General features: G+C 41.7%; 1 protein-coding gene across 2 annotated transcripts; it reads right to left on the bottom strand.

Moving 5' to 3' along the window:
- Window positions 1-17,017: 17,017 nt before the first annotated feature.
- GAREM1 (GRB2 associated regulator of MAPK1 subtype 1) lies at window positions 17,018-116,747 on the bottom strand. 2 transcript variants are annotated; one of them, XM_034063593.1, is made up of 6 exons: window positions 116,414-116,747; window positions 92,385-92,525; window positions 37,066-37,196; window positions 26,671-27,849; window positions 21,408-21,574; window positions 17,018-18,124 (listed from the first exon to the last, which is right to left on the bottom strand). In XM_034063593.1, exons 1-6 carry the CDS (start codon window positions 116,532-116,534, stop codon window positions 17,212-17,214), a joined length of 2,652 nt encoding a protein of 883 aa, XP_033919484.1. In that variant the 5' UTR covers window positions 116,535-116,747; the 3' UTR covers window positions 17,018-17,211. The 2 variants fall into 2 exon arrangements, with proteins under 2 accessions (XP_033919484.1, XP_033919493.1); XM_034063602.1 differs by lacking the exons at window positions 37,066-37,196; window positions 116,414-116,747 and having other exon boundaries at window positions 92,385-92,512.
- Window positions 116,748-123,330: the final 6,583 nt, after the last annotated feature.

The following is a 123,330-nucleotide window of genomic DNA, read 5'->3' as shown; positions in this document are numbered from 1 at the left end:
TCAAACTGAGAAAAGGCAACCAACCAGTCCCTGTTTGTTGGCCTGAAATTTTGCTGCCCTGATGGTGCCATTTAGTGTAGTGGTCACAAGCAGGGACATGGTACCAGTGGGAAAAAACCCAAGATCTCTGTCAGTGCTGTTCCACCATGGCTACCATTGTCACCACACACTTCATCCTCTTTGGTCCCCAAAACCCAGCAGCCATCAGCTCCATTGCTGTTGGTAGACAGACCTCAATATCTGGATGAAGGTGGTGGGAAGAGGAGAGTCAGAAGTCCCTGCTGACAGGTCAGGGGATGCTAACCCTGATGTTGCCAACTCCAGGGGAACCTAGGGCTGTGATTCCCAAACATACATTTTGCCAGGTAGCTGAAGAGTGGTTACAGACAGCTTTTATAAGCTACCACTTGATCTTTGTAGTAAGTATTTTTTCTTCAGTGTTTTCTAAGCTTCTTCCCTGTAAAAGGATGAAGACACCTCAGACAGTGTTGCAAGTTTGTTATGAGCAGAGATATGTGAGATGGATATTGAGAAGTGTCAAAGTTTTTCCTCAAGTAATGAAGGTCAAAACTTCCAAAGTTGAAAACATTCACTTAAACCTTGTAAGTACCTGGAAACTTCATTAGTACTTCTTTTTTTACCTAACCTTGCAAAGTGTTATTTCATATATTATTAAAAAACACAGCTTCTGTAAGAATGCCATGAGGTGTAATGTTCACCTTCAGTTTAACAGGAGAAAACTGTGACAAATCAAATTAGCACCTTTTGTTATTCCAGCGACAGGAGCCTGCCGTACTCCACCAGCACGTCCAAAAGCAGAGGTTCAGGCAATTCAAAGAAGATAAAGCATTACAAGGACATGTGCTTGAGCCTTAAAGTTCCCAAAGTGGAAAGATTCTGGTAAGAAATCCTCTGCATTATAGAATTCTAGTTTGTTTTCTTTTTGTAGCATTACCCTTCCAGAATGCTCATGAGTCTTGGGAACCTTGGAGACTTTGCACCACCGATCAGCTTCTAAACTGCTTTAGTTGGTTGTAAGGTTACACCAGCAGTACTGAGATATAAGAAGGATTGCAACTGCTCATTTCTGTTTCAGACTGGAAAAGAAAGAAACAGAAGCTGGCATTCCTAAGGTCAGAATTGTAAATTTATATACATATAGGTATATATAAAGGAACCACAACTGTCTTCTTAAGGAAAAGTTTATATTACTGTTCAATTACTATATACCTAACACCTCTCTAGACATTGCTGCAACACAGGTACTAAAGTCATCCTCAGAAATCCCATTGTTTCAATCAGAGAGAAATGCTCAAACTATACTTCTTCTTAGAGTTCTTGCTTCAGAATCCTCCCAGAATAAATATCTTTCTTCTTTTTATTTTTAAATTTATAATTTCCTTTCAAATTTTAGAGAAGTATGCCTATGTCTAACCTATATTTGCGTTTTATTAAGGGATCAACTTTTGGCTTTATTAAAGCTTTATTAGAGTCCTTTGGATTGTAAAGCGGAGCAGGTCCATTAGCATGCCACTGAGTACCATTGTACAACTGCTTTGAACATTTGTGGCTCCACAGTCACTACATTTGTATACACAGCAAGGTAATTCAGGTGCTGGGCAAGTGCTTTTGACAAGGGGTTGTTTAATAACAGATCCCACCTGTACCAGCATGGTTAAAATGCCATAGAAGCATGATGCAGATGAAGCGTTGTTTCAGTACTGCCAATGAGCGAGTGTGCAAGTTGCCCTCTTCAGAAGAGAACAGACATACTCAAACAGAAAATGTTGGAAAGGATTATTGTTTTAGGTTAAATCTATTTTTAAAGCAGTTATCAAATATTTGATTGAAGCTCTGTAGAGAAATAAAGAGCTTGATTTATGTAAGGAAGCTCTGCCAGGAGCTGTTATGTAGCAGGTTACCATTGTCAGGCTAATATAACTTAATTATGGGTACTGAAAACAAAGCATTTAGGAATGAAGTCACAACTGAACAGCCACTGTGCCTACAAGTGACAGAAGTAGAATAGTTCCATCAACTTGAGCGATAAACTGAAGCTCATTCGTGAAATCAGTGGGTGTCTCGCCCGAATGAGCAGTGCAGGATTAGACTCGATTGCACATCATGCCGACGCTAGTTAGAAACATAGAACAGATGTCAAGTAAATAGGGAAGTGTGGGACAAAACAGAAATAATTGTAAAAATGTGCCCAAGGATAAAATAAATTGATCCTAAGACACTAACAAACATTCTTGTATAAGACGAAATGAGTCTTTGTACTGGTTGGCTTTTATTTTCTTGCTAATATTGCATAACAGAACTACACTGGCATGATGAGGAGGGGGGATAATAAAATAACTTATCAATGCACTATTAACTCTACATGCTCTTACCTAATAATAAGATATTGATGTCTCTTTTAATGCTTGTCCCATTGTTGAGAACTTTCTCATTACCCCACAGTAGCATACACAAAATGGGTTTTTTAATATACTCATGGCCATGAACGTTTGGTGCTAAAGACTTGCTTAAATGGTCAAAGATACCCTATTTAAGAAACAGCAAACACTTACACTGCACATTACCAACATTAGAATGGAATCTCATTATCCATTAACCAGTATTAGTGCAATTTATAACTTACTTTCGTTTGAGTTTTGCAGAATTTCTTGATCTTTGCCACATCATCAGTTGAGAATGTAGGTGCTTTTCTTTGCTCATCAGTTTGATATTATTAGCCAGCATTATTGTCCTGGGTATTTTTCTCCATGTCATGAGATTAACTATTAAATAGATGAAGTACTAAATACATACTGGACCAATATTTTCACAACACAGAAAGAACCAAAATCAGAGACATTATTAGATTTATCCATTTTATTATGGCTAGAAAGCAAAATCCACACAAAAAAGGATTCAGTAAAGTTCCAACATCAGAATTAAAAAAACTAGAACTACAACTTACAGCTTTATAGCACCAGGGATTTCATTTCTTCCTTATCCTGCAATATGGATGGGTGGGATATCTGTGTGCTGTGGAGCAGTACGGTGGCCTTTCAGTACTTATAAGGGGCCTATCAGAAAGATGGGGAGGGGCTTTTTAGCAGGGCCTGTTGTGACAGGACAAGGGGTAATGGTTTTAAACTAAAAGAGGAGAGATTCAGGTAGAATATGAGGAAGAAATTCTTCCCAATGAGGATGGTGAAACACTGGCATAGGTTGTCCAGAGAGGTGGTGGATGCCCCATCCCTGGAGACATTCAAGGCCAGGCTGGATGTGATTCTGAGCAACCTGACCTAGTTGAAGATGTCCCTGCTCATTACAGGAGGGGTAGACTAGATGACCTTTGAAGGTCCCTTCAAACCCAAACTGTGTTACGATTCTGTGATTCTATTCCATCAAAGAACCTGCTCTGGCATTAGGGCTGCCTTGGAAGGCTTGTCAGACACTTGGGCTTCCTCTAAACACCAATCAGACAAGCCATGCAAACTGTAAATGGTGAGACAAACCAGTCATCTTAGTAAACCAGATTTTGAAGTAGAAATCAGGGAAACACCACCTTAATATTTTATGAACCTATCAATCTTTTGTAAATTTACAGGCTTTGTAGGGAAGTGCTGGCAAGCCATCTGACACTTTAGAAGGCCCACAAGAAAACTGCTTTGTTGAGGGAAGAGTGCAATTGATCTAAACCATCTAGGGCAAGAAGTGAAGGCAGCCCAAGGTCTGCGTGTGAGCAGCACAAGGTCCCCCAAGGGATGGTTGTGTCTCCCAGGCAAGAGGACTTGATCAGAAACTGAATAAAAAACTAATTCAGTTCCAGCTAGGACTGCTTCTGGAGGCTCCTAACAAGCCCCAGTGTTTTGCTGAGCTGCAGATCCACCAAGACTGCCTACAAAAAGGGATCACAGAGGAGCAGGGAGACAGCTCAGGGAGCCTTCAGCTGTCACTGGGGAGGGTCCCGGCCAGGTAGCAGGAGGGAATTTGGCAAAGAGGAGATGGAAATAGTTGGAAGAGGTTTTCTCAGCTCTGCAAGCAGCACAGTAGGTATCCCTGTCGGGCATGGGGAGCAGCAGCGAGCAGCAGGCACAGGTGAGATCTGTTTCTGGTTCTAAAAATTGGGATCTTTTGCAGTGGATCCTCAGAGAGAAGCTACTGAGGTCTTTTGTAGTCAGTACAGATGAAAACTACAATAGAATTCATAGCACTTGAAGCTGTGCTGACATGAGTTTTTTAATTGTTCAGTAGATGCCCCTCCTACCTATTTGGTACCAAGCTCATCTTAAGCTGATCCTGACAGGCACCCTCCTTTGTTACTATGCCCAGCTGCAAGGACAGCTAGCAGAGACTTGCAGAGAGGGTGTCAAAAGTACTTCAATGGAAGGAGATTTGCGTGACCCCTTATTCCTCCTGCACAAATAAATTCTTCTGTAAATACCTTTCATGTGATATTTTTAATCTTGTAAGCAGAACCATTTGCTCATGGGATATGTGATATTTTGGTATTTCCCCACCAAGGAGTAGGATGAATGGCAGCTCCAGCAGCTATGGTCACACAGTGGTACAGTGAGGAACCGAGGACACGATGGCAAGTAAGTAGATTGTATTACTGTTCCAGTGCCTACATTACTCTGAGATGCAGTTAACGCCTTGAGGTAAATAAGGACACTGGGATCTGAAGAGATGTCTGCCTGGAGATGCCTGCCCTGCAGCGAGGGGCACTGGCTCCCCGTGCAGCCATGGGAGCAGTGCCAGCAGCAGAGCAGGGGAAAATGCTGTATTAATACTTGCCGTTAATACTTACCGATTAAGGAAACCCAACAACTGGTGCATATTGCTTTTTATACAGCTGAGGGACAAAACACAGACTAAGTTACAACAAAGCTTAAATCCAAAATAATTACGTTTTGTCACAATTCCTTCCACACAGCCCAAGCTACCAAGGAAGCAAGCTGCCAGCGCCTGCAGAGAGACATGATTTGCTCCACAGCTCCCTTCAATCCCAGTGAGAACATTTCCAAATGTTTGAAACGGGGAGCAACTAAATCTTTTAATGCTCTCTGAAAAGCAATCAGCTCACCAAACGCATCACTCAGCAGCCTCCAATATAAAATAATTAAACCATGAAAAGCTGCTGTAGTCATCTTACTTTAAAATCCTGAATTCCTTTACATTTTGAGGATCTGATGGCTTTGACTTCAGTCAGACACATACAGACAGGGCAGGGACCGCAGGAGCTTCTCACAGCTCAGCTGAACACTCCTCTTCCACTCCTTGAACTGAAGCAGCTTAACTTCATGAAGATTTGTTGGTGCAGCAAAACTATCCAGGGGATACAGCTAAATCCAACTTCATTTCATTTCCACCCAAATTCTGTTTTGATGCAGGTCACCAGAAGCTAATCTTTCATCTCTGTTTTTCATACATGAAAACAAAACCAAAAAAGAAAAGAATTTCAGATGAAGCAGCATTTATCATACTAAATAGAATTAAAGCAGATGGAAAATGCATAAAGAAACTCAGTTAAAGCACTCAAATTAAAAAGTCCTTTACTTGCGTGAATGTAATCTTTGATTTTCTCAGAAGAGAAGAAAACCTTATTTATGAAGCAAACTTAAAAGGGAGCCTGGACTACCCTTTTCCCATTTCCCTGCACTTGAACTGTCAGTCTGCCTTTGTGAACAGATTTTGCTTCCTGTCTGTCAGGCAAGTCCACTTGCTTGTTCCCACATGCTAGAAAAACTTACGTTTTCAGTACTGCAGAAGCACTTCAGCTGTACAGTAAGCAGCAGACAAGCAGCAGATGATTTTTTATTCATCCATTTTTGTTAGTTACATGCATAGATACACACACAGGTGCATACACACACCTGCAGTCAGTAATATATATAAGACAGCTTCAGCAAAAACTGAGCTAACCAGAGGCTAACCTGCTTTTAACAACCGTTTATTGATGCTCTGACTTTTAAAGAGCTCCCATCTGAAATAGCTTATGGTAAGTATTAAAAATGAAGAAACAGCAAAGCCTAAAACAGGTGTCTAGAAGACACCTATTTAAAATTATCTCACAGATATTTCAGTATAATTGAAGGAATTATAATCCTTTCCCCCCCAAATTCCAAGTCTTCCATTACATCAATTAAAAATGCATTCATGAGCTTGGCTTATGGCAAAATTGAGAGCAATAAGCAGTGGCTGTTATGGAGAATGGCTCTCTAGGAAGGATTTTTCTGATATATAACACAGGCCTAAGAGGCTCAAAAATGCCTTGGGCCAAATTTTGCTGATGAACATTATCTTAGTTTCTTGGCTGGAATCCCCTCCAACTTCTAAAAATCCTATTTCATTTCAGGGAAAGTTCTGTCTGAGAAATAAACTCAGAAACCCGTGAAGTAAGGTTGGTTTCACACAGAACATGAGAAATGATGAGATTCGCGGTCCAAGACAATGTGTATTTTGTTGTTCGGTATTTGGGCACATTTCCTTTAGATCCCCATGAGAATTGGAAGGCTTTTTTACCCATTCAGTAACAAGCATCCCCTAATTCAAGGTGCTCCACAAGTTATTGCATGAATCTCAAGCTCTGTGAGTACCAACAGGAAGTTGTAACACCTCGGAAAAGCATGCAAGAACAAAACCACCAGAGGCAGTTTGTCCAGGTACACGTGTGGTTTACAAGCACACCATGCTGATGCTGTTTTAGTGGTGGCGCTGGGGTCTTTACATGTATCTGTTCCCAGAATCTTGATTTTTGCTTAGCGCTCCTGAATAACATCCAGCATAAGATGTAGGTAAAAATCTGCATTTTAGCATGAAACTTTTGAGACTCACTGGTGAAGACAGTGACTTGTAAATACAAAATACCACTTCTGTCTTCGAAAGGCCCTGAGATGGAAATCATTTGAGACAGAGAAAAGCAGTCCCAAGAAATACCCTGGTGTGTCCTGTTCCCATTCCCTTGTCATGTTCTGTGCTCAGGGCTGCTGTGAGGGAGGCAATACCAGGCTGCAACCTTGGGCTGAGCCGCTGCAGCTCAGCTTACTCTTGCTCTTTTTCTGTATGTTGGTCGTTTGTGTTTGGAGATGAAAGGCACAGTGAGACAGACGGGCCTCTCCCCTCTCCTTTAGAAACTGCTTTCTCATCTCCTGTTTTCCACAGTTCAAAAGTAAGACTTTGAAAAGATTTCAAAGCTGAATCTTGTATATGTAAATTCATGGCTCTGGGCAGGTTCACGATCAGCTCTGAGATTTCAGATTTAAGAACCTGCAGCCTAAATACACCTCCTTTTCCCTGTGCTTTGCCCTTCTCTGTTTTTTGCTGTTTAAAGTCATCCATAGCAATACGATTACACCAATTTTCATGGATCATCTATAGAGCTTTACTTTAAGTAGCTATTTCATTTTTCTTGTAGAAACACTGGGTGAAGGGAATATGAACATAATCCATTTGGATAAGATATAAAAACCAAATCCCAGCTGCTAGCTGTCAAATGTAAGTGATGTTCTTCATGCTTAGGAAACTGAACTCCATAAGACTAGACAGTAGCCAAAGGTGCCTCAGTAATGCACAGAGTGGGGAAATAACCGAAACACTTTCAGGGCAGTAGAAGCAGAAATATCATGTCATATGTTGGACTTGGGGATGGAGAAGAACTGAGGAAGAAGAGGGAAGGAAATTTGTGATCCTCAAAACAGTTTTTGCTGCTCAAACAGCAGTAGGGTATTTTACAAACATCAGTTACCTGGTCTTATGTTAGTTTACATTAGGTACCTGGTAGGCTATCAATCTTCCTGATTCCTTCAGAGTTTGCAGGCATGGTAGAAGCCAAACCAAATTAATCTACAAGGGAAGCTCAGAGGTAGAAGCTCTTGGAGAAAGAGGGGTAGAGACAGCAGGAGCAGGGCAGAAAAAGGATGGGGTTTTCTGCCTGGACATGACAGTGGGGCTCTGTGTGAGACCAGACCTGCCTCCTGCAACCATCCTGTCACCCATGGCAAGAGGCACCCCATCATTCCCTAGAGACCAAAAGGTAGAAGAGGAGGGTGACAAAATGAAAGGATATGCTGGGTGGGGTGTGTAGGTCAAGCTGGAAAACCTGGTTTGTGCTGTTTGTTGCTTTTTAAACTTGTGTCCTTTTATCCTTGGTTGTCGCACTCCTGCTAGAGGCTGTTTCCAAGTCCTAGTTCTTAGCATTGTACAAGAAACATACATTGAATTCAATAAAGTAAAAATGAACATTGGAGACCCTGTGAAACGACACACTGCCAGACCAGGAAACAATATGTGCCCTTTGATTATTACTTTTTGCCTTTTTTTTTAAGTCAGGAAGGAAGGGTTATTGGAAAGTTTACTGGACAGGTAAGAGAAAACGGTTTAAATATCACGGGCTCTCATTACAGGAAGCAGAAGAGAAAAGCATGAGAAATCAATAGTAAGGTAAGAGTAACTGCAGACCTCTGTGCCCATCTCTGTTGCAGTTTCACTGATTTGTTAGTAAAATGAGAAATTTCAGGGCCATGAAAAGGGCCAGAGGTCTGGAGCATCTTTCCTATGGAGAAAGGCTGAGAGCTGGGGTTGTTTAGCCTTAAGAGAGAAGACTGCATGAAGACCTTCTTGTATCTTCAATATATAAGGGGAGCTTATGAGATAGACAGAAACAGGCTTTTTATCAGGGCCTGTAGTGATAGGATGAGGGACAATGGTTTTAAACTGAAAGAGGGGAGATTAAGCTTGGACATAAGGAAGAAATTTAATTTTACAATGAAGCGGGCACAGGTTGTCCCGAGAAGCTGTGGCTGCCCCAGTGTTTAAGGCCAGGTTGGATGGGGCTTTGAGCAACCTGGTCTAGTGGAAGGTGTCCCTGCCTGGGGCAGGGTATTGGAAGCAGGTGATCTCTAAGGTCCCTTCCATCCCAAACCGTTATGTGGTTCTATGAAACAGTAACCCAGTACAACTTTTCAGTCTTTTTGAGGGATAAAAATACCTATTTTCTTCAAGAGAAAACTGGAGGGCTGGTTAGCAGGACAGCTTATGCTTCATTTATCAGGAGCAGAGGCTATCTAGGACAAGCATTTAGGATAGTTTCTAGCTGTCATACTTTTCTCCCACATGCAAAGCTGCAGCTGAATAAATAAGATTAGCCAAGATATATGCAGTTCTTCAGGGCTCTGCTAGGTCTTACACTGCTGACCCATTAGAGTTTCCTCCTGCTTTCTGTCTGCACTAATCCACTGGAAACCCAGCCCTGGAGACCTGCCTCACTGACCCCGGTATTCATTAAGAATAATTGTTGATACTGTATAATGGAATAGCAGCAGCACAATTAAACCAGCTCCTTCTCATGGCAGAGCTTTTATGGGATTGGCAGAGGGTCCTAATGAGATCCCTGAGCCCATCTATCACCCTCTGCAGCACCTACAGCTGGTTTCATGCTTTTCAGCTGTGCGTCAGTCTGACGCTGTGTGGCACCTACAAGTACTACAGCAGCCATTGCCACCCAAAGAAGGGGACACATCACTCCACATCCTTGCCAGTTCCTTAGACTTGGCACTTTAAATGTGTTTTCTCTTTCCGAGATATTTTCTTGACTTTTATTCTTTCTCCTATCCCAGACTCCCTGGAGGAATGGTTTTCATTTAATCCATGCATGTTTGGCACCAGATTCCTTTTGTCCTGCCCAGGAGTCAAGGGCATTTTGAGGTCTTGAGCAATAAATAAAGATTTGGGTCATATTCCTGTGTTCCTGTTGTGGTGGCCTGGTTATTATCCATCTTGAGCTTTCCACCTTTGGAATCTGATGGAGAAAATAAGGAGAAGACACTCTTCACGTCAGCTCTTCATTGTGCTGAGTGAAAACGAATAGCAGTGCTTTATCCTGGGGAACAAGAAATGCTGGATCAAGGCAACTGAATAAAAATACGAACACCGTCAACTGTCAGCAAAAACTGATCTTCACCAAGTGTGAGAACCATAGGCAAGAGGAATAGGAAAAAATTAATCTCTAGACAGAATACAGTTAATCTTTAATTTGTGTGGACACCAGAGCTGTCATTCCAACAGGTGCCCATAAGGTAGAGACAGCGGTTAGCAAGGGGTGCCAAGGGAACCCATAAAACTATGCCGCCATGGAAGCAAGGCTGCAAGGGAGACAGTCCAGCAGCACCAAGGGCCTGGTCATTCTACAGTGGCAAATCCCATCATCTGTTCAAGGCATGGAACACAGGGACAGGTTTGCAACTTCTGGTCACCCTGTGCACAGGAGAAAGCAGTTATATATGACACATGCATCTGGTGACATAAAGCACATTCATACCTGGACAATGGTGCGTGGTATTGAGTGCCCCAAGCTAGTGATGACCTGAGCTAGCACAGCCTGCTGCAACTGAGGACTTCAGCAGTTAGCCAACAGCATCACAAGGCAGGATGTCAGGCTCTCTATATACCCTGAATCTCATAGCAACTCGACTCAAGGACAGAAGCTCCAGTGAGAGGGAGAACAGGGTTTATACACATCTAACAGACCGAGGGGAGCTCTAATTAGCAAATCACACCAAGAGGAATGTGATGTCCATGAGCACTAAGTTTGCACTTCCCAAAGAGAAGAGAACTGCGCTTTCAGGTCCTTCTCCTATCTGTATTCCTTATTGATATTTATAGGTAGCCATGGTGACTAGAATCAGACAGAAGATGTATTTGATGACTACTATAATACACATAAACAGAAAATGCCTGCTTTAAACAGCACTTTCCTGACGGCCACATTTTGACTTGGGCTATAGCCCTTCTCTTCACCTTTATGAACCAAATGCTTTCCCACAGACCCTTTCAGTCAGCCTAGAGGCAACCAACTGGAGTGTTCAAAAACCTAAATGTGTTTCTTTCACCTCTTTGGAGAGCAGAGCAGAGATGTGTCCTAGACAGCCCTGCTCATGCTGAATGAGGTTTATCTTAACTTGTGAAAAGCAACTCTGCTTCTCTCTGTTCCCTCCAGATTCACATCCTGCCTCCAGACACACTTCTTCCCTCTCCCAGATGCGAGGGTTGGAGGCAAGTAAACCCCATCTGTCTCAAATCCAGTGGCAACCAATGTAGCAGCTTCTGCCCTGCTTTATTTCCCACGAACATCCATTAATGAGCCCCTCCACAAAACCCTCCACAACTACAGTTGTGCTGGAGTAAACCTTATTTTGGCCTAGTCTCACCGAATGAAGCTCCATCCCAACGGGAATTTGGCACAGCAATTTATCTGCATGACATGTGGGTGGTTGTAGAGCTGACATTTCTTCCTCCTGCCAATATAGGAGGAAATGTGAACCGGCAGCCTAGAGCATAACGTTGTTTTGTCTCTCGTTTTCTCCCCACCCGATGAATGCTTCAGAGACATTTTGCAAAGCAGAATTACTTGTGCATGGTCTTGAGCTTAAAAGCAGATCCAAACTATAATTGAATACATTTCTCTAAAACAAAGATAATAGGCTGAGGGCTGGGGAAAATAATGCTGCAGGTGAATGTCTGCTGGAGACAGGAAAGCTGTCTGGCAACCAATTCTTTGGGGATCACACAGCTCGATAGTCTTGCTGAAGGGGATCAAGTGAAATTACAAGATGGGGAGAAGTAATGTGTCTTAAGAGGTTAAATGCAAAAGCCTGATTGCTCCTCTCAATTATCCCAATCTTACTTCGTGAATTCACTATTTGAGAGGTGCTCATTTCCGAATTACACTGAGATGAGCAAGAGGATAAGTCAGGGAAATTACTAAATGAAAACCAACCATTCTATATATAATGCGTGCAACCCAACCAATCCAGTACAACAAATTCTGTACACATTTGAAATATCATGAAAATAGTGTCTTTAATATACAGTTTATATACTTACAATACACGGTTTAAATTTGTTCATATACATTACAGGGATATTTATTTGCACCTGGTTTAAATAATAATTTGCCTTCAACCTTTTACACAAAAGCCCAAAACAGCACAGAATTCCACAAAACCCATGCTTCGTTTTATAACGGAAATGCACTAAGCCAAAGTTTTGGGGCTTTCTCTTTTTCCCAAGTGTTACTTTTCTGACCTACCCAAAGTGAATCTAAAGAGCTAAGAACTAACAGATATTTTTCATATAATTCAGGAGATTGTCCAAGTCAGGAGAATTGCTCCGCAGGTTTTCACGCTGAAAAGTTGTTTATTACAAACAGAAATGGTAAAGTCAGAAAAACTCCTGCACTGTGAGGAGTTTAAGACACAAGAAATGAAGAGTCATTTATTGCTAGGTGTCAACAAGAGGTCTGCATTTCCCCACTGCCCTGCTGTCCCTAATACCATGAATAAAAAGGGCAATCACTCACTTTGATTATGATTTCATTCGTACCTTCCAACTTGCACATGGGAATGCTGTAATTTCAGAGCATCAAAAAGAGGAGTCAGGAGCTGGGCTCAGCTCTAGTCCTTTCACATAGGGCTGGTGTTCAGCGTTTAAGTAGTGTGGTGTATCCTCTGCCTGGCCAGCAGGCAGGCACCCCGCTGGGCAGTGCACAAGGAGCTGGTGCTAGCACTCTTTACTTAGAGGGGAGACAATCAAGGAATTGATTCAAGAAGAAAACATAGGAGAAAACATTTCAGGTATTGAAGGATGAAGCCTAAAAGGATGGAGAGGGACTCTTCATAAGGGACTGTAGTGATAGGACAAGGGGTAATGGGCTCAAACTTAAACAGGGGAAGTTTAGGTTAGATACAAGGAAGAAGTTCTTTACTGTAGGGGTGGTGAGGCACTGGAATGGATTGCTCAAGGAAGCTGTGAATGCTCTATCCCAAGAAGTGTTCAAGGCCAGGTTGGACAATGCCTTGGGTGACATGGTTTAGTGTGAAGCATCCCTGCCTATGGAAATAGATGGAATTAGATAGGGGTTGGAACTGGAGGATCTTAAGCTCCTTTCCAACCCAAACCATTTTATGATTCTATGATTTTATTTATAGATCGATTTGAAACATGATGGGTTTGAGACAGCATAGCTATTTATGCTGTTTCTCTTGAAGCTGTTGCTGTGGAATCAAGTCCATTAAAGTGGCATGTAAACCATTTTATTGGAAAACCCCCTGTGTAATACAGTTACTTCAAACCCTAGCTTCTAGCTGCAAAGAACACTTTGAAATACATGTTCCTTCTAATTTTGGATGGACCAAATGTTTTCTGTCTCCAAGTTTCTAGCCATTAGAGTTTTTTTACAATATGACAAGAATAAGATAGCAAATATGCACTTTGAGTTGATTTCAATGCAGCTTTGATTAGCCAGCCAGGCAGCAATACAAAGATCCATAATCCTAGGCACAATGAGTGCTTAAAGGAAACAAGCATTTCCCCTCAAGTCTCCTCCCCATCCCTCCCCTGGCCAGTTCCATGTCCACCTCCTGAAAAGCTCCTATGTCAGAATCCGGCTTTCACTGATCACTTTCATCAGTCCTTGCGCTGCTACACAACTGTTGCATAGAAAGGATGTGTTTCCTGGTGCAGGACAAAGAGACAGCTCCATACAGAATGACATGCCAGATTTTTTGCTACCAAAATACCCTGACAAACAAACCCCCCCGAGGATAACACAGAACTTCAGACATTGATAACTAAATAAGCACCAGAAGCCCTTACATTTATTTAATCTGAGGAAATAAATCCAAGGTTAGGACTGGCCTTTTTTAGTAGTCTGCCTCCAAAAAAGTAAGAGTTTTTATGCCTGCTCTGGCAGAACACGTATTCAAACTCAATGGCTACATCTCTGTTAATAGACAAAATGGGCCAGAGTCTGGACTCAGGCCCTAAGGACAACCAACACAGCTCACACAGCTGAACTCCATTACCCTCCAAAACCAGGCTGGTTTCCCCAGTTCCTACCTTCCAAGCTGTGCTTGGGAGTTGCCTGGGATCACTCATTGCATAGTCTGGTTCGGCTGCATCAAACCAGGCAAAACCGTACATCAACAGTTCAGCAGCAAGCAAACCCCATGAGTGAGTGCCCCAGCACTGCTCAGTTCGCAAGTCCTACCAAATCCTGAGTCCTAACTCCTATTCACATCAACTGGTAAAAAGTTTCTATCACAGGGATATTCCCCACAGCTTTCATACACTTCCTAATCACAGCAGGAACACTAAAGTAACCCCCCATCTCTAAGTACCATAAGCAGTGGAGCTTTTTGTAACCTTTTACATATTTAAGTCTCTGGATTTTACACCCAGAATCTTTCTAACAGGACTGCAGGTTCTGTGCTAAGGCCTGAAACTCTTCTCTGCTCCTGCCTCATTTCAAAGGTGCCACCATCCCTTTATTGCCAGGCACTGCCCATAAGACCAAGGCATTCACATCGGTTTGCCCTGTTCAAAACGCCTTCTACAGCACCAAGGACAGTCCTGACCCCCCAGTGCCATGGCAGCAAAGCTCAATAGGAAAGCAAATAAATTAGACCCCATGGACATCAGTGCTGCTGTAGCCACAGCAGTGGAGAGGCCAAACCACCACACCAGCTGCCTGGTTTTCTCATTGCTACCCTCACTTCGCCAGTGCAGATGCTTCAGTCCAGCTTGGCCATCACAGCAGGTAGCTCAATGCTGCAGTCATATGATTCACACAACACAAATCACTAGAAAAGGCTTGGAAAATTAAGGTGATGAGCAGCTCAGGGCAAAAGAAAAGGTCAAATGCTAACATACTATGCATAAAAACAAGTAAACAGTGCCAAGCCAGAACAAGACAAGCGGAAGGACACCAACAGCAAGTTTGCAGTTAGGTGTTTCAGCTGTACTTTTGCCCACAGGCTCTGCCTCTGAAATCATTGCACGTTTCTGGGCTTTTAACAGGCCAGTTGTATTTTGATCTGTGCATATGCAATACTAATGCAGCACACCCATGAATGCACATTTCACCAGGATGCTCTCAAGGAAAAACATTCCAAGGTTAATACCCTTAGGGCATCAGCAATATTTAATGTTAGTTTTGGTTTGGGCTTACTTTTTTGAGAGAGAAATGTTACTTTTTTTTTTAACCTGGAATTAAAAAGCCAAGAAAAACAATGAGAAGTACCTGACATTTAACATCAGCCCTTTCAAGTCTGAATGCTATTTGACATAGTGAGAGTTAAAACGCAATTGACTTCAACTTGCACACAGCATACACACTTGAACAGTACTTGAATTTGATTTAGTCTTACTTGCTGCTAAAATATTTTAGGACACTAATTAAAAAGCATCCAGAAAAAGTTATTGATCTGTTGCTAAAAGTCAATACATTAAAAAAAAAGAGTAGAATTATGAACTCTTGGGGTTTTCTATTTGGGTATTTTTTGGCTCACTGCTTTCTAGTACTCACATCAATTGGGCTCTGCCCTATGATTGGGAACTGGTGATTTGCATTATTGCAAGACAAATAATGCCTCTTGACTTCAGCACAGAGATATGACATGAAATTTGCCCAGGCAACAGAAAACTCCCTTTGCAAATATATTCTTTGTCAATATGGTTGACAAAACAGGCAAAATCTGGCTCTCATTTTTGTCCCTGCTCTTTATCTTCTCTTGATGCTCCCAGTATGTGACCTACAATGGAGAGAGAACTTTTGTACATCAAAAAGTTAAGGAAAGCAGGTGATGGTGTCACCCTGGCCAGGGCTCTGTGCAGCAGCAGGTGAAGCTGCTCCAGCATCCCTGGCTCTGACCACATTTGCTGAAGATGGACACCACAGACTGCTTCTTGAGGACCTCCACAAATCCTCACATTCAGTATTACAGAGGCAGGGGATCTGGGGGTTATTCAGATACATTTCAGAGAGCTCTGTCAACTACAGAAAATCAGCAATGGATTATCAAAATCTAATCCCATTTCTAGCCTTCTGAACAGTTAAATTTGAAAGGTCTGCAAGAGTAAACTAATGTCCCCTTCCCATCTCTCTGCTCCCTTTTGACTGCTACTTCAGTGTGACATTTATTGCAGTGAGTTTTTGCAGCTGGGCAACCGAATTAATACATCTTAGATTGCTACAGTGCCTCCCACTTCAACACCCACATCCTCCTAGCCCACTGTAAGCAAGACAGGTGAACTTAAACCACCACAAGCATTTCCTGTGGCATGGCCCTAAACCTCACTTGGCCCCTTCTAACCAGTGTGCCATATGCTGTTTCTGTTCCCTCCCACCTTGTTAATGCTTTAGTTCAAAGGCATCTTACAGGAGTACTATCACCTTCCCACACAGATCCGATGGCAGGAACAGAATAGCACAAAGAGCACATTTTCAGATGACTGCAACAGCAGCAAAGGAAACGCAAGGGGTTGCCTTTCACCAGAGCAAGGCTATTGCAAGGGCTGTGCAAGCAGACTTACTGCAGCAGGCAGGATCTGCTGAGAGGAGCCTGTGCACTGAACTGCCTTTCCCATGAGAAAGCTGCACAACCAGAAGCCATGCTACTCACTCCAGCTATCCGACTACAAAAGCAACTTTTGAAATCTACAGGTCATAAACTTTTAATTGGCCAGGGCAGAGTGGCTCAGTAGAAAAAATCCCCCTTCTCCCTCCCCTCTGGGCAGTGAGCTAAGCAAGACTCTTAAAAACATTTAACTCTTTTTGCTCAAAGTAATATAGAAAATGTACGCACACTACAGGTAACCAGGAAGATACTGTCAGTAAAAATATGCTGCAAGAGTAGTGTATTAGTGGCACTTCACAGCAATTCTTAACATTTTCAGATGTAGTGTCAAAAGGATGTTTTTGTGTATCTGAACATGCTCTTTGTTAACAGAAACTGAAGAAAGTCACAGCATGTTGCCAAATATCATTTGAACAGAAACAATCCCATAAGAAATACATTTTTTTGCAGTTAACACAAAACTGTAAACTGGATCGGTGTGTGTCTTTCAGCATCAAATTGTTCAGTAATAAATACGACTAAGTCTTAACAGACTATGCAGTAAGAGTTCCCTTAGTGTCCAGTTTTTAGCAGCTGTTGAACGGTCAGGGATGCACAAGGCACACCTCTGCAGATTCTCTACTTTTATTATTGACATACAAAAAAACCCCTCTGTTCACCACTAAAAAATGTTTATCTGCATAGTAAGAATTTTTCTACTACTATTTACAGAAAGGGCTTTTAGTGCAAACAAACAGGAAGTGATGATTAGCTGAAGTGCATGGAGCACATCTTGTACAGTTCCACTAATGACTAGTCGGCATCACATCTTGGGCCGCCAGCCATTAATGAACTGTAGTATTTTCTTAACCTGCAATTTGCTTAGCTTAAAGTCTTCTGACAGGATTTCTTCTGTAAGCTGAACCAGTAAATTGCCATCAATCTTCTCTGTAACAAAAAATGATATGACATCTTCTGACAGACCAATAAACCTCAGTGATTTAGATACTTCCTCTATTGAGAGTCCAGAAAGGTCTGTGGGTGGCTGCCAGGGAGAGCCATCCCCACAAGATCTTGGTGCTAACTGGAGGTGGAGGGGAGATGAGAAGGGATAAGACACAGAGAACGTATCCTGCATGCCCTTTTTAATGAGATATTGATCTTCCAAGAGGTCTGGAGAATCAGCTTTTGACTCCTCCTCAGCACCATCTATTTTCAGCGGCAAGGGACACATATCTGTAACTGCTTTCTCTTCACTTGACTTCGGTGCCCGAGGAGGTAAGGCAGGACAAGAATGGCTCTGCTTTGCATCGCTGACTCCCAGAGTTTTCTCATCAGTGCAGTCTAGAGAGTAACTTGCTGACTTTGGACAGGTAGAGATGGTGTTTGTGAACTCTGCTGGGGTCAGTGGGGAGAACCCTGCAGGGAGCTCACACCCATCGAAGTCAAAAGTCAAAGGTGCTGGACAGTTTCTCTTTGGCGTACCTGGGGTCTTCTGTCTGGGGTAACTGTAGCTCCTGCTTGGATCAAGCAGAAAATCACTCTTATTGTGGCTCTCAGCAGTTCCTGAAAAATGGTTTGGCCAGGATAACCTCGAAGGCAAAGCTTCAGATGGAGGGCTTCCCAAAGGCATCATGCTTTCAGGCTCTTTGGATTCATTTTTCATCATGTTACAAGGGTAGCAGGAAACAGGTGTGCTCTCAGTCGGGTTGGCGTTGTCGCTCTCTGTGACATTGCTTAAGGAACAAAGCAGAAAGGAAGTCATTAGTATGAAAAAATGTGGCATTTGAATAAATTCATAAATCATCTGACAGAGTCAGAGGGTGGCTGTCATGAGGAAATAATCTTCTTTCCTCCGGCAGAACTTCTCAGATGTGAATTAACAACACATTTGAATAATGCATTGACAGTTCTTTTACTCTTTCTACAAGCCTGACAAGATGCTGATATACCCAAAAGCCTCACGTCTTGGCTTTTCAAGCTCATAAAAAAGTAGATGTCTCAATTCAGTTCTGTGTCATCTTCTGAACACTCAGTTTCCACTGTTGAATTCCTGAGGGACACCACCATGGAAAAGGAACAGCCTCACATCTACTAGATGTCCTAATCCTGTATTTTATATTTATATACCACAGATATGTCATGGAATGTAAACGCTAAGAGTGGTAGGGCAGCACTGCAATAGGCCCAAGCTTGACTGACGTAAGAGATGACCAAAAGCCCTTTTGGAACCAACATTTTCACTTGTTATGGCACTGTTGTGCACGCAGGGCATAGGATCCTTTCCCACTGCTCATTGGTACAAAACCTGCTTTTTGCACAAGTGCACAGTACAGTAACAGAGTTAAGTTAATGCTTACTGCCAAAGGGAGAGTTTTACCTGGAAGGGTAAGCAGACTTCACTGTACGCATTCAAATATCAGGCTTTAAGCTTATCACACAGTAACTTGTTTGCATGCCCATATCCTTAAGAAGCAATTACAAGAAACATTTGCTTTTCAAAGGCACTTAAAGTTTCCCTGACCTACTTACAGGTGGTAAACTAAGCTCAGCCTGTGTGAGAGAACTGATGGTTTATACCCTGGTGTTCCTGAGAGACACATGCCAACAAAAGCATGTAATCTGTTATCAAAAGCAAATGCTTGCAGCTTTTATGCCACTTTCTAAAAGAAAGTCTGAAGGACTGGACTGATCTTTGGAATTCTGGCAAATTAAGGCAAAACACTAGAAAAAGAATTAGCAAATTTATAAAATATGCACTTCATACAACAGATGGAAAACAATAGCTGAAAAATCACTTTAATTATTCACCTCTCTCTCCTGGAAACTAACTACTCAAGAAACTGTAATCATTCTGTGAAGAGCTCAGGGAAAACTGCTTCAGGAGGGCAGCAGCTTTCAAAACAATGGCATAGTTCGAATGGATTGACACAAAATTAGTTCCCTGTGCCTTGCACTATCAACTGGTCATTTCTGGCTGCTTAAAGGCCAATGTAAACAATGCATGTAAACAATGAAAAGCATTTTTCACAAACCAAGCCACCGGGCTGCTTGATTAAGAGAAGACAGCGGGGCATTGGAAACCTCTAACCATACCGAGAAATTAAATTGGTTGAACCTGTTTCTGTTCTCTAATTCAGTATCAGAATTGTGAACATTTAATGATTTAAAAGATCAATGGAATTACCGAAAACTGATAAAGTAACATTTTCAAAGTGCTTCCTTGTTTGTTCTCCACCAATATTAACTCACTTGTACTCAGTGCCAAAGGGGGAAGTTTCGATTGGATATAAGGAAGAAGTACTTCACTGTAATGGTGGTGAGCCACTGGAATGGTTTGCCCAGGGAAGCTGTGAATGCTCCATTCCTGGCGGTGTTCAAGACCAGGCTGGACAGAGCCTTGGGTGATATGGTTTAGTGTGAGGTGTCCCTGCCCACGGCAGGGGGGTTGGAACTTGATGATCTTAAGGTCCTTTCCAGCCCTAACTATTCTATGATTCCATGATGCCAGAGAAACCTCCACAACAGCTGAAGTCAGGCATCAAGCATTTTTATAGTCAGATAAGGACAAATCATACTGGCTTGTAGTTTAAAATATTGGCTGTAACCTGTCACGATCCAGAAAATAGGTACATTGATAAAAATGGCAGGACTTGAGAAGCAACTTCATCAGCAATCTAGTTACTCCACACACTGCCGTTTTCTAGCAGCTTTTTCTGCAGCACTAGGTCAAGTCTACCAAAATTGAGATATCTGGTCTGGATCCAAGCTGGAGATGAATTTCATACAAATATTGCCAAGTTCAAGGCAAATCACATGATTTTTTAGGTTGAAAAAGACCTTTAAGATCATTGAGTCCGACTATTAACCCAGCACTGCCAAGTCCATCACTAAATAAGGCATCATATCTACACATGCCTCCAGGGAAGGGCACACAACCACCTCCCTGGGCAGATTGCTCCAAAGCATGATGACCCTTTTGGTGAAGAAATTTCTCCTAATATCCAATCTAAGCCTCCCCGGGACCAACTTGGAGCCATTTACTCTTTTCTTGCTATTTGAGAGAAGAGACTGACATTCATCTCACTACAATCTCCTGCATTCCTGAGAAACTTCACTTCTCACTGTTTTCCTGGTTTCTTGGGAAGCAAATATATTCTTAGCTACAAATAGAGAAAGCAGGATTTGGCAGGCCCCAAATGCTGGGAGGTCTTGTGCTCAGCCTCCTGTGGAGTAGACCTTGACAGAACTACTCAACTGGCTTTCATAGAAACAAATGAGCAGCCTTGATCTAGAGTGATCATTGCCAGATACACAACACTAAGCTGCAAATCTGCACTATGGTTTAAAAAGGCAATTCCAGCATAAATTATTATACCAATTGCATCAAGGCTGAAATGATTTCAGTGGTGCTTCAGATCAATTTGTAATATCCAGACATGCAGTACCTTGTCACTGAAGAGATACCAAAAATAATGGCAACAGGACATTCAAGGCAGAAAGGAGATGAGACTTCAAAAGGTGCATACACTTTCTGAAGCAAAAGGAAGAACACTGCATTGCTTGGAAAAGATATGCAGCCACACAATTAAAATTTTACTGTCCACTTTCTACTAAGCCTGAGTGGATTTCCCAGTTTGTGGGTTAGGTTTGTGCTGAAGTGGGTTTGATCTGGAAGCTGTCTGGCCCCCTTCCGCCACACCTCACTTTGCACTCAGTGGTGTCTGCTGGCCTCTCTGTTCTCCATCACACCCACCCCGTAGGTTCCCACATAGTTGGCACAACACATTTCTGGACTACCACGCACCTTTTATGCCTCCACTTATCACAGCTGGCTGCACTGCATGATTGTAGCACTGAAATCTCAGCCCAAAACCAGCTGTTCTGGTTTGAAGATTCAAGCCTTTCAAGAATTATACAGAACTGCACAGATTTTCAATTTAGACAGCCTATTCCATCTTATGAGATTATTTATAGTAGTATATGCTAGCGCAGGGCTCTCACAGCTCAAATACATACATGTTGTGCAGTCCCGAAGAGTAGTAGGACAGAGTAGGGCTGGGAGAACGGGTCTGCTGTCGTGCAGGTTTGGCTGTACGAGGAGGGATGGAAGGACTGGTGGAGGACGGCTTTGAGCTCCGTGGTGGGACAGGAGGAGCATTCAGGAGCCTGCATTCCTCTTTTACCTGTACAAAAGAAGAACATGTAAGTAAGCAGCAAGAAAATCTGGGCAACAGCAGTCTCAAACAGATGAAACACATCTGGTTCTGCCTTCTTCCATGAAAGGAAATCACTAAAAAGGGATGAGAGGAGAAAAATGATGCTAATGATATACACTTGCAACAGTATGTGGCTGTCATAAAGAATTCCAAAAGAAAGCATTGCTACCAGTAGAGCTACTAGCAATCTTTTTTAGGGTGCGTCTCAGTAGTTTGACACCCACTCATTTAAAAAGTGGCAGCGATAAAATGATGTAAAAGAACCTTCCAGTAACGTACAAAATCAGACAGACTGTTCCAGATCCTTTACATTTGGTAAGGAGCAATTAATTATGATGAAGCTTCATTAGCATTGTTTATTTAGAGGTAATAAACCAAGCTTATGTAATGAAAAAGTCTCAACAGACTTTTGATGTTTCCTGACTTACTTCACCAGTGATAATCAGCCATCCAACTCTAGGATAATTCCCAGCCTCTTTGTCTCACTCTCCAGGAACAGCACATGTATCTCTTATTTACCAGATGCTGGGATTCACGCCTAGAGCTTCAGTCCTTCTGCAGCTGACAAAGCAGTCCAGGATGAGGTTAACTACAAATCATAAAAGCTGAAAGGTGCGAGCAGAAGAGCCTGTTCAAATACTGCACACAGCCAATAGGTCTAGGTCTATTTTTTGTAGCCAGCCAGCTTTGCACTTAAAGCACATGACTGTAGTGCTGCTTATCTGAAATTAAGCTTGGTCTACCTAGGAAGAAGCAAAACATCAGGGTCCATCCCTACAGAAGAAATGGAATGGCAAAAATGATGGAATTAAGAACTTAATCTCATCAGTATATATTTGGAAGAGCAATTTTATATAGCAGGGCTAGGGGTGAGGAAGGTTACTGAGAACTAGTCTGCCAGGCAGGGTTTTTAAGGACTCACCACCTTCCTCCAGGTAGGAAGAGACCAATAAGTTCTCCTCATCTGAAACAGTCTCAGATGTACCAGAAAAGGGAAATTGTGTTTGGGAGCTATAGTTTATTTTTAAATTTAGCAACACTGCAGAACTGAAAGTTATCTTAGCAGTTCTGCAACACATAATTAGCAATAAAACTGATTTAGTCAAAAACAAAATAAATGTGGAACCTTTTGCAATCCACTTCAGTGCTTTCAAAATGCAACAACCCATTTGGTACTTTTGTGAAATGGAAAACTGGGGGCTAGGACATTGTAGGACCTTTTTTTCCTAATTCAAAACAAGTCAAAATTACAGGAAATGCCCAACAGCATAAAACACTGAAATAAATCTTGCTGCAAGGGTTCTTATTTGCTCTTTCAAGGAGGGGGAAAAAAAAGAGGAAGAATCAACTTTATTCATGTTTGTTATTGAATTCAGGCATAAAACTCTTCAGCCATCTTAGTGCTGTGCCCCAAGGATGCCTAAGGACTTTGGAATCTTTTTCCCGCAAGTCAGACTAGGTAAACTTAATACTGCATGCCACCGAATATATACTCATGGGGTTAGAGAGATCATTCAGGGGAGCTCTTGGAGCACAGCAGACGGTCAAGGGCTTAAAGAGATTCTTTCCTGAGAAGACTGCTGGCATACAAAGGTGCTGGCACAACAAACTATGTCAAGCTCCCTTGCTGACCTAGATTGCAGATCAGAACAAGGCCATAAATAATACTGGTTTGGAGTCCTAGTTGGTCCCTGTCACAAGACCACAATTACAGCTGCCACACACGGCCCTCTGGAAACCCAGCAGAGGAATAAAAAGGAGAGATTTTGCAGATTAAACTGACATAGCCAGGGGAAACTTCAGAGAGGAGCTGCCCTCACTAGGTCCAAGAGAACAACAATGAAATAGAGGAGGGGAAGAGTCATGGTGCGACAAGACCATCACCTCCATGGCTGCTGCTCTTAGGAAATATTCTTTCACTCAGAAGCACTGGATGCCATACAGCTGCCAGGCACAGATAAAGTGCATTTGCACTGCATGTCCCAGGACTTTTATTTGTCACTGTCCAAGCTCTCCCATGCTCCAACACTCCTTCCTGTGACCTGGGTACGGTGACCTCTTTCTGATGGTGTGAGGTGCTACACTGATTTAAAGACCTCTGCTCCTTTCCCTTGGTGTCACCCTGAGCACCACCAGAACCACTTGACCCTGTCACTCCTGAATCTGGGCATTATAGTGACCATTTCTTAGGTCATCCGGGTGAAACCCACCCTATCGCTGGCACGACCATGAGTATAGTGCTCCTTGCCAACAGGCGCCTGAACTTCCAGCACACTCCATCAGGGACTTGCCTTCAATCAATCAGCCTCTGATTTTATGCAGACGAGTGGTGGGGGACTGAAGCAATCTCTACTTTACAGCCCTTAATTCAGGGACCATTTCCCCCCCATCCATCTGCCTTCAAGCTACTTCGATTTTCTGACAGGTATTTACAAAATACATGTGATATATCAGAATGCTTCATCCTGCCAGAGAAAAGGAAACCAGAACAGCTTCTGAAATACCCAAATGTCCTTTTCCCTCCTGCAAGCAGCTCCTGTACACACACTTTAAATTCAGTGCAAGCAAAAATACAATTGCCAGCCAATCTTTATACAGGAAGGCTATGGAATATCATTCTAGGGGGAGTGATGACTAAACCGCATGTTCACCAGCCGCTCCTGAGATCTACTTATTCTATAAATACCCTACATGGAAACCATGCAAACATCTCCTTGGCCCCAACTACTGATGAATTCAGTAGGTCACTGATACTCATTCCAAAGCTGTTCCAGGAAGCCACAAACCCGAGTCTAAATTATTATCATCTATGGAGACGTAGGGTTTTTATTCTGTTTTAGGTTTTATGGGCTTACGCCCCCTGCCCACTTCTAAATGGAAGCTAATATCTTTAACAGATACATGCTATATGGCTTGAAAACAATACTGAAATTGCTGACAGCACTCACACATTACCTCAGTAATGTAAGACACACATGACAGAACTGTCAGTTTTCAAAATGACCTTAAAAGACAATGCATATAACTTTCCCAAACACCACCCTGCTGCCCCCAGAAGGGAGTCACTATTCCATGAGGTTTCCTCAAGTGTGAGGGTCCACACTGATGCTGTGCAGTTGCTCCATAGCTCTCCCAGCATCCCATCACCCACGCCTCAGCCATGACATCGAGTCACCCTTGCTACAGCCATGACTCAGGGGTCCAGCACCCCCCCCCCCGGCCCAGGGTCTGCCCTCACCCTGCTGTAGGGCAGCCTTCCTCCCTGACCTTCCCTCGCCCTCCTGCCCGCTCCCTGGCACTAGCTCCAGCGCTCCTTTGACCCTGCACTGAAGCAGTTCAGCTTGCAGAAATCAGCAGGAAACTAATCATTTTGCAGATCCAGACCTGGCTGCCTGCCCGAGTGCCAGAGCCAGCACAAAAGAGGAGCCAGGACCATGTGGTTGGGAAAGGAGGAGGAGAAGGAGGAGGAGAAGGAGGAGGAGGGTGGGACCAGCCCCGCACCAGTTTACATCAGTGTAGGCTGCCAGGGAACCTCATCCCGATATGGTGCTGCTGGGCACCTGGCCAAAGGAGTCTGGACAAAGCAGTCGTGCATACCTGACCTCTCAGGCTAGGAAGTGCTCTTGGGTTCCTGCACTTAGACATTATCTATAAACACTCTTTGCTATGAAGAAGTAACGTCTTGACTTTCCTGTCTTTCCTGAAGCTGCTGCAGCTGCTTTTTGGGGAAGCTCTGGCAGCACAAAGGGCTGCAGTTATGCATTTTGTGCCTACACTGGGGTTCTCTCCTCTTATCACCACAACTCCTGCACAGCCTGGCCAGGGGATCCCCACGGCAATACACTGCAGACTAACCCAGCAAATACATACAACTTAGTTTTCAAGCACACTGAGACTGGAAAGGCTCTGGCGAACACTGTTGGACTGTTAGATGGCAATAAGAACGGGATGGCATCACCATGGTTTGCTGCAGTTTGAACTTACTGAGTTTCAGCTTACCATGAAGCCACACTGTTGAAAATACCTTAGGACTTGCAAATGGAATGATATTTTTTATATATAAGTTCAGCAAAAAACCTGCAAAACTAATTTGTTAAATAATATTATCCACCAAGATTTACATGACATAAGAATGTATCATTCAAATTTTGCTAAAGGTTCCAAAACACTCTTTCCTGAGGGAATTTTTTATTTTTCCTTTCCTTTTTTTAAAAAATTAATGTTTAGGACCATGTCAAGAGACCATGTAATGAATGGATTTTCCACCTAGTCCACAAAAGCTCCTGTTGATAAAACATATTTGTATTTGTGCCTCTGAAGTCTCCTTGACATTTCAGGTTTGGAGAAGTGATTTCTCTCATGCATATTCATTAGAAACCCTAGGACAGGAAACGTGCTTTGTTTAAAATTGACTCCCCTAGAAGGGTCATTTATAAACTCTGCACAGGTCCTATTCAAATGTATTTTCTGTCAATAAGCAGTACAGAACAATTAGCTCAAGTCTAGTTTGATGAAGTTTCCTTGAAGACAAAGACAATATTCTTCAAAATCATCCATAAATTCGCAATAGATAAGACAATCTCATTAACAAACACTTCAAATCCATAAAATTTCTAGCTGCCTTCATTATAAGGGCCTGTTAATCAAAGATGCACACACTAAGGTGATCTGAGGTAGTTCCAAGTGGGGTCATGTGCCACACACTTCAGCCACAGAAAATGCAAGAAAACATGGAGAGACGATGTGGACAGCAAGGGAAGGAAGTGACCTAGCAGTTCTGAGACCTTGTTTGTGTGAGCAAGAAAACCCAATAAATATCACATGAAAGTATCAGGATTAAGCCACATGATCAATTGTATTAAATACACTTTTTGGACATGACTTACATTTAGAAGTAGACTAGCAGAAGTTGCGCATCTCACAAATTCTTAACCGTTTCCTAGCCCTCCATATCCACACCACCTCCCTCTCCCCCCAGTCTTCACTAAAAAAACCCGATTTCCAAGAAAACTTTTCACCAGCTAAAAACCAGAAAGAAACCAACATAAATAATCCTGACTTACTGCTTCTGATTTGGGAGGCACTGGAGGTGGAGGTAGGGAAGCATCTGAAGACTTTGTGGTTGTTCCAACAGTTGCAGGCACAGGAAGAGATGCAGTACCATACTTTGATCGGAAAGACCCTCTGTAGTTGTCACATTTGTTCTTCTCACTTAGCGAGCGAGTGAGAGGCTGGTCACCAGCCTTTCCAGACCCTTGGTCCAACCACAGCTCTTCGTAAGGAAGTTCTGGTTTAGTAGGCAGAAACATTGATTCTTCGCTAACTTCAGGGAAAAGGTAATCACTGCTACTGTCACCAGACTCCTGGTACTGAAGAGCATCATGAGAGAACAGGGCCCACTCGTTACACAAGTCCCTGCAGCCATGGAGGTTCACCTCACTATTCCCATGCAAGTTGTTTCCATAGACACACACTGAAAGCCGATGGAAGGACTGCGTAAGCTCGTCTCGTGCGTAGCTGAGGGAGTTGGGAACGTGGCTGTGCCCCGTGCATCGGCTCTTCTTCGGGCTCTTGCAGTCTTCATTCCAATCAGTTTTCACATCTCGCACGGCACGGGAATACTCATCTATGTCAAACTGTTCCTGGCATATATTAAACCAATGCTGGATGAGGGATTCGTGCCACAGCTCCCCCTTTACCAGGCTGTCAGGTAGAATAAATTTCGGAAGTGACAAGTGCAACGGAAAATGCATGGGAATAATTTTGTTGCCACGAAGTACACAACAAACCACCACAGTCTTGGTTTGAATGTTGACAAACTTGTACCTGTGCCCTTCACGGATAAAATGCAGGTCATAAGGATTCCTTGGGGTAGGACTTGGCACAGTCACGTTAACGGGCAGCCTGGTTTTCTCTACTATATTGCGAATCGTGTGCTCACCTTCTTGCATCTGCACCTCCAGTGGGCTGCGGGTGCTGAACTTGCCCTTACACTGGAAGGGGAGACTGATGCTTTCGTTGGTCCTGTGGTTCATGCAGATGAGGCAGGGCATTTTGCCTCTGCCTAGCTTACTAATTGAATTAAGCTTCCCGATTTTTTTGAAGATGGTGTTGAGTCGTGACTTCTCCTTAGAAGATTTTGCATAAAGGATTTCTGCTTGCCCCATTAAGGTGAGCTCATCCCCAGTACTAAGGGTAATGTTGTAAACTTCAGTGTCTTCATTGCACTCACCTGAAGCCACCTGTAAAACAACAATAGAAAATCTGGTTTAAGACTGAGATCTGGTTTAAGCTAGTGAGACTGAACTTACAAGGCTATCTATTGGGAGAAACTGAACCAACTTTATTTGGACAGCTGAGTAGTCAAGCACAAGGTGTTTAACCTGAAGCTCGGTCAGGGAACCTTTTTCATTTTCCTGCACATTCCTGCGTATTACCAAAGGGGAAACAGCCACATGAAACTGCTAAAGAAAGCATGAGATCAAACACAACCGATTTTTAAGGAAAGGACATTCAAATATCCACTTGTGTCAATGCAGCCATCACAAAGCATGTCTGGATTCCCTTGGGTATCTTTTTTTCCCATGTCCTTGTTTTTGCAGTTTGCTAGAACTTATTTGCCAGGCTCTTGAGGGAAGCAAACTTCTTCCCATCTTCAGCTCCCTGAGGAGCAGAAAAGGTGATCTCATCATTACAGATGAAGCATACCCCTTTGATAGAATCTCTTCCAGGCTAGGGGAAATGACAGATGACATCTATTCCCTGAAGAAGTCAAGAATATTGGTCTATCCCATATGCCTAACTCCCCCTCTGCTTTGCTCTCCTAGTCATAGACTTCCTTCCTCATTTTTTGATCATAATTGCAATTTAAGAGATTAAACAACATATGCACAGCCATGTGTGTGCTTTTCTAGTATGGAAATGGTACTGGAAAGAGAGAGAGAAAAAAAAGGAAGGCAAACCAGATGACAGAAGCTCATTTGTTCCTGAAGTTATTTCCTTAAGACTGGAATAGCTCTTTACAGACAAGATTGCTCTGCTCCATATTTGAGTGCTTTAATGTGAAAAGCTCTTTTCAGGCACCTAACAGAACCCACCCAGCTCATCCTCAGCAGCAGATACTTCCTCATAAAGGAAGGTACATCAGGTAAACTCTACTGGCCTGTTACAGACTGTTTCATTTGGAAATATTTAACATTAAAGAAATTGCAAATGAAAATATACGCTGACACTGTATATCCCTTCCTCACCTTCGCAACCCCTGAAGACTTCATGAAGCTGTCTGAAGTTCAAATTCTGGGCTTCAAACTTGGGTATCATTACAGAAGAGCCACTGCATAAAATCAAGGCTGTAATTCCAACCAGTTAATAATAGAGAAGCGCTGTGAATAACACTTCCTCTTGTAAAACATGATCTGCAATTCACCCCTATTTGTGAAGTTGTCATTTACTTCTGCAAGCCTTTCAGAGCAAATGCACAGGCAGCTCAGCACCTCCTTAGCACTTCAGTCCCAAGGCTTCCAGAGAGGAAGTCATTCAACCCTGAATTATCTAAACAAACACTAATTGGTCTAACCTAGGAAACTACTAGGATTTATGGTGCATAATACTCATTCACAGTTCACACCACTGGCTAGACAGCATTCTGAAATACAGCCACATGAAAGGAAAGCACTCTGTGTTTTTGCTGATAACACTGGTGTTATACTCACTGCTGGTTTCTCCTCAAAAGCACCATAGAGCGCTGCTTTTGAGCTGCAGTCTTTGGTGGAGCTGTTAAGGGCTGAGGAAATGCAGGGCTCTGTGCATGCACCATTCCATCTCCCCTTCTCATTCTGAGAGGGCTTATACTGAAATGACACCATTTTCTAGCACTGACAAGTCCACACAAATGGCTTCTCTGGACAACGCCAGCTACACTGTCAGATACTTCAACTTGTGACAGTACAAGTTCTGGCTTCCTGCGGGACACTGACTGGAGCAAGGGAGGTGTCACAACCTACGGCTGTGGGAGCTCCTGCTTAGCCAACTTGCAGTTCCCTGTTGGCTCACAAACAAACAAGGCACTGTAGAAGGAAATGGAGGGTCAAATGTGAAGCCACAGAGGCAACTAACTGGCTGAGCTTCAAAACGTGTGTCTTGCAAAGCAGCTGCTTATTGATGGCATCCATTTCAACCCGCCAAAAGCAAATGGATATTTAAATTCAACAGGCATGTTCAAAGATAAAATCATTCTCAGTTAAAAATTCTGGAAAACATGCTTTCTTTTTTTTTATAATACAGTCACAGATAATAACAGGTAAAATAAAGCTGAATTTTAGTGTGCTGGAACAAAAGAAAAATTGTGCCACATTTCTAGTCTGGCACTGAGAAAAATCCTGTTCGGCATTCTTCCTTCTGAACAAAAATATAAGGTATCAGCTGATGTCCAAAACTGTAGTAAAAACAGTGAAAAAACTACATGAAAAGTCCAAGACTGCACAACTTTTATTCCTATCCACTAAACGCTGCTACAGTGATGTTAAGGCTGCTGGTACAGCAGGCTAAGTATATCTTAAAATTTCAGTCCTGAAAGTCAAGAAAGCTAACTCCTCTCTTTTTGTGCTAGGTTATTCATTCACCACCACATGCTGATTAACATTACAAAGCATACACGGTGATCAATATGTGTTCCAGGCTATTAGCAACAAATATATACCATACATATATATATATATAAATCTCAGTACATATCGTACCATACACAGCAATGCACAGCTATCTCTTAAGTTTTTGTTTCTCAGATTACATAGCTATATGATCTTTACTTTGCTCTTGTAGCAAAGACCTATGAAAATCAAATTTGCTCTGTCCTGTTCGCTCAAACATTTCACTTTATCAATAGCCACAAAACTTAGAAAAACATCAACAACGGACCATGGATATTAGCACAGGACATCAGGTCAGGCTTGCAGAATCCTCCAGGTTGGACATGACTCATTCAGTCCAACCCTCTCTTCAAAGCAGGTGTAGTTATGGCAGGCTGCTCAGGGCCCTGTCCAGTTACATTTTTAGCTTCTCCAAAGACAGAGAACCCACATTTTCTCTGGGCAAGCTCTTCCTGTGTTCACCAACCCCTGTCTTAGGTTTTTTGTTTATTTATTTACTTTTTTTCTTATACTGGAGCAGAATTCTCAAGTTCCAACTTGTGCCTTTTGTCTCTTGTCCTCCACTGGGCAGATGGGTAAGTCTGTCTTCTTTATATCCTCCCTTTCAGAAGGCACCACAGCAGAGATCTCCCCTCAACCCTCTCGAGGCTGAATGAACCCAGATGTCTCTGTCTCTCCTAATACATATTTTGCTACAGCCTCCTGACCATCCTCATATATTGGACTTGCTCCCACATGTGAATGTCTTCCTTGTATCAGTAGGTTATTGGAAAAAAGCCATTTCCAAAACTGGAAGCAATACTCCAGCTATAGTATTCCACATGCTGATAGGGAATAATCACAGTCCTTGACTTGCAGGGCGCACTCTTGTTTATACAGCCCAATACGCTGTTGGCTACCGTTGTTACACCACCAGTGTTGTCTGCTGGGTACCGCTCAGACTTTTCCACAGTGTCACTTTCAGCCTGTTGCAGAGCTTATGGCATCTCAAGTGCTGAGCTTTGCACATGCCTTTGGTGAACCTCAAAGGGCCCCCATCAGCCCAGGAATCAGTCAAGCACAGCAACTCTTCAGAATAGATTTGATTAATGCCATATAGTACACTTAAAGACAACATGATCTGTGAGAAAGTTCTTATCATAAATTATTCCTAAAAGGTAGAATGGGTAACACCACACCAGACTCTGCTCCCTCTACCTTCCATGCTCCCAGCACTGATCCAGCAGGATGTGCACCTTCAAGCACCCCATGTTCCTTCACACCCCCGCTAAGAACATCCCCCATGCACCCTCTGCTTCTTGCTATGCCATCACTGGCAGGGTGTAGCAGAGCCCTATGCTATTTCAGACACTTGGACCTGATAGTGGAATGTCCCAGCCCACACACGACACAGCGTATCACTGGTATATATGACAGAGAAGACAGCACCGCGCTATCAGAATGGCAGAATTAAGGTAGTCCAGAACACAGGCTGACGCAGGAATAACCACATTTTTTTTGTGGCAAACTATTGGGATCTCTTCATAATTCTGGAAAATGGGTAATGCTACAGAAGCCAGAAAGCACTCATGAAACCTTCACTCAGCTGCATGGCATACCTGGGAGGGCTGACTTTGCATTCCCAGTGGGGCTCTGCTCTGCTCCACACATTCAGCTCACTCCCCACCTCCTCCTTTGCCCACATCCAAGCAGTGCTCTTGCCTCCTTTGGGACTTTTGCCTGGTTCAGTTTTCAGCCTTCAGGTGTGAAGACCCTGCAGCTGGTAGGAAGCTGAGACTAGCTGAAGGAACAAGGGGAAGGAAGGCAGAACTACACATTGTCCTCAAACATCTGAATAGTGGGATTGTGTCCTCGTATTTTATTTATGTGTGTATGTGTCCTCCTCACATCTTTTTAAAACAGGATTTGTCTGCTGGGCAATTTCAGTGCAGTAACTCGCAGCAGTAACCACATGATGCCAATAAGATCATAGTCCTGCAGGTGTGCACATGTCTCTATCTCCTCTTGTTTACTCTCCATGCTATGTGTGTTTGCACAGAGGCATGTAAGCTGGGCTTCCAGTAAAGCCAACTTAGTGGCTGGAGTGCCACAAATTCATTCCTTTGTGCTGCTCTTCAGGTGCTCTCCTGCTGACCTGTGATCCCCCTCCAGGCTTTGGGCATCTATTGCTGACACTATCACCAAAACTAGTCTCACTGCCTCCTGCAGCTCAACCACCCTTTAAGAGGTCTTCTGCCTGGGCACACCTTTGCAAGAAGCTCTGCTGCCTCTCCGTGCCTCAGGAGAAAGCTCAGGGCACTTACTGCAGCCTCTCCCTGCAGCAGCTCAGTCTGGGTGGAGGCACTGGCCCCTGCTGGGGTAGATGGTGCAGACCCCCAGCCCGAGCTGAAGCCTTCACTCTCGGATGAGTGCTCACCATTCTGCATTGAGGGTCAGGCAGGATGAGTGCCCTTAACGTGTGCAGATGGTCACAGAATGGTGCCTGGCTGATAGCAAGTCTCTTCACCCATCCACTCCAAAGCCATCTAGAAATCACTGGTAGATGTTTGAACTGAACAAATCCTAATGCAAAAGACCCACAGAATCAGAACCTATCACATGCTGTACTTACCCTTCATCTTCCTGCTGCTAGATATTCCTTTGTACTAACTGCTCCCTATTGATGCCAGGATGCTGAGGGGTTACGGGCTTACAGACAACTTACCAAACACACTGCAAAACCACGGTGGATTGAGTCACTATAGTGTTTCAAATTTCAAGACTCCTGCAATTCGATAACATTCAGAAGCCAATTATATCTACTGCAGAAGACAGCATCAGGACAGTGATGAATGAGTATTTAGGAAACATGTTCTTTTGGGAAAGCTCAAGGATATTGTTTCTTTAGCTTAAGAAACAGTTAACTCAGAAAAATAGATTCTGATAACACCTGAGTCAATATTCTATCTCAGACTCCAATCGTTCTAATTTGTTACAGTTTGAAGTCTTTAATCACTTGGACACATATGAAATCCTCATAAAAATGATTTGTGGCTTTATATTGCGAGTTACACTTTTTAGTTTTTAGAGTGACGCAAGCATTGCATTCACTCTAAAAATTCACAGTAAGGATTTTTACTTTTTTGGTAGCTCTTTTCAACAGTGAGGTCTCTGATTCGGAAGTTACTGCCCATGGTTTGGACCATTAAAGCCAAGGGACTAACCATAGCACTGGAGAGAAAACATGATTTTCTTCAGGTCACACAAAATGGATAAAAGATTTTTAAAAAATGAAATGAAAGGTTTTCATACACACACAAAAAAGGGCAATTTTATTCGGGGAATTTGACAAAATTTAGTGAGACAGTGTCCCAGTTTTCTGTTATAAAATATCTGTCTCCCAAGACAGAGAACCATCTCATGAAGTACAACTCTTCCTGTTAGTATACACTCATTTCCCTTTCAGCTGAGAGGGACTTTGCCCTGATTGCTGCATTAAAAGCTGGCTTCAGTGCTGTTTAGGGAGTGGAAAGTTGCTATTGCAGAGTTTAAAACTGCCAGTGTAGGTGACAACCTCCTGTATATGTGCTTTTTGGAAACTCAGGGTGAGTTTATCAGAGCAAGCAGAATTACAATCAAGTCAGGAAATCAATTTTGCTTCACTGTACTGCATTAAGAGGTGTCAAAAAAGGAAAAAGAAAAGTTTTCACTATAGATTTATTTCTGCCAAAACACACACTGTATGGGCCAACACAGTCAAACCACTGCGAAAAGAGGTTCACCTTAAAAAAACAGACAAACGAGGTATCACAAGTTCACAGCAGCTACACAATGTCTTTGATAGGAAAGAAAAGAAACATTACAGGGCTAATTACCTAACCCACCTTTCCATCCTGGAAAAGCTCTGCAAACAGCTTCACAGCCTCTCCAGCGAGACTTGGTGATATCTTCAGGACAAAAGTTATATCCCCAGCACAAAAAATGATATCCCAGAGGATATGAAGGGCCCTGAAACACTAAGTGGGCTGTTTCTCAGAGTACAGGAACTCGTGGCTTGTCCAGTGTTCAATCTACACAACACTGCTGTTTTTTAAGAGAACATTCTGTGAATTGTCCTTGGTAGGATGTGGGGGTTTTATTCCTGGTTTTAAGTCTTAATGCAAATAGCTTTCTGGGTATTTGTACATACTGCCATCTGTATGAGACTAGGGCAGTTGAGTGCAGAAATCTAACTCCAACAAAACAGAACAAAAATAGCCAACCTTCCTCCCCTTCCCAACCTAAAGGGGGCCTACAAGAAATCTGGAGATGGACTTTTTATAAGAGTATTGATAGGACAAGGGGGAATGGTTTTAAACTGGAAGTGGGTAGATTTAGGTTAGGTATAAGGAAGACGTTCTTTACTGTGAGGGTGGCGAGACTCTGGCACAGGTTGTCCAGAGAAGCTGTGGCTGCCCCATCCCTGGCAGTGTTCAAAGTCAGGCTGGACAGTGGAAGTCTAGTGGACATCTAGTGGAAGATGTCTCTGCTCATGGCACAGGGCTGACACTGGATGATCTTTAAGGTCCCTTCCATCCCAAACCATTCTGTGATCCTATGATGAAAACTTAGGGGAAGGAAGGGAGACCTATCTCACCTTCCCAGGGTAAGATGGTTTATTTTTCCCTTTAGCAACTAATACACAAAGTAAAAATAAAGTATTGCCCCTGGAAAAGATCCCACAGCCCATCACAGCGAGAAGGCAGCTTGCTAAACAGCAGCACTACCTGTAAAATCCTACCAGAGCAGCAAAGGATTTACACCAGGGAGCAAGGTTTGCACCAAGCTGAACAATAACCACAGCATATTGGCGCATGTAGGCAGAACTCAACGAGCACAGACAAACAAAACCATGCAGTGACTGCCTGCCTGATGGCACCCTGTAACTCTACAAGCTCTTTCTCCAAAAAAATACCCATGAAAGTGTTTGGAACAAGAAAGAATTCCCAGACTGCAGAGTTACTCCTCATCTTAAATGCTTCATAGGATATTTCAGGCTATTTTTTTTTCTTTTTCTATCAGATTACCTACCTTCTGATATTCTCTTCTGAATTTAAATGGCCACGCTGCATTGGACAGAAATCAACTTACTTAGTATTCCACCCTTTGCTCTTATCAGTTTGACAAGATCTCCCCTATATTAAAATTTTAGTGTACATAATTCTCTTGCATGTAAAGGGTTCTTAAGCACTTTAATAAATCCTGTTAAGTTCATTTATTTTTTGGAAGATTATAACCTTGGAAGAGAGTTCTATGAAACTGGAAAAACTGCCAAGAGAAATACTGCCAAGATAACTGTGTAACTAGGTTAAACCTGAATTATTATTACTGTTATTTACATTAAGGAGTATCACTATAATACCTTCTAAAAATGGATTTGATATCTAACAGTGAGCTGTGCTTATTTCTCAGTTTGCTAAATATAACAAAGGGTTTTAAGAACATTCTTATTAAACTCAAGATATAACATTTACATTTAAACAAACCTGCAGACAAATACTTTTCTCCCTATAAAGTTAAAGCTACACACCTTACTGTTCCACTCTCCTGGTCTGGTCATTGATCAATTGAAAAATAATGGCACAGCACTGGATAAGGCTAGCAGTCCCAAGGTAAGACTGATTTTCCTGGGTAGAAATGAAATTTTCTTGTTGCCTTGAGTTGCCCAGCTATTTCCTAAACACATAGAAGTGTTCCAACTTTCTCATGTAGCCTTCATTCATGAAAGGCTGTATTTTATAGGTTCTGGTCAATGGAGAATATAAATGAAAACGACATATTGTCTTGAAAGGCATGAGTCTGTGTCACTGAATGAATTAACTGATGAGCTCTCACACAGCAGTCTTCAATCTTGTTACAGACCTATAAAAACTATGGACTAGCAGTGCAAGAAAGAGAAAAAAACATTAAAAGGTTGTTATACAAAGCCCAACTCGCTACACATGGGACTAGGAAACTATATTGGTTTTGCAGCAGCAGTATCAACCAGCTTTCCCTGTAGGGTACACAATGTGGATCTGTGCCACTTCATCCCAGCTCTTCTATCAGTCTTAGGTGGTGTATCAACTAAAGCAAACCAGACAAGCTTGAAGACCACTCTGCTACTCTGGCAGAGCTGACCTACGTTATGTAGTGTCACACATTACAGGCAGGATAAGGAAGAACAAGTTCTGTCTTCAGTGTTTCATGTCACTGCAGTGTGTTTGGTGACAGCAAGCTCTTTTACACTCATGGGATTGCTGACCCTTTGATGAGCCCAAGAGGTGTGCACATGCAAACACACATACACACTGAGAACAAGTGTGTCCTTTGTGTTTTGTTTTTTCTTTTTGTTTTACTCACAATGCTATTTAGCTGCAGTAATTTCAAGACAAGCAACCCCATCATTTCACCCTGTGTGCTCTCTGAGAATAAAGCTTTCTGGACAGGGATTTGAGCAGCTGCTGCTTAGCAGAGAATAAAAATCACACTGCTGAAGGGGGATGAGAAAGGGGGCAACAAACAATATTTGTTTAAAATATGGCTGAAGCATCCTAATTAGATGAATTATTGGATGGATCATCAGCACTGCTCCCCAAAGTGCCATAGGACAGGAGAGCCCTTGGAGGACACGTTGATTTAAGACGGCAAAAACAATCTCAGAGAGTACCATCACTGAATGCAGAACACTAAAGGCCCGTTTGTGTCTCAAAAATCACACTTCCCACACAGCACCATTGCTTGCTTGCCATGTATATAAAGGTTGTAACAGTTAATCATTTAGACAGGGATAAATATTTATTCAGGGACTACCTTAACGTTGAATGTTATTTCCTCCATGACGTAAACTCGTTCAGGAAATGCTTTAGCCACCTCCTCCACACTGTTAAAATACTGCACTGGCTCCTTAATATCTCGGTCTTGTTCCAGCAGCTTAAACTGCCCTGAAAACAGATGATAAACAGAAGAGTTGTAAGATATTTATATTGGACAACTGTCACTGTGGCAACTGCTGGCTCAACTTCTTCACCATTTTGCCCAGTCAATTTTTCCAGCTAATAGCAGCCAAACCAGAAGACAGAAGATTGCAGAGAGTCTCCTAAACCTGCCACGAAGGGCACCCCATTGCACAAGGTCAGAATGAAAAGCACGTGTGGGAGCTGAAGTTCAGTTAAAAGAGATCCTTTTGACACATGCTGTCTAGAAATAGTAAATAACTATGGAAGCATTTTTGTGTACTTAACTCAGTGTATTAGTACTTGTACAGACAGCAGTTTCTAGGGTTTACTATTAGAAGTTTTACAGAAAGAAAACACCCATTATCATACAGCCCCGAAACAATAAACATAAGGGTTTGGCTTTGTTTTTAGCATCATGAAGCAGCTATTAAAAAATGCTAGGCTGAAACCCTTTTTCTCCTAGGCTTCCCCAAGAGTGGCAGAGCATTTAATTCTCCTTAACCATAAACTGAGTCATTTGAGAACTTCAGCTAACTTAAGAAATTAAAGCATACACATATAAAACCCTTTTGAAGGTGGTCGCCTTCAGAAGAGCATTAGAAAGATGTGTTTCTTACTGACTCTATCTCCTTCCGGCATGGAAGCCTAAGTTTCCCAAGTCTTGTAAAAGGCAAGAACTAACACGGAGGCAGCTGCCCCTGGCAGATATGCCAAGGACAGCAAGGCACATAATTGCTTTCTTCTACAAATACAGTGATAATGAAAGTTTAGATGGACACATTTGCTGCTTGCATGACTTAAAATGTGTGGAAATCTCCTCAGACTTAGAAACACTGTCAGTTAAAGGCTGGTCTCAGCAAAAGAACAGCACAGCAAGACTCAATGTAAGAAACAACTGCAGAAAATGGGAAAAAGGCTGAGTAAAATCAATGATTAGTGCTTCTCCTCTAAATCATATTTTTAAATTAGCAATGCATGCAGCCACTAGATTCTTGTTCCCAAACAGTGGTCAGCTTCATTAAAACACATGCAGTATATCAGGATGTCAGCCACCTACAGAAATATTTTCTCACTCCTTCAGCATTTTTGTGCACAACACCCTGCTGCCCCTATACATCCCATTAGCCTTGAGACATAGTTGGGGAATTCACCCACACTGAACTACTTCAGGCCACCTGGCAGCAGAGGAGGAAATGAATGCAAGCTCAGCAAGCCCTGATGCCCCATAGGAAAGACTTGTCCTGCCACCCTTCCAGGTGTGTGCACACACTTGTACACACATGCACACACCAAGAAAGGTGGAGAACAAGAGGCTCAGCTCCTCCACATCACCACAGCATCCTGCTGACAGAGGCACAACCTTTTAATCAGTACACTCGAGTACTGTGGTTGTAAGCCTAAATATCAACATTCAAGACTGAAGACTTCCTTTTATTCCCTTGCATACATTTTGTCTTTCTAAAGTGACCACAGTAACTTTGAAGTATTAACACCAGAGCAAATAAAGATGCTGGTATTTCCCACTGCAAGACTGCATTTTGCAAATGTTTAGTAACCTTCACCACACTTTAAAAATCAGTTGCCTTGGAGTTTTCCTACCTTTGTGTCTGCTTCAGGACACGCTATTATTTGAAGTTTAGCCAAGACAATTCATGTGCTTTGAAGACCAATACTGGGGCAGCAGTAGCAGCACTTTTGTCTGACCTGCTGAGGCCATTCCTGCAGTATGTTATAGCAATGGAGTTGACTACAGGATGGCTTCTCCAGCATTCTGCCTTCAACTGGAGTAAACAGCAGCCACGTAAAGAGGACTTTAAGCACAATTAGCAATACCACCAAGAGTATCCACACCTCTATGAAGAACCCATGGGTCAAGGATGCCCACAGCAGGGAAGAGGTGTCTTTGGGCTTAGTAGCTCCAGAGGTTTTTCATCCTTGTACATTTCTTTAATTACTTACTGAATGTATCTGAAACTCTCACTGTACACATACCCTCGGTCTTGAAAAAATTTAGCAACTTCTTCTTCCACAGACTTTACATTACCTACAGGATTCAGAGCAGAAATTGTAGGAGTGACAAAGCTACACCTAGCAGACACTGTGGGTAGCAGCAGGAAACCTGACCGTCGGCAAGCATTTGTAAAAATGCTTCACATACTCAATAGAAACATTTCAGCATCCTAAACCTGAATTCTTCAGCCTGTCCACTCTGAGCCTTTTTGGTACAAAGCAATTAGAGGACCAGGCAGTGGCACCTCTGGGATCAGGGAATCAAGCAGGTGCTCAGTTAACTGACACTGGAAATCATGTTGTGATTGATATCTGAGGCACACGCAAGGAATGAAGAGAGAACTGTGCTTTTCAATCCCCATCCCATCATGCAGACCATGTAAGTCCTGGTTTCAGGATTTCCCCATCAGCCGCAGCCTAGCCAAGAGGATGCATTCCTTGGCTCCACAGGTCCTTTCCCCTGCAGGCATCCCACTTTCCTGAAAAGGAAATTCAGGAGTGGGGGGAGCCGAATGAAGTCAGACCTCCTCCTACGTAAAGTAGGATGTGCCAAGACACCACAAAGCAGCAGGGATTGAGCTGCGCCAGGGAGCATCTGACAGCACATTAAAACTACTACTTCGTAGTGCAGAGCCAGTAACTGTGCTTCACAGATAATCACTAAGGGCAAGATGTTCTTGAATTTTACAGAAGTTGTCAGACACCGCTCATTCACCATGGGCTGATCTGAGGTTGTTGCTTTCTCTTGCTTACTTCTCAGTTGCTGTCCTCTGACTACCAACACAGCCACCTGGATGCAGCCTAGTCTGATTTGCAGGATTCCCAGCTGTGGCTTACTGTTTGAGGCCAGCTGTGATTACAATTTATAATGGCATTTCATACTCTCAGTTCCCTGAAGAAAAAAAACCTTAAACCACAGCAAGTTTGAGTCACGTCAGACAGACCTAAGTCCAGTGGAGTTACTTTTGATTTAACACTCTCCCCTATGTACAGAATGGGGTTGAACAGAATAGTGCATGGAAGCCACACAGGGTTGTTTTTTTTTTTGAAACTGTGAGATACAGCAGTGATAAAATTTCACCAGCTCAGAAAGAAATTGAAAACTCTCCCTCCAGAGCAGGAATTGAGTTGGGCACTGTAACAAAGCATGAATTCACATGAACGAAGAAGGAAAACAACATACTGAATAATAACACACTATACGGATAATACTCATCCAGCACTTTGAATGAGACAGTGGTCTTTAATTCTAGGTTCTCTAGTTACTCTGTTTAGAAGCATACTACTATTTTACTGTGACTGTTATGACTTTAACAATAGATAGTCCAGTCTGGTGGCAAGAAAAGGCCGGTTACCCATTACAACCCAAAATTCTACAAAAAAGTCACACATTCCTCAGCACCGAACACATGCTTTAGGCTGTGTCTACAGGGAGTAGGGTCTGCTATCTATTGTAGAATTACTCATGTTCTCGTAAAAACAATTAATAAATCAGCTGGAGCTTTGCTTCGGTACAAAGACATGCTCAGAACCGTCTATGTTGCTATCTGTGCCATCCTCCCCTTCCTTCAGCTGAGCTGCGCAAACACAAAGCCGTCTGTGCCTTCACTGCTAATAAGCAGCAGTTCAAGAGGAGGTTGACTACAGAGGAGTACACACAGATCCCAAAGCATATAATAGAAGGGCAGCATTAATCTCCTCCTGTTACGAAATCAAGAAGTATGCTGTGCATGGAAGCTGTCAGGGCTAGATGTTAAAATGCCTCTCCTTTGGAAAAGATGGTTTATAACTCAAGATATTATGTAGACTTTTAAAAAGAATTATTTCCTCATTGAAAAAGGCAGACTTTTTTATTGGAAGGAGAGAAAGAAGGGCTGAAGAGGGGCCTACAATACACATTCGAGCCAGATGTCAAGTAACTAACTAATAGGGAGGAAGGAGACAATTTCTCATTATGTTTCTCCCCGGTCTCTGTTCAAACTGTCATAAAAAAAAGACAGCATGGTTGAAATACAAATTAAATGAACATAAATCTGGCTTGACTGCAAGCTAAAGTGGGATTTTATTACACTTCACAAGAGGCACGATTTCATCGGGAGACTTTACAAAGCTGACATCAAGCTAAACAAGTCATAAGGCAATTTAACTGTGTGTTGAGAATTTAACAAAAAATTAAAGAAAATGTAAAGCTAAAACTGTACTTCTGCAGAAGTTCACCCTTCTCTCTTACTGGCACAAAAAGAATAATGAAATGTTTCCCCACTAAATCAGTGCAGGTTCAGAGAGATCAAAAAATCTGTAATACCTACACGGTCCACTGCGCAGGTGTAGTTACTCCCTTGCAGCCAAGTACAAGGGAGTGATGAACAAGCTCTATATCTCTTTATCTTTCAGTCTGGCCTCTGGCAGGCACAGTATTGGAACAGTTTCAATCTAGTATGTATTATCTCTGCAGATTATGAATTCTTATTTCTCTGTGAAGGTACTTACAGCAAAGACAGTAAATCCAGTACTGCTGGAAATGAATCCAGAAAGATAAAAAGGCAGGGAAAGACTAAACCAGGGCTTATCTTCCAGTTTATAGAGGCATTTATTAAAATTCAGTAGTAGCAGCAAGATCAGTCCATCATCCTTCTAGCCAGAAGCTGGCCCTGCAACATCTGTGAGCAGGGACATTAACCATTTCTTTCTGTCCAAGCCTTCAGGTTGCTCCTGCTGCCTCCGCTGCTTAGAGGTTCTTGCAGGCTTATGTATGTTCACAATGCAAATCACCTCACACAGGTTATTTCCATAATGTAAGATCCCCTGCTTTTTGCAGCAACTTACCCCTTACCACCAAACAGTCCAGCCATTTCCAACAGTCCAATGAATGCTTCCCAGACAGAAACTTTCATTTTGTACTGCACCCGTACTGCACCTAGATCAAGTGAATCCTTATCGATGAAAACACATATATGCTTATATACCCAAAAGAAAAGATGAAAAAAAAATCCATAAAAGAAAAAAGTAGCTGCACGTCATCAGCAGGAAACATGGAAGGTCACTGAAACATCTGCACAACACTGCATCTGTCACCTGTGAAATGATTCTCCAAGGAGGCAGGAGTTGTATTGTCTTTCAGCAGCTTTGATTGTAAGTCTCACATCTCTCTATGCAAGACTGTATGCAAAGCCCAGCACTTCTCAAGAATGTTCAGATGGCACAGCAGGGTAGCAAAAGTACTGCAGAGGCTTATGTTTCATATTATTCGTTGAATGTTGACTGCATTTCAGTGTTTCAAAGAACAGCAGAGATAACTGAAAAAGAAAAGGCTCTCTACCTGCCAGAATAACACCACTTTGGAAAAAGACAAGATTTTGTCTACACTTTCAGCATTCCTGTGCATCAAGCTGATAAGAAATAACTTTGTTTTCCTCCCCAAAAAGGCACAGTTGAAAAGCATAAGCCTAAAGCATAAATAAGGTGTAACAATGAAGAGCACAGAGAGGTGGCTTGCTGTATATCAGAAAAATGTGGTTGCATGAACTGGAAAGTACATTTCATCATGCCCAGTTCTTCTATAGACCTGTACAGTCCTCAGCTGACTGTGTACACAACTGACCTCAATGCCTGATATAGAAATGAATTCATCTCAATGTGGGGCAATGGAAGGAAATCTCAGTTTATGGCCTCACTTATCACCCCATCAACTAGATCATACAGTAGAGTTATTTCATCCCTACCTAACACTTAGAAAAGACAGCCAGTCAAGAGAGAGCATGGCAAACCAAAGACTCTAAAATAATAGATTAAGATGCAATCCTAACACACTCATCAACATGTAATTTTTTAAAAAAACATTTTTTAATTTAAATTAACACTTGCCAATAGTCTTTGCATAGATCATACATGTGTCATTTTGCTGTTGCAAGTGCTGTCATAGCAGTGGCTGTAGCTGTCCTGAAAATAGTTAGAACAAAAAAGAATCCATCACATCTTGGATACAGCTAATAAATGACCAGAATCTAGGTGTAAAGTTAATATTGCAGCTGTTTTGGGGACCTATCACTAAGCAAATGGGAAAAGGTCTGGCAGACATGCAGAAATAATGATGAATGGGAAATAAATGCCTTGATTCACTTTTGTCATCTTCCAGTTTGATGAAACTGAAGTGTTTGCTCCCAGCATTCCAGGAGAGAAGACCTCTGTGCTCAGGTCCTCTGGAGTTGCCAGGCCTCCATGGCACAGGGGACAGTACAGGCGGAAAAAAGACTCATTGCAGCTATAAATGTAATTACAGAATCATTTTTAGCAGCAGGAACAGACAGTAATCTGCCAATGAACTAGTGCAGACAGCCTCCCAGCTCTACTGTCCACAGAGAGAACACTTGCTCTGTCACCTTAGGATTTCTTGTTGAAGGAGCTACTGATTTCACCTCAGGCTGGGACCCAGCAGCAAACTAACATGGATGCAGTGCTATAAGCTCCTCCTCTCAATCAAATAAAGAGTAAGACAACCTAGCAGTACAACTTCATCGTCATCTGCCACACTGGTGTCTTCTAAGAGCTTTGTGAAAAAGGGTTTGGGGAGCAGAGAGGGAAGTGTTATTCGTAGGAACTTCTGTGTTTAATTTTTATACTGTAGCCTACTGAAAGAATATAGCAAATAATAAAAGGGTAGAGAATACAGCAGGAAAATACACAACGAAAGTCTTAGATACACAGCTTCCAAAGGATAATGACTGGGTCACAAACCAGAAAAGCTACAACTGAATCTTATTATTGTAATCACCATGAAATAGCTATTAAACAGACTTTGAAATACTGCTTCAGTGTTTGAGGAGCTGCCTGTCAGTACTTTTTGAAGGGAGGGAAAGGGGTGAAAAGGACCTCTTGTGCCCCCACTGTACCCAATCTTCTGAAAATTTTAGGAATGTATAAAAAAACCCAACAGATGAAGCATGAACTAGGGACATATCTAAGTAAACATAATACAAGTAGAATTCATCAAGTGTACTGGAGCTAAACTTATGGCACTGCAAAACAGAGGGCAAGGCACAAAGGCACATTCAGTCAGGAGAGATTGTGCAACATTTCATGGGGAAGGAGCCTTCAGAATGAGTAGTTTTATTTCTCGGAAGTATTATGAAGATTTTGAAGCCTTACATGCCTTTATTCCTCTCTATGTTATGTCTGCGGTACAAATGCCCATTCAACCAAGAGAGAATGAGTCAGGCATCACAACCTGGTGAGACATGTTTAAGCAGAGCATCAGCATGCTGACACATCACCTGTGCATACACATAGGCACCATTCAGGAGATCAAGGAAGGGAATCCAACCAATTTTCCCACACAGCAAAGCAATGCTTGCTAATCAAAACCTCTAATCCTATGCTGGCAGAACAAAGGGCATGGTACAGACTAGTGTTCTCTTTTCTCTTATCTTACTTTTGACTCTTAAGCTGCATAGCAAAAAAAAAATAATTCAGTTCTGTTGGCAGCATAACAAAGAAAAATCAGTTCAAATTGTGACTGATGATAGCTTAAAGCAGATTTAACTTACATATATTACATGAGAGGGAATTTTGGGTTATAGATGATGTAAAAAGACAGGGAAAACAAGCCTAACCTCTAACCTTTGTTTCATAAGTTATTATCATCACAAATACAAGATTACCACAATGAAATGTTCCATTTTACAGGGTCACATGTTTGAGTGTCTGGACAGTAATTTAACTAGATTTAACTTACTGGGTTATCATTGATCTAACTTGTAATTAACACCACTCTATTCCTTTCCCATGTGCTGCCAACAGACACCAAGAACATTCCATAGGTGGCATGTTAGTTCACATGCTTAAGTGACCATGCAGATGACTGGTGACTACTGCACTGTCTGACTTTCCTAATTACTATTAACAAAAGCTGTTGCTACATTCCTGTTGAATAGTAAGAGTACAAAGACATGCACATGAAGATGGCATGCTCTCCTGGTGAGTATCAGAGCTTAGCCAGATTGCAGTACAAACAGTCATCAAGAGAATGAGCCCAACTAAGCCAACTCAAAGCCTGCATGAAACAGGGTTGAGATAACCATGTTAAACAGCAGCTGCCCAACAACAAAAGCTTTTCCTTATGTGACTCCTAGCACTGTTCCCTTGGTACTTGTTAAGTGGATACCCGCTTAGACCTCAGTCAATGAAAATGGTCAAGTCACTGAAAGCTTACAGATCCAACCTACTACATCAGCATCCAGGATCCTTATGAGAAGATCTGCTGGAATTTCTTGCCAACAAAAAGGAATATTTGATAAGACTGTAAAGCCAACTTATCCCACACTTAACAGAAGCCTTCAGCAAAAACTGCTGTTGCCTATATGAACAGCTGGAAGAGAAAATGAGGTAGAATCAAAGGCAAAAAAAATACATACTTACGGTTCTTATTGTACTTTGAATCTCTTGTTTTTACTGTTTCATTTATATTAACACTGATTCAGGGTTAAAAATTAATCTTAAGAAGTAGAGACCCAGCTTAGGTACGTCAATGCAAAATGAACATCAAACCTTCAGCTGGATGGCAGACAAGTCTAACAGCATCTTACATTGTTCTGCCCAAGTTAGATTTTCCTATTTTAGTGGAAAACATCACATACATTTAAAATTAAGAAGCAGCACAGACTTAATCTGCCTTTAGATCTATTCTTAACTAGGTGATCTCCTCCCAAGTCATCAGTATACACTCATCCCAAGACATACATATACCAAAAGAACAGGGTTGTTTACAACAGACTAACATTTAATTAAAGCACAAAGTTGAGATGAGAGTAACAGAATAAACTCCTGGTTAGCATTTGAAATTAGTATTTCTAATTTCAAGCAGACTTAAACAGATCCTATTAGAACACCTGTTAAAGGTTAGCCAAGCATGCTAGGATTTTTAATAGCACAGCTGCATAAAAAAATTCTGCCTTTACACCATGAATTCCCTCACCTCATTAACACTGATTTCAGTAGAATTCTGAATGTGTAAGACTTATTCTTTAATGCAGAAAGAGCAAAATCCTTTTTTTTTTTTAAATCCAAACAAAATTTCTAACCATTAGTTTGAAGAAAACACAGTAACACACATTTGTTCTGTTTAGGCTGACATCACTACTGCAATGATGCAGTTGTGGTTCATAATCTGTGTGACTCCAAGTACTGAATAAGTAGAGAAACCCAACTCTATCCTTGGTCATAATACAGATTGCAGAGGTTCCAAACACAAGTAACTTGTGGATTTACAGCAGACTCAGCTTTTTGGATTTGGTAGCCACCTCTTAAAAACCAGATTTGACAGAAGTGGCTTTTCCAAGCAACTTCATACACATTCTTCTATTTCTTGGCAAGTTGAATCTTTTGCAACTGCTGAGTTTAATCATTAACTTTGCCTTACTGAGTTTATTTATTTATTTTGCAAAAGCTTCAAAGACCACACTCACCAAAACTTAAGATCTTAGTGTTTCTGCCAGGGTGCAAAGACACTTTCTTCAATCATAAACACTTTATGCTTTCTGTTCCTTCTCTGACAGATCTTTTTTCCTCCTGCTACTCCACGCGAGTATCCTCATTTCTATGGCTTGACTTTAGCACCATTCATTGCTTTCTTGCTCGCTGAGCAGCCTTTTGTGCCTTTCAGGTTCTGACCCTGTCCCATGCCTGTTCCCGGCATGAGTGTAGGACGGTGTGTAGTGAAATATTCCACTCCATAAGGACAGTTATGTCAATAGCCATGCCTCTGGCAGGCACTTGCACTGCACTAAACAAAGCTAAAGAAAAAGTGCATTCACGGAGCAGAAATCTTGGAAATGTACACAGATCAATTCTGTATAAAAAGTGCTTTTGTTTCCTGTTCAGGAACAGGTTTTTTAATTAACTGGATGGGAGGAGCTGTAAAAACCAGGAACAATGACTGAGTCAGCAGCTCAGTCAGTTCTTGGTAGCTTACAGGGCTTTACATGAGACAGAATAAACGTATTTCACTCAGACTGAGACATTTTTATCAATGTGGAGAGAGACTTCAGTGCCTGGGCTTGGTATCCTGAAAGACCGTCTGTGCACTATAGAGCAGCTTATTGTTTCAAAGCTCATATCTCATTTGCTTTGTGAATATACATGTGGTTTACAAGCTCTAGAGAGTCTGTATTTTTTCCCTCCTCCTCCTACCCTCAACTTAAACCTACTGAAGTATGGCACTCAATTTACTGGAGAACCCGTCACTTAGCTCCCAACATTTGTGTATCACCAATGGAAAGGAGGGATTACTGTTTTTCTATGTGATTAAAAGACAATTTTCTTGGGAAGGTACTATCACTTTGTGTTGTCAATGCTCACTGATGTCTGCAGCTTAGCTTAAGTATTTACAAAGTGTTTCAGTTAGGGAGGAATTCAATTTATTATATCTCTGACCACTGGTAAGCATGAGCAAGTTCTGGGAAACAAGTCCACTTTACTCCTGGAACAAATTAGACAACATACTAAAAACTGAAATGAGACCAATTTCCAAAGAAACTCCTTAATTACACAACAGATTTGGTTTATTCAGCTAAGGTCTCCTGTCAAGGGGAGTATTCAGTGTTAAGTACATTTGTGCTACAGCTAAAATTATATTAAAGAGAATTGAAAATAAGCGCAGAGCCAAGATAATACATGACCTGAAAGTCACCACAATGAAATACACATAGTAGCTTATGCTCTAGAAATTGTCATCCATAATGTTGAATACCAAGCACGCAAAGTAACCTGCAGCAAGCAAACATTTCTAATGTTTTCTAGTTCAGGATCAGCAGCCACATTTATATCATTGCCTCAGTTGAGAAGCAGAAGGTGTTTTGATACGCGTATTCTCCATGAGGTAAGCCATTTCTTCACTCACTCTGTATGAATGCAACAGAGTTCCTGTCAGAATCATTTGTCTGGTTTCCAGTACAAGAGGACATTGATTCAGTGTTGTGCAATTTATCTAAGAGGCAGACAAAGCTCTTGATAACAGTTCTAGATGAATGAAGGCGGCTTTTAAAAATGAGTATTTTGGCATATGTTCACAGCATGTGCCACAGTGTCATCAAAAAAAAAGGAATGAAAAAAGGAAAAGAGGAGATGAGCTGAAATGAGGTGAATAGAGATGGTGGGTTAAGAGCACACTGCTTCAGCGCTGCCACTTCATTTAATTTTCACTGCTATTCAAAAAAGCAACAAAGATGATAAACCCAAAATGCAGATCTAAGCAAGATACACATCTGCTTTAGTTCTCCTGAACACATTCCATCGCACATATTTTGTTTCATTATCTTAAATAAGGTGGGTACTATCTAAACCCCTCTGCGGCAGTTCAATTTAATACAGCTGAACCTAAAAGGTATAAAGAAACAGAAAGCCCAGCCAATTTTTCCTTTCTGCAAGATGTCTGCCAGCTTGCTAAGAGCCAAAGAAACCAGTTAAGTAGAGGCAGTGCCTAGCCTAAGACAGTTCAACAGAAAATAACAGACTACACATGGGGCGGTTTAATTTCAAAAGGGTTTTCAGAAGACCACTTATGGGGTTTTGTTTTCTCCATGTAAATGATAATTTATGATTTAAAGAGTTGTACTGTGCCTTGCTAATGCTTTCTGAAATGCTACTGAATATTTTATCCTATATGTGTTTCTAGTGAAACCTTCTCGCTAATACTGGTTCAGGGCATCTCCGGTTGAAAGCCACTTTTGCACCAATTCCATTTTGTAGCCTTTCACAGAAAGGGCTGTGAAGTGGCAATTATGAGAGTGGCTCGCCGCCTATTTGTTTCTGAATGCACATGGATTTCCCCAGCTGCTAGATTATCCCGAAATATATTATTATATACTGATTTCTAAGTACATAAACTAACATTAGCAGCTGCAAATGCTCCAGAGAAATTCTGTGTTTCAAATTTCTGTGAAAGAACTTCAGTTTTAAACCAAGGTGAGCTTAAATCTACCTCTGGTATGAAAAGAAGTACTACTAATATTTGGGTTCACAAAAAAGAAAAGTTACTCTTTGAATAAAGAAACTAGATCAATACTGGCTGTTTGTGTTAGCATACTGATTTAAGGTCATGAAGATGCCTTGAATGAAAAAAGGATATTAGGATGGGGTTTCAGACATTTAGAATTGGTTACTGTAGATATTTAGAGACAGACTGTAGCTTAGAGACAAGAAAAACTGAGACATCCCAAGCTAAAAGCAACTCAAAACCAAAAGCCGTCAACAGATCAGTTTTTGCTAGAGTTACCACAAAGGACTGAGGAAGTTTTCCTAGCAGCCTCATGTTTGTTTCAGAAAAAGGACTATTTTCAGTTGGGATTTCTGAACATAGGGAGCAGAAAGGCAAAGACACCATTAAGAAAACCCACCTTTAAAACAACATGAATTATGCTCCTTGAAGTAGTAGTTTGCTAAAAACAAGTCCTTTCCTTCCTTTTCCAAGTGCACTACTGTGTACCCATAAAGAGCAAAACCCAGCAGCATACATGGCTTCCCACACAGCAATCCTCCACACACACAGAGGCAGTCATCGTCCCGCAGATGATCACCTGGAGAAGGGTCACCTCCTCCCGTCCCTTCAGTCTTCCACCTCCTCCTACCATGCTGAGTTACCTTGAGGGGACAGAGTATCTATCCCATGAAAACCCTGCCATTGAAAGTGATAGTCTTTACCATGCATAAACTTGGCCAACAGTAGAGGCTGTGTTCAAAGAAAGTAGCCTGGCTTACTCTGACTGGACACATGGCACCCCAATTAACAGGCTTATATCCACACCATTTCAATGTCTGCTTACCTAAATTAGCACAGAAGATGTTTAGTTAAAACACTGGAAAGACTGTGACCAGCTAAGCCAAGCCAGATAGATACAATCTGGTTCCCAATCTGTGTTGTTTTATCTGCTGGGTGCTCTCTGACAGAGGGATGTCAAAATGGGCATTTCCAGGGTCCTCACCATTTTTCCCTGCAATCACTCTGCTTGCTTTAAGCACAACATGCAGGCATTCTCAGCCACTCTTTATTCTGAATTGCCCAACTGGCTGAAGGTCTTAACACCTACAACACTTAACTTCACATCTTACCTTCACCATACCCTAGTGTTACACTCCTGCCTGCTGCCTGCCTGCTCGTGGCTGACCAGGCAGCTCAGGTACCAGCTCCGGGAAGACTCAGTTAAGCAAACTCTCAGAAAGCTGTATGCCAGCTGACCCAAGATTTTTCTTGGAGAGAAGTCAGAAATCCACCCTGCACACTTTCCATCTGATGCACGTTAAATGAGCCTTACGATAGCCAAGCACAACAAAGCAACAAACGCCTTCAATATGATAAAAAGGTGGCTATATTTAATTTTCCACAGTAGAGAAGATGAGTGGTACATCCAAACAGAATGAAGGCATGTAAGTGTCACGAACACTATCATGCACATCTGCTTCCCTTGAACCAGCATGCCTGACAGCAGTAAGGCAGATACAGCAAGTGCTGGGTTTTATCCTCAGCAGTGCAGGGCATCTTCCAGGGACTCCTGGCAGGCAGACATAGAACAACTGAATGGTTTAGGCTGCAAGGGACCTTAAAGCTCATCCAGTTCCCCCTGCCATAGGCAGGGACACCTCCCACTAGACCAGGTTGCTCAAAGCCTCATCTAACCTGGCCTTGAACCCTGCCAGGGATGGGGCATCCACAGCTTCTCCAGGCAACCTCTTCCAGTGCCTCAGCACCTTCATAAGTGAAGAATTTCTTCCTATAATCTAAATCTACCCTCTTTTAGCTTACATCTATTCCCCCTTGTCCTATCACTACATGCTCTTGTTGCTATCAACAAGGGCATGCCTTGGTTGCTGTCACATGCTGGGCTCCTGCTCCTTCCCCAGTACTGTTAAATGGGCAAGGCAGCACATGCTGGAATCCTACATATTCACAGTGCTGTGTGGGCAGACCCTATGTGCCTCATTCCCAGGGTTTCTAGGGAAAGTCCAAGGCCATGGCAGACAGCTGATGTGGGAAGCCTCTGCACATATTCATGTAGAGCGAAAGGCTTAGCATCGCCCTTTATATTTTACGTGCTTCTTCCCTGGCAAACATCACGTGTGCCAATACCTCCGTTTCCCCTTCTCCCTCACTCAAAATGATTTCCCTCTGAAGGAAAAGCAAGCAAACGAATAAGTTAAAAATATCTTCTGTGGTTCTCTAGGAAGCAGTATAGCCAGAAGTCAGTATGGCCCAAATTTCATAGTAAATGTATGAAATGTAAAGAAACCTACATTACTTAAAATTACTTTTTTTCTTCTACCATTGAGAAAAGCTTTAGAGTTAGCATTAATATTGAGAGAAATGAAAGTTAAAAAGCATTCTTCCCAGAATAATAATAGAGGATGAGTTCATATACACAGCACTGTAATGATCAGTGAAAAAAAGGATGGCAATTAGTAAATAAACTGAGCCAGATACAAATCCTTCACTATAGAGGAGCTAAAGTATTAACAGCTTACATATACCAGAAATATTAAAACCGCACACTTAATATCTTCGTGCGAGATTACAGCATGAAGCAGTATGGGCTAATGCAGGAATGGCAGACAATTTAATTTTATTTTCTACTGAAAAATTAAACCATATGTTTAGCTCATCAGATCAAGCTTTCTAACATGTTTCTGCTTTTGATATCCAACATCTGTCTGAAAATAAGACTTTAATTTCTCTTATGAAATCTGATTCCACCTCCATGGCCAAACTCAAGCAGCATTGATAGAAAGAAGTGAGGGAAAAAGAGCAAGTGTTGGGTCATCTGACTTAGCCTTATAGCAGAGTTCTGCCTCTAAACAATAACAGTGTTAGAATATGACAACTGTTTCTTTATGTCACTGAGTGTACAGAATAGTCCTGTATACAGAAACTTGGTTAAACTCTTCCACTCCTTGCACAGAAGTTTCAGAGCTATTTCTTTATTTGCTGCAGCGAAAGAACTATTCTGAGATACCTTCTCAGTGCCTTGATGCCCACATGCATGTTCACTCAGTGACACCAACTAGGGTTGGACCACCCTACACCCCAGTGAGCAACTTGAGTTCACACTACCCCTCTTCTGTTTCATTTGAGCTAATGATTTGAATTCAGTCTCTCACATCCCTCATACAAAATTAATCTTTCTGCCACAGTCAGAACTATATATACATAAACAAGAAAAAAAATTAAATGCTCCAAATATAACCTTTGAGGTAGAGCAGCTGACTATATACTCTTATGGTCAGGGAACTGTGAATGTGGGAAGCAAATTTCAGCCACTGCTTCAAATCCAGCAGGGCAGGAAATGCACGGGCATACTCATCTTATACATTATACGCTCTAGTTTTAAATCATCAGTTATTGCATGGTATAATTTTCTGTTTCCATTGTGGGTCTGAGAAGCCATTCAATTAAAAAAACACCCAACCTTCACACTGAACTCAACATGGTCCTGCAATAGCTCCAACAGGTCAGGATTCCCAAGGAAAAATGGTGGAGGTGAAAATTCATTCTGCCAACTCTAATTCCAAACCACTATGAAGAGACCATTATGAATGTTCACTCACAACATTCACCCACACTTATACTAATAGCATGTATTTGACTACAGATTTCCTGGTGACGGAAATGCAATACAAAGCAACAGCAAAATGTCTTGCCCATGCTGCCATCAATTTAGCAGAAAAAAATTAACATACATCCCTCTGGTTCAAGAAAAGTTTCATCGATACACATCAGACAGCAGGATCTAGAGCTGTGTATACGCTCTTTTAATGATTACCAAGTAGTGTTTGCTCATTACATTAATTAAAATAGCAGCTCAATCCTTTCGGGGTCAACAGTTTTCTAAAAATGAAACTGCTTTATTTCAGCTTCATCCATCACCAAGACTAGGAAATAATTTTTACACCAGAAGGGGGTTCCTTCTCACCAGGCAATTTACAGGATAATCCTAGATGCCACAGTGTTTGGAGAAGCCAGCCAGCACAAGGGGTGCATTGTTAGAAGACCCCTGCTTTGCAGGGGCACCCTGGCTCCCCTTAGGGCAAGGGTTCAAAGGCTTTATACAAAGCAATGGAAGGGGCAAGCTGCAGTTCACCCTCTGCCCTGTTTTTCTCCTTCCCTGGGTGCCAGAGCTGGTGCCTTGGAGATAGGTTTCAAGGATCAGGTCTTTACCTTGACTTGCTGCACTCTTGTGACTTGATAACAAACTCTCCTGAAGGCTGGTGGCAGACAGAGGGCTGGGGTTGTGTTTCCTTCCCTGTCAGGACTAGTCCCAAAGAAGCAGAGACGCAGGTAAGCTATTACACAAAAGGGAGTTTTGTTTACATTTGGCATCAGAACTGATACAGAGAATCAAAGGGAGGATCAGCACTGAAGATTCATTTGTATATCAAGGGGAAATCCAGAAGTCATTGAAATTGTTTACAGCAGCTTGAAAGAATAATACTAAGAATAAACACTGCACTGACAGATATCCAGATGGCATTTGTAGGCAAACCAACGCCTTTAGCCCAGCTAAGTTTCATTAACATTTACATATCATTTCAGGATTTGTTTCTAATATTTAAAAAGCAACAACTTATAAAGGTTTCAGACCAACTGGAGTCATCATGCCGCCCTCCTCCGCCAGCTGCTTTGTGACTGAATTGAATTTACCTGACAGAGCAAAACAGTTCAAGCAACCGCTGCAGGTGACACAGAGAGGAATGGAGGAAAAGGTGTAATGCATGGGGGAGCTAAAGGATGCTGCTTGTACATCCAACGGCCTTCTCTGTGCCAGGGTTTCACAGAGTTCTTGCCATTAATCACTGCCAAGAGCAGGCTACCCAGAAGTTTGAAAAAGGCAACACACAAAACGGTAGGTGAAGGCAATTTCATCATCTTGTATCCAAGCACTTAATTCTTCCTACACAGACTCACTTGGCAGCTTCTACTGTCATTTGAAATCCCTGTGTCTACGATGATGATGGCCAAGCACAGTATGGACAATGTTTGCCTGCCGGATATTACAGCAAGTCAGAAGTGAAGGGTCAAGGACTTGTAGCACCCCATGAAGCCCACTCTCTCCTCCATGAGAATCAGGGCACAAGTAGTCAGACTTGTTTTAAGACAAAGAGCCACGGAAGTTTAGGATGTCCATCCACAACTAGTATGAAATAAAGGTTTACCAGACAAACCCCTTTTTTCCCCTTTTGTGATACCAAAACTTCTTTAGTGTACCAACACATTACTGGCCACACCACTGACAGCTTTCTCTTACCCTGGGTATGAACAGGGTAAAAACACTTAGAGTTTTTCAGTCTATCAAACTAAATCATTCATTCCAGATTGCTGCTGGAGGTTAGAAAGGGTCAAAAAGTAGCACTGAAGTCTTCACTTTTGTGTAACAGCACTGAAGTTAAAAATAGAGTTATAAAATATTTGTAATCCTTAATAATCTCCCTTCAAATCTAAGTGATGGATGGATTTGCTAATGATTAGAGACCCCCAAGAGATTTATTTGTAAATGGTTGGCACAGACACTGCTAAATCCTCCTCCTTGTTATTTAGCCAGCTTGGTGACCTGGTAACTATTCAAAACATCAATTTTAATGAGAAAAATATTCAACCACCTCCAGCACATTAAACCTCTGTAATAGACATTATAAAGGGGAAAAGAACAAGGTGCTGGTTCACACAGCACTGGGGGAGGAAGGGAGACCTTTTCAACAGCAGATGAATTCAATTGAGAAGAGGCCTAAATCTTCCATACAGGCAATATGTTTTGTGGTTCCCTGCACAACTAATCTGTTGTTACTTATTCTCTTTCCTTCAGTATAGATGGACCCTGTGTAGCAGGGAACAGGGTTTTGGAGAACAGCCCTCATTTTGTTCAGTACAATACAGCCTTCTCAACTCTTATGCTGCCACTTGTGAACCCTCAAATCGTACACAGGCGAGAGAAGGACAATTCTGAAATGAACAAAGCAAATTACTGATTTTAGTCTCTTTTGTAATGCCACATCCTGACTTAAAAGCTAATAGGAACTTTTATGTACTATTATCCACACCTGGAAGATTATACCAACACCCACTATGGGAATTTCTTGGCTTTCCAGGAAAAGAGACAGTTGCTAGCGTACTGAACAGATTTCCTATCAGATGTTTGGTGAAGGTCAGAGAGGAAGGCATTATGTGTCTGCTTGCACATAACTAAATAGCATCCACTGCAGGCTAATGGATAGCTGCATTTGTCCAAGGAAAAGGTTTTAGGCTTTATCAGTGACATTTTAGACCAGAGCCAAGGAAGGCTTGCTGATCTATCATGACTCACCCAGATTAATATTTCCATTAACAAATTTAGTAATACAGAAAGAAGTATAAAAGTGTCTACAGTAACCCAGAAAAAAAAATCCCACCAAAAGCCATTTTTGGTGAATGCTGATATATTTATATCACAACACCCAAGAATACAACTCACATACTAAATGTGTTCCACAAAGTTCTGGCAGATTTTTATCCACCAAGGCTCAGAGAAATGCAAGCACAATTCCCAAAAGATGGAGGAATTCCCATTCTCATAGTTAGGAGTGAAAGGAGTGGGCTGGAGAGGGAAATGACTGTAGTTAAAACTGTCAAGGAGTCTCAAGGAATGAATATGCATTGCCTGACCCGAATCTATTCCAGTTTCACATGGTATGAGAACAGAACATTTGTTTTCAGCTGAAGAACAAAAAAATAAATGGGTTTCCATGGCTTTCCTGGGTAAAGCTATAGTTGAATTTGTTTTCAGATAGCACTTGAAGTGAAATAGTTTGGTTAATATTAAATAATTCAAAGCACTTCAAGCTCATAATGGTAAAGTAGGTAGGTTGTTGGCTCACTAAAATAACACTGCTTTCAAGTATTGTACAATAACAGAGAAAAAAACCCCTAATTTTAAGTGAAGAAAACCATGATCAGCAGAACTCTATTTGTGCTTCATTAAACAGGATGGAATTTACTGCTCGATGAGAAAGTTCAGGATGTAGATTCTTGCCATTTGCTGCAAAGCTGGACATGGGTGTGAGAAGCAGGTGTGACAGAGCAAAGAACTGTTCAAGCATGCTAAAGCAAGCATGTCCTGTGAACAAATCCAGAACACCAAGATCTCATTTAAGAAGTTTGTCATTTGTCATTTCAAAATGGTACTTGTCAGCTTTAGGTTTCTGAAACCAAATGTGCCCAAGCACAGTACAGGCACTTCATGCACTTGGCCCTGAGGAGGATGTATGACTAACCTACCTTTCAAGGATACCTATACTGAGCTATGAGACATGGGTCAGGACTTCAAGATTTGACATATACAGAACAGGAAACAGTGAGGCTCAAGTATACTAGGGTCATTATATTTGATGGAAAGAAAGTTTGAAAGCTCAGATAATTCTGGGGAGATGATACAAAAAGCAGGCAAAAAGCTGTTTATTTTTATTTTAAAAAAATAAAAACCAGAAAATGCAGAACATGATTTCTGCTCCTGCCTGCCCACCTCTGGAAAAACTGTGGATGTCGGACTAGCCTAAGAGGCAACCTGGAGAGGTGGGGAAAATTCCTTGGAAGGAAGACAACACGGATGTTGAGGAAGAAAGAAAACTGTGTGCATCAGAACAACTGCTCAGTTAACACCAGTATTCCCAACTTGGATGCATAGGGGCTTAAACCAGTAGGATCCAGTTTTCACAAGTTAACAGCCATGAGCACTCAGACCTTGTCTCTCAAGAGAAGGGAAGAGAGGGGGAGGAGAATCAGCAAGTTAGCCAAGGAAGGCCATCTGCTAAGTGAACCTCAGCTATGAACTTGAGACCTGCCCTTACTAGGCTCAGACATTACTAGAAGTGTCCAGAAAACACCAACAGCTAAGCAGAAAAATTCCTTTAAATCAACAAAAAAATGAAAAAAACTCACTTTCAAAATAGTGTTATCATATCCTATAGCCAATTACTGACAAATTAGATACAAAATAAACCTTGCAACAAGCCACAAAATGAGACTATTCTTAGTATTTTTGAAGGCATATGCTCATCAATTAGAAATAAGTGAACAGTTAAATTATATGCATATGCCAAATTTTCTCCTGGCAGTACTTGTAAAGTTTAGAAATAACTATTTTGGAGAGATACAAGGAAGAAAAGGGAGGGGGAGAAAAAAAACCTCCCACACAGATCCCCAACTCCCAGCAGAAACGGAGAAATAAGTGAATCTGAACATCGGCTCCAAATTTCGTATGACCACTCAGAAGACAGGGAATCAGAGAACCATGAGAAACTAGATGACTATAACTCTTACCCCTGCATCTTGTAGTACCCCACAGAACTTCCTTTCCAAAGAAAAGAAATTCCACCAGTGTTTGCAGGTGATGGACAGGTTTATTCCTTTCCTCATCTTTCTGCCCAACTCATAACAGCACAACATAAACAGAAATAAATGTTAGAATAAAACTGTCCCCCTCAAACTGAAGTTTCAGCACTTCAGATTCAGCTTTTAGTAATAAGCAGGAAATAAAGGAAGGATTTCTGTCATTACAGGACCAATCTGTAATGTCCTTAACAAATCATACAATTTAATTTGGAAGGGGCCTCTGGAGGTCATGAAGTCTAAACTCCTGCTCAAAGATAGGCTTAGCTGAAAGGTGGATCCCAGCACCCTGCTCCATCAAGGTCTGAAGCTGTCCAAGGACGGAGACTCCACGGCACCTCTAGGTGAACCCTCCCCAGCTTTAACCACAATTGGTGGTGACAAAGCTTTTCCTTACATTCAAGTGGAATTTTCCCTGTTGGACATCAAGCACATTGTGTGCCTCTGAAGAGTCTCTCTTGTCTTCTCTACAAACCCTTCTGGCTGGTGGAAGACCACCATCCCTATGTTTCTCTTCTCTAGGCTGAACAAGCCTAACTTGCTCTGGCTTTCCTATATATGATGCACTGTAGCCCCCAGCTGTGCTGGTTACTTTTTGCTGTTGATTGCTAATTCCAGGTACACTAAAATTTGCAGAGACCTCTTCATGGCTACATAAGCTTGCCTGCAGGATCATTTTGAAGTCAGCAGTCTTCCTTCTTTGACATCACCTACTTCCTTTTATATAGTATGCTGTTACCATTTCCCTGAATGTGAAGTATGTATAGTTTCATAATTCTATCTATAGGGGGTTAACAAATGCTGAAAGTGTAAGCCAAGCCTCCTCTAGCCCAAAATAAATTCCTTGTATATTTAACATGAAAAAAATCCACACCAGCAACTGCTTTTCTCAAGTTCTGCAGCTTTTGAGATATATTTGTATAGTATTAGTTTCGAGCTTTTCTTTACTAAGAATGAAAGAAACTCACATCAATAATCCTATGATTCCAGACACTGTGGTTTTAGACAAAATAACAAATGATACCATTACTGAAGTAGGAAAAAAAATTAAAATCAAAAGTAGAGAGGCATTCCCTTGATGGTAATGGACACTCCCCTCATTGCTGTGAGAATTAAAAAGCAAAAAAGATGCTCCTCTGACATCAAGATCAATAGAAATATTAATGATCTAAAAAGAACAGGCACACAGAACGAAAAAGACACTTTCAAAGAGAGATTATAAAATGTCAGTCATGGGAAAACCCTCCTTTCACTCCCATGAGAGCTGCTAATCTCTCATTTACCACTCTCCCTTCCCCCCATTTTGCAAAATAAATTATGAAGCCAGAAGGAGCCAATGTAATCATCTAACTCTTATCTCTTTGATAGTACAGGCCATAGGACTGGAATGAATAATTTCTTTTGGGTTAAGGCTTATTGCCTTTGCTTTTTCCAAAGAAAAAAATTCCTCCATCAATCTTGACTGAAATGTTTCCAGGGAAGGAAGTTCTATCCCTGAATTCATATTTTTTCCCCATACTCATTGCTACCATTTTATTTACTTTTGATTCCAGTTCTGCTGTGACTTGGTCTGGCAGCTTTAACATTACATAGCTTAATTTCACCTCTCTGATAAGGGAAAGCTCTTAGAGACTACAACTGAATAAAACTAACTTCCCTTCTAAACCCCTAGAGTTTGCAAGCAATATTATTTTCCAGTCTATCATGTTTATGTCTCTTCTAGGAACCTTGTTTTTCCCCCAGTATCTCTTCCACTATGAAAACCAGCCGTAAATCACATTCTGGCTGCAGCCACATCAGTCCCACAGAGAGATTTGTATATGACTCTGGTTTACATACCCACTGGTTACATTAGGTCTGTTTACCACAGAAATCAGACAAAAATCTCAGGGTGGACAACCAAGGTCTTTTCAGAACTGGTGCTTCTTGAAATAGTATTTCACTACCCTGTAAACATAATTTATATCCCTGTGTTCCCACATATCTAGTTTTTACATGTCTACTGAAATAAATACTGTTTAATGTAGATCAATATGTAATCTGGTTTTTGTGTCTGACCTTTTATTTTTTTAAGTACTAAAACACATGCATATGAGAAAGAACGGATACGAATGCACCTTTATACAACCTGAGTTCTTAACACACTGAAAGCAACAACAGAAGTCCAAAGGGACCCTCTTCCCTTCCTTTTCTCACTTCTAATGGAGAATTTTTTGTCTTTAAACCAGTTCTGGCAAATGTCTGACCTGTTCTTAAAAACTTTCAACACAGGACATTTCTCAAGCTGTCAAGGTAATTCATGACAATATGCAGCATCCTCACATCCAGTAAAATGCTCTGGGATACACGGAATAACTCAGTTAAATCTCCCTTGCTAGAACCATTTCCTTCAGAGGTTGTGTTTTCTAGCTCTTGATCACCCTTATTGCTGTAATCCAGATTTTCAGTTGTCTGCATTTTTCTTATGTTCAGTGTCAAAAGTGAACATGCTGCTCAGCTGATGCCAGAGCCATATCAACCTGAAACCCAAGCTTCATCTCGGAGACTTCACCCCTCCTCTTTCCTGAAGGCAACATGATGACACTGTTGACTAATGTTCAGACTTATAAACAGAAGTAAACTATTACTAAATTTGTTTCCCAATCTAAATATCCAACTGAAAAATAAGATCTTCAATGTCTGTTGCCAGCAATCTGCTTGATGCCTGCCATTTAACCTTTTTCATGCTCTCATTCTACAGCAGATCCCCCTTAAGCTGTCAACAATTTTCAACTGCAACCACCAGTAGCTTAAATGGTTGATGTTCAAATGTATCATAAGGCCACTTTCCTAATAAAGAAAGAATAGCAGAGTGGTAGATGCAGACCATAAATACTACTTGCTTGTATCTCAATTTTCTGTAGAGGTGAAGGAGAAAGCATGGTTTTGTTTTTGCTACCCAACCACCCTCCCAACTCCATAGCATGCACCATAAAGAATCATAGAATAGTTTGAGTTGGAAAGGACCTCTGAAGATCAACTAGTCCAATCCTCCATCAATGAGCAGGGACATGTTCAACTAGATCAGGGTGCCCAGTACCACATCCCTCCCGGCCTTGAATGCCCCCAGGGATGGTGAATCCACCACCTCTCTGGGCAACCTATTACAGTATTTTACCACCCTCACTGTAAAGGATTTTTTCCTCACATCCATCTTGAATCTCCTCTCTGTTAGTTTAGAACCATATCATAACCCTCCCTCCTCCCCTGACAATCAAGGAACAGGGAAAATGAGCTACCGCTGCACTGTTTTTTAAATCAAACTTAACTGTCACATGGAACAGGAAAAGAAACATGTTCTTTATTTGCACTATTTTTAAAGGTTCAGTGAGGTGGAACATCTCAGAGAACTGGAACACAATTGGGAAAGCAGCACCGGCAATGATCACTAAGATGTACAATCACAGTGTTCAGCTGCACAGAAATTTCTGTCTTTGCAGCAATACAGAAATAGGCTGTAAGAACCCAGAAGGGATGGACTCAGGCTACAACCCTCTAAAACATTCCTGAGTTTAGACAGCTTGTGTTCCTTGTATATAAACCCAACTGTTTTAATCACACACACACACTCCCCCTGTTTAGAAATGGTTGTAAGTAATACGCATTCCAAAACTGTCCTGCATTAGAACATTTTATAGAAAAAATGATGTTTGCATCAAATATCACTATAATAGTTTTCCAAATGCGATGCTGATATGCAAGAGGGCACTGCAAGATGGGTAGTGAATTGAGGAAAAACCAAAAGCATTTTAAATATGTGAAGTAATGGGTAGGACAGATATTACGCATATGTAAGTGCCAGTATCTTAAGTTCCAATAGTTCTTAATAATAGAGATGAACAATAGAGCAACTTTAAAAGTCTTTATTTTAATGAAAACAATATTCTTTTTTTTATATCTTCCTACATGCTGCTGGACAGGCAGACTGAAAGTGAATGAAAATGTCTTTACTCATCACCTCTTCAGATAAGCTTAGAAGTTCTAACATGGGCTTTGAATTCCTCAAAGTAAATTAGTTGAGGAAAACAAAGCAGCTTCTGTTGAATACCCTCTTTCTGAAAGGTGTCAGGCAAACAGATTTTTTTTCCCTCCTAAGGAAAGAAGTCCCAAGAAGCATTTAGAATACGTAAGAGTTTACAGAAATAAAGACTGAAGTAACACCATAAAAGGCAGAAATGAGCCATAAAATTAACAGCTACAAAATGTGACATCTCTATGATGCCTCCCAAGTAATGATTAATATTTTCCTTGGCTCACAGACCCGTACAAGTTCCGGAAGCAGATATATGCCAGGCTACAGCCCTCTTTCTAGAAAGAAATTAACCCCCCTGGATTTCTCTTTCAAAAGCTGTAAACTAGAGTACCATGAAGGAGTTTAACTGAGCCAGCTCCTGCAGTTTTTACATGAGTGAAGAAGCCATCCTTAATCCATCTTGAATCTTGAAAGTTGCTTTCAAGTATTAGCAGTTAGTGCTAGTCCTCTGGATTCTACAAAGGGACAAAATTCAAGAAACAGTTCTGCCTGGTGACTTTCTGAATCACTAATTCATAGAACCATAGTTAGGGCTCTAAAATAGTTAGGGCTCTAAAAGACCTCAAGATCATCTAGTTCCAAATGCCTGCCATGAGCAGGGATACCTCACACTAAACCATGTCACCCAAGGCTCTGTCCAAACTGTCATTGAACTCTTCCAGGGATGGAGAATTCTCAACCTCCCTGGGCAACCCATTCCAGTGCCTCACCACCATAACAAGAAAGAATTTCTTCCTTAGATCCAATCTAAACTTCCCCTGTTTAAGTTTTAACCCGTTACCCCTTGTCCTATCACTACAGTCCCTAATGAATAGTCCCTCACCAGCATCCCTGTAGGCCCCCTTCAGATACTGGAAGGCTGCTATGAGGTCTCCACGCAGCCTTCTCTTCTCCAGGTTGAACAGCTCCAACTTTCTCAGCCTGTCTTCATATGGGAGGTGCTCCAGTCCCCTGGTCATCCCTATGGCCCTCCTCTGGACTTGTTCTAACAGTTCCATGTCCTTTTTATGTTGAGGACACCAGAACTGAACACAATATTCCAGGTGAGGTCTCACGAGAGCAGAGTAGAGGGGCAGGATCACCTCTTTCGACCTGCTGGTCACACTCCTTTAGATGCAGTCCAGGATACAGTTGGCTTTCTGGGCTGTAAGCACACACTGAAGCTGGCTCATGTTCATTTTCTCATTGACCAACACCCCCAAGTCCTTCTCCGCAGGACTACCATGAATTTCCTTTTTGCCCAACCTGTAGCTATGCCTGGGATTGCTCTGACCCAGGTGTAGGACCTTGCACTTGGCATGGTTAAACTTCATGAGGTTGGCATCAGTCCACCTCACAAGCGTGTTGCAGTCCCTCTGAATGACATTCCTTCCCTCTAGCGTATCTACTGAACCACACAGCTTGGTGTCATCGGCAAACTTGCTGAGGGCACACTCAATCCCACTGTCCATGTCACCGACAAAGATTTGGAACAAGACTGGTCCCAACACCGATCCCTGAGAGACACCACTCATTACTGGTCTTCAGTTGCACATTAAGCTATTGACCACAACTCTTTGCATGTGGCCATCCAGCCAGTTCTTTATCCACCGAGTGGTCCACCTATCAAACTGATGTCTCTCCAATTTAGAGACAAGGATTTCATGTGGGAGAGTGTCAAATGCTTTGCACAAATCCAAGTAGATGACATCAACTGCTCTACCCCTGTCCATAAGTTCTGTAGCCCCATTATAGAAGGCCATCAAATTGGTCAGGCAGGATTAGTGAATCCAGGCTGGCTGTCACCAAGCACCTTGTTATTCTTCATGTGCCCTAGCAAGCCTTCCAGGAGAATCTGCTCCACGATTTTGCCAGGCACAGAGGTGAGACTGACTGGTCTGTAATTCCCTTGGTCATCCATTTTCCCCTTCTTGAAAATGGGGGTTGTATTTCCCTTTTTCCTGTCATCAGGAACTTCACCTGACTGCCATGATTTTTCAAATACGATGGCCAGTGGCTTAGTAACTTCATTCACCAGCTCCTTCAGGACCCACAGATGGATTTCATCAGGTCCCATGGACTAGTGCACATTCAGGTTCTTAAGATGGTCTCAAACCAGATTCTCTCCTACAGTGGGCCGAAGGTCTTCATTCTCACAGTCCCTGCATCTGCCTTCCAAGACTTGGGTGGTGTGGTCAGAACATTTGCCACTGAAGACTGAGGCAAAGAAGTCATTAAGAACCTCAGCCTTCTCCAAATCCAGGGTAGCCAGTTCTCCAGATAGCTTCCAGAGTGGGCCCACATTGTCCCTTGTTTTTCTTTCATTCACAGAGAACCTATAGAATCCCTTCCTGTTATCCTTTACATCCCTAGTCAAATTTAATCCTAACTGGGTCTTAGCTTTCCTAACCTGGTTCCTAGCTTCCCAGACAACATCCCTGTATTATTTCCAGGCCACTTGTCCTAGTTGCCACCTTTTATAAGCCTCTTTTTTCCCCTCAAAGTTTCCTCAGCAGCTCCTTATCCATCCATGGAGGTCTTCTGGCCCTCCTGCTGCACTTCCTTCTTGTTGGAATGCAGCACTCCTGAGCCTGTAGCGGGTGATCTAGATTCCAGAAAGGGACATAATTCAAGAAGCAGCTCTGCCTGGTTGATTTCTGAATCACTAATTAAGGGAGATTTTATTGAATATCTGCAGATAGAGCATGTTGTAACAATATTCAAATCTGACAGGAGAGAAGTACTTTTAAACTGCAGTAAAGCACATTAAAACTATCCTCATTCATAATGAAAGATGCTACTGTCTTACATGAGACCAACAGACATGAACTGCATTTTCTGTCAATTAACACAATTTATCTTTTCCTTCAAATATGTTTTTCCACATTTTACTAAACCCTGTTCTGTATTGCAAACCTAATTTTTCCAGTTTGCCTGGTGTGACCTAACTTCAGCCAAGATTTCAAAGTCTCTTACAGAAGTGATGTTATTGTACTAAGTCTACCAAGATAAACAGTATACAAATTTCCACAACAGTCATGTCTGGTAACAGCATAAGAAAGTGTTCTGAGTTCTAGAAATATTTCTAGATGACCAGCCAATGCTCTTAAATCGAGTGATTAGCTCCTTCCACCCTCTAACCATCATCAACAAGCACCTTTAAGAACTTCTTGGCTCATCTATTTTTTCAGGATGCTATGTAAGCTTAAATATTACTAAACCTACTACTCCCAGTAAAGAGTAATGAAAGAAATCTAGAAAGGTCAGTTGCTTTCTTATCCAGATATAATGCTGTACTTTTCACTATATGAACATATTAAGCCACTCTATGTGTGTAAGGCATCTTTACATGCTGATCTTCTACTACATGCCTAGCATATCATATTTGCCTTTATTGCCTCCCATCTGATGCTTATTGTAACTATGTTTCAGATCTGAATTACACCAGAAGAAAAACAGTGGTAGGATGTCATTTACAGAACCAAAATTTTCTTATAAAAGCTTTGAATTCAGACCTATTAGAAAACACCAACAATCACATACTTAAAGGTCTTATATTACTGTATGTGTGACCTCTTTAATCCAAGTTAAACACATATTGTGAATTCATGCAGTATAAAATCATGTATCTAGCTCACCCTCTTGAGCACTTCTTCTATTGGTAGCTAGTAAATGAGTGCTTTTGAGAAGGACTTGGAGAACAAAAGTCCCCTTTAACCCATTTTCAATCAGTTAAGTGTAAAATTACATAGTAAACAACCATCTTCAATCTTCTAAAGGAGAACTGGTTAAGACTAGAGGTTAGGTTAAGATTAGATTAAGGCAGTTAGACAGTGGCATATTACAGTACAGAGATACATTAGGGCTGGTTGCTTTTTCTCTTAATACTGTTAGAATCCATTAAAAAACCCCACAATTTTATTTCAGCTGTATGAACAAAAAAAAAAAGGTTATTTCTAACCTTCACTGGATTTTTCCACTACAACCATTGGATTTCAGATCTTACAACATCCTTTATCACAATTCACTGCTTAGATTCGGGATTACAGGCAGCATCCCTTTTCCATGCCTCAAAACCAAAGCAGCACGCAAGCTCACCTACAACACAGGAGATCCAGTTTTCCAGTCTGCTAGACCAGGGACTCCATTGTAGATGACTCATGTTCAGGTGAGCACTGCTGTCTACCCTCTAAGAAGGTCTCTAACACAACTTTTTTCTCCTCGCTGTATAACAAGGAGCTCATTTCCTCACTGGTGGCTTCCCACAGAAGACAAATTTCTCAGGTGTTGAGGCACCAAGAATGAGAAGACTTCTTGGCTGAACACACAACTCCATAAACAATGTGGTGTCAACAGAGCACTAAATCAGGCACTTTCTACACTGCTATCCATCGGGTAGCAACAATGTCCAGTCACATGGAAAACAAAGCGTAAAATCTCACGCTGTAAGGCTGAGATCATCTGCTGTTGTACATCAAACTGTGTTATGACTTCCTACTTCAATACTTATATCCTCCATTACATCAAACTGTTTTGCCCTCCTACTTCAATACTCACACTCTCCATCTTTTTCTTCCCGCCAAGAACTCCATGTGTCTCATCCATCCCATGCAGTGCAAAAATAGCTGTTCCTCCCTAAGGACCATGTGCCCAAAAGTCTGCCTGCCAACTGTATCTTGTGAAATTCCAGCTAGTCTAACAAAAATATTATGTCCCCCTACATAATCTTTTGTCACAAGAAACAACATAGCTACAAACACTACAGCTACTGTCCCTCTCTGTCTGCATTTTTCCTTTTTCCTTGCTTTTTCCACAGAGAAAGAAATAAGCCATTCCAGGGTATCTGGGTTTCAAATCTTTAGGTAAGATTTGAAGTCAGGGCTCAGACTCCTACCCAAAAAGCTGTCACTTTTATGATTTATAGAGAAAGGCCAAAAACTGCTCAGAGTGCTAGCCAAAGGTCTTCTACTCCCTGGTATCAAAGGTCTTCTAACATCCCCTGGCACCAGCTAGATGTAGCATCCAATAAACATAGGACTGGGAAGAGTGACTGGGCCATTAAGCTTGGGATTTTGATCAACCACAGACTATCCTGGTAACAGCACTCAATCTATCAAGTTTTCCAGGGTAACAGTCTCTCACTGATTGTCTCATTTTGGACACAGGCAGCACAGGAATTTGCACTGGCCTCTGTGACCAACAAAGAAGGACTACCCTATAGTTCATAGAAGCACCAAAGTGCTTCTTCTACAAAATGGTTCATTTAATCAGAAAGAATTACCAACATCTGTTTCCCACAAGCACAATGGGAGGATGTAGTTCTCCAATAGCCTCAGCAGGAAAACAGCCCAGGCTTATGTACCCAGATTTTAAAAGCCACGGTCCCAACCAACCTTTACACTTCCCAGAAAGGACAGCACCCTACCTGCAGAGCCGGCTGGCTCCTCACCCCCCTGTATTGCCCTTTGGAGGTGACAAGTCAGCCTGAGTAATGTCTCTACCACTATTACCAAGCAAGATTCACTCCGATAAGATTTTCATCCTGAGCTCCTTACCCATCTACAATTAAGCCAAGTACTAGTAATCCATCGCCACCTGGAAGTTGCAGCCCTGTGCCTATGGCTGGAGCTTTTGCTGTGATCACAAGTGGTCAAAAAACCCTCACCTTTTCCAGGAGGGCAGTGGCCACACATCCAAAGCTGGTTTTCAATACACACTATGGAGCATATTCCTCAGTTTGGCTCATCAGCACAGCATTTACAGCCTTAGAATGTGAACTGATGCATCACATATAAGCCATGAACTTCTAGTTTCAGTTCAGACGGAGGACAAGCAGTGAGTTTAAGCTTCATTTGGATGCTTTAACAAGTCTACTTACATTTATCCACTCATGCAAAATTGTCAGGCATCTTTCTCATTCACTGCAGGACCATCATAATTATCTATAAACCTTAGGTCTTTATACAGATTTTAATTAAATGTGTTTATGAACTGATTTGTAAGAATACAGACAGCATCGCAATCTCCAGGAAAGGTCTTAGGAAGCATTTATTAAAGTAAGATAATTCACAAACATACCTGGAAATAGCTAGATGATGGAATATTTTGGCAAGCCCCCAACAACTCCTTTTAGTGGTAGCAATCAACATGCACCACAGGCTTCTATTTGTCATCTACTACTTTTAAAAATCATGAGGTCAATCCATTAGCCCCAAATACCGTCTTAAGCAAAAACTCCATCGAAATAAAGTTTCCAGAAAAACAGAGCTAGGAAACATACTCTCCTTCATTCTTGTCAACTAAAAAGTAGTGCACACACTACAGAAAGTTTGTGCTTCAGAGTAATGACATGACAAAATCAAGTGCTTGGTAGTTACAGCTATTCTTGATTAGTCCAGAGGTAATATGTAAATGAATGCACTTTAATTCAGCACAGCGCCACCTCAATCAGTGAGGCATAACTGACTCAATATGCAATCAAGAATCCTCATAAATAGAAGTTTCATCATCTAATTTAGACCACAGTAGTTCTTTGCTTGATATAAGCTCACTTCAGCCTGCACAGCAGCTACAATTTCTATAGATAAAATAACCTATAGAAGAGTGAATCCTGCATGTCTTACTTGCTAGGGAAGAATCAGGCTAGCAGAGGACTTGACAGCAACCAACATATCTAGTAAGCAAAACCCTGTTCTGCCCTCCTACTCTGCCATGCTTCCTATTCTCACCATCACATGACAAATGACAGCATTAGGTATTGTCAAGTTTGCTCCATCTCCATCACTACTTCAACTCTATTTTCACTTAAGTTCTTACTTCAATATAGCACCTAAGGGAAAATGTACCCAATGGACACCTTTGGGGAAGATTTTCAGGACCATCCAGCCCCAAGTAGCTCACACCTACAACAGCAGAATAGGGTGAGAAGCACCACACCTTTTAATTGGCTTGAAGATGGATTGATGATCATCATATTAGTTACAGTACTTGTTTCAAGGATGTTTACTCAGTGAGGTATGACCCTTAATTTTTGATTTACATTTCATTTTCTATCAATTGCTTTATATTTTTCTGCAACAGTTTAGGGAAGACATGCTGAGCGTATGCACAGTTCAGTACACAAGAGAGTTTTGAGGGAAGAGGAATATTTCCAAGTTTGTTCCCTCTGTAGTAATGGCTTTTAATGGTCCATCAACTACATTTTATGCAACTGTGAAAAGAAACCGTTTTTTTGTTACTAGGTTTAAACTGGCCATTGAAGTATCAGGATCTCCACTGCAAAAATACTCAAATGGGTCAAAGACAGAAGACTGAAAGGAGAATCCTATACAACTTCAACATAGGTAAGTGGTCCAACCATGCCAGCAAAGCTACAATGACCACTCCAACTCCGCAAGTCTGTCCACCAACATAATGTGTTTGCTGTACTGAGACAGTCTTTGGGGTAGTTCTGGTTTTTAACTTTCTGGTATTAGGTGAAAGATGGAAACAAGAAGCAGCACAGGGACACCACCCTATCAGTTCTCCAAAGACCAAGTAGGAAGTGGCCCCACAGGCCACAACCTAAAAGCCTTCTGCTTTGGAACCAAACACCTCTAGTCACTGGTTAACTCAGCAAGATTTGTGAATGTCTAAGACACTCAGTCTACACAAGCATAATTAATGTATCCAACTATGAAGCATAAGACTGACATTATACTGGAAAAACTCCAAGGGTCACAGGCATGATACAGGAGAGGAAGCTACAGAAGGAGCTACTGTATTTGCTTAATACATCTACTGCACAGACTGCTGTCAGTGGATTTTGTTCCAAGAAACTATGCAAACAAAAGTCTTTACAGGCAGAAGAGAGGGAAGGGGGTGGGAGAGGGGCAAGAAGGATTTGATCTCAGGATCCCTAACAAAGCTGAACAGCTGAAATGTTCATGGATAACGTGTGAGGAACTCATTAATTTTCTTTGTTACTGTGACAAACTTCAATTTCACAACTTGGAGGGGATGAAGATCATTTCTTTAAGAATCCAAGAAAGTGCAACAGTTCATCATTTAAAAATGAGGCTGTAATTTGAAACAGATAACTTGTCTGTTGAGCCTTTGTATTCTTTGATATGTTTTCCATATTTTTTCACCAAGATGGCAGTCATTCCCACATAGTCTATAGCAGCTTTTCTAGTAGAATAAATCGACCAAATTTTACACAATTTGCTTCCATTAAAGATCACTGCAGAACCCTACAGATACACTGAAGTTTGATTTTTCACATTTCCTTCTCAAATCGCTGTAGTTTAACTAGTAGGCTTAAACTGTGCTCTCTCTGCATGGAAGCATAAATGTTAAACATAAAAACCCGAGATGTACATGTCACAAATTATCCTAAATTTTAGAGTATACAGACTAAAAGTGTAAGAATGCTTTCAGATTACTTTTGTGTAATCTTTCTTCATTCAGCTTTAGGCACAGCCAAAAATGTCAAAGGGTAATCAGTTGTTCTTATATCCTTTAGCTATGCTGCCTTTCAGTTAAATTTAATTATTACACTCCAAAAGGTGTTGCTTTCATATTGGACTGTCTGTAGAGCAATCACTGAAACACAGCATTAAGTAAACTAATTATATACAAACAGGTTAAATACTATTGGCTCTCACTAAGTGTCCTGAGGAAACATTTTAGACAGGACTCAGATGACTTGGTAGATGGCAAAAATCACTGTACTGCAATTTATTAATGAAGGCTTATTTTAAAGAATTATGCTAACATACATCTCTTGTAACTCAGAAACTCCTTGCAGCAAAGCCTTTGCACGTGATTATAGTGCTCACTACCTTTTAAACAGGCTTAACTGTTCTGCAGAAATATGTTTTTCATTCATTTATTACTGCTAAGGAAGGCTGGTATTACTAGCCTGTTATTTTTCAGGTCTTTGTAACAAGACATTTGCCTTCAGAAGCAGTATTGTACAACTGAATTGCTGAAAGTCACTAAAAGAGGTGGCAGTGATTAGTAATCATAGTTTCATGTATACATATATAAATATATAGATGTGTGTATACATCTGTATGGTTTTCTATGTCCACAAGCATATACATATATACAATACATAGATATCTGTTTTTAAAATAACACCTTCCTTTTCAACCTCTGCAAAGAAAAAAAAAACAACCAAAAACATTCCACTTTATAAACTTTTATGTCCCCCCCTCCACATCTACCACGCTACTATGATACCGTGGTAGATGTAGATGTTGGAATAGCACAGCTCCACTACTACAGTCTGTAGACGGTGAACAGAATACCCCTCCCTCTTTCAACACATAACCCTGACCCAATTCACTATGGAAAGCTAGTGAAACAGGCTCCAAATATTTCATTCTGCAGCTGGTCTTTAAGCCCTAATAACCAAGGGAGGTTGAAGTCACTCTCTAATCTCCTAATGTGTAAGAATCAACAGAGCTCCCCTTTGAGCAGCCAGCCTACGCCAGAGCACAGAACAGATTGTGTCAAGTGACAGCTGCTTTCTGGCAGAGCACGCAGGCTGACTACCAAGAAAGGGAGGCAGGAAGCATCACTCAGTTGTGGAAGAGGTTGCCAGCTTTGAAAAAATAAAATAAATAAATAAAGGGAAAAAAATCATACAGCCATTTGAATAAGATCCGTGCAGCTATGAAGAGTTGCCTCGATATACCCTAAATGTATATACACTGTGGCCATCTCCTTTTCACTTCTCCATTGCTTGCCTTTAGCAGGGTGAAAGTTTCCCACCACAAGGGCTATTTGCCTGCATATCTGAATGGTGCTTAAGAAATCATGGCTGTTCTGCAAAGATAAATAATAAAGGATTGTCAAGCTCTCTAACTAGTCAAACCAAGTTTGAAATTGAACATGTCATACAGATACTCACTTTTCTTTCGAAAGAATTAGGCATAAGAAAATGAGCTGTAGGCTGCTGATTGATCAGAGATCAGTCTGCATAAGACACACACACAAACACGTGGAAGCACGTTTCTTGCAATCGTGTCAGCCATGCGTACACTAGGGACATAATGAGAATGGTTTCATGGCTCCATGTTCTGCCCAGCTTATGTAACGATAATTTTAATTCGGAAGTAGGCATTAAATACGGCTTAAGAGCAGTCACAGCTCAATTCAAGTAGGAGGTTTCGGAAGTTACATAAGGGTGTCTACAATGCTCTGGAGCAGAAGGTTAGAATTTAAGTGCTACATTTTCAAAGACAAGTTGCTGGAATTACACTTTTGTACTTCTGGGTGTATTAGGTTCCAAGATCAGCCCAAGTACCTTTCCCACCTCTGTTAAAGAAACAGAAACCAAAATCTCACCAAGCAGATCTTGGCAACACATCAACAACTAATTTTTTTAAAGGCCCGTTTAGATATTATGGCTGCAACCCTTGACAAATTTGCATTCATATCTTTTAGCTGCATAATTTAAGACCCTGTTAGCTAGATTTCAGTCCTGCTTAAAACCTTTGTCAATATGTCAGACACAAAGCAGGCTGCAACTAACTGCTCTGGCAAACCCACTTTTATGTGCAAGCAGTCAACACACAGAATTGAGCATTTTTAGAGGAAACAGACTATCCAGGTTGGTTGTCCATTTGAAAGGAGGTCATATAAATCACACTCAAACCAGTTCTAATGCTATATGGTCAGTGGAGAATGTTAAACTGTAGACTGGAATCTTTCAAGAACTCAAAAATGGCAGAATGGGTGTAACATAAATACACCAGACATTAACAGTTCAATTTGTGGATGAAAGAAAAGTCCCAACCCCTATGAATAAACACACCTACAACCAGATCCGGTAATAGGAAGAGTTTTGCAATACAAGATACTACTAATAAAACAGGAAAGACTTACAAAATCTTCTCTTGTAAGTGTCCTGATTATATCATGAATTTAAGATTATAAATTATCATCTTTACTACTTCCTCTAGTGCTTTACATTCTGTTTAACAAACAGAAATAGCTTGCAAGGAGTTTTCAGGAGGGGTCTCCCTCTGCTCTGGAGCAGTGGCATCCCACTTAACCACGTCCAGCCATGTGTCCAGCGGAGCACCTCAATGGAGCCAATGCTTCAGCCCACAGGATAACTATGGAATTGAGGCACAGCTGCGGCACAAGAACAGGACACGGATTCAGATTCCAGGGCTATGTAACCAAAAGCTGCTGCTGCTACTTTTGTGATGTTAGTGGTTGAACAAACATTTTCCATTACAACTACATGATGTTCTTCTAGTTTTGCATCTGTGTTCATGAATACATTGCAATTCAGTGCCAAATTACAACTGTTCTGACAACACAAAAATTCCTCTCTAGACAGATACCAAGTACTTTTAAAGCCGATTTCTGTTCAGGATCAGGCTAGTTTAGTTTCCTTCCTTAATCAGGGTCTCTCACTAGCACAAGCCCACATGACTACTTCACCCCCAAGTCAGGAATTCCTCCTCATCTTCCACTGTCTCAGCCTGCACCATTCTGGGATACAAAACCACCAAGTCTCTCATCTTAGAGGAGCAGCTTATCTAGACACGGGTTTTGACTCTCCCTTGCTATGTGTCCAGCCTGGGGACCTTCATCCACCTTCCTGCTTCAGCTGGCAAGTTCTCTGTTTTCTCCTGGCTGGGCCTAATCATTGAGATGCATCCACAAGACCTTCAACAGCAGGGTCATAGTCATGAAAGCAATTCATCTCATAAAGAACAAGCAGGATGGCACCACTGTCTTGTCCTTCCAAGACTACAACAATAAGTAGTCTTTTACTGGAAAGCTTTACAGAACTGAACAAACCATAGAAAACCTATTGCCAAGATTTCGGACCTGAGCAAGATTTATTCTGACACAAAGCAGCCTTTAAGAAGATATACCAGCAGCTTTTTAGAAAAGTGATGACTTTTGCCCTAATAATCTTGCCCAAATAGTCTTGCTAACTGCACAATGAAAGAGGGAAGTGTTTAGTTGTTTCAATATGGCCTAAACTTTACGCTCATAGTTAACTATTCAAAAAGATCGTTAAAAATTTCTGCTAGCCAATTGTGGCATAAAGCTATTTTTAACTACTACTTTTCACAGTTTTCAAAACCAGAGAGCATTTAGTCAAAACCTAAACACTAAGGTAGTGAACTTGGAGGACAGTAGTGCTTAAAAGATCACAGAAGAACGTGTGTCTCTGAATCACTGCAAAACAAGAGGGAGAGAACAGTCTAAAAGTGACTTTGCTATATTTAGGAATAGTAATCAATACAATACAGACATCAACTCCACAAATATAACTCACTCATCAATGCCTGAAGCCAATATATCTGCAGGGAAAAAAAACAGAATAAATGAATTGTTATATCAGTCAGAGTGTAACTGGGAAAAAAAAAATCCAATAAAGGATTTTCCAGACACAAAAGAAATGCTTTTTCTTTCTTTCTTTTTGCGGAATTTACCAGATATTTATACAAGTTTAGCAATCTCTTCACTATTCTTCACATTTACTTTAATTTTGTGTTAGTTAACATGAGATCGTTGAGCAGTCAAAAACATTAAGGTGATACCACACACAGGCTCAAAATGACAGCAAAAAAAATAGTGGCAAGCTAATAACCTCTACTGACAGAATAACTCTGACTTTGCAGCTCAGTGGGAAGTGTTGCATTATAATCTGGATGCAATCAAATCTCTGGCGCATTTTTAAATCATTGCTAAGAATAATCTGTCTGGTTGTTTACACTATTTAAAAGAATACTGGTGTCAACACCCAAAGTTTGATTTCCATGTTAGACTAAACTCTTGCATCTCTAGCTGTCTGCAGACAAACTTCTGTCATCTGTATCAGTCAGACCTTCTGGAATAGTTAGACACTTGAATTATTATTATTAGGTCTCACAAATCATTAGTGGTAACTCCCACGTAGAAAAGTTTGTAAAAGAAATTGAAAAGATAAAACCAGAATCTCCACCAAAACATCCACCAGCAGACTGAAAGCCATCCATGGAAACAGTACTGTGGGATCTTATATTTAGTGTGCTATTGACTTTTGCACTGTATACATTCCATTCATGATGAAAAATTCTATAAATACACACAGCCGTGAAGATAAGTAGATTTGACTACTTATGGGTATGGCTTCTTGGGTTTTTGCTTGGTTTTGCTTTTGGTTTAAATTAAAGAGTTATTATACAGAATTAATCTTTACCAGCTAATTTTAATATGTGCAATTGTACCCACTGGAGGGGAAGAGAGGGGAAACAACAGTCAAGTGCATCTGTTTCCAAATATTTGATTGGATATGGTTTGAACAGTCTGCAGCCCAACTCTTACAAGAAGAGATGCTCTTATTAAATAATACAAGTCCTTTGTATATGGTCTTGCACCTGCTCTTTTCAGTGAAAACCACATTTATACTGTTCTTCACTCCTACAATGTTTCTAATCTATAGCAGTTAAGAGTAAGAAGCCTAGATTTGGTGCTCCACAATGCAACATCCACAAATTCATTGTTGTGGGTGGTTGGGAGTGAGTAATTCAATGCATTTAAAATTAACAATTGTGCTTACATGCTCCAAGTTTGCAAGTACACATTTTTGTTGTTGCTGCCATTACAGCTAAACTATATTTAATATGGAATCAGCAAAACAAATATCCTTATGTCTGCATTAGCTCCATCCATCCTTGGCTATTAAGCTGATTTTGCTGTAATTTATTTCTATACAGACATAGATGGATGTTCTTTTACAGCCACTAGATTAAACTTCAAAGTCTAAAGCAAGATGCTTTTGAATCTAAATTTCTTCTGAGTAAGACTTGAAAACCTTGCCATGTATAGCCACCTCTTCCTCTCATAGGAGTGAGTCCCTAGACCCAGGGCATTGCGTTCCAATAACTAAGTGACTCAAATTGCTTCTTTCCATTTCTCAATTTCTGAAGCATGTATCAGCAGAATACCATAGAATATGAGTATTTTCAAGTAATCAGAAGTAGGTTCTTCTCAAGAGCCCTTATGAGTAACCCAGCTCTGCTTCCATTGAAATTAGTGGGACTTCTATTACCTTCTTGAGAAAAATTAATAATAATAATAATAATAAATCTATGTCTCAACTCAGGAAACATTATGTACTTCTGCAAAATTACTTAGCATAGAGGTATTGAGTTCTCCTCTGACCAGAGAGGCCAGTTAAGAGCACCTTCACCTAATCTATCCCTGATGCCATTTGTTTTTTCACTTACTCCAAACGTTACCCAAAAGTTCTGACATCACCCACATGCCATAACCACTCTCCTCCAATGACAGAGCAAGAAGATTTTCTTTTCCTTCATACGGAGGAATTTCCAAGGGAAACAACAGATAAGTGTTTCAAATGAAGACTATACTTGGTGAAGAACTACCTGATGAAGGCTACTAAGCTCTGGAACTACAAAACTGACCATTCAAGACAAATTTCTGAGTTATAGTATTTGTTAATTTTAAGGATAATTGACTTGTGAAGCTCATCTGGCCTAAGAAGCAATGATATGACATGTTCTAGCATGCAACAACATAGAGTTGTGGCTGCATAACACAAACAGATCCCAAACTTATGAAAACAACACACAAAGTTATTTTTAAATCCATTTCAGAGAAACTGCTTGAGGAGATAGGTAAGAGGGTGTTTACATTCATTTTAATAGTTCCTCACATAAAAGGTCAAATTTTCAAAACAGTTTTATTTGTTTAGTACAGAGAATTCCTGGAGGGGAGACTAATATTTATAGCAATGCTAGTCAAAGTATTGTGTCTCCGTTCCCAAGATCGTCTCTCCAACTGAAGAAACAAAAAGCCTCATCTGCCAAAACCAGCCCAAGTCATTTCTATTGTTGATTTCTTTTGAAGTCAATGATACTGAAGCCTAGGGCAAATTCTAACCAACCAGGTCCCACATTTTAGTTTTCCAAACAGCTATCCACAGAAGGTTTTGAGCTTTACAAACAACTAAGCCATTTAAAAGAGATTTTGTCTTAAACTGATCCAACTAAACTATGACATGATCAAGTATTACTCAAGTGCCATCTTTCAAAGTGCAACAGTTGAAACTCTTTGATTTCCATTTTGAAGAGTAAGAGTTACTGTTGCTCAAGGTGAGGCTACAGGCAGCAACATTTATTTTCTCCTCCACTTTATAAATGCACCTAAAGATCACTATGACTGGACTAGTAAGTATCAACTATGAAAAATAATCAATACCCACCATCATCACAGAGAACAGAAAAGTTCAGTAATATCCACATAAAATGCACATATGGTTCCTATGATATATGCCCTTAAAAGTGAGGGTCTCTATACACAGTACAGCTCTTATCCATCATACCAGTTTATGAGCACAATAGGCATTTAAAGCTGAAAATGTTCTTACCCTGTACAAGTAGCCCTGTACTAAACAAGGCAGTAGATATTCTGTGCTATTGATCTGGGCAGAGTAATCCTCTCAGAAGCATTCACATTGTGGTTTTGTTTTCAACAAATTGAAAATTTCATAGGCTTAAGCACTAGGTTTCTAATTCTAGGACTCCATCCCCTTCCCCAGCTCCCTTTAGTGCTTTTTCAGAATGGAAAGGACTGGCTGCAAGCTTCTTTTGCAGAAACTTTGTGATGGAAACAGCAGCTTCCTTGCACATCCACTCAGATGTATACAAGCTGTGGAAATGGAAATTTGTCATACAGTAATTTCATTGCTTCTCAGACTTCTTTCCTCATTTCCCTCATGCACAATACTTAACTTTATTCTGTGTTCTTAAAATTTGTGACAGTAATGTATTTCAGGACTTGGTTTAGCTCCAAGTATCTAAAGCACCACAGTTTTGTTGAGAACTGCATATGAAAGACAATTCTTTTGGCTATTTTTTTTATTAACTAGAGATATGGAAAATTCAAAAGCCTGCTTTTGGGTTGCATTAAATTTACCCTGAACCTTTCCAGATGAATTTATGACAATGGAAATAAATTAGGTACGAAAGATCAGTCACTGCGAAAACTTTCTACCACTTACTGTACAGTCAGACCGACCTACCAGCTTCTGATCGATCCTATTTAATTATCATGCTATAAAAGTGTACACCCCCTTTATGCTTTACAATGGAAAAAAAAAACTAGAAACCACAGAATCATAGAATAGTTAGGGTTGGAAAGGACCTTAGGATCATCTAGTTCCAAACCCCTGACACAGGCAGGGACACCTCACACTAAACCATATCACCCAAGGCTCTGTCAGCCCCACCTTGAACACTGACAGGGATGGAGAATTCACAGCTTCCTCAGGCAACCCATTCCAGTGCCTCACCACCCTCACTGTAAAGAATTTCTTCCTTATATCCAATCTAAACTTCCCCTGTTTAAGTTCTAACCCATTACACCTTGTCCTATCACTACAGTCCCTAATGAAGAGTCCCTCACCAGCATCCTTATAGGCCCCTTCAGATACTGGAAGGCTGCTATGAGGTCTCCACGCAGCCTTCTCTTCTCCAGGCTGAACAGCCCCAACTTTCTCAGCCTGTCTTCATATGGGAGGTGCTCCAGCCCCCTGATCATCCTCGTGGCCCTCCTCTGGACTTGTTCCAACAGTCCCATGTCCTTTTTATGTTGAGGACACCAGAACTGCACACAATATTCCAGGTGAGGTCTGATGCGAGCAGAGTAGAGGGGCAGGATCACCTCTTTTGACCTGCTGGTCATGCTCCTTTTGATGCAGCCCAGCATACGGTTGGCTTTCTGGGCTGCGAGCGCACACTGAAGCTGGCTCATGTCCCTAAGTCCTTCTCCACAGGGCTGCTCTGAATGTAGTAAACAGTAATAAAAAAAAAATCCCCTTACATGCATCCCAACAGCAAAGAGCACAGTTTACCTCAGCCACATCAGTAAAATTAGGTAGACAATGTTAATGCATTGTTTTTCCATACTTGCCCATCAGAACATAAATTCTTTAAAATATATTCACATTCTCTCTTCCCCCCCCAAAAAAAAACCCAACAATGTTCAACTCACTGATACTAGATGATTTTTATTGCACACACAAAGAAAACATGCCTGAAAGCAGGCTGCTTTTTGGCATATAGACACCTCAGAAAGCAAATCGAAGTGAGATCTGGCATCTGTGTATTTAGAGAGTGGCTATTACTCACACCTTGCTATGATAATATGACTTGGCAAACACAGACAGTGAAATGCCTTCCCCCTCCTCCCCTCCATATTGCACTGCTATAATTGGCCACCAGCAATTTGACATAGAAAAGGTTTGTACGTATGCGCTCAGCTGGCGTGCACCCAGCCAAGGTCTGGGAAGGGAGAACTTCCCAGGAGTCACTGCTAGACACACACAGTTGGAAGAAAGCCTGCAAGACTGCAGATTAGCAGCCTACAAACCCCCTCATGGGCTGTGCTGGCCAGCTGAAAAGCTCTTCCCCAGATTTCAAACCAGTCTGTCAGACACTAGACCTGGAATTGTTTGAGGCTAGCAGCACAACTCTGGTTCCAGGCTGCTTAGATAACAACTGTGCAGCTAACTGGATGGACTGGGGTAAGTTATTTTAAGTTGCAATTACTAGCTCATATCTTATCAAAAGAGCTAGATGCGCATAATCGTTGCTGCTAATAGCTTCCCTTCCTCTTCTGAAAGAGCAACAAGAATTTTATTCATGGCAACTAAAGATAGAGTAAATAGTACCAGGTGAAGGGTTAGGTGCACTTTGCTGCTGCAGCCACCCCAGTGAACTCCAGTGCCTTCCACTCTTCTTGCAGGCAGTCCTGCTCTGCATTGAACTACACCTCTTGTAGAAGCACTTAACCAGCCTCGTTCTTACAGTAACAAAGGATCCAACTAAAACACCATGTGGTAGCAGTGCTCAAAGCCAAAGCCTGCACAACTTTATCTTAGGGCTGGGTAGTCCCAACTGCACACAGAGGGTGGCAAAGTACTTTGCACTTTCAAAGCAATCACTGAGCAGTTGGGAGAAATATGAATCTGAATCATACTGAGATGGAAAGCAGCACTACTGCACATCAGACAAGGTGGAGATTCAGAGGGGGTCAGTAGCATGATGGCAGAGAACAAGGTATTCTCCACTTGCTATACAAAAACTAATCCAAATACGAGAAGAAACATCAGCATCAGATTCAGTATTAAAAGTCATTGCCATAGCACAGAACATTCTTCACCAGGCAAGATTAAGTGTTGAAGGACAGCCTGACCTTGTTACAAGTTCATCTGAAGCCATAAGGCTGAATGAGTAAACTGGGCATAAATAAACAAGTTTTTTCTTGCATGACTCCTTGCACAGCTACACCTCAGCAATGGATTTCTCTTAGATAAGTCATGCGGTTGTTACTAACAGCAAAGACTGGTCATATTGGTTGCACCTATAGGTCAGGAACAATGGTCCCATCAATCCTCCAGACCCACTACCGGCTACCAAATACAGCATTTTCCATCAAGTTTTTAATGAGATTAATTTTAATAGGATTTTATAGACCACCTGCAGTCACTTACTTTACTGCAGCCTTTTAGGCTATTGTGACTTTCAGAAATCAGACATTACATTACTTATTTTACTTATCATTAGAAAACCCCACATACTGTAAAAAGGTACCCAATCATCAAAGAAAGGTAAAGAACTGTATGCTTCCAAGCTTTCTACGGCAGGTTCTGGAACATTTTCTTATGGATTTGGTAACAAACTGTTGAAGAAGCCAATGGGAGGCTTTGTCTTTCTCCTATATTTCTATTATCATCCGTGCCCCCATCCCTGAAAGAAAGCCCACCAAAAGGTTGCAGGATTTTTTTTTTCTGGCAATAAGATGCTGCTGCAAGACTGTGCCACACACAAACTGGATAAGCAGCCAACTGCTGAGTGGGAGGCTCATTAAAAAGGGCCATTTGCTTGCCATATGTCTCTTTCTTCTAGACAGACGAATTCTAGTCATTAGAGTTTAACCAGAAATGCAGATTAGGAAAGCAACTTTTTGCTCAAATGGCATCAGAAATTTTCCTAAGCAGAGTATTGAGAACCACTGGGTGCTCAGAGTGAGTTACTGGTTAGAAACAAGAGCCCCGTCCCAAAGTGGAATTGGCAGAGCACCTCATCCTTGCAAGGATGACATTTCCCAACCTCCCATAGGGGAGCCGCAGTCTCACCACCTCTTCCTGCTCCTGCCCTCCACTGCCACCCAGGCTGCTGCTGCTATTGTCTACTTCCCTCCTCCACCAGCATCTCCCCCTCATTCCTTTCCCTTCCTGTTACTGCTGTAACATTTCCTCTGCACATTCCCACACCCAACAGGATGACTACAAGAGTATAAACTGACAGGATCATCCAAGCCTGTCTGCACTGAGAAGTCTATGCACTGCGCTCCCAGCCTGGGAAGGCAGCACAAATGCATCTGCTCCCAAACATCTACCTAGAACAGGTCTTGCAGACATTTGGGCCCATGATGTATGTCTTTAGCACTATGGGTACTCCCACCCCAGCAGACAAACATGGGTAACCCATTACAGGCTTCCTACAATGGGGTAGTGGTCAGTCAGCAGGAAGTAAATTGACAAGAAGGAAACCAATCACCAACAAACCCCAACCTGTTAAGATTTCAAGTGCATCTCAGCCTCTTGTTTAGAATCATAGAAAGCAGTTTTGCAGACAGAAATATACGCATGCCAGATCTTATTATAAATGTAAGTCTCTTCTATTTACATACTGCTTTAAGACACTACCAGTCTGAAGTCAAACTCAGATTCTCCATTAATTTTAGTTAGAAAGTTTGTCTTAAATTCACATCATGCTTTCAGAACAGCTATCCTCCTTGGAGGATTGAAAAGCACTTCACAGGAAAACATTAATTACCATGAACAGTCACAAGTAATGACCATTTCCCACATCCAGCATCCCAACAATGTCTAGAAAAGGCTAAAGCTGATTTACTATCGCATTGCAACACTCGCTCATTCTCATCCCACTCCCAGCGATAGGCTGCAGCCCTTCCCCTATACCGACTGAGGGATGCTTCCTTCCCAGCAGCTGGTTGTGGGTTTCAAAGTCACAGTTCTAAGACTGCCAGAACTCGGACCCACAAATCTTAGAACACAGCACTACTTGAATTTTCTTCTGGTTTTGGTGGTAACATTTGTGTAGCAAACTTCTAAGTTCCACACACACACTTTGAACCCTCGTGGCTAATTTAGCAGGGACATAGGAGCTATAGAACTGGATTATGGAAGCCACCTTGTCCATCCATCTCACCAAGGTTGCATCCTCCCCATCAAGCTTCACAGTAGCCTTTATTTTTTGACTTTGGAAACACAGAGGCCCATGCAGCATTTTATCAGAGACAGCTTTCCCCAGTCAGTACTTCCCGCTGAACACTTTCTCCTCCATAGATACACATCTCGTACTTGCCTATGCTAAAAAGGTTATTAATGATAAAAAAGTAAAAAAACCAAAAAAAAACCAAACCCAAACCAACCTATGTTTCTGGCAGAAGACAATAAATGCACTTCCTATCATTTTGATGAAGACCTTCAGAAACCTTCAGATGGGATCATGCATCCTCATCGCATGTCCATCTTTTGTGCGCATGTGCAACCATTGTGATCAAAAGGGGACTTTTCACATGATGAGCTGGTCCACACACACTAAAAGAGGGATCAGGTGAGCACCATGAAGCAAGGAGCAGACACAGCCAGCGTGAACTATTACAGCCATCCAAATGCAGCCAGCCAGCCTTGGCTGGCTATTCCCAGTCTACTGCAATACAGAACTCGTGTGAGATGAACTGGAAAAGGTTGAATTGGTGACAAATATTTAAAGAGCACACTGTGAAAGTGACTTCCCTGAAAAAACATAGCCTCCTTAGCATATAGATTTAAAAGGTCTTTCTTACTCTACATACACTATCAACCATCCAAGATGACAGTGGCATCTGTCAGTGGTGTAGATTTTGACAGGTGGTTCACTGCTAGCATTCCCAGTTTGAGGACACTCATGAGAGCCCCTGTGCAGTATACACATGTACAGTGCATTTCCTTCTTTGCCTGTGCTCTGCCTGCCTTTGGGAGCAAGCTGATTGAGTTTCACCTGCAGTAAAGGGAAAGAGAGGAATAAATGAAGCTTCATATCTGTACATAAAGCTGTGAGAGAAATAAGCACAGGCTTCAGGTTCTCATTAATGCTTAGGTCCTTCATAATGAGAATTTAAATACCCATGTTTCTCCTATCCAGTTAAAAATGGTCACCTTTGCTATTAGCTTTAATAGCGTCCTCTGCATGCACACTGAAACAAGTTAATCTCTACCAACTGAGGACAGAAAATCTCTGCACAACAGCTCACAACAGAGGGGAAAAAGCCAGTTTTTCCACTCCTTGAAGTTTCAAAGCTCACAGAAGTGCCTTTCCCTGACACAGCAGAAAGACTGTCTTGGATCACTGGCTAAATTAAACACAGAAATTACATTCTCCGTATAAACAGAGTTATACATGGCTTAAATAGCATGGTTTTATTTTCCTATTGGCACCAATTGGTACAGTAGTTCAGTTGAAGCTTAAGACATCCATTATGTCAGTTGCTTTAATAGGCAGCACTGACGTGACCGGCTCTTGTTCCCAGACGCAAAGTGTGCTGGTTTCCATGGGGAAGATGCTGACCGAAGAATTCCTGCCGCACTTCCTATCAGTTGTTTTGAGCCACAAACACTGGCTCCAGGGGGAAAAAAAAAAGTCTGTTTGTGTCTCCAAAAATTCACACGATGACATCATCCTGTGCGACAGATTCCTCTGCAGCTCCCTCCCCAAACACACACGACCTATCAAAACCCCTGCTCTGCATTCCTGCCAGCTGAGTTCTGTATGTACAGAAGGGAAAGACATTCATAAGTTTTGCTTTGCTTGTTTGCCATGATAGCTCAGCTGTAACAGTTCCCCCTCCAGCCCCAAGGCAAAGGGACAGTCAGTCTGAAAGAGATTTCTCAAACTAATCATAGGAGGCTCCTGACAATTTCTTCCCTCCCAAATTCCCACACAGATTTAGACCATGTAATAGGTCAGAATACCAGCAAAGGAAAAAAAGAAGGTATTTGAGACAAAGTGAAACCAAGGGCAGAAGACACAGATAAATGGAGTAAAAAAAGAGTACACAGTAAATCATACCCAGATGTCCCAAGCATTCTGTACTCTGCAGAAGTCTTCATCTGCTGCTAGCATGCACTATAAACCAGGTCTATCAGAGGATAGGTGTGTTGGTGACTGCATCAGTCTTTGTAAAGATTTTGTAGCAGCGACATGTGCTTGCTTACTTCTGCACCTGATACTCCACTCACATGAAAACACAAACCCCAACATCATGCACTAGAGTTAAGCAAAAGATTAATGGAAGGCAAAGGGTAGACATGTAGGAAAGGGTGAAGCAGCTTCACACTTAATTTCTGTTTTATTCAGTGCTTAGAAACAAGAAGCTCATTCCTACCCCAAGCTTACTACCTGGGTAGTCTGTGGTGTTCATTCATCTCCCCCCTTCTAAACCCTTAAGTTATACCTTATGAAAGAGAAGAAAAGCCTCTTCTTGGGAGCTCATTCCCAGTTTCCTTGTAGTTAGTACTTAGAACAGCCTCAAGTGGTCGGAAGCATAGGATGAGACCAGAACCTCGAGTGCAGCCCTAAATACACCTCAAATGCCCACTGGGGATCAGCCTTTTCCTTGAGATTCTCAATGGTTAAGTTGTGCAGCTTTTAAGAGCCTTCTCCTAAGCACTTAAGTCTTTCTATCATCATACAAATGAGCCCACTGTACTAGTAGAGCTGAGGCAAAGTAATTCAAGCAATGCCAAGCAAATCCTGTGTGATTTAGCCCATCTCCCAGCCTTCCGGGAACCAGTTTCCTGGCTGCTATTCTACCCTTCCCTCAACTGCAATCTTTCAAAAAGCCATCTTCCCCAGTTAATTTCTTTTGTACAAGCCTCTAGAGTTCTCTCCTAATTGATGCAACTCCAATCAGCTTCTTTGCTGCCCACAGAGATCTGAAATAAGCAAGCAAAACCAACCAAACAAAAAACCCACCTTACAGTGAATGCTTACAAGGTCACAGTTGAATTTCATCAAGTTCCAAGTTTGCAGACTTAGAGTAACAGCCAAGAACTGTGGAAGTCTGAGAGGAACGTGGTAATTCAAATCATCAGTTGCAAAAGCTGCAAGGTTTCCTTCTCTCCTCCTACCCCCTTTCCCTTCTCACAAATAAAACACAGGAAATTCAATGCTGAGACAAATCTTAATTTCTTTTAAACAAGGGTAAAATTATACCCATGCTGAAGCCAAAGCAGAGGAAAGCAGGACAGCTGTATGTGAAAGCACACACCTCTTTCCACCTAGTAACCCACTGAGATGACATTGAAAAATATCACTATGATCACAAGCTTTTCTTTCCTTTAAGGCACCAACCAAATCCCAGGAAATCAAATAAATTCTATAGCACAAACCGGTGTCTACAAATCCCAACCTCTTATTCCAGGTGGGGAAGCATGACAGAAAATACAGGTATTTTCTTTCCATGAACCTCTGAGACATAATCAGCCTCTTCCTCAATTACTTGGAGGAAATAATACCCTGTGAACTATCCTGTGAACATTGTACCCTGTGACACTAACCCTACTGTACTCATTACATCAAAGAGAAGCAGCCTTGGAGAGCTGCAGACTCTACAGCAGTTTCAGACATTTGAGATCGGACAGGCAGCAAAAGTGAGAGGTGGGTGGGAACTAAAACAGTTGAATGGGGTTTCATGAGAAGGCTGAATACAAGCTTTGATGTATCCAGCCACGTCAAGCAAATTCTGCGCATTCTGTAGGTGACTCCAGAAATTTCTTACAGACATAAGGCTGTGTATATGTATGCATATATATATACACACAAAGAGAGAAATAGTCTCACAGTCTGCTGATTTTAATGTACTAGGATGATAACTCTAAGAACTAGACACTGCAAAATAGTCTAGCTGACTGAAGGAAGATGAAGTTGAAAGTGAAAGATTCTTATCAGTGTGACTGATGAAGAATTGCACACCCCTGTTTCACCAGAAGCTAAATTTGAACCACCTCCCCACACTGAAAGGGTATTTCTGATTCATAGCTTGCATTCTGAGAACCTGCTGGCACACTATACTAGAAAGTATCATAAACACCCAGAACAAACTCTTTGGGCTCAGGACAAACTGCTCCATAGAAAATCAAGTAAACAAGCAAACAAAAAATAATGGAAAGACATACGTATACATTCTTTCATAGTTATAAAACAAAATGCAAAGTAGAAGAGAGTCTCTCCAGTGCAGGTGGTCAGTCAAAAGGGGAAATTTTCATGAAAGTTAGGTAAAAAGCTGTCACTTCACAAGACTGGCTAATGGGGGGAGATGGAGGAACAGAAATAACATGTGCACACACAGGTACGCAAGAAATAAACGTATTTTGCCAGCAACTTCAGTGCCTGCCTTCTGATCCTGTGATTTGATGTTGCACTGCAGAACAATGGAGATGCATTTGCCAAAATTTAAACAGATACAGAAAAGTGGAATAACAAACAGATAGGACCATGGGGAAGTCTGACAGCAACTAAACTAGTTGAGGATAACTCTTTAAGAAGAAAAAAAACCCAAACCCGCAACAAAATCAACACCAAAAAACACAAAAAAAAAACAAAAACGGAAAATTAAGAATATATATATTTGCTTGTATATGGAAGAACAGTTCATCCATTATTTCATGGTAACAAGTTTGAAAAATCCAGGAATATGAATATAGTTCCTGGACTACAAGACTGTGATTGCCTAGAGTAGAAAAACTCAGTCTTCCGTGGGGAACAAGGAGGTAGCAATTAAACTAAAAACAAGTAGGTAAATATATTTTAAGGCATAATCATTCCCCCGACAGGAAAGCATGGAATGACACTATATGGGTGGTTATAAGTATTTCAGACATTACTGACTTCAGACTTCTACAGCTGAAGAGGCAAGCACTGCTCACTAAAATGAGCACCCTCTCTCTGCAATACCCACACACTACTACTCTATGGTCATACATCTACAACAAATAGATGTACTTTATATATATAGAAATATAGACTTTCTTTTCTCTGTTTATGGGGAGAAAAGGGTTGCAAGTCTCAGGAAACTTCACAGTCAAGTATTCACAGCTACATAAATCATAGTTCTCTTTTAAAGCCATGAAGACTATATGCTGGTGGCAATGCTTTTGTATGCAGTAACTGTGAAGAAAAGCTTTCAAGCCTCCAACTGCTTTTCAGATCATATAACCTTTTCCAAGGAGAAAAACAAACAAAAACTTGGGTACTGGGGAATTAAACGTGTGGGGGTTTCTTCTTTGTTTTTTTTCCGAGGACATGCATTCATTAGTCATTTACCAGCCCACAGATACATGGCAGCCCTGCCTCTGTCGGAAGTACTGCAATGAGGCCCCGTTCTCTAGAAGTTATATTCAGTTTTACAGCACAAAAGCCCCAGGAGAACTACGTGGTAGTTGGGTGCCAGGTTAAGTATAAAGCAAAACACAAATTAAAATGCAAAACATAATTCATACAAGGGAGTGGTGTACCTGGAAGACTCACCTAAGTTCCCTACTCCAGTGCAGTGTCCCTCCCTGTCTTAGGTCTCACCCACCTCTTTGTACCTATAAGTTACCCCATCAGAGCTGTGCTGTTCCACTTACACAGAAGAACAGGAGTAGCTCTTCCTGATACCACCCACTGTTCCCAGGGAGGCAAAGGACTCTTTGTTCAACACCACCTTCCTTGACTAGCATTAAATTAAACCTGAAGGAAGGAAGGGTCTAAACTGAACTTCACACAAGGAAGCACTCCCTTTGTCCCCAGAGTAACACAGGTTGGCAGCAGGTGTATTCACAACTTCCCTGGGCAGCCTATTCCAGTGCCTCGCCACCCTTACAGTAAAGAACTTCTTCCTTATATCTAATCTGAACTTCCCCACAAACTGTGTAGTAGAGGCAGGCATGCTTTGGACACAAGAAACTTCTGCAGCTGCACACTGCAAAATCTGAGGCAGCTCTCCTGCTCCATTGATGCAAAGGTAAGTTCACCCTTGAGAAGACCTGCAGAGAGCATCTTCCTCTGTGTTAGCAGGATGTAATGAGAAAGAGGCCCATCAGGCACTGCTCCATGATTAACAAATCAAACCATCAGAAACAGGTTTCAGTAGGACATTTGCTATACACCAGTTCTAATACTGGAGAAAGGACTCCCAATGCATTCCCATCTGGCACCCCACCTGGGAAGATTCACAAAGCAAGGTTTTAAATGTGTTTGAAATGACAAGCTGTCAGCACACTTAGGTAAGCAAGAGGACAGGGCAACAGCAATTACTCTGGATTAGCAATTGCTAACACCTTCACTATATGGTGGGGAGTTGTGATTTCACAGGAAGAGTATTTCTAACATCCTGGATGTGTTACAGTGTGGCACACCCTGGAATGGGGTGTTACTTTCTAATGTCTTCAGAAAAGTATTTTCTTTATTAGCTGCCTCCTATGAGGACAGAGATGACAGCAGTAACACGAGGTATTCTCTTCAAACCCTGAGCAAAGGCAACAGGAAGCTTAAAGAAAAAGGGCAGGAGTTTGGGTGGTAAATTATTATTTTTTTTAGAACATCATCTCAAAGGAACAGCTTTGTTCTCAGATGGGGGAATAACCCTCAGACAGGAGAGCAAACGAACCATCAGTTGCAACAACAGAGATAAGGCCCTAAAACACAAGACTAAAGGTCCTGTTATGGTTCGATTAAATGTGGGAGTGAGTATCTAGGGCAAAATAACCTAGATGCTGCCAACCCATCCACAAGTACTTTTCATAGCAATAGCAATAGTACTTTTCATCAATAGCAGCACAAAGTCAAAAACTACACCGTGTAGGTGAGGGTATGCACATGTGTATGCACACATGGTGTCACTCCACAGCCCTCTGTGCCACTCTTCCTTTACTGCAAGTTTTAAGGAACCACATCCAGCTCTATCAGCTGTCACATCAGCAGTCTGCACACATAAGGTATTGTGGCCACACAGGCACGGCCATTTACAATAGGCTGAGCCTGTGCCATACAGGGTCACAGCAGGAGTCTTCGGAGGCTTGAGCTGATGAATCCTCAAAAATGCTTTTGATCACTTTGAGCTATATAGAGCTGGAAGGTAACCCAAGAAGGGTCAGACAATACCCGAGGGACACAGCATCTTCAGTGCCTTCACAGAATGCGTTTGAGACATGGTCATCAGCACCCCTGGGACACTGGGAATGAGAGGCGTTCCTCCTGACAAGCAGCAGCACAGTGAGGTCTAACTCTGCAAGACACCAGCATGCCCTGTATCTTCCAAATTCATATCACAAAACAGTATTTTCCAGAAGCTGCTAGGGGAGACATTTATCAAGGTAAAGATTACAGTGCTGCCTAAGCCAAAACTAGCAATAACATTTGACAACAGCTGGAGGGTATGGATGATACACACTTGCTTTTAGAGTAGAAATTTAGTATTAAGGATATCATAGTACCAGGAACAATATAAACCTAGTTTAGACAGAAAGCTTGCAAGACCTTCATGTCTACCAAGTGTGAGTCGTGTACCTGAGGAAAGCAAAGGACATCAAACATCCATCTGTTGTGATAGTTTACCTTGGACTCTTGCAAAGTCCACCCTCTTACGTCAAGACAAGGCACTATCAGGACAGTAATTTTCATCTTTCCATTTCATATGCATGTGAAGACCTCTTTTGTTTCAGGAGCCAGAAACACATTAGCCATTTGGTTTTAATTACATGAAAACTGAACTCTATGTTACATTAACTTTTACTCTAAAGAGAAGACAACTGGAGACAGTATTCAAGAGGGAATGGTTAGATTAACAGCTGTCATATATGGTTGTTCTTTGACAACAACAGCAAAAATTAACCATATCGACCATTCCCAACAGTAACACCAGGGCAGCAGCTTCTCAACAGGGAAAGGACTGTCAGCAGGACTGCAGAACTCAGGTTCTGGTCATGAGAGTTCACTTAAATGTAAAATACATCATTTTCCTTCTTTAATAAGGCCTTATCGTATTTAGGCTTAATAAGTGTATCAAAACCTGATTTAGCAAGTAGCAAAATAAGATTTACTTCATACTCGTATTTATATATGAGTATAAAGTATGTCTTTGTGGTACTTTTAAGCCCATAATCTCAGGTGAATAACATCAGTTTCAACTTCCCTTCCTGCTCAACTGTTGTAAGCAAAATCATGTTGCAATTTGCTAAGTTAAAATTCTGCTAGGGGTTAAAAAGAAAAGGTTATTCAATTAAAGCTGAAACAATCCTAAAAAGTCATTTTAATGAACTTCAATATTCCATCTCAAAGGGTCATGCTGTTAGGCAGTATGTCTTACTTGGCAGAAGTTTAAAGTTAAAGCATGCAAAAGTCAGGTCTATAATCCCAAATTTATACAATTTACAAACATTTGCCTATGGGGACATAAAATCCCTCCTCTAAAACAAAAGAGCTAGTGGCTGAGCCCCATATAAACATTCTGTCAACTGTTCTACATGAGCTTCCTGCATAGATGGAAAGCTCTGCCATGCCAGTGGAAGGCTGTGACAGCCAGCTCACACAGCAATCACTACCTGACAGCAGGACCTTTCACTAGCAGGACATCCTCCTCAGAGAGGTAATGAATGATTCTGGAGCACTCCCATGTCCCAGACCTCACTGCAGAGCAGATATCCTACCTAGCTCCAGAGCCAGCAGAGTAACTGTGTTAGTTCAGTAGACAGCACAGCAAGTTGTCTTAGGCAGCTACCTTAAGCTTTGATTCTTTAGGGCAGGGCTCTGAATCCCAAAAGCTGTAAACACAAGGCACTGCACAATGCAGCACTGAAAGTGCACTCAGTGTTAGCTTATAGATCTATGTATGGTACTCCACAGCAGCCTAACTTAATCTTTAGGGTATGGAAGATGCCCCTAAATGCCTTTAGATGTTAGCACCAGATTGCAGTGCTTTGCTCCACACACTTAGACTCATTTCTGCTCTCTTGTAGGCAAGCCCATCAGATGTGCTCTGGGTACTACAAATTAGAACTGACCATTCGTGTGAAGTTCCTTTGGCAGCATCAGAGCCCATCACATATTCAGTAAGGGCCCTCACTACATGTCAGTTTCTGAACTTTCATATATTTTCATCTCATTAATGAGGGGTTTATGACAGGGAACTTTCTGGAGGTTGTTTGACAGCCAACTAAACACACGTTTTCCTGCACTAACATAAGCCAGGAAGAAAAGCACATTGACACTGTTGCAGTATCTCAAGGAACAGATTTTGATTTTGCTGGTATCCATGTGAATTGAAGCTATGAATGAATGGAAGTACAAAGAGTGAGGAACTCCTACTCAGCAGATCTTTCCTTTAAAACTGAAGGACAAACTTTTAGTAAACCCCTTAAGATCCAAGCTTCTTTCAAAGCAATAACCATTTTATTTTCTGTTCTCCTTCTTCCAGGACTCATAATTGGAATTTTAAGACACAGCATTCAGTTTGAAGGAAGTGAAGTGTTTGCCTGGCCTCAGGACTGAAGCTTATGTAGCCAGGAGGTATAAAAGATTCAATGCTACTAAGCACAAGCACTAGAAATTGCTCATACTAAAAAAGTTAAAGTCAGCATTTTAAAGCCATGTATATCATGACACTATATGCCATCAGACCAAGGTTTTTAAGCACATCTTAAAACAGCTGACCTTCCAAAAGCAAACTCCAGACTGAAATGATATGTAAGAAGGCAACTGGTATAAGCCATACCACTGAAATAGGGTGCGTCACTGCAGTTGCAGCAGTGGTATGATTGAAATAAAACTTCTGTCACCTCTTGTACAATTCAGCACACCCTCATTGCACCAGCATTTTGAAAGAGACTATGAGAGATCCTAGTAAACTACTCAATTAACAATCAGCTAAACAGAAGCCCAAGTAAAGCACTAAGCCCACATCTCTGCTTCATAGCCATGGCTCTTTTAGTTTGCACTTTCCAGCTTTTTAAATTCTTGTGTCTACTGCAGCAAGACAAGCACTTCCCACTCACAAAGTATTGTCCTACTCAGCTTGTGAATAAGAACATTGAGCAGTAGGAAACAGTATTACAAATAATTTCCTAGGAAAGTAAAAATAATTTCAAATAAATATGGATTAGTTACATGATATCTACTTGAAACAACAACAGTACTGCATCATCCAAAAAGGCAGACAGTGACAAGGAACTACATTAGTGTAAACCTGTAGTATTATTACAAAGGGTCCTTGGCTTTTAACATGGAAATATTAAAGAATCCCCTCCAGCCTGAGCATGCAATGAAGTAAAAAAGCCATTCCATTTCAAGGCACTGTCAAAAACCTTCACACTTTTGTCACCACATACACAGATGAGAAGAACTGTCAATTCAAACCCAGTTCTTCTACGTAGCTACCTGTTCTGTCAATGTGCTGCCCAATGAAATGCTATTGAGTAGCCCTGGGAGTAAATCAGCATCTCTTTTGCTCTGTAACTTTATTAAAAAGTTAAAAGTCACAGATACTGGCATTAGAGGCTTAACTTCACTCTGCCAAATAAAGTGATCAGTGTAAGGGGTAAGAAATTCATTGCCTTTGTATTTCAGGTCAACAATAGCTTTACCTGCATAATGTACAGGGATTTCTATCTTTGGCCCTATGACGTAGTGACCCTCCTCCAGACTGTGAGCTGTAATTGTTGTCCACTGCCGACATGAATGAATCAGAAGATAATCACTCTCTCGAAGGCCTTCTACAGTTTCTCCTGTAAAACAGATACAGGTTTTTTTAAATAACTCATACTTAGTGCATGAAGAATTAGGAAAACTTCACAACAAGCATTTTATTCTTGTTACTCTATTTTTCAGATGTTTTGATATTTATAAATCCAATTAAGTAAATTTCAATCCTACACAGTATTCGTTTTTGCAATGTAAGCACTTTACAGAAAACAAACATAACGCAAAACAAAGTGCATGAATACAACACCACAGAGATGTAATTGAGATTACTCAGCAGTGGTTCTGAGGCTCCTTCTTCAGCCCTCTGCATAAACAGATTTTTCATATCTTTATTTATGTCTGCCTATCTCAATAGAAATATACAAGTGCTCTTTTAATTTTTAAATAAAGGGAAAAAAATCTTTATTTGTTGAAAGATCAGCATCATGCTACCCTACAGCCACCTGAAGCCAAAAGTTCACCACTATGAAGCAACTGGGTATCACACTTGCAGATATAAAGATTTCAGCTTTGTCATTCTGTCCCTTTGCAAGCCACTGCTTAATGAGCTGTTCCTATGTCTGTAAACTTAATTCTGCAACTTAATGAGGAAAAAAAAAAACCAACCCCAAAACTAATACACATCTAAGTCTTCTATCCGAGAGAAATTGAATCAGAAGCCCCCACTGAATAATATCCTGCTCATATTTCCTTGGCTTTCCAGCAATTGCAAGGAACACATCAGATGGACTACTCAAAGTCCCAACTGCACACCTCAAACATGATATATGAACAAGATTTCATAGAGCAGGGTGTATCATGGCAGACAGCTCTTGCATACTTGCAGTCCTGCTCAGTATGCTTTTGCATTAAACCCACAGAATACAGCCTTTCTCAAAGTGTCTTTAAGGCAGCCCCATGAAAACTTTCAGGAACACTTAGCAGGCACTAAACATGAGCCAAGAATATCGAAGCTTTAAATTTCATTTTTTCCCCTCTCCCATCAGCCCTCTGCAGTTACAGTCAAATATAAAGCAAGCAGTTTAGCCCTGGAATCAAGTTTGGACAAAACCCATCCCCTTCAGCTACTACAACAAACTACACTTTCTGTTCACAGTGCCCCAATATTCTTAAAAATCAGTGGAAGAATGAGACTTTCCTCAGCCTGGGGCAGCAGACATTTCCCCTGTTCAATCACTGCAGAGGAGACATACTTCCCATTGAGCTATTTTTTTGCCCACACTAGCAATCTTTTCCACCACAGGCAATGGTTACTACACACCCCATTCCTGCCTGATTTCATGCTCCCATTCTATCAGAAAATGCCCTCCTACACAATTCAAAACACAGCAACTGGTGTGTGTGAGAATTATTGTAGTTTAAATCAGAAGAAACCATTACAACCACCTGCTCTGACACTCTCTGGCCAGAATTCTGCTTGTTTCCGCCAGGAACTTGGATTTGGCTAAACATGGGGACAGACCAACCTGCAGAGTCCTAGAGATGGACTTCCCTGGGGCTGCTGTCCTACAACCTGTTAAACCTTAAAAAGAAGAAAAAAGTCCCTGTTTTAGACATTTGGAGCTTTAATAACAGTGGATGAACTACTGTTGTGGGATTATAGAGGGGGAACAACAAAGAAGTAATCTAAAAGGTATACAAAACTCCTTAAGACTAGTTATTCTTGCTCCTACAAAGGTACCATTCCCAGGTATCCTCCTTTATCACAGCACAGAAAGTAGCTGCCAGGTAAGCAGGAGATTTCAAGAACTTTCAAATTTCAAGAATTCTATGATTCTGTGTTTCAGTTCAGAGGGTTAGGCTCATGCTTTCTATAATCCACGGCATAAAATAATTATTCCATCCCACAACAAAATAAAACCAATGACACCTAAGGGAAGAACTAGCATTTTACTAGTCTCACTGACAGTAGTAAATAAATCTTGAAGAAAATACAAAGCATCTCTGGTATGCTTTTTCTCTGCTTTACAATTTGTAGGTATGGTTTCACAATGTTGCTTAAAGGGAGGCTGGATTCTGCATCCAGGATTGAAAGGAAATAATTACAGTATGGGTCACCCTTGAAGAGTCTGAGAAAGATATTCTCAGGAAAATAAAGAGACCCAATTATGAAAAGGAGCTTCCAGCTTTCACATGCCACGATCTGTTAAAGTGGTTACTGCACTAAAACTGGGTGGGACAGGTGAATGTAAAAAGAGATTACTAAGGCAGGGCCAAGAGTGACTACGTAATTAAGTCTGCAGCTGGAAGTAGCTGTATTTTTAAACAGAACCTTGGAAACCACAGTTCTTGCTACACCAATGATTTGGTCCAACTGATTACATTGGAAACCTATTTCATACTTTGCCACGGGAGATCGAGATGAGGAGAGAAGGTAGAGTGGATGTAGTAGGGAGATCACGGTCTCTTGGGGGCTCCCTCACAGCAGGCAAGTCTGTCCTTACTAAGCCCTGATCTTTCCTAACTGTGGATGATTCCTGGTGTTGCGTTATAGGAAGTGGCTCCTTGTCACCAAAGGGATTAATGGATTCACAAAAATACCTGGCTAATGATGGCCTTCATACTATGGGAGGCAATACAAGGAAGAGTCAAATGAGGCTGCAGACAACAGAACACGGCAATACATACTCTCTTCTTTCTTCCATTTTACTGTAGTCTTGCCCACTGCCCTTAAAGAAATTTCCTCCTGCAGAGGAGGAGGACTTTTCAGACAGGAGACACCTCAGACCCTGGCTACAAAACTCAACACCCAGCCAACGGACAGCCCAGACTTAGCCCTTTACACTTTTCTCAGCACCTTGCAAAACAGCCACACATACCCAATCTGATTTCTTCCCCTGCTTCAGTAACACAAGTTGTGCAAGCCCTTCATTAATCACATTTTAACTATGTGGGAGAGAACTCGGCAGTCCTCACATCCACCAGCTATGCAACTCAGTTCTCACCTTTTCAACATACTCCTACACGGCTGCTTACACAGAAATCAGACGCCATGAGAAAACAGAGAACACAGGCCACTCATCTTTAGTAACAGTTTTGTCTCTTATGATCAAATATGGATTAGCTCTATCTTCTCACACTCTCATCCCCACCCCACATGCCTGCAATATAATTAAACCACTTCAGAGAATCTACAGGCAAATACTTGTGTTGGTTTTTCAGCCCCCAAATAAAAGTCAGACACAATGAACTATTGCAGGCAATTCCCCACCCTTCCCCAAGTTGCCTACCTCTTTCCAAAATATGAGTCAAGTTTATTCGTAATAATGACCAAGACTAAGAAACCTATGATTTGCTAACAGCGACTAAACCCTAAACAGAGCATCAACACCCGCCCTTGCTTGACAATAAAAGCCTCGTGCCTCTAAACTAGAAAGTTAGCCAGTAGGTTGCTACTCACTCTGTTCTCCTATAAGCACTCTGACCACAACCATTTTTTGGGCTACTACACCATGCATCACAAAAGCAGCACTGAAAAAGCTATTCATGTGTTCATTGCAAATAAGATGTATTACCAGCTTTTGAGTGATTCAATTCCATACAACTCCTAAAAATGTCAAATATTGCAAGCACCACCCTTGTTGAAGGGCAACTGTAGAGGGAATGCTGACAATGAAGGGAAAATTGTTCACATGATGATACAGTTAGGAAAAAATAGGTAGTTGCTTAATAGAATCCCATGCTTATTAAACACCACCTACATTAAATGCCAATACTTCTTTAATAATTCTATCCAGTTCCAAAACTGGATCTTCCACATTCGGGAAACCTTGGCTCTGCCATTGTAAACACTCTAATCTCAAGTTAACAGTTAACAACTGCAGAAGTCTGGGAACAAGATACTTCGATCTGCAAGTCTGGAGACGAATTTCTGTTTTCACTTGCAGTTTTTAAAAACCAGGTGAGAAGACAAAGGTTGGCTACACGCAGTGACAGAGTTTATACATGGCAGTGCTGCAGCACAGAACAAAACTCATTTCTTGTGAGGCAAGCACTGACCTCCCTGCAGGTTGGTGCCATCACTTCCTTTCTCAAGACACACATTTTACTTAGTTTAGTATTTCACAATTTCCAAAAGCCTGAGAAAGAGAATTGAAGAGTATTCACAACTCTCCTTCGCTTCCTTTTAGATCATAGAATATCTCAAGTTAGGAGGAATCCAGCTGACCAAATTGGTGGCCTTCTATGATGGGGCTATGGAACTGACGGACAGGAGTAAAGCAGTTGATGTCATCTACCTGGACTTGTGCAAAGCGTTTGACACTCTCCCACACGACATCCTTGTGTCTAATTTGGAGAGACATCAGTTTGATAGGTGGACCACTCGATGGATAAAGAACAGGCTGGATGGCCGCACGCAGAGTTGTGGTCAACGGCTCAATGTCCAGCTGGAGACCAGTAACAAGTGGTGTCCCTCAGGGATCGGTGTTGGGACTGGTTTTGTTCAACATCTTTGTTGCTGACATGGACAATGGAATTGAGTGCACCCTCAGCAAGTTTGCCGATGACACCAAGCTGTGTGGTTCAGTTGATACGGTAGAGGGAAGGAATGCCATCCAGAGGGACCCTGACACACTTGTGAGGTGGGCTGATGCCAACCTCATGGAGTTTAACCATGCCAAGTGCAAGGTCCTACACCTGGGTCGAGCAATCCCAGGCACAGCTACAGGTTGGGCAGAGAAGAGATTCAGAGCAGCCCTGTGGAGAAGGACTTGGGGGTGGTTGGCTGGTGAACATAAGCCAGCTTCAGTGTGTGCTCGCAGCCCAGACAGCCAACTGTATCCTGGGCTGCATCAAAAGGAGCGTGACCACCAGGTCGAAGGAGGTGATCCTGCCCCTCTACTCTGCTCTCGTGAGACCTCACTTGGAGTATTGTGTGCCGTTCTGGTGTCCTCAACATAAAAAGGACATGGAACTTAACAGGCTGAGAAAGTTGGAGCTGTTCAGCCTGGAGAAGAGAAGGCTGCATGGAGACCTCATAGCAGCCTTCCAGTATCTGAAGGGGGCCTACAGGGATGCTGGGGAGGGACTATTCATTAGGGACTGTAGTGACAGGACAAGGGGTAACGGGTTGAAACTTAAACAGCAGAGGTTTAGACTGGATATAAGGAAGAAATTCTTTACTGTTAGGGTGGTGAGGCACTGGAATGGGTTGCCCAGGGAAGTTGTGAATGCTTCATCGCTGGCAGTGTTCAAGGTGGGGCTGGACAGATGCCTGGGTGATATAGTTTAGTGTGAGGTGTCCCTGCCCATGGCAGGGGGGTTGGAACTGGATGATCTTAAGGTCCTTTCCAACACCAACTAGTCTATGATTCCATGAATCCATAAGGATCACCAAGTCCAACTCCCTGTTCCTCACAGGACTATCTAAAACTAAACCGTATGACTAAGAGCATTGTCCAGATGCTCCTTGAACTCTGACAGGTTTGGTGCTGCGGCCACTTCCCTGGGAAGCCTTTTCCTTTGACCGACCACCCTCTCAGTAAAGAACCTTTTCCCAGTGTCCCATTACAGTTCATGAAAGAAAATTCACACAGATTCTACATATTCTGGTTTGCCAATGACATCAATGAGTTTTCACCACCAACCACTAAAGAAAAATCACATGAGAAAAAACAAGCCAAACCACAAAACAACAACAACATGTCATCCCCCCCAAACCCAACCACTCAACTTTTAAGAAACTAACTGAGAAACTAACATTCAAGCCACTGCAAAATGTGCAGACCAACATGACTCATTTACTCTCAAAAACTACACTGCTAAAAATAAGCACTGATCTACAGGAATATAAATACTTTATAATGCCACACACTTTGTCATCCTAGGAGTTTGCATCACTGCCTTAAAGCATAAGCTTTGCGTCTGGAAACATTATAATAGCAGGTAATGAACAATTCAGAGAAAGAGAAAAAGTCACATGCAAGCTTCCAGCAATGCAACAGATAGCATACACAAGCCAGATGAACTAGATACCGTCTCCTCCTGCCAGGAAGATGGCTATGGAGACATTCCTCTCATCTCATTCATCACAGAAGACTGTAAAGTGAGCTTAATGCTGTCCTTTGCATATCAGTTCAAGCATGCAGGATTTGCTCTTCCTGGAACAAAAAGGTTTATAGAAAAGCGCTAGGAGCTCACAAGAAACTTAAGATGTCAAATAGCTGGTGAAGAAGATGCTTGAGAAACCCCTGGAAAATGCATCAAGACTACAGGCCATGTGTTTTCATTAAGCTTGAACACCATCTGGATGCAAGGTAGCAGATGCTGTACAATTAAGAGCATCACCCAGCCTGTCTTGGTCGGTTAAGTAGGGGGTCAGTTTAATTATTCCACCTATTGTTTCACAATCACATAATGTAGCATTACATCAGAAAATCTCATCAACATTAAAAGGCATTTCAGCGGGTGTTCAGCCAGGTACATACAAACCCACACAAATTAATAACATCAACTTTATCAGTTGAGCTTGCACTAACATTTTCTAGGAATGAAGGGTTAATTCAGGAAAAAGAAGTGGCTGTCTGGTCAGGTGGGCATGTCTGCTGTGAAATAACTAGGAAGAACTGTCAGCATGTGGCTAGCCTTACAAGGGAAGACCAGCAACCAAGGTTTATTTTACAACAACTGGAAGCTAAGAGAAAGCAGAGCGATTAGAAACCAGAAAAAAAAATAGAAGTGAGGTTCTTACTTATTTATCATGCTATCATTGCACCGAGGAGCCTTACTCACACAGTATCTGCTTCACTGGGTATGCAGCTTCACTCAACTTTCCCTGTTTGAGGACCAAGCCATGCATTAAGAGACACCTTCACATTATCCTACCACCTCATGAAAAACAAAGCACAGCCCCAGGCAGTATGAAATTAAGTTGTATTTTATTGTTAACAAAAAAAAAAAAAAAGAAAAATGAAAAACAAGAAAAAAAAGCAGTATTATGGACTTAATGGCTCTGTGCAAAGAGGTGTTTCAGGTCAGAGGGAGGTCATGGTGTTAGCAGAAATATAAATGCCAGCACCGCTTTTCCACTCCAAAAGAAGGAGCCTACAACACTGTACATCAGCCAACTAATAAAAGCTGTCTTGGTTTTGGAAAGGCAAACTTGTGTTTCTACAAACATCTGCAAGTCACATAGCTCCCACACAGGTAACACCCTAAGGTAAGTTTGATTTTTCTTCTTTCTGGAAGATTCACAGCTGATAAAAAATAAAGCGAGAGCTTTCTCTCAGCACAAAAACTAAAAGTGGGGTACCAGGGCCCAGCACTGACAAAAAAGCCCACCTGAGGAGACCATACACAGGTCAAAACTACCCAGTTTTGTACAGCAAGCACCTACTAACTGCAGGCACTGCACACACAGACTTCAGCCTCCTTGGCATTGGGAGGTCTGTGAGCACTACAGGTACCTGTAAGCTTTTCCAAGGTAGGCTTTGTGGTATCGCCAGGTGTTGAAACCAGGCTATGTATCACTGCATCCTTTTGCCTTTGAAAAAAATAAAACAAAAATCAAGCATAACTCAAGGCCATTCTTATCTGGGAATCTCTGTTTGCTTTCACTAGTGGGCTCATGCTTTATACAGTCTTCAAGCAGCTCCTCAAATTTTGATTCTTGTTCAGCCAGTTCTTTGGACTTCTGATCTCTTGAAATACAAGACAACAAAAAACAAGGTGTAACCATCCACAAAAAAAAACCCAGCAGACTTCAACTTCTTGTTCTATACAAAACAAGTAAGCCAAAGAAGATGAAGATGTACGCTGGACTGCATCACAAAGGTTTTTCACTGTTAACTTCAATTTGGTCTCATTTGACACAGGGACACATGGAAACATAATTAGCACTCAAGAAGCATTGCACTGAGTATGTCACTTTCATGTCAGTAAGAGCACAAGTTCTTTGAAAAACATACACAAAAAGAACCCAAACTGCATAGACAATAGGCTACTGGAAGAGAATTTCAAGTAATCAGTTTTCCAGTATTTTTGAGGCTTTTCTTTTTATTTGAGTCTGAATTCAAAGAGCAGAATTAATTCTTTTACTTAGGGGACAAGACTGTGTTGCTAAATAGCTTTCTCTGGTTTTAATATCTGCAATGGAAAAGAAATGAAATCACTATGTGACAACTCAATAGAAGACAAACTTACTGTATTCTATTGGTTAATCAAATACCTGCAGTGCTATCATACATGACCATCTGACCGCAGCAGTCATCAAGCGGAGTTAAAAAACAAGTGAGCAAATACCCTTTTCCCCTTGGAAGCACAGTCTTCATCTAAAGCTACTGAGAGGTTTTGCTGTTTCAGGCAGACTGAAAATGCAACAGTGCACAGGACAGCTTCCATCAGACTTCCCATATACCACACTGCTATCAACATGACATCCTTCACTTCCAGTACTTTGTCATGTTATTGCAGCAGTGTATCACTGGCAGAACATGTGCCTCCGCTCCTACCGATCATTTCACTAACACTTAAGGCTTTCTCCTTTTATAACGCTGAGTTTGGAATTTAGATTTTGGAGGAAGAAACGCAAAGTTCTTGTTAAATCTGAATACTCAAATTAGGGCAGTTTATTATATTTCATTATTATTTAGTGGGTCATGCAACCTCTCCTCATTACGACTTCTATGTGACCTCTGAGAAAAAGTAAAGGAAAGAAGCAAAACCTTTTGGCTTCTGCATGTTGCATCATACTCCAGAGTGTCTGTTGGGTATTTATCTATAGAGACATACCTCAATGAATGTCAAAGACTAATAAATATTGAATCAAGGTGGTTCGCTTGCTTAAGCTTTGGCACTGTACTTGGTTACTGAGTCAAATGAGCCGTTCAGTTCCCCAGTGCTATTTCTTCTGCAAAAATTAAACTCACATTGGTCTATGATGCAGGTCAGAAGGAAAAAGTTCATTAGGAGGAGAACAACATTTACATTTTCCAGTTCGAAGTATTGACAGGAATTTGGATAGGAAAAAAAAAAATCACGTCCTTGTGAAATTCCTCAACAAAAGAAACCCCCATAAATATTGTTATTACATGAAGAACCCCACTCGTAGCAACATTATGAACACTGAGTCTACAAGAATTGAAACTTTTATGGTGTTTTGTTGCTTATTTGTTTTTTTAAATCTCTATAACTGAACAGATGCTTGGAAGAGTTACTATTGTGTAAAATGCCTAAGAGAAGAGAAGTAAAAAGAGCATGTAACTGTAGAAAACACTACTACCACGGAGGAAAAGCCTGCTTTGAAAGCCCCTCCATGTTATCAGTCTCACTCTATCAATTCCATATATGCACAAAAAATTGTTGATAAAAATAACAGATCTAGCTGATCAGATGAACTTCCTTGTTTAAAGAAAAGTAAAAGAACATCCATTGGGGTGTATCACGCAAAGTGTAATAAAGACTACTAAGTGAGTTTAAAGGGTAAATATTGTCATTTCTCGGAGCAAAATGGAAGAGGAAAAAAAATCAACCAGAACAAACTCAACCCACGTTAAAATTTAAACACCTCAGGGCTATAAAATGTTGTGCACTAAATTTTTAAAGTGGGCAGATTCATTAGGAAAGCCAATGGTCTCATCTGACTGTGTATCTGAACACAGTGGAAAAGATGAAAGCAAAGTGCTCTGTCCCCCAGCTACACAGCTTCTGGATCTTACAACACAAAGATCTGGAATAAAAATTGCAGGACTATTAATAATCGACCTCACCTTTCATTTTCCCTTCTCCCTTCTCAAACAATCTCCTGAGTAGACTTAAGTATGTGCTTCTGTTTAATTGTTCCATTCCTGCAGCACATTCGTGTTGGTTCCTATTATCTGGATCAACCAGTGTTTCTGTCATGACTGAAACTGCAATCAAATAACCCTCTCCAGGAAATCCAAAGTAATACAGACTTGACCTTCTATCAGCTGCACAGACTCCACATCTTTCAGTGGATGAAAGGCTTCCCCTAGCAGCATACAGATTCATACTCATTTTTATTTTAAGATGACTTACATTCTTCCTTCCTTTGCCAAAAACAAAAAAAGGGGAAAAGTCACAACTGAAGCAGGGAAGATCAGGCAAAATTAGTTGAAAGCACTGTGTGCTGTCTTTCAAATTAAGATTCAACTAGCTGGTCTTCAGAATTGATTTTTTCATTACAAAAGGTGTTAAAAAAAAAACAAAGTCCCTTTTTTATTTTTTAAATACATTTTTATTTGAAACGCTGGAGAGCAGAGGCATCAAAGACAGCTCAGGCTGTGCCTCACAAACTCACCAAGGGTACTGACCACCTCTTTGGGTACTTTGCTGCAGAGACCAAGTAGGAAACAGGAAAATCACCCAACCCTGTCCAGGCCAGACTGAGACCCTCAGCTGCCCAAAACTGCCCATATGCACCATGGCATGTTAGCAGCAACCATACTTGTCTCAGCCTTGGATGGTGCAGGGAGACACTGAATCTTCTCTCAGCTTCAGAAGAGCTGGGCAAGATGCATCTACCCAAGAAACAGTGTATCTAAAATTAAGCCTCTCCCACTGTACACCTTTCTCCCAAGATGAAACACAACTGTTGTTGGCCAACAACTACATTTGGCCATGCTGCGACAATTTTCAGTCATGTCTGAACAACAGAGCATCCAGTTTGCTTCACTGACTATCTGCTTTGCAAGGAAGGGGAAAGGGCAGCATCACTCTCAGATTGCCTAACATCACTGTTTGTGGTACTTTGTGCATTGATATAATCCTTCAGCCTCACAGTACTGTGATCAAACCTTGCTCTGGGTAACCACTAAATATTTCACAATCAAGAAAAACAGATAAGGCTTTACTTCTGCAATTTACAATCCCTCTGCAAAAGCCTGATACAATCAAATTGCTTCAATCCAACCGATGCTGAACTCAAGCTATCACCCACTAATACCTATCAGAGAGAGTAGAGACTCCCATCCCCCTATTCTTTTTATGTCTGCCAGGAGGAAAAACATATTTATTTCTTTAGGATTAGCATTTTGCTATTGGAATGACTGGATCTACCAGTACTATTGCAACAAATCAATATAAACCATAATCTTGCTACAAGGCTATGGGGCAGATTAATCCACTGAAAACTCCAGTTTGCTCCAAGACAAACTTTTCTCTAGCTGCAAACACATCCAGACAGCACCTCAGTGAGTCCTCAGAAAAAACCTGTTTGACCTACTGGAGGGAACAGGATCACAAACACTTTAAATAAACACTAAGTGGAATTCTGGTGCCACTGCCACTGATGGTATATGTTCTATATATGCTGACTGTAACAATCTCAGTTTGAATCTTGGCATCTTGCTTTCTTTGTGTTCACAAGAAAACCAGTGAAAGTTAAAAAACAAACAAAAAGAAGTAACAACACAGACTTCATTGAGCTTTGTTTGTTTGTTTCAAGCCTTCAGAACAAACATCCCAGAATGAGAAACGTTATTTTTTATGAACTCAAGCCAAACAAGTCAAAACACATCTTTCTACACAGACTGCTCTCCACCTCCACACAGGGGGAAGAAAAGCCACACTCACTGCAACATCTTAATATTTGCATTCCAAAACATGGGAACTTTCTGCTGTTATCACAATTACTCTTCTTATTAATGCTGAACATCAATCAGATGTAAGTGCAGATTTGCTGTATCCTCACAACAGATTTAGCTGTAAGACTGACCCAACCGAAGAGTCACCATGGTTACTAATAATCCTAGAAAGTCTCAGCAATTCTTTAAACTACTCCAATACCCTGCAACATGTTCAAGAGTGCCAACTACTTACCATGGTATATTCTATTTGAAGAAAAAAAAAATCACCTAATTACTCAGTTAATTGAAAACTGGGATTCTTATGGAAGAAAGTTTTGGGGTTTTGAAGTCACCTATGATCACAAATCTGAAGCTTTAAGAATAACAGTAGAGAACACTAAGTTTAACTATGCTTAAAATGATCACAGTTTAGAAATACTGAGAAGGAGAAAGCTAAATAACTTTTAAGTGCATATAAGAGAGGTTCCAGCCTAGTTTAGTGTTACCATAGAGAGGGAGAGAAAGAAATTCTTTATGCTTGTTGTCTCATGTGTAGTTTATTTCCCATTTTGAATTCTGATGACCAAAGACATGGGAGAAAATAAAAAGAAGAATTGTGAAGTATTTAAATACACTTTGCAATTTAGGCATCAGGTTTAGAAATGAGGAATCCAAATAGCAAGTAGCTTTCCTAAGCAGTCTGATAGGTATGGATAAAGAGAATGACAGCACAGCACAAACCAAACGAAAAACACAGCATTAATGAGACTTCTGAGCAGCCTGCTGCCATCCAAATCAGCTTGTTTAAATACTTCATTAAGAGAGCCAAGGTTTTCTTTCATTAGAGGCAAGAATTCCTCATGCTAGAAAGCTCCTGCTCAGATCCACCTATAAATATAGTGAGGTCCACTGGAGAATACACTTCCAAGTGCCTGATAAGCATCAGGTGCCTAGTTAGGGAAACCTAATACTTAAGAGGTGCGAGATCATAATTTATCATTGCTCTACATGCTTTTACTGGCTTCCTATTTATTTCCAAGCACAGATACAGAATGGCTGCTTTAATTAATACAACCAGAGGTGGCTGCGCACCTTAGCTGCTGCAGAAGTCATCTCTTCCACGACCAATGGTTGGAACTCTGGTCAGGGAGGTCTGGCTGAAGCTCCCAGATTCAGGATGCCAATGAATAAAATTTTAACCCTACCAACCTCACATATTTAAGGCCTAGAACTTGATTCTAGATTGCCCTGGCAGACAGAAAAGCAGCCTATTCATTCAGCCTTTTCCTGGGAAGAGCCTAAGAGCTAAGGAGCTCTCACTGACAGTTATTTATAATTGGATGATATTTTAAAATAGTACTCAAGTAAACATGCTCAATCCTTTCATTATATATCCGAAGTCCTAAAGAGACACTATGCCGCTTTGTGTTGCACAGCAGTGATCCCTGTTTGAACTTGGGGCATCTTGGACTAGCTCCCAGTTAAAAATGAAGTAGCCCAAATACAGGAGCTGCTCAAGCATGGTTTTCCTTGGCTTTAGGAGAACTCATCATTACACTTTAACTTGCCTCTGATTTTTCTGCAGCCTGGGTGAAGGATGGGATAAAATCAGCTGGAAGGGAGCAAAAGTTCAGCTCTGCTCTGAAGCTGGGTTGCTACCTGGCTTCTTGCCCAGCGGCCTGGCCCATCTCCCCATACCCTCATAGACCACACAGGCACTGACTGTGGCATGCATGGCACCCGCTTGTTGGGGCTGCCATTGCCTTTGCATTTTAACTATGTATTTCTTTCCTCTTCTGTTCAACCAGGAAAAATTCAAGTATCACTAATAAGAGGATAATACCTCTTCAAACGCGGGCTGACTGCATATGTGCGCAAAGATACTGGATGTTTGACTGTAATTAGGCACCTGTTTGGTTTGGTTACATCCTGGTACAGTAAAAGTGTATTAGCAATATGGAAATACTAACAAAAGGAATGCAATCAAAGGTGCACCTCATTAATTTCCTATCAAGAACAGTTCTAATCCTGAATACAATGCATTTCCATTGTTTCACAGAAACTTAAACTGAAAGGTATAAAAAGAATGCTTTATTTTCAATAAAACACAAGGGATAAATGAACAACATCCCCTTCATAATATCTTTATCATTGCAAGAACACACAGAAAGACCAAACCCCTCCTCTGCAGAGGAGAGCTACTTTCAGGGAGCAGTATACACAACACAGTGAAGAAAAGCCCATCATGCCTCACTTTCCCCTTGAGGTCACATTTATCTTTGCCCACAGGCCATATGGTTTCAAGATACTGTTAGACATTGACAAGAACCCAAATGATATCTGACAATGCAACCAATAAAACATGCTGCAGAAATGATCTTTTACTCTAGTGTGCCCTACATTCAGCTGCAGTGTGTTGCAGCCTTACTGTTTGTCTACAGCCGCCACATCCTGGGCTCAGTGACTGCAATAACATGCACGTGTAACTAGTCACATTTCATATTTTCATTATGGAACCTTATCATGTTTCTGAATCACACACATACTGATGCTTGCTATATTTTCCTGCTATGAGTATAATGTAGCTTCCTATTCAGATACCAAGACAGAAAAAAGTCTGATTACAATGAAATTATATAAATGAAACTCAGATAAGATCTTGGACAAGATCTGTTTGTGTGATTATGGCCCCCTTCAAAGATGAAAAAGGGTATTTTGACCTTTTAATAAATAGAAGCCTGAACAAAACTTAAGAAAGAAGCAGGAATAATATAACGTTTTGGAAACCAGTCTTCCAGCAAGGAATACACATAAGATTCTCCTTCTGGCTAGTCACATCGTATAACAAATGCATGAGGGTTACTATTATTCTTACAAATACACAGCCTCTCCACTCACTGTCAAGCAAGCAGTCACTGCTGGCTGACAAATGAAAGCATTACATGCAAAGCCTACTAATTCACATCCAAGTCCTGCCAGCAGAACTCCCTTTACTGAAGTTAAACAAAACAGCATGTCAACAGCAAAGCGTAAGACTCCACAGAGGGAGATCCCATGTCATCTGTGCTGATATAAACCATCCCTCTGCAGTGAAGCCCAGAACACCTGTCTCCTTCCAACAGCTATGAGCTGTCATTCCGATTTCTTGTTTTAGTGACCAGAAACTTCCAAGTTTCTAGAAGTGTCTGTAATAACTTTCCCTGCTTGTTTTTTTCTCACTTCTGGTAGCACATGCACTGTTACTCCTGCTACAAACACAGCCAAACATCATGCTGCTGTCTGGTCCAAGAAACCCGATTTCCTCTAAGCTGAGAAAAAAAGATGAGGGCATGGAGGGAAGGAGAAGCAGAGTTTGCACAGGAGCTGTAAGAAGCTGGAGGACAGGACGAGAACACAACAGCAATGTGCCAATAATGCTGAAAGGGATGAAAGGAAGGGCTATCCTATCTGAAGGCAAGATAGGATAACAAAAGCAGAAGCTCCTTGCACTGCTCCATTCTGCTACTGCTAGACAGTACTGGGTGTTTCATTTTAGAGCGACCTTGGAAATGACTGCAGATACTTGCAACACCTACTAGAAGCCCAGAAGTGTAGGAGAAGCCTGGGGGATGAACTGAATGACACAGAATGGAGCCAAGGGCTCCTCAAATCCAACCCTCCCCCCAAAGGGACCCACTGAAAGACACAAAAGGAAAGCTGGACATGAAGAAAAGGTCTGTGCACATGTGCTTTTTTCTTTCCCTTCCTGAAAGTTTCCTTCATCTCCCCATCCTGATATTCCCTCTTTCAACTCCAAAACAGTGGCCAGGAAGCCACAAGAACAGTCAGTGCCTGCTTTTAGTGGGGCAAGTAAATAAAATTGCCAGTTGGACCACCAACAACACGAAGCTGCAAACAGAAAAACAAACACATGAAAGGAGGTATCTGAGCATCTGTGAATTCCTTTGAAACAGTTCCTGGAAGTAATTTAGTAACTAGGTACTTAGGCTGTATGACTCTTACAAACCATGTTTTAGCCCGGCAACCCAGCCTGCTTCAGCACTCAGCAGCAGCCAAAGCAGCACAACAAAAGGGGGGATGCTCAGATAAGGCCAGCAGGCCTAAATTTGAAGTGACTGTTCATAGGATACACACAGGAACCTTCCTTTGCTAGTATCCTCAGGTCAGTCTTGGGCACAGTGTCTCTCCCTTCAGGTCAGAGTGAGTAAGAGCACCGTAGGATGGTTAAACTCTAGACTCTCTCCAATTAGCCCATACCCTGTTTCCAGAAAGGAACTTGTATCCAACACTTAACCTTCAGAGGATGCACACTCCTGCACTGCACTTGGATGGTGCTCTCCCATCTCCTTCCCTGGAAACACGTTGCTCACTGAGCTATGTCCTCACCCACACCAGGTACATGCGCTGCCACAAAGGCTCACAGACAGCACGCAGAGCAGGATGTGATGCACACTGGCCTGTGAAAGTGGATTTTTAGTCCCTTACTCAGCTTTTTTCCCCCACTCCCCCAGCTCTGACTGTAAGGAGAAACTCCCCAACTTCCCTACCATCACCTCCACTTCGCCAGAACAGTTTCCCCTGTTCATTTCACAAATTCAATTGAAGCAGGTTGTGTTTTACATAATGTTTACCTTTGAGTCACTAAGGCATGCCCTAGCATGAGGCAATTCCAGTATCAGCTTCATCGGGCTGAGCTCTCAGGCATCTTCCAGCCTCCAATGCCATATGCAAATGTTTACCCTTGGTTCTCTTTAGGAGCTCAGTGACATGTCACAGGCCAAGGAAACACTCAGAAGTCTGAGTTCTCCCTTGATTACAGCCTGCACCAGTTAGTTACAACCCAGGAAAGAAAGAGACGACAAACATGAAGAGTGCTTTTCAAACAAAAAGAGTGCTTTCCAAACAATTTTGTATTTCCTGGAGGTTTGTGCCTCCAAGAAGCTCCAAGTGACCTTCCCCGCTACAAAAAACTTTGCTGCTTCTCCTGGTAAAACCACCATCCATTCCTCTGCTGAGAGCGCATCAGCGCTTGCTGGGTCATGCATATGCTGCAGCCCTCTGAACCCACAGTTCTGGCAGTGAACACTTCATGTGTGCATCATGGCTTGATCCAGACACCCTGTGTCCATTCTGCAGGCTCAGGAGCATCTCCCCCCGCACAGACTGGGCCTGTGAATGTCTGTACGATCTGGCAATTCTTGCTCCCCATCTGCAACCTGTATAACATCTCTATGCTCATTTCTCCCACATACAGTCAGCCACTGCTATTGGTGTTTAACTGCTAAATGCACTTACCTCCTTCCCCACACCACCTCCCCAAAACACAATGCACTGATCTCTTTCTACACACCAAGTTTCTGATCATTCCTTTGCACAAACTGAAAGGCAAAACAAACTTCAGGATGAAGAGGATGGACTCCAAAGCCTCAGGAAGACATTTCTACCCTGCAGCAACAAGCCTAATGGGGCGATACACCATGCAGCAGCAGTACAGGAGATCTTGAGACAGAGAAGCTATTCTTTCTGATGCAATGCCTCAGCCAAGCATGCAGGTGCCCTGGCAAAGCTGTGCTATTAGCAGTTTTATGCCAACATGCACATCATCACAGAGCCTGCAAAGCAGACATGGCCCTGATTGTCAGGAAAGACACACTCTTCAATCTGCTTACACATCTCAATTCTACATTTCTGTACCAGGCCTTCAGATTAGCAGTTCTGGCTTATAGGTAGAGGTACAGTACAGTTAGTTCCACAAGCTTTTCATACTGTAAATGGTATGAAAAAAAAAATCACAGACCACAAATGCTACATGAAAGTTGCTCCAAAGGGAAGCACCATTAAAAGCAAAAATTTCAGACTTGAAATATTGGCTGACTGCGTTTTATGAAGGTTGGTTTTGAGTCATATGCAATCCACATTAAGATGATGAGTATTTTCCTATAGGGGAGAGACTTAAGCTGCCATAATCCAACCAACTTGTTACTCCTAATGCCAAAAGGAAATACAGCAACACCCATACCCTTTGCTGCTGACAAACCACCACTGGAATGACTGGAACACGCTGTAGCTCTTCCCACAACTTCCATCTAATCCTGGAGCACCAGACAACGCTGTCCAACACCCTCCAGCACTTCATCTTGGCATACTCCCTGGAGTTGCCTTTGCTGGGCTATTACAGGGAGTGCCAATTCACATAATCACAGAAGCCAGGAACACCTAGTTCCAGAACAGCACTTACAGACAAAGTACAGAACAACAAAACCCTTCTTTCCTGTGTTAGACTTGTACCATTCCTTACTACTGTATCTTGCAACAGTAGCATATGATTCATCACACCACATCTGGTTTAAGATTAAGGGTTTTACTAGCTGCTCAAAACACCTTAATTCTTTTCATTTTATGTATGTCTTGTGTCTTATCCGAAAGCTACATGTAATGAATAATTTTAAATTAAGGGGGGGGGGGGGCAGAAAAAAAAAAGCCAAGGCACTAAGCTTCATCTAGGAATTTATCCATGGATTTAAAGTTAAAGCACTCGAATTCCAGTTAAGAAAAGACTAAGGTATTTTCACTTTCCAATACTCAAGCTACAGAATTATCCAGGAAGTTTGTCCAGGTATGTACACAAGGGCTTCACCTAACTTTAGAAAGAGAAACAAAGAGCCACACTCTTCGTGTGAGAAAGAATGGGTCACACACTATGGGCACTGTGCCCCATAGTGAGCACTGGCACTATGCAGAAAAGAATGGCAGATAGAAATATGGAAGAATATGAACATTTATTAAGTACGTAAGAAACAAGAGCAAGAAAACTGTTTTGCATCTTAGCAGCGCTACCGCACTACCAGGGGTCCAGTGCAGCGCAAAGGGCATAGTGGTTAAAGAACACATAACACACACTATTGTACGTTAAATCATTGCCAAACATGAAAGCAGCTGAAAAGAATCATGGAACTTGGGGTGTAAACCAGGTATGCTGCTGAACTTTTTCTGCCTCACTGGAGGCAGAAACTCCCAGGAATATAAGAATAGGTGTTGAGAATAGGTGTTCCCAAGTTACTAGCCTCCATCTCCAGGAGGGCACTATAATCTTCCCAGACACCATTTGGTAGCTGCAGATTTTAAATGAATTAAAAGCTTTTTCAGTAGAATTTCCTGGAACACAACTCTGCCAGCAGGGGAAAAGAAAAATAGAACCAAAACCAATGAAAACAAAAAGCCAGGAGCAGTGGTTAGTGGCAACCTGTCAATTGCTTTTTCATTCAATTGTCTTGATAGAAATAGCAGACCACAAGGTAAAGGAGGAAAGAAGAGGAAGCAAGGAGGAGATGCTTCTGAGATCACACTCTAATGGCAGAAGACGTAAGTATAAAGAGTTGGATTTTCAAAGCTGCTCAGCACTTAAGACAGAAATCAAGCCACGTGGATACAATCTCAAGGATTTTTGCCTTTGAATGAGAAGGAAGCACTTGCCCATCTGCCCCATCTGCAAGAACTCTCATCTACTACACCACAGTTTAGAACACAGGGCCACACCTAAAGCAAGAAATCAGATCATGACCATTGCTCAGGGTCTGAGCATATCTGAAACCTCTTTCTTGGTCCACTCAAAAGCTTTGCCCTACCCCCACGTGATTCCTTTTGAAAGATTTATTCAATAGCAGACTACTGAGATACCCTGCACTAGCTTCTCAAAAGAAAGAGGTCATTCAAGACAATTAAAGCACGGGCAGCAGCATTCAGACCTTAAAAGCATAAGTCTCTTTGTCATTTCAAAGTATTGTTCAGCTGCACAGATAACCCACATTTGTGGAGTGGCGCAACAAGAAATCTTCACTATGTACACAGACACTGTGTTCTATTGAGTATGATGTTCTCTGATAAGCTGCAAGGGTGCTTGGTTTACAGATATTTGGAACCGGAATAAGCCCTACAGTAATGTGCTGCATGGAACAATAGTCCTCTGAATGTGACTGGGGTAGATGTACGTCACCATGAAAGGTTCTGAAATGAGAGAGGAAAAAAAACCAAAAGAGAACCTGAACTAAAGTAAGTAAGAATATCTCTTGATTCCCAGGAGCAATAGCAGCATGAACTCACCATCCACCCATTGCTGGTACTCACAAGAGCTCACTCAGGGGCAAGAAAGAAGAAATCACCCTTTAACTTTGTTACCTATTTTATAGGGTTTTCCTTTCTTTACAGCCGCTAATTCTGCCATTTCATCTTACAGCAACCACACATTTACAATGCATAGAGAAGAATTTCCTTTGGAGTCTCTGTGGCTCACCATGATCCATGGTCTCCCTTCCTGAAAAGTTCAGCATGATTTCCCCAACATGCATAGCAGGGAATCACTTCTCTACAAGCTGGGGATAAGGGCTACTATGTTTGATCCCAAGAGCATCTGTTACCATAAGATCTTCTTTTGATTTAGAGCATGTATAAACATGTTGTGGAAAAAGAGGAAAATCAGAGGACCACATGCCCTCTCAATCCTAGAAACTACAGTCTTTGTACACAAGCTAAGAACTTCTGTGAACTCTTCCAGTTCATACCCAATCCACGTGTGAGAACTACCTACTTGCAAAGACTGTTCTTTATTTGTGGAAGCACAGCAACAGCAGCTGAGGCAGAGTTCAGCTAAGAAAAAGCACAACAGACAACAGAAGGAAGCAGTGAGCTTACAAGAAAAAGCTTGGCCTGAAGCTCTATGCAAAATAGTATTTTCCTGATCTTGAGCCTGGCAACATTTCTCTTCTACCCTCCAAAATTATCCCTAGAAATGCAAGTACCAGAAATGTAAAGTCCTGAGATAACCACACACAGCACAGTCTCAAGCACTAACAAGATACAGTCACCGCTTTGCTATTAGCCTTTTCTGCCGATGACCTGAACCCTCCCATGCATCCAAGTTTTCCCAGAGACCACCAACGCTCACCTTTTGCCCTGGTGCAACAACGACACTCTGATAAGAGGTCTTTCTGCTGCGGGTTCCCAGAGCGAAATCTTTTCCCCACTTCACCCACCCACAACCTCTCCATGTCACTAGGGTGGGATTCAGCTGTGACAATGCACATCAGGATGGCAGGGGGCGAGGACAGGAGAAACACAGCACAAAGCTTCCTCCTTGCTTCTTTTCATCTGAAACAACCCACTCGGTGAACTCCGCAGCATGAAATAAAGCCCATTCAAGTTTCTTTGACATGGTGTTTAGCACTCTTTCAGCAGTTTTGTATTTGAGTTATCCTCTAGAGGTATTTAAGCCGTTTTGTATGTTGGGGAAAAAAAAGAAAAAACATTTGCTTCCTCTCAAGTGACAGCTTCCCCTCCCCCCCACCAAGTATTTTGTTCAGTTAATATAATAATATTCACCAGCAAAATATTAAACACATGAACAGACTAAAACAAATCTTGATTACTTAACAGCATCCAAAAGCATAACCTGGAACACAACTAAACCACCTTAAAATTTCATGTGAAAAAACAGAAGATGACATGTTTATTATTTCTAGATGGATAAGGTAGGCACTGATGCCTAAATACTTCCAACTATATCTTGATGTAACAACAGATTACTTCCTCCCATACCATCACAAAAACTCTCCGTTCTTATCAGAGGACCAAATTTAGTGTACATAAATATTTCATAACTTCATACTGTCAAAAACATCAAACTGAACTACTTTAGGGCATTTTCCAGGAGCTCTACATCCAAACTCGGAAGAATAAAACTGCATTCACCATACCCATTCTCTCCCTGCAAACCAAAAGGTGAAGTAAAAGTAAAAACCTGGAGATCTTGTGTGGGCATCATCTAAGAGCATTACCTACTGAATGCTAAATGCCATTAAGAAACGTAGAAACCACACAGTGAGACTGTTACCGTGAAGAAGATGCATCTCCTCTTCTACACTCTGCTCTTCCAGAAGGAATGTATTCTGGTTTTCACCAACACTCATGATGCCTGAAACAACCAGCCTAGAAACAACTCACAACTACAGATAGAAGCCACCCATAAAACCAGAAGGTGACTGAAGACAGACATCTACAGGTGGTTTGATTTCCAGCAGCACAGAACACACGCAGCTTCCACTGATCTGGAGAGGAATTCAGCACCTGAAGAGGAGGCAAAGCCATATCAATGCAACTGAACCCTGGCACATCCATGAGTACCTGACACACAAGACACTACTTTAACAGAGGTAGCCTTAAACTTCCTCAGCACTGAATGACACACATTGCGATTGACTCTGCATTTGTTTTCTTCAGCATTACATGAAGAATTCTCTGACAGAACTTCACTTAGGTTTTCAAGACAAAGACAGGGATACAGAGCAATGATCCCAGGACAGCAGGTGCTCCAGTCAGTTCTGCAAACACAGCACATTCCCAGCTTTCCTGTTTTAAGAAGCTATGCACCAATTGATGGTTGTGTTCCCAGACAGCCTCCTCTGGAAACAGAAAAGTGTTCTCTTGGTACCACCACAAGTACGGCGTCTGCTTTCTTTATGCAATATTGATCTGTCTGCCATCAGTAGCCCCAGAAGTCAAAAGGTACATCCATAGGAGTAGGTAAAGCAGACCCACAAGCCTCTGCTTGCATGCTGAACTGGCCAGACCTCCACCAGCTCCAACCCAAAGCCCTTAGCGCAGTGCTGTACCTGAGCCTGCCTTCTCTCAGGGTTTAGTGTGGGGCTGAACCATTACTCTCAGGGCACCTACACCAACAGCTGCCTCATGTCTGGCCATCTCAGGACATAGGCAAAAGACCTCAGGTCTGTTTACTACATCCACTTGCCTGTGTATATGCTCTAAGTGTGACACATGGGACAAAAAAGCCTTTGCACAAAACACACATCTTCGTTTCCCTGACACTTACAGGATATTCCCATCACCAGGTCTGACACAAGACCAAAAACCCCCAAATTACTTGCTTCAAACCCCATAAACTTTATCCACAAAGCTCTTTCAGGTCTCTTCCAGTGAAGCAAGACAAGAGGAGTAAGAAGACTGGGAAGTGTAACAGAGAGAGAGGGAAATTAGTAAATCATCAATACATACATCCTGTTAAAGCCTGAATCACTGCCAGGAATCTCAAGTAAATTGACAGCCTTAAGTGCAGTGACTGGAGGCCATCTTAGCTGTTTCTAGTGACAGAAGGTATTACCACGAGGAACTCCTTAACATACCAGCTTTGCCACTCTCACAGGACAATATATACATTCCACAGTATGAAAAACAGCCAGCTGCAGTTAAAAAGGCAAAGAGGCTTTTCTTTAACCTGTTTCTGAGTGCCAGCTCTGAGGAAGCACTACAAGGGATTGGAAAAGTACTGCGTAATTAAGGGACAAAGTCAAAAAAGCCCCAGCTTGAATCATCACTGGATTATGGGAACTGCAGTTAAGTAACAAACCAATCCTGGTCTTGATCTGCACACCAGGAGTCACAGAGGATGATGCCTGTGCTCCTTTTCAACTTTTCAAACCGAGACAAAACTTTATGAGTGATCTGCTCTATTACACCTCGTAAGTACAACGTAACTTCATAAATTGGGAAATTAAAAACCCTGCACTTTTTGTCCCTGATTTATGGGTTATCTCCTGCATTCCCTTAGAGACGGGGGAGTTAGTTTTCATGGCGCTACCACGCAATGCACACACACGCAATTATAAAGCAGCTGTCTGTGCCTTTATAAGAAATTCCCTTTCCCCCCTGTTCTCTGTGCTGACATGTTGCTTTCTAAGACACGTATCTAGGAAAGGTAAAACGCTGTCACAGCTATTCTGCCAGACTTGTTTCTGATTTCCTGGAGTAAACAAAAAGCTGCACACTTGGAAACGGCAGGTGAACACCCAAGTGAGCAGTAATAAAAAGTTATCTGGAAACCATAAAGGCTCCTCACTTTACTCCTCTTTTTACAAATCCGTGGCTTTTTTTTGTGAGGCATAGCATATGGCATTTAGCCTACTCGGACTACTGAATACTCCTTCTTATTTGGCCTTGGTACAGCATCACCTCATCACAGCACTGGCTCTCTAGTACTGAAAATGCTCCTCCACGCTTTCACTTAAGACTGTGAAGACCTTCCTCGGTGGGCAGCTGACAGCAAACAGGCTGCACCGAGCTCCCCTGGGGACACACGGTAAAGGGGATATTACCCAGGTATTCTGGTGCAAAGCACCGCACGGACTCCGATGCGGGTCGAAGCCTTGCACCGGCACCCGGCAGCGGCAGATGTCGGTGTAAGCACCGCTCGGGAGGTGAAGCCGCCGAGGAAAGCGGGTGCCGCGGGGGCTCTGTCAGCCGGCCCCAGGAGCGGCGCCCGGTGCCCTCCCGCCCGGCCCATCCCGCAGAGCCCCCCGGCCGCCCGCCGCCCCACGCACCGCTGTCCAGCCGGGCGATCTGCGGGAGCCGGTAGGTGCTGACGAGCAGGTCCAGGGGAACGGCCACAGCGCTCCACTTCATGTCCTTGAGGCTGCAGCCCAGCGGCGGGCCGGGGTCCATCTTCCCGGCCCGGGGTGGGGAAGGAGAGAAGGGGGAGGCAGGCAGACAGCGCTGGCGGGGTGCTCCCACCCGGAGGGGCTTCAGGCAGCGGGCAGGGGAACGGAGGGAAGGACGGAGGGAGGGAGCCCGCCTCGCTCAGCGCCGGCCAACCCGGGACATGCCGGGCTAGGCAGAAGGGGAGGCCCGCTGGGCTGCTGCTGCTGCTGCGGCTGCTGGTGCTGCTGCTGCTGCTCCCGCCGCCCCCCGGGACCGGCTGGGGCCGCCCGCCGCCGCGCCTGGCCCAGGAAGCGCCATCCCAGCACTGACTAATCAACAGGGTGCGAGCAACGCCTGCGCAGCTGCCGCTCCTCCCCGCGCCGAAAAGGAAAGTGCCGGGCAGCCCGCCCGGCCCGGAGCGCCGCCGCCGACAAGCCTGTCCCTCTCACTCCACCCTCCGACCGCTGCCCGACCTGCAGCACGGACAGCGCCGCCGCGCAGCGCCGCAGGTGGCCCCGTCCGTGCCTGCGGACACAGGCTGGGGACGGGCATCCCTCGGAGCACAGGGGTTTATAGGGGCTGCTTCACTGCAGAAAGGGATGGGGGGTTCGTCCGCTGCGCGTTTGCAGCTTGGAGATAAAATGTCTCGCTTCGTTCATTAAAGCAGTCTTCAGCAAGTGGGTTGAGTGTCTTTGCACTGTTTATGTCTTCACAGTCTTCTGTGAGCACAGGCTGAGAGAGCTGGGCTTGTTCCACCTGGAGAAGACCCTATAACAGCCTTCGAGTGCCTAAAGGGGGCCTACAAGAAACCTGAAGAGGGACTTTTTAAAAGGGCATGGAGGGATAGGACAAGGGGGAATAGATTTAAACTGGAAGTGGGTAGATTTAGGTTTGATATAAGGAAGACATTCTTTACTGTGAGGATGGCGACACACTGGCACAGGTTGTCCAGAGAAGCTGTGGCTGCCCCATCCCTGGCAGTGCTCAAGGCCAGGTTGAACGGGGCTTGGAGCAACCTGATCTAGTGGAAGATGTCCCTGCCTGTGGCAGGAGGTTGGAATTGGATAAGCGTTAAGGTCCCTTCCAAAACAGTCCATGATTCTATTTAATTTAGCCTTGGAACTTTGCTTGTGAAATTCATACTATGGTTTTAAAAAAATTAAAAATAAAAAATAAAACCAGTTAGATGGCAAGTTTGGTTATATATCTACTTTTATATCTATTACTATATTCTTTATCTGTGAAACATGAATGGACATTTAAAGTATGAAGAGTAGTGCATAGAAGCTGGAGGAAAATCTTTTGACTTACTTCTATCAATCATCATTACTGCACCTGCAAGTATTACGCATATTGTGTATTCAAGAGTCTTCCAGCCACAGGGGAATTTAAAATAAACTACTAGTTCTCTTCTCAAAGTGTCTCATGTGATGAAGTCTTATGTGATCTTCCTAAGAGATTTTATTTAATGTTATATATTTTTAATGCATTTTTATTTCAAGACTGCTAGACTGCGGAAACTCTGGGAAATGAAGCCAGGAAAACGAACTCCTGGGTGGTGGCATTGCACTGTGCTTAAGTTTATTTTGCTCACTCTTGTGTCAAAGCTGTTTATTTTATTGCAGCAAACTTGGCTGCATTTACGGCTGTACTGTCGACTAGAAACATAAAAGTGCCTTTCAGTGATTTGTAAAATGACTGGAAACATCCGCAGCTAACATTTTTCTCCAGGCTCTGTCTTCCACGGTGTGTGTGTCTTTGGGACTGCTGGGACAGCAGAGCTAAGGGAAGAGCTGTTGTAGGAAGAGCTCTCCCACTGCTCTCCCTTTCTCACGTGCCTGGTCCAGGGCCGGCCGCTGGTGCGTGCCCTTGTAGCTGCGGGTGCCAGCAGCACCGCCAGCACAAGAAGGGCAGAGACAGACATGCTCTTGTTCTGCTCTTCTGAAAACACAGACTGGGACTTTATCCATGCTCTCCAAGATGAAACAAAGACCCTGGAAGCACAGAGGATTACAGAAAACCCCAAGTTTTGTTGCTTTAAATGGGTCTGTGTTGGTTTGAACCTCATCCTGATGCAGGTTTGTGCTTTAGCTCCGTAGTTTGGCACTGGGATTTCCCAGCACTATGGTCTCTATGCTCAGCCATGCTGCTGTTGGATTTCACTTACCAGAACAGTTAGCTTTAAAAATATGACACTGGGTTATAATTTCTTTTTGAAGCAGCTTCCCTTTTACAAAGCTCCCCGACAGCTTTGAACAACTTAAGTGAATTAAGCTATTGAAGTGCAAAGTAATATAATAGCTAAAAGCATTATTGGTGAAATAGAGAAAGCTAAAGCACGGGTTTAGCTTCTTCAGGTTTTACTAGGTTACTGGGTGAAGTGTACAAGGCAGAGCAGATCAAGTCAGACTGGGATTCGGCAGGACTTGCAGCACTAGTCTGTCGAGAGTTGGTTTTAAATGCTATCTTGGGTACCATTAATTTCAGGACAGATACCATCTTGCAGTGTATGCTTCTCTCAGACATTGTGCACTTCTGTCTAGGAAGAAAGGCATCTTTCACACAGAAATAATTGCTGCTGATTTTTCTATAAAGACTTTTTCATTCTTCAGATGGTTTTAGATGTCCTAGGGCTTTCATGTCTGTGTTCATGTAAGTGTGCTTGTGCTCCCTCTAACCAGTAGAAACCCAACCCACTCTTTCCCACCCTACTGAAACAACATGCATTTTAAAAACATGTAAATTCCAGATACTATCTAAATTTCATTCAGCTATTTCCAGGCAAAGAGACATCATAAAGCTTACCAGTATTTAAATGTCTCACTGGAACTGTTAGAGTGATTTTGTTACTTGTTCTAACTGTGCTATAGCTCAAGCTCCTTGAAATATATTCTAGTATTACATACGCAGTATTCAAATCACCAGCACATATGAATCTCAGATGAATTATTGGTTTAATTACACCTGTGTATAACTAACACATTAGATACAGTAATTTCTCTAATGCCTAGCAATGCCTTAGTGTGATCTCTTACCAGTCTCCTTACTGGTCCAAAATGCTGTGTCCGACCTCAAGAGGAATTCCCTCTCAGTGGATCCACCTCAGGATCAGGGCCTCAGTTACACAACATCTTAGTTTTCATGTATGTGCCTTTCAGGTGGCACTCACAGACAGCCTTTATGTATCAACAGCAAATTGTTGCCATAAAACCATATGCAGAGGTAGGGGGACTCAGAGTAATTCCTGAAATTATTCTTAAATGCATTTTGAATTGACTTGCCTGTTGATTTCACAGCATGTTTACACAGCAGTAAAATCTCCGGTATATATTTATAGCATTGCCAATAAAATGTTTTCTAAAGCATTTTGGATCATCATCAGTTCAATCTATGCTAACATTTTAAATGAAGCTGTTCACAACAAACTGATTTCAGTATGAACATGGTAACATGCTGTATGTTAGCATGCATACACCAAATAAAACCCAGAGCCTTATATGTGCAAGTTTCATGTGAAGCTATCATAGTATATATTTTTTTAAACCCTACAAATTTGCATTTCTTCTTCCTATGTGTGATTTGCCTTTATAACAAAGGCCTGATTTTCATACTAAGTATTTACAAGTCCAATGGGAAACAACAGACGTAGTGATCATTTCAGAGTCACATCCTAAATACCTACCTTTCTCTGAGATGAGAGGGGAAGAGAATGATGCATTTGGTATAGCTGATGTCTGTGCATCTCACATTTTGAAAGAGAATGTTATCCCTGTCCTACTGGCAAAACCCAAGCAATCTTTGCTTATATGTATTCTGAAGAGATCTGAGGGTCTGGTGTGAACATTCACCTTTATCTTCTATTTCACTGTAAGAGATGACCTTGTTTTTCCAGTCAAATCCCTTATTTAGTCTTCATTTATTCTAAAACTTCCATCTGTGGGAATTTGTGTGGCACTATCATCCAGCCAGCTTTGGAGTAAATGAAAGATAATTCCCATCCTATTTTCTTGTTGGGAAAGTGCCTTCAAACAGAGTGTTCCAGTTTGTTTTGACTTTTTTTGGTCCTTTCTAGTGTTTTTTTTTTCCCAGTGGCATGCTCCTATGAACAGTCAGCAACGCATATGCTTAGAAAAAGGCAGTTATTTTGTTCCAGGAGAGCAGAGTATAGGATGAGGAAGGCACTCATGCTACCTGGCGTGTTAGGTGAAGCCCACTGCATCAGCTAGCAGGGGTGAGGCTTCCTGCAAACACTGCATGGGAACCTAAACATATGCATCTCCCTAAGATGAACCAATGACAAGCTCATACTTAAGCCACAAGTAGTAGAAAATATTGTGAGTAGTAAAAATGTGTAGAAGAAATTACTGTATTTTAAATTGTGATTAGCTATACAGACAAATTAAAAATTACAAAATGATATGACCCTCTTTTACCAATTTTCATTGTTAGAGGAGGAGGAACTAAACTAAGACTTATAGAACTAGTAGATAAACTTCTAAGAGTTCAGGGCAGCTTAAATTTCACTGGTGAGCCACTGCTAAAGGCAAAACTGCAGAACCTTACACAGAGGAAGGAGAGGAAGTGAAAGACTAACCTGGTTGAATAATATCTTCAATGACCTGAAATAAGGTAGAAAGGTGGTCAAATTACTAAGTTATTAATAAATATATGGACGGCATATGGACAAAACCAGAAAAATACAATCCCAAAATGTTAGAAAACTGGATTTAAAAGATAGCAAGGAGGTTGGAAAGATGCATAGTGAGAAGAGCAAGGGGAAAAAAACGGTCTGTTGCTCCATAGAGAGGGAAATCACCTAATTATTGGTGGCACCAGTATGCTTAATGCCTTTTTTAACCTCAGTCTTAAATTTAAAAGGCAGATGAGATTTCACTACTAGCACCACTGATAAAGGCCTGAGAGCTTAGTCTAGGAAAATGAAGAAATAGACTGGAAAATACTTATGTAAGTTAAAGATTTTTTGATAGAGTGAACCTGATGAAACTCCTTTAGGGTTCAAGCAATGTTAGAGCTGCTACTGATTACCCCTAAGAATCAATATTGGGAATGAGTCAGGTTCCAGAAAACTAAAAAAGGATTGCATCTCTCTCAAAGGGTGGAAGGAAACTGCTCTACAAACTGGTTAGCTGAATTTTTCATTAAGAACAAAAACATTCAACAGGTAATCCAACCACTTGGAAGAATCTAGAAAGTAATGGTATGAGAAGTAACAGCATGGGTTTGTCGGTAACAAATAATACCAGATCAATCTAGTTTACTTCTATCAAATGGTAACAGGCTTTATGGATAGGGTAGAAAGAGTGAGGATCACAGGATTTCAGATGTGCTCTTAACTGAAAAAAATATATGGCCTAGACAAGTATATAGAATGAGTGCAAAATTATTTGGGAGTAATTAGTAATTCCAAGCTGAAAGGATACATTGAATGGGATTTCACTGAGATCTGTCTTGGATCCAGAACTATTCAGTACTTTCATCAACATCTTTGATGACTGAACAGAGTACACTTATATTTGGAGCCTGTATCTACAGGAAGAAGCTCCAACTATGCTGGAGTACAGCATTACAATTCAGAAGGATCTTGGCAGACTGGAGAAGCTGAAATACCACTGAAGAGGGAGAAACAGAAGGTTTTACGTATACAAAGCAATAATCGACTGCACAAGAATATGGAAGGATAAAAAGGCAGTTCTTCAGAAAAGAAATTACAAGCAGTATTAGGGTCGCTTGCATTATGCTGATGCTGGGATGCATAAATAGGAGTGTCACAAATTAATATCATAACAAAAAATAATTTTGATCTCTCCGGCTGTTATTATTTTATCTGAAACAGTCCGTTCAGTTTTTAGATCTGCACTCCAGCAGAGTTGAGAACCAACTCAAAAATACTGAGAGGAGAGAGACAAAAATGACAACCTACAAGGGAAGGCAGAAGGGACAGGAGTTCTCTGGCCTAAATAGAAGATGGAGGGCAGGCAGAGTTGTTCACCTACATCAAGAGGAAAGGGAGAACCTGCTTTCTGTGTGTACCAGTTAGGTTAGTTATTAGCAAGCTTCCTGGTTGCCAAACCAGCTAAGTAAGGACTGAACACCACTTGGAGAGACAGTAAAATTTCCATCTCTGCAGGTATCTAACAGTCTTCCTGCAGTACAGTAGCAACAGCTAATCTGAGGCTGAGGTAAGACAAGGACCCAGGCAGCCTCTGAAAATCTCTTGCAGCACTGTTTTCTTCCTCTGCTATGGCTGTAAATAAGACAGGTATTATCCTTTGTTCCCCAGTTTCAGGCTGTGCTCTGAAAGCTAGCTTAAGTGACTGATGATGATGAGTTGTCAGGAGTGGTTGTGAATCTGTAGCCCTTCCAATCCTCTTCCAGCAAGCATACTAAATGGCCTAGTGGTGCAGTAACCTGGCAGTACACTCAGACACATTAGGTCCCATGTGCTTCAGAAAGCACTTTCCAGTTGAGCTCACTGTCTCAATACCAAATTTAATAATAATTTGATATCATGACAATCTGCAAACAGCCCTCAAAAAAAAGCAGGCGTAATTCAGGAGGGTAGTGACATTCCAGAACATTAAGTCAGTGCAGTTAGTTATTCTGGATGTGCTGGGATAGCTCACGACACGTTTTGCACAGGAGTATTATTCATTCACAAATTGTGATAAACCAATTCTATTAAATCAGCAGCAGAACAACATCTCCCAGGGAAAAAAAAATAGCACAATATAATCACCACAATTGTTCAGATTTCCCTACTTGTGTTTTCTTTCTGCATGTCCTGCAGGCTTGATTTGTG

The sequence above is a fragment of the Melopsittacus undulatus genome, chromosome 1 (assembly GCF_012275295.1).
Source record: "Melopsittacus undulatus isolate bMelUnd1 chromosome 1, bMelUnd1.mat.Z, whole genome shotgun sequence".
Lineage (NCBI taxonomy): Eukaryota > Metazoa > Chordata > Aves > Psittaciformes > Psittaculidae > Melopsittacus > Melopsittacus undulatus.
The sequence above is the reverse complement of the archived record's forward strand: the minus strand, read 5'-3'. Positions and strand labels throughout refer to the sequence as shown.

Excerpts from the sequence above, each read along its gene's own strand:
- GAREM1 (XM_034063593.1), bottom strand. The coding sequence starts at position 116,534 with ATGGACCCCGGCCCGCCGCTGGGCTGCAGCCTCAAGGACATGAAGTGG. Across the intron at positions 92,526-116,413 it reads GATCGCCCGGCTGGACAGCG|GAGAAACTGTAGAAGGCCTT; the intron begins GTGCGTGGGGCG and ends TCTGTTTTACAG. Across the intron at positions 21,575-26,670 it reads TGCCTCCCAAATCAGAAGCA|GTAAAAGAGGAATGCAGGCT; the intron begins GTAAGTCAGGAT and ends TCTTTTGTACAG.